A 143,231-nucleotide genomic window follows, 5' to 3' on the forward strand; every position below is an offset into this window, starting at 1 on the left:
CACACACGGTGTTGGAACTACGGTGAACAGTGAAACGCTAATCTGTGAGTCTGACCGCAACCCTGAGACGTGACGAAATACCGGACAGGAACGATGGACCAGGACTGAAGAACAAGAGGCAGGAACTGACGGGACGGGCACTCGGGACTGGAACATGCACACCTAGGAAACAAACTGAGGGAACAAGAGACTACCAATCGCCAACGAAGCACAAGAGAACTGCTGATTAAGAATCCGCGACTAGTTCTGCTCCGCTGGCTCCTTTTATACCTCCATGTCCTACGAGACTGTGAGGTGATAGGTAAGCGTTAGCTAGCGGCACTGAGTGGCGCCGCCTCTGACCAGGAGGGGCAGTGACCCCGTGGGATGTGACAGCCTGGCTGTCTTGGTGCTCAGTGCTCTGTTGCCCCGGCCAGATGGCAAGGGTTCGAAGAGGAAGTGGCCTGGATGTGAGGGGTCTAGAATGATTTTGCTAGCCCTTTTACTAACTCTGGACGAGTGCAGTTCTTGGAGAGCTGGGGGGGGGTGTGCCGATGATTCTTCCAGCAGTCCGAACTATCCGCTGCAGTCTTCTGATGTCTGACTTCGTAGCTGAGCCGAACCAGACAGTTATAGAGGTGCAGAGGACGGACTCAATGACTGCGGAGTAGAATTGCATCAGTAGCTCCTGTGGCAGGTTGAACTTCCTCAGCTGGCGAAGGAAGTACAACCTCTGCTGGGCCTTCTTCACAATGGAGTCTATGTGGGGCTCCCACTTCAGGTCCTGTGAGATGGTGGTGCCCAGGAACCTGAATGACTCCACTGTTGCCACAGTGCTGTTCATGATGGTGAGTGGGGATAATGCTGAGGTGTTTCTCCTGAAGTCTACGATCATCTCCACTGTTTTGAGCGTGTTCAGCTCCAGGTTGTTATGACTGCACCAGACAGCCAGCTCTTGGACCTCCTGTCTGTAAGCAGACTCGTCACCATCCCGGATGAGGCTGATGAGTGTGGTGTCGTCTGCAAACTTCAGGAGTTTGACAGGGGTGTCTTTTGTGGTGCAGTCGTTGGTGTACAGGGAGAAGAGCAGTGGGGAGAGCATACATCCCTGGGGGGCTCCAGTACTGATCGTGCGAGTACCGGATGAGAATTTTCCCAGCCTCACTAGCTGCTGCCTGTCTGTCAGAAAGTTGGTGATCCACTGACAGATGGAGGTGGGCACAGAGAGTTGGGTTAATTTGGACAGGAGGAGGTGTGGGATGATGGTGTTGAAGGCTGAGCTGAAGTCCACGAACAGGATTCTCGCATAAGTCCCTGGTTTGTCCAGATGTTGTAGAATGTAGTGCAGTCCCATGTTGACTGCATCATCCACAGACCTGTTTGCTCGATAAGCAAACTGCAGGGGGTCCAGCAAGGGTCCAGTGATGTCCTTCAGGTAGTCCAACACCAGTTTTTCAAGTGACTTCATGACCACAGACATTAGGGCGACAGGTCTGTAGTCATTAAGTCCTGTGATTTTGGGTTTCTTTGGGATGGGGATGATGGTGGAGCGTTTGAAGCAGGAAGGAACTTCGCACATCTCCAGTGATCTGTTGAAGATCTTTGTGAAGATAGGGGCCAGCTGGTCAGCACAGGTTTTTAGGCAGGCCGGTGAGACACCGTCTGGGCCTGGTGCTTTCCTTGTCTTCTGTTTGACGAAGACCCGACGCACCTCCTCTTCGCAGATCAAAGGTGCAGGAGGGGGGAAGGTGGGGGTTACTTGAGGTGTTAATTGATTCGTGGAGAGAGGGTCTGAATGGGTGTAGGGTGTGAGACAGGGTTTATCAAACCTGCAATAAAACTCATTCAAATCGTCGGCTAGTTGTTGAGTTGACACAGTGCCGGGGGGTGGTGTCTTGTAATTTGTGATGTCCTTCATGCCTTTCCACACCGACGCAGGATCGTTGGCTGAAAACTGTTTCTTCAGCTTTTCAGAGTAGTTTCTCTTAGCCACTCTGATCTCCTTTGCTAGTGTGTTTTTGGCCTGTTTATACAAGACTCCGTCCTCGTTCTTGTAGGCGTCTTCTTTGGCCTGACGAAGCTGTCTGAGTTTTGCAGTGAACCACGGTTTGTCATTGTTGTATGTTAAACGAGTCCTGGTAGGGATGCACATATCCTCGCAGAAACTGACATATGATGTTACAGAGTCTGTGAGCTCATCTAGATTGGTAGCAGCAGCCTCAAAAACACTCCAATCGGTGCACTCGAAGCAGGCTTGTAAGTCCTGCTCTGCTTCCCCAGTCCATCTTTTAACAGTCCTTATTACAGGTTTAGCTGATTTCAGTTTCTGCCTGTAGGTCGGTATAAGATGAACCAGACAGTGATCAGAGAGCCCCAAAGCTGCCCGTGGAACAGAGTGATATGCATCCTTTACTGTGGTGTAGCAGTGGTCCAGTATATTACTGTCTCTGGTGGGACATGTAATATGCTGTCTGTATTTTGGCAGTTCACGGGAGAGATTTGCTTTATTAAAGTCCCCGAGAATTATTACAACAGAGTCCGGGTGTTGTTGCTCTGTGTCAGTGATCTGGTCGCCCAGCTGTTGCAGCGCTGCGTTCACACACGCTGGTGGAATGTAAACACTTACGAGAATGAACAATGAAAACTCCCGCGGTGAGTAGAAAGGCTTGCAGTTGATGAGCGCTTCTAGGTCGGGACAGCACATCTTCTTCAACGCTGTCACATTTGAACACCACCTTTCGTTGATGTAGAAGCATGTCCCACCGCCACGTGATTTCCCCGCTGATTCCGCGTCGCGATCCGCTCTGAACAGCTGGAAGCCCGGCAGATGTAACGCGCTGTCCGGGATGGCTTCATTCAGCCAGGTTTCCATGAAGCACAGAGCAGCAGAGTTTAAAAAGTCCTTGTTTCTTTGGGACAGGAGGAAAAGTTCGTCCATTTTGTTGGGTAAGGAGCGGAGGTTCGCCAGATGGATACTAGGCAGCGCTGTTCTAAAGCCGCGCTTTCGGAGCTTGACAAGCGCGCCGGCTCGCTTTCCACGCTTGCGCGTCTTGGAGCGCTTGAGTAGCGCCGCTGCACCTCCGACTACAATGTCCAGCAAAACGTCAGAAAAGTCGAAAACCGGTAAAATGTCAGGTGGTGTGTACTGCCGAATGTTCAGCAGTTCTTCCCTGGTAAAACTGATTGTCGGAGTATAACTAAAGACAGGGCAAACTAACAAAAACAGTAGAACAACTGTGGAGCTCCACACCGAGGCAGCCGTTCGCGGCGCCATCATGTTTATTCCAATCAAATTACGTCAAAGCTAAACATAATGGACAACAAATATTATCATCGTCAGAAGCACTTACACTGGCTAAGACCAAACTAGGGTATTTGCGGATATTCTCTAACTTATTATTGAAAAATGACATAAATTCATCATTAGTAATGGAAGTAGAAATACTGTCATCCCTGGGAACAAGCCGAGTGACACGATTAGGTATAAAGGGAGCCCTGTAACTGTACAGGGGTGCGGACTCTTGCAAATGCCTCCCTTCATGGATTTACAGTTTCAGCGTTTACTCCTTGCTCTTAGTCCCTGCTTTGTTCTCTGACTCTCCTGGCTCCTGACCCTTGCGTGCCCTTCTGACTCCTGAGACTAGCTTCACCTTCGTATCGACATCTGTCCCTCGAAAGACCTTCGCCTGTCCCCGACCATTGTTTTCGTCTGACCCAGCGAACTCCAGCTGAAATAAAGCCAACCTGCACTTGGGTCCATTCCCTTACCTCCTGTCTCCAGTCTTCTTGCCTGAAAAATACATTGTTTGTCTTTGTGTTTACCAGTTAAGTAAGCAATGGTATTTAACAGGAATCGAGGGTTCTTCTGATTTTCATCAATTAACTTTGCGTGGTATTCGGATCTGGCATGGAAAAGTGCTTTTTTTTATATTTTATATATATATATATTTTTTTTTTAGATAATCGGACCAGGCTACATAATAAATGTTTAGCTGAACGCCATTTACGCTCTGATTTACGACATTCTAACTTTATTGCATGAGTTGATTTGTTGAACCACAGCGAGGTTCTTACAGTCTGAATAAGTTTATTTTTTGGTGGAGCTGCAGTGTCTATGGCAAGTTTTACCACTAAATTATACTCAAAAGCCATTTGATCAATATCTACGCCTGTTCCAAAATCAGAGCTTCTAATATAAACAATTTTAGCAGTAGTATTTTCATTAATGTGCTGCACAATTTTGATCTTACTGTGGTCAGATGGCACCGGCAGGTAAAGATGAAAGGTTAATAAGTAATGATCAGAAATAGTCTCGTTTAAAGGAATAATATTTACGTGATAAACACCTACACCGTAGGTTATGATGAGATTGAGCGCATGGTTGTGGGAATGATTAGGACCGTTAACAACTTGAGTAAAACTGATGGAGTTTAAGCGAGACAAAACTATTAGTGAGAGTATCCAACGACACATCTGTATGAATATTTAAATCACCCATCAAGATTATTTTGTCATGAGTAATGATTTAATCAGTTATGAAGTTACTAAACTTCTCGAGAAAAGAGGAATGCGGTCCAGATGGACGGTAGATAAGGAATATAATTATATTGGGTTTTGACTTGAAATCCAGCTCTGGAACTTCACACACACACACACACACACACACATTTTCAGAACCGCTTGTCCCTGACGGGGTCACAGGGAACCGGAGCCTACCCGGCAACACAGGGCATAAGGCCAGAGGGGACACACCCAGGACGGGACGCCAGTCCGCCGCAAGGCACCCCAAGCGAGACTCAAACCCCAGACCCACTGGACAGCAGGACTGCGGTCCAACCCACTGCGCCACTGCGCCACCGCGCCACCGCGCCCCCTTCTGGAACTTCAAATGAGGTAAAATTATTATGATTTCTCAGTGTTATTTGTAATCTATTATTGAAAAAAATGATGAATCCACCTCCATGATGTACAGAACGAGATTTATGGAAATAATTATATCCGTCCAGAGTGGCTTCTATTAGCAGAATTGTATCGGCCTCACCGAGCCAGGTTTCAGTAAGAAAGAATAGACGAGACTTCCAACTTAATATTAAGTCATTTACTAGAACAGCTTTACTTGTTAAATCCTGTGGAGAAAACTCATTTGAGCTGCTTGTATCTGTGATCTTTTTCTTTCGGTAATTACCCAGAGTTCATGACCATAGGTGAAGGTAGGGGTGTAGATCAACCGGTAAATAGAGAGCGTTGCCTAATGGCTCAGCTCCACCTTTACCAGTACAGTCTAATACAGCGACCGCATTACTGCTGCCACTGCTCCCAGTCTGCGGCCGATCTCACACTCCCTTCTGCCCTCACTCATGAACAAGACCCCAAGATACTTAAACTCCTCCACCCGGGGCAAATTCTCTCCCCTTGCCTGGAGGGGGCATGCCATCCTTTTCCGTGAGAGGACCATGGACTCAGCCTTGGAGGTACTGATCCTCATCCCAACCGCTTCACACTTGGCTGCAAATCAGTTCCAGTGCGTGTTGGAGGCAACGATGTGACGATGCCAAAAGGTCAACATCATCTGCAAAAAACATATCTACAGATGATGCCACTAACACTTTCCTCTCTGCCCTATCTTCCTCCCTTGACTCTCTGTCCTCTGTCTTCTAGACCAGAACGCCACATTGCTACCCCATGGCTGCCTGATACGTTACGTGCTAATAGGACCAACGTGCGGGCTGTAGAGCAAAGATGGAGTAAATCCAAAACTCCACTGGACCTGGATGCCTATAGTCATTCTTACCTGCTTTTCAATCTGCTGTCTCTTCAGCTAAAATCTCCTTCTTCCACAACAAAATACAGTCTGCATCTAAAAAAACCACACAGACTCTTTGCCACCTTCTCATCCCTTCTGTGTCCCCTGCCACCTCTTCCTCCCTATTCTCTCACTGCTGATGACTTTGCTTTGTTTTTCAGAGACTAAGTCAAAGCAATCACTGATAAGTTCTCAGCATCAACCTGCCCGGTTTGCACTGGATCTCCCTGCAAAGCTATCCTCTCTAAATTCAAGCCGTTCTCTGAATCTGAAATCTCTGACCTCCTGATATTGCGGAGAGCCACCACCTGCTCGCTTGATTCGATCCCATCGTCACTCCTACAGAACATTTCCCCGCAACTCTCCACCTTTATCTCTAAGACCATCAGTTCCTCGCTCTCTTCTGGCTGTTTCCCAGCTGCCTTCAAAACCGCTCTAATTTCACTTCTGTTAAAAAAAAACCCTCCCTGGATCCAAATTTGGTTGAAAATTACAGACCGGTCTCTCTCCTTCCTGCCTAAAACCCTAGAGCGAGCAGCCTGTGATCAACTGTCTGATTTCCTCACCCGGAACCATCTCCTCGATGGTTATGTCTGGTTTCAAAGTTGGTCACTCCACTGAGACAGCCCTTCTGGGAGTATCTGATGTTCTTCAAGCCACTAGAACTGCCTCCCTCTCCTTAGTCCTCGTCCTCCTCGATCTGTCTGCAACATTCGACACTGTCATTCATTGGATTCTACCCTCCTCTCTTAACCACCTTGGAATCAAATGTGCGGCACTAAGATGGTTTGAGTCCTACCTATCTTATAGATCCTATCAAGTGGTCTGGCGAAGCTCTCATTCTTCTCCTCTGCCTCTTTCAACCAGTGTTCCACAGGGCTCGGTATTGGGTTCTTTTCTTTTCTCAATCTACACCTCCCCCCTCGGTCCGGTCATAGCCTCCCATTGATTCAAATACCACTGTATGCTGATGATACCCAGCTCTTCCTTTCCTTTCCACCTGGTGTGTCAGACATCTCCGCATGCATTGCTGCCTGCCTGCCTTTATGGATGTCTGATCACCACCTCCAACTCAACCTCTCCAAAAGAGAAATTCTTCACCTCCCAGCTGGCCTGTCCTCCTGTCACGATCTGTCAATCAAACTGGACAACTCATTCATTTCGCCTACCTCCTTGGCTAAGAGTCTGGGAGAAATGATTGACGCAAGTCTGTCATTCTCTCAGAACATCGAAGCCACAACCCAGTCCTGCAGATACATCCTGCATAATATTCGTAGGATCCATCCCTACCTCACAGCTGACTCTGCCCAACTGTTTGTCCAGGCCACGGTGACTTCCTGTCTGGACTACTGCAACTCTCTCCTGTGTGGCCTTCCTGCTACTGCCGTCAAACCTCTGCAGCTTTTACAGAAAGCTGCTGCATGAGTTGTGTTTGATTTGCCAGAGCCTTCCCATGTATCTCCGCTACTCATTTCTTTGCACTGGCTTCCTATAGCTGCCCGAATAAAATTCAAGACCCTGGTTATTGTCTACAAATGCATCAATAGAACTGCTCCCAGCTATTGACAAGACTTTATCAACCCCAGCCTGACCCCTTTTGCTTGTCTGCTTCTGCTCGCTTGGTGGTTCCATGCACGAAAGGTAAAGCTCAGAGGTTCTCGGTTCTGGCGCCGTTGTGGTGGAATGACCTTCCCCTCTCACTCAGAACTGTGGAAACTGTCTACTTTCAAGAAGGGTCTGAAAACTCACCTTTTCCAGACCCACTTTGCCCAAGATCCCTCCAGCTCAGTGTAATTCTTCATGCACTGTAACTTCATGAGCATCCCTAGATACAGCCTTTATTCAGCCACTGCTCCAGCATTGTATTAACTTGTTTGTGTATCTCATAATATTAAAAAAAGAAAAGAAAAAAAATGGTGTGAGGTTATCAGGATTTGTCTATCTTGTGTATTATGCACCTACTTGAACAATGAACCTCAGTGCAGCAAATGGTAGGTAACAAACTAGGTTTACTTGAGACTTACATGTCTGCAGCTATGCCCCTTTCTTGTAATGTAATGCATAAATTGTACTTTTGCTGAGATGTACGTTGCTTTGGACAAAAGCGTCTGCTAAATGAATCAATGTACATGTAAATGCAAAAAGCAGAGACATCACCTTCCGACTTCCACATAGAATGCCCTCCTGACCTCGATTGCGCCTTAATATGTTTGTTGTCGGTGTGCTCCATGCACAATGGCCCACTGATGGAGTACCAGTAGCAGACAGCACAACTCATGTGACAGTCTTGACAAAATATCAGCATTTTCAATACAATGCATTGATGCTCATTTTACCTACTGCTGTAATAGCCTTGAGCAAAGTATTTACCCTAAATTGGTCCAGTAAGAATTACCCAGCTGTACAAATGAGTAAATAATTGTACTTCGCTTAACGTTGTAAATCACTTTGGAGAAAAGCATTCGCTAAATGAATGTAAAACACAGCTCAGATGGTCCCGGGAATGTTCTGTGAAGGCGCGCTGGAGTGACATATATTCTGTGAACGAATTTAAATTTGATTTAAGTTTAATTAAATTTAGTTTGTTCCTGGATGCATAGGGAGGTGCAGGGAGGGAAACCTAGCTCATTTAGATGATGTTATAGTTCTAAAATTTTCAATAGCATTGCAAAAAAAAGTCGGGTTCTTACTGTTCTCACCAGATGTTGTCCTTCACAGATGTGCACAAATTTGTAAAGGACAAATGGTCAGGCTGATGTTAATGCACCTATGTGCCCTTTACGTCCCTGGCGCACGCACTGGCTGAAGCCACTTGTCCCGAGCAGGGTTGCAGCGAGCTGGAGCCTAGCCCGGCAGCACAGGGTGTAGGGGACACATTCAGGGTGGGATGACAGTCCATCACAGGGCACCCCAAGCGGGACTCGAACGCCAGACCCACCAGTAAGCAAGACCCGGCCAAGCCTGCTACACCACCACACCCCCCACCTTTATGTCCCTACTTCTATGAAAATATAAAAATTTTGTAAAGATCTGTCAGCATATTAATTTTACAACTCCATTTTATATCAAAACAGCTGTTTTTTTAGGTTCAGATAGATTATGCTTTCCTGAGATTCCTTTTGAGCAGGCTGGTGCACACAAGACTTAAACAGGGTAAAATGCCCACCGTGGTCACCACTGCACTCCGAGGAAAGAGAGTGAGACATTCTGTATGAAATGTGCTGCTGCAGTGTGAACTTTAGACTGACTTTGTTCTTTTTTATATGACATGTCAGGTGCTTCCTTTACGAGAGGGGGGTAAGCTATTCTGTAAAATTTCTTTCTGTTCTTTGGGGTTTCACCATAGAGCAATGATTCATTATAAGGACTATATGGTCCATATCCCCTGACTTCTCAGAGATTTTAACTAAATGTAATACTTTAGTACAATATCTACTCTCATTTATAAATAAATTTGAGTTATGTTTCACCAACTGCAACTGTAATGATTTATATACCATATTTATAGTGTAAGTAACTCTGGGTGAAAATTTAATAAAAGTTGTTTTTGTAGAGTGCTCTTCTCACACGGTGACTGAACAAAGGAATCAGCAGACATAACAGATAAAAGGTCAGATCTTCATTAAATTTTACTGCAATAAATTAAAGGCATAAGTGAGCCAACTGGCCACAAATTAATAAAATATCAATCAATCCTAGGTTTAGTTTGTAAATGAAATTATACACTCACCGGCCACTTTATTAGGTACACTTTGCTAGTACCTGGTTGGACCCCCCTTCTGCCTTCAGAACTGCCTTAATTCTTCATGGCATAGATTCAACAAGGTGCTGGAAACATTCCTCAGAGATTTTGGTCCATACTGACATGACAGCATCACGCAGTTGCTGCAGATTTGTCAGCTGCACATCCATGATGAGAATCTCCCTTTGCACCACATCCAAAAGGTGCTCTGTTGGATTGAGATCTGGTGACTGTGGGAGGACATTTGAGTGTAGTGAACTCATTGTCATGTTCAAAAAACCAGTTTGAGATGATTTGAGCTTTGAGACATGGTGTGTTATCCTGCTGGAAGTAGCCATCAGAAGATGGGTACACTGTGGTCATAAAGGGATGAACATGGTCAGCAACAATACTCAGGCAGGCTGTGGCGTTTAAATGATGCTCAATTGGTACTAAGGGGCCCAGTGTGCCAAGAAAATATCTCCACACCATTACACCACCACCACCAGCCTGATCCGTTGATACAAGGTAGGATTGATCCATGCTTTCATGTTGTTTACGCCAAATTCTGACCGTACTATCTGAATTTTGCAGCAGAAATCAAGACTCATCAGGCCAGGCAATGTTTTTCCAGTCTTCTATTGTCCAATTTTGGGTTCGCCCGTGCGAATTGTAGCCTCAGTTTCTTGTTCTTAGCTGACAGGAGTGGCACCTGGTGTGGTCTTCTGCTGCTGTATCCCATCTGCTTCAAGGTTTGATGTGTTGTGCATTCAGAGATGCTCTTCTGCATACCTCGGTTGTAACGAGTGGTTATTTGAGTTACTGTTGCCTTTCTATCAGCTCGAACCAGTCTGGCCATTCTCCTCTGACCTCTGGCATCAATAAGGCATTTTCGCCCACAGAACTGCAGCTCACTGGATATTTTCTTTTATCTGAGCATTCTCTGTAAACCCTAGAGGTGGTTGTGCATGAAAATCCCAGTAGATCAGCAGTTTCTGAAATACTCAGACCAGCCTGTCTGGCACCAACAACCATGCCACGTTCAAAGTGACTTAAATCACCTTTCTTCCCCATTCTTATGCTCAATTTGAACTCAGCAGATCATCTTCACCATGTCTACATGCCTAAATGCATTGAGATGCTGCCATCTGATTGGTTGATTAGATATTTGCATTAATAAGCAGTTGAACAAGTGTACCTAATAAAGTAGCCAGTGATTGTATATCTATACATCTAGATGGATATTTGTAATGTGCCTCATTAGATGCATATGGGTGAAGTGCCCATGAGCTGTTCTATTCTAAAGAGAACAAAGGAGGACAATGGCCCAGGGGGTGAGATGAATGGCCTTCTCTCCCTTTTTGCTTCACTCCTATGAGCACTGGGTTCGAATACACACACACACTTTCTGAACCGCTTGTCCCATACGAGGTCGCGGGGAACCGGAGCCTACCCGGTAACACAGGGCGTAAGGCCGGAGGGGGAGGGGACACACCCAGGATGGGACGCCAGTTCGCTGCAAGGCACCCCAAGCGGGACTTGAACCCCAGACCCACCAGAGAAGAGGACCCAGTCCAACCCACTGCCCACTGCGCCACTGCACCCCCCCGGGGTCGAATAGATAAATGATATTAGCCTGTGCGTGGAATGGAGTTCACAGTGCTCTTCCGAGCTTCTTGGTCACTAGTACAGTATGCACATGAAATTAGATTTGTACCTGTGTTCATCCCACCCCATTTGGTGTGGGTGTCATGCTTTGAGGGTGAGATGTAAACATTTGGAAATTATTTCTAACTAAAATGTGTTACACTCATCTGCTGGTCCCTCAGTGACACCTGCTGCCAACTGAGGGAACCTGGCATTAAAGGGTACCCCAGAACCCATTCAGTGTGGAAGCTCCCAAAAGAGAAACTGCAGTGCTCCATTCGTGGTTTGCTTCTTTGTTCCCCGCATAATTACTTCCCGGGTTTTTGATCTTTTGCTCTGCCTTGCTGACAACAATTCTGATAACTCTCCTTTTGATGACATTTGCTCATCTCTCAACCCTTGCCTGTCCCCTGACTACTCTTTTGCCTGCTCCTTGCTGTTCATCAAAAGGAATTCCAAGCAATGCACTTGAGTCCGTCGCTCTATTCCCTCATTGAATCCTGCACTGAAACCCTCCACGTAACAGTTGGGGCATGCCATCGAGAGGACATGGTGTTCTTTCTTATTAGGGCCCCAGACACACCAATCATCATAGGAGTTACTTAGTCAGTTCGACATGACCCAGTATTCCGGTGGAGTAAAGGGGATTTGGTCTCATGGAGAGACCGGTGCGCACATCCCTGCTTACACCTTCTGTGCCAGGCCACCTCAGTAGAGGGGGTGGCAAAGGCTCCCCCATGGTGGACACTTGCCATGTAGTCCCAGGCAAGGACCCTGATGCTGAAATCAACAGGTCTGCTGGAGCTGCTGCCAATACCTTCTCGTCCCTGGTCCCACGTGGTGATCGACTTCCTAGTTAACCTCCCTGTGTCAGTTGGTAAGACCACGATACTCACCTTGGTTGACCGTTTTTTTGATAGCTTATAGCCTGATCCTGCTCCCTAAGTTACCAACCACCTTGGAGATGGCTGAGATCCTGTTCAATCTGGTGTCCCGGCTGTTTGGCCTGCTAGAGGACATCATCTGAGACTAGGGACCCCAGTTCACGTCTAGGCTATGGAGGGCTTTCTGGGACAGGCTGGGGGTCAAGGTAAGCCTTACATCAGGATGCCACCCTAAGGCCGAACTCCTGCAACAGGACATTTCCTGATACCTGCGTACCTGCATACCTGTGCCCAGAAGCAGCATCAGTGGGCTCGGTACCTCCCCTGGGCTGAATACACCCACAATGCACTGTCCCATACCGCCACAGGTTTGTCGCCCTTTCAATGTGTGTTGGGGTATCAACATTTGTTGTACCCTTGTTCCCTGGCAGTGGAAGACTGGCATTGGGAGAGTGGTGACACGTGGCGGTTGGTCCGGGAACACCTCAGGGCAAGCACAACACGGTACAAGCAACAGGTCGATCGACACCAGCAGACCCTGTCCTTTCTGACTGTGCAGCGCATCTATCTTTCCACTCCGGACTTCTGGTTACACCTGCCCTCCAAGAAGCTCAGCTCATGATACATTGGGCCCTACTAGGTGCTCCATTAGGTAACCCCTGTGTCATACAAGCTTCAATTTTCTCCAGGAATGTTGGTACACCCCACGTTCTACATGTCCCTGCTCATGCCACGTGGGACATCACTTCACCAACCTTCCACCACAAGTGCTCTTCCCTCTCCGTTGCAGGTAGATGGAGAACCGGCGTACATGGTGTGGGCGTTACTGGACTCCCAAAGACAGCAAGGGGGGCTACAGTCCCTGGTCAACTGGGAAGGCTATGGCCTGGAGGAGCAATCTTAGGTGAGTGCTTGTGACATTCTGGACTCTGATCTGATCACTGCCTTTCACAGGGACCGTCCAGACAGGCCAGAACCTCGATCCTCGGGATGCCCCCTTTCTCGGGATAGGGCGGCAAGAGCCGCCCCTGGGGTGGTTCTGTCACACCCTCATCTGCTGGTCCCTCAGCGACACCTGCTTCCAACTGAAGGAATCCGGCATAAAAGGGCACCCCAGAAGCCATTCAATGCAAAACCTCCCAAAATTGAAACCGCAATACCCCATTCCTGTTTTTCTTCCTTGTGTAATTGCTTCCCCGGATTTTGATCTTTTGCTTTACCTTCCTGACTACGATTCTTGTAACTCTCCTTTTGATGATGTTTGCTCGTCTATTGACCCTTGCCTGCTCACTCGCTGTTCATTAAAAGGAACTCAGAGTAATGCACTTGAATCTGTCACTCTATTCCCTCCACCACCATGACAAATAACAGAAAATGAGGTAAAATGGCAAAAAATTGCAATCATTTTTAAAAAAATGTGAACAGAACTATGTTTCTCAGAATGTGGTACAGATTGTGTTGCTTTATCATTTAACGCTTATAAAACATTCAAAGCAAGAACCATTCTTTTTCCTCCAATGAAACACACTAATTCTATTCATTTGCAGTAACACAGTGCATGCTTTTTATTTCACATTAGTAATAAACTTCACATATTTATCACTGCAAGTGGCCATAAATCCATTGGATATCTACAATGTCACCCCTTTAAAGGTGTGTGAAAGACTTTGTGGCGTCTATCTAAAATAAGTAATATCTCAAAAGATTTCAGTAAAGCATAGATATCAAAGTGAACAAGTGCAGGTGTGTCTCCATTAGACTTTATAACTGCAGATTAAAGGAGTGATAAATGCCTAAATTCTGATTTTCATTAAGGGTTATAGCGTACTTGAATAACCAACTGTGGAACTCATTTACCTGAGTCATTCAATTATTTATTTGGCTGGTTAACTGTCAGTATGCTCCAGTATGCTCAGATAAAACATTAACATTGCATAATGATGTAGTCATGGTGTAAGCACATGTGAACAGGAAAGAAAGCCATCAGCAAAATTATATCAGACCATTGATAAACAGGCCAAGGGTTTAAAAGAGGAAAAAAAGGATTTGAGGTGTGTCACACAGCCTTCATTCACTTTCCTTCCAGGATCACTACACGGCAAAGGTAAGGGATACGCAAATCATAAAATATGAAAATTCATATAAAATCCAAAAATGATGTATTTTGTCTGGGGTTGACTGGCATTGACATAGAGTTTTATTGCCCATTTTTGCTCGTACATTTAGTGTGGAATTCTTGAACAGCAGGGAAAATTTTTTAGTTCAGTTGCAAGATACTGCAGTTTTAAAGCTACTCTACCTATTTGTGTATAAATGCCTGAACATGTTAAAATAATAGTATTAAATGCATATTAAACATATATAGTATATATGTATTCTATATATTTGTATTATAATACATACTAAAATAACAATAACATTGTAGTGTTAACAACAAGTAGTGTATTTTCCCAATATGCTGATTGCTCATATTTATGTTACGACTTCTATGAAGATTTGTGCACAGTCTCTCAGAAGTAGAAGCAGATCTACTTTTGTTAGAAACAGAAGTTACTGTGTTTTAGCTCCTTCTTTCCTCTCCTAACTCCTTTTAGGATTCACTTTTAAGGAAACATATTTTGCTTGGCAATTTATAGAATCAACTTTAATTTTGCTGCGCTGTCTCACTTCTTTTAATGCTATTTTGTATCTGTCAGAAGTTCAAGATGGCCAGTTCCAAGGTGCTGTCTTTCTTCGGAGGTCTCACGCGTCGGAAGCCATTGGAGCCAGAGGGAGAGCAGTCCAGCTTCCTCCGCTGCCTCACAACACTGGACCTTGTGGCCCTGGGGGTGGGCAGCACGCTGGGCGCTGGGGTCTATGTGCTGTCTGGGGAAGTGGCCCGGGGTGTGGCAGGTCCCAGCATCATCATCTCCTTTTTCATTGCTGCACTTGCGTCCGTCTTTGCTGGATTGTGCTATGCCGAATTCGGCTCTCGTGTGCCCAAGACTGGTTCTGCCTACCTCTACAGTTATGTCACAGTGGGGGAGATTTGGGCTTTCATCACAGGATGGAATTTGCTTCTCTCCTACATAATAGGTATGCAGCATTTTCAGAAACTGGAGGAAAAATTACCTTTATTACATCTGTTTGTCAACTGAAGGGATTCAATTACAAATAGTTAGAATACTAAATAACTTTCTGATTTGAGAAGTAATTAAAAGCTGCAAAAAATAAAATTGTCATAAGTTAATAAATTGCTGTGTATTACAGGAAACAAATGAATAGTTACTATCAAAACCAGGCATGACTTCCCTATTTTTGGTTATCTAGGTACTTCCAGTGTTGCCAGAGCTTGGAGTGGAACCTTTGATGACCTTCTTGGAAATGTCATTGCCAATACTTTGAGAAATCATACAGCTATGGATTTGCCAGGGCTGGCACCCTATCCAGACTTCTTTGCAGCTGGTCTCATCGTATTACTTGCCGGTGAAGCAACTTCAGTAACCAGTCTTTTAGTATTGTATAAAATTATTAGAGGTAACATTTCCTCAGGATGCTGATATATTCTTTTCTGTATAGGTCTACTAGCTTTTGGCGTCAAGGAATCCACAACAGTTAACAAGATTTTCACAGCTGTTAACATAATAGTGCTGCTGTTTGTTATAATCTCTGGCTTTATCAAAGGCAACCTTGACAACTGGAGAATCAGCAAGGAAACTGTCCTGAATGCTACTGTAGAGGATAAGTATGTTATCTACTTAATTTTATGGAGTGAAAATACATTATTACTCTATGTTTAAACTATTTTACTTGGTGACATGTTACTTTTTGCTTTATTTAGAAATCTGGTTTCTGCAGAAAATGTGACAAGTAAATTTGGAGTTGGTGGATTCTTCCCTTATGGTTTTGAGGGAACACTGGCAGGTGCAGCCACATGTTTCTATGCTTTTGTTGGGTTTGACTGCATAGCTACCACAGGTAACAGCTCCTGAACCCCTCTTTTCCTGAAATCTGTTTCTTTTTTTTTTTTTTTTAAATTAAAATGTCAGCTAGCTGTCATGAATGACAGACGAGACAAAGCGCGGTTCAAAAACCCCTTATGAAGAAAAAAAAATCAAGGCTTTCGTTTACCCCGCCCGGTATGGGGTCACCGGGGCCCCACCCTGGAGCCAGGCCTGGGGAGGGGGGGGGGGGGGGCTCGCATGCGAGCGCCTGGTGGCCAGGTCTATGCCCACGGGGCCTGGCCGGGCTCAGCCCGAAGCCATGACATGGAGCCGCTCTTCAGTGGGCTCACCACTTTCCGGAGAGACCGTAAGGGGCCGGTGCATTGTGATTTGGGCGGTGGTCGGGGCCAAGTGCCCGGCCGACCCAAACCTCGGGCGCCAACTCTGGTTTTTGGGACTTGAAATGTCACCTCACTGGCGGGGAAGGAGCCTGAGCTGGTGCGGGAAGTTGAGAGATACCGTCTAGATATAGTCGGGCTCACTTCCACTTACAGCTTGGGTTCTGGAACCACTCTTCTCGACCAAGGGTGGACTCTCCACTATTCTGGCGTTGCCCAGGGTGAGAGGCGGCGGGCCGGTGTGGGCTTATTAATAGCCCCCCAGTTCAGCCACCATGTGTTGGAGTCTAACCCGGTGAATGAGAGGGTCATCTCCCTGCGCCTTCGGGTCAGGGAACGGTCTCTCACTGTCGTTTGTGCTTATGCGCCTAGCGGCAGTGTAGAGTACCCGGCCGTCTTGGAGTCCCTGGAGGGCATGTTGGGGAGCGCTCCCAGTGGGGACTCTGTCGTTCTACTGGGGGACTTTAAAGCTCACGTGGGCAGCGACAGTGACACCTGAGGGGCGTGACTGGGAGGAACGGCCTCCCTGATCTGAACCCAAGCGGTGAGTTGTTATTGGATTTCTGTGCTAGTCACAGTTTATCCATAACGAACACCATGTTCATGCATAAGGGTGTCCATCAGTGCACTTGGCACCAGGACACCATAGGTCGGAGGGCGATGATCGACTTTGTAGTCGTTTCTTCTGATCTTCGGCCATATGTCTTGGACACTCAGGTGAAGAGAGGGGCTGAGCTGTCAACTGATCACCACCTGGTGGTGAGTTGGATTCGATGGCGGGGGAAAAAGCTGGACAGACCTGGCAGGCCCAAACGCATAGTGAGGGTCTGTTGGGAATGTTTGGCGGAGGCCCCTGTCAGAGAGGTCTTCAACTCCCACCTCCGACAGAGCTTCAACCAGGTCCCGAGGGAGATGGGGGAAATTGAGTCTGAATGGACTATGTTCCACGCTTCCATTGTCGGGGCGGCGGTTCGGAGCTGCGGCCATAAGGTCTCCGGCGCCTGTCGCGGCGGCAATCCCCGAACACGGTGGTGGACACCGGAAGTAAGGGATGCCGTCAAGCTGAAGAAGGAGTTCTATCGGGCCTGGCTGGCTCATGGGACTCCTGAAGCAGCTGACAGGTACCGATGGGCCAAACGGAGCACGGCTCTGGCAGTCGCCGCAGCAAAAACTCGGGCTTGGGAGGAGTTCGGTGAGGCCATGGAGGAAGACTTTCGGTTGGCCTCAAAGAGATTCTGGCAAACTATCCGGCGACTCAGAGGGGGGAAGCGATGTTCCACAAACACTGTTTACAGTGGAAGTGGTGCGTTGCTGACCTCAGCTGAGGATGTCCTCGGGCGGTGGAAGGAGTACTTTGAGGATCTCCTCAATCCCTCCGACACGCCTTCCGTAGAGGAAGCTGAGGCTGGGGACTCAGAGGGGGACTCGTCCATTACCCTGGCTGAAGTTGCTGAGGTAGTCAAAAAACTCCTTGGTGGCAAGGCTCCGGGGGTGGATGAGATCCACCCCGAGTTTCTCAAGTCTCTGGATGTTGTGGGGGCTGTCTTGGCTGACACGCCTCTGCAGCATCGCGTGGAGTTCAGGAACGGTGCCTCTGGACTGGCAGACCGGGGTGGTGGTCCCTCTTTTTAAGAAGGGGGACCGGAGATTGTGTTCCAACTATAGGGGGATCACACTCCTTAGCCTCCCTGGGAAAGTCTATGCCAGGGTACTGGAAATGAGAATCTGACCGATAGTCGAACCTCGGATTCAAGAGGAACAATGCGGTTTCGCCCTGGCCGTGGAACACTGGACCAGCTCTATACCCTCACTAGGGTGCTGGAGGGTTCGTGGGAGTTTGCCCAACCAGTCCATATGTGTTTTGTGGACCTGGAGAAGGCATTCGACCGTGTCCTTCGTGGCATCCTGTGGGAGGTACTTCGGAATTATGGGGTTCGGGGCTCGCTGCTACGGGCTGTTCGTTCCCTGTATGACCGGAGCAGGAGCTTGGTTCGCATTGCCGGCAGTAAGTCAGACCTGTTCCCGGTGCATGTTGGACTCCACCAGGGCTGCCCTTTGTCACCGATTCTGTTCATTATCTTCATGGACAGAATTTCTAGGCGCAGCCAGGGAACGGAGGGTGTCTGTTTTGGTGGCCGCGAGATCTCGTCTCTGCTTTTTGCGGACGATGTGGTCCTGTTGGCTTCATCGAATCAAGACTTACAGCGTGCACTGGAGAGGTTTGCAGCCGAGTGCGAAGTGGTGGGGATGAGAATCGGCACCTCCAAATCCGAGGCCATGGTTCTCAGTCGGAAAAGGGTGGGATGCCCCCTCCGGGTTAGGGGGGAGCCGCTCTCTCAAGTGGAGGAGTTTAAGTATCTCGGGGTCTTGTTCACGAGTGAGGGAAAAATGGAGCGGCAGGTTGACAGACGGATCGGTGCGGCGTCCGCAGTAATGCGGTCATTGTACCGGTCTGTTGTGGTGAAGAGGGAGCTGAGTCGTAAGGCGAAGCTCTCAATTTACCGGTCGATCTACGTTCCTACCCTCACCTATGGTCATGAACTCTGGATCATGACCGAAAGAATGAGATCGCAGATACAAGCGGTAGAAATGAGTTTCCTCCGCAGAGTGGCTGGGCGCACCCTTAGGGACAGGGTGAGGAGCTCAGTCACCCGGGAGGAGCTCGGAGTAGAGCCGCTGCTCCTCCGCATCGAGAGGAGCCAGTTGAGGTGGCTCAGGCATCTGTTCCGGATGCCTCCTGGACGCCTCCCTGGCGAGGTGTTCCGGGCATGTCCCACTGGGAGGAGGCCTCGGGGTAGACCCAGGACACGTTGGAGAGACTATGTCTCCCGGCTGGCCTGGGAACGCCTTGGGTTTCCCCAGGGGAACTGGAGGAGGTGTGCGGGGAGAGGGAAGTCTGGAGGACTCTGCTCAGACTGCTGCCCCCACGACCCGGTCCCGGATAGTGGAGGAAGATGGATGGATGTCAACTAGCTCCTGCAGCAATAATTGCGGGATTGCCATATGGCTATACATGTAGTTCACATGTGGAGTAACATAAGTAATCGGTTCAGTTTATACAAAAACAAGGTGTTGCTAGCATTAACTCATTCTTATCGAGGAAAAGTTTTGCAAAAAATAAAACTGGAAACATCTCACATGGGACAGTTTATGGTGTAGTGATAACAGGTACCTTTGAACCTGTGCAGGTTCTAATTCCCTCTCCTACTGTAGTACCCTTGAGCAAGGTACAGTACTTACCCTAAATTGTTCCAGTAAAATTACCAAGGTATATAAATGGGTAAATAATTGTAAGTGGCTTCACATTATAATTTGCTTTGGAGGAAAGGGTCAGCTAAATGAATAAATAGAGATGATCTGTGACTGCAGCTCTGAGCATTGCGCAAAGTGAACCGAGTCACATGGAGCACCACATTTATAGCTGCAGATGTCTTTTTTCCTTTTCATTAAGTAAAGGTTAACTTGTTATAGCACTAAATTCAATCTTATAAACATATGCATAATGTGTGTAAAATAACATTCACAAATGTTATCAGCTGATTTGTCCTCAGCCTGATTGAACTTGCTTATGGTTTAAAGGCTGTGGATGTATTTGAGGTATTTTTTAATTTTACTTATCCACATGAGGAAATATGTGTTATGGTTTTGGGGTCCAGACTCCCTTGAGAACTATTATTTAAACTCATTCCTAGAAGGCTCGGGAGCATTACATGTTGTATTTACTCACTACGTTTTTAGGTGAGGAAGTGAAGAACCCACAGAAGTCCATTCCCGTGGGCATTGTCTCCTCTCTAGTCATTTGCTTTCTGGCTTACTTTGGAGTGTCAGCCTCACTGACTCTGATGATGCCTTACTACATGCTCAGCATCCACAGTCCTCTGCCTGTGGCCTTCTCCTATATTGGCTGGGAACCTGCCAAGTACGTGGTAGCTGTTGGATCACTCTGTGCACTGTCCACCAGGTAAATGATGATGGTTAATATCAAGGGACAAGCTGAGGGGCATGCAGTAGTGTTTTTGGTAAAGGGATAACATGGTCTTACTGGTAATGTGGCTAATTTTGGTCCTCAGCCTCCTGGGGTCAATGTTTCCAATGCCTCGGGTCCTGTTTGCCATGGCACGAGATGGGCTTCTCTTCAAATCACTCAGCAAAGTGAGCTCTCGCCAAAGTCCTGTCATGGCTACACTCTCATCAGGTTTTGTGGCAGGTAAGACAGCAGAAATTCATGGATATTATAGCAGGGGGTGGCGTTTTACATGGCTCCTTCAAGTGCAAATCAACAACTAGCAAGAACTGCACCACCTGCTGCTTCCATTCTTAACAAAGTGACACAGAGCTCTGAACGACTGACTACATACAATGACATACAGTATGTTGATGAAAGAAAGCAAAGAGAGAACAAACACAGCAGACACATGGCAAATGTACAGTTCACAAGTAAACCAACCCGAAGATTGATTAGAGGAAAACAAAAAGCTACCAGTCTAAAGAAACTGGAGGAAAACTATTCTCTGGACATGCAAAAACAAGAGGTTGCCACATCCTTCTGGGTATACTGATGTTTCACAATGCAACTATACTGCACAGGCAGCTTCTATGTATAAGTTAAATTGTTATGTACAGTTAGTCTCAAATAGCTACATATGGCCAGCTTTCTGGTTTAATTAAACACAAAAAAATTAGAAATTGTCAACACTTGTGAGCAGAAGTATTGAATGTAAAATATTATTTAAATGAAATGACAAAATGCACAAATATGAAGAGAATGAAGTATTTTCTGTTTTTTAGCAATCATGGCCTTATTGTTTGACTTGAAGGCTCTGGTTGACATGATGTCAATTGGAACTCTGTTTGCATACACACTTGTGGCAGTTTGTATTCTTATACTTAGGTAAGTATTTGGAATGAATAATGTCTTGTCATTTTATAAAGAAATTTCATGTTACTTTTTTGCTTTTATAGCTGCATGAATGTGCTATGCTCTTTTAGGTACCAACCTGATATTTCTGAGGACTCTAAAAGTGTTCAAAAAGCACAAGTGAGCTCCAGGTTAAAAGTTTTAAACCCTCCTCCATACCCAACATCACAAACCTCCATAACAGTATCCAGCTGTATGGTATTAATCAGTGAGTATCAAAATATTATACAGTACACAGAAGGCTAATGACAAAAACATTTTACTTAAATTGATTAATTATCATAGCAAACATGATTATTTTGTGTTGTGTGACCAGTTAATATTTGTATAGTCTTTATTATGACATGAAACAGTATCGATAATATGTTCACTGGGGGCGCGGTGGCGCAGTGGGTTGGACCGGGTCCTGCTCTCTGGTGGGTCTGCGGTTCGAGTCCTGCTTGGGGTGCCTTGCGATGGACTGGCGTCCCGTCCTGGGTGTGTCCCCTCCCCCTCCGGCCTTACGCCCTGTGTTACCGGGTAGGCTCCGGTTCCCCGCAACCCCGTATGGGACAAGCGGTTCTGAAATGTGTGTGTACTTAATTTTTCACTAATGCATTTTTTTTTGCATTCCAGTTGTTCTGGTCATCACTCTCAGCATTATTGTAACTAAAGCTATTAACTGCTTGTTAAACAAAGAGGTGTGGAGTTTAGTCGTTGTGTCCCTGACTGCGCTGATCCTTCTGCTTGCAATTGCTCTTATCTGGAGACAGCCTCAAAGTCCAACAAAGGCCACTTTCATGGTAAAGGGCAACCTGGACATTTTTCTGTATTTCCTCTTAGCTGTTTCAGGAAAGTGGATCAAGTTCATTATACTTTTCATAAGAAACTGACATTTTCTCTATAGGTCCCTTTTCTGCCAGTGCTTCCTGTGTTGAGCGTTGTTGTTAACATTTATCTGATGATCCAACTCGGTTCTGACACCTGGATCCGCTATGCAATCTGGATGGCAGTGGGTATGAAACAGGAAGTTAACATTCTATTTTCTTTCATAAATTCGTTTCATTGTTACAAAGGTGGACAGCATTTATTTTTTCATCTTCTGCAGGACTTCTCATCTACTTTAGTTATGGGGTGCGCCACAGTGTACAAAAACGACGGATGCAAAGTTCACAGAAAGAAATCAAGAGTCAAGTCAAAGCTCAGACTAAACTATAGTTGTGGATTGTGGATCCAAAGTTTAAAACGCATGAGTCAAAGTCAACTTTATAGTCCCTTCCACAGTATGTTTAGAATATACATTGGCGTGAAATGGCCTTTCTTCTGGACATAGAAGACAACATATAATATTGCAAATACAGCATAAACTATTACTACTACCACACTGACAGCAGTAGCATCTAGTAAAAGAACATGATAGATTTTTACAGTAATTTTCATATTTTTATTTATGTTGATATAGTATTCAACTGTAAAATATTTTTGAAAGATATGAATCCAGTTCAAATGTTGGATTTATTTATGGAACTTAATGCTATGTGCACATATGAAAATTACTTTCCTGAGATTTAAGTGACAAAGCAATTTTTGGAAAAACTGCATATAGTATTGTCATTTTTTGTGCAATAAGTTTTTCTTAGACATTTCTCTTGAAATGTAACCAATAAATTACAGTTTTCCTCAAACATTTTGACACATTTCTCCAAATCAGTGTAATTGCTCTCAAACACAGCCAACTAAACACACTCTTACCTTGACGAAACAGTAACAGTTCAATTCCAACGCATGATGAAGTGTGACTGACGATAAACACACCCAGCCGGTGGCGTAACATAACCATCTCATTCCCATGGACAAAACAAGTACAAAATTTCATTTTTTTTTTAAAACATTTACAACAATACACATGTACAAACCTTGTGCCTCTTCGGAGGGATGCGAATCCTTGTATTAAATAAATTCTTTAGTTCTTATAGCTAACCACAAGCTGGGCTAAGTTATATCTGCGCGCCAACCGCATTAAACTAATTGGTCAAATCTAAATGAGGGGTCTTGGGAATACAAGACCGTGTCAAAATAAAAGCCCCCTTATAATGACCGTATGCCATCCATCCATCCATCTTCCTCCGCTTTTATCCGGGGCCGGGTCGCGGGGGCAGCAGTCCGAGCAGAGTCCTCCAGACTTCCCTCTCCCCGCACACCTCCTCCAGTTCCTCTGGGGGAACCCCAAGGCGTTCCCAGGCCAGCCGGGAGACATAGTCTCTCCAACGTGTCCTGGGTCTGCCCCGAGGCCTCCTCCCAGTGGGACAAGCCCGGAACACCTCGCCAGGGAGGCGTCCAGGAGGCATCCGGAACAGATGCCCGAGCCACCTCAACTGACTCCTCTCGATGCGGAGGAGCAGCGGCTCTACTCCGAGCTCCTCCCGGGTGACTGAGCTCCTCACCCTAAGACCGTATGCCATTGCAGTTATATGGCAAAATAAAAGTACAAATACAAAAGGAAAAATTTAACAAAGGTATTCACAAAGGAAGACAAGTTTTAAACATCAACTGGGGTCCTTTACACTCCCTTTTCTTCTACTAATGCATTTACTAAAATTAAACATTAACATCAAAGTACAGTTCTGTGGTCTATTGATTGTATAACTGTAGCAAGGAAAGGGGGCCCACATGGTCTGGTGACTGGCAGGTGAGGGGGTTTATTTCTTTGTGTTTGTCACACAGGGACTAGTGAGGGGAGGGAACGGGGGTGCAGGGAACAGGTGTAGATCAGGAGTGGTAGGTGAGGGATGCGGAGAACGGGATCGCTGTCACTCTTGGCATCTGTCACTGCCCCAGGTCGTCACTCCCAGGAAGTCCTCAGATTCTCTCTCCTCACTGTTGGAGGCCGGGAAAGAAATAGAGGTGTCGATTATTTTAAGCTGTCCCGCCCCCCCCCTTCAGACTGCCCCGGTGTGCTACAATAACGTAATCTGATGTACACACACAAATACATGAATGCAAATACACATTTATTGTGAAGTTCTCTACTGAGGAGTTCTGTTGTATAACAGAAGCTAATGCCTCAACATCTCCACAGGCCTCTTCCATTGCTTGAAAAAGACTGTAAGGGTTGCGATCATACACTTTCCATCTCCAACAAGAGAAGAACTCCTCAACTGAATTCAGGAAAGGAGAATGTGGTGGAAGGAACACCATCCTGAAATGTGGATGATGCTCAAACCACTCCCGCACCAGCACCGAATAGTGGAATGGCACATTGTCTCAAACAACTACAAAATCTTGATCCATTTGCTTCTGGTCAACCTGTGGGAAGAGGATTTCATTGAGGGAGTTCAGAAAAATCTGTATCCTTTCGGTCTTGTATGACCCCAAGATAGCACTGTGTGCCACAACATCAGTAGTTGAAATTGCAGCAGACATGGTGATGTTGCCTCCCCGCTGTCCAAGGACATTGACTGTGCCACGATGGCCAATCACATTCCTCCCTTTTCTCCTTTATTTGTTAAGATTGAAGCCAGCTTCATCAATATACTGGTACTCAAAATGAGTTGCACTGCCATCCAACTCCAAAATCCTCTAGAGTAAGAACACAAGGTACAATAAGTTAGTGTTTTTTAAAGTAATGGTATTGATTGGAAAGTTTATACTGTAACTGTTGCAGAACAGTCTGGGTTCCCCCTTTGACACAGCACTATGACCAGAGACACCTGAATTTTTCCACTTACAGTGGAATAGTATATAGACAATATCTTTGTATTTACAGTAAAAGTGCAGTAATTGTGTGACTTACACGTACTTGAACAAACTGGAATTGCAACTCCTTCACTCAGAGTTTCTCTCAAAGGGCACTTTGTATACCTGCTTCATCCGGATGGCATTTCTCCTTACAACACGATCAATTGTGGGAAGACTGCATTGAATATTCTGGAATACTTGGTTGTCCTGTATTTTTCTTTGCTTTGAGGTGGATGGTGTTGTTCTGGACCACCATGTCAACAATGGCATGCTATTGTTCAATTGAAAAGAGTCTTGTTTGTGCACCCGAATGTTGTCGTACTTCCATTCTGACAAACGTTTGGATGAGTATAAACATTTATAGTAGAGAGCTAGAGTACTACAGTCTAACAATAGCAGTACAACGGTGTGGTTACTTACGAGTTTTCACTCTGAAATGTGAGGATAATTGAAGTCAGTGTGGATCTGTTTATGTTGGGCTGAACTCTCTGCCCAGCTTCTCTGAAGGAGAGACCATGATTTATGACATGGTCAATTAGGGTGGCCCTCATTTCATTTGAAACCCGTCTGTACCCAATCCTTCTGCCTCTCCTCCCTCCTCTTCCACCCTGCTGTCCCTTTCATCTTTGCTCATGTCTTGTTCCATTTTCTTCTCTTGCTCTTTCCACTACACCATTGCCCTCTACGCTACCCATCTCTCCTCCTTCTACTCCTCTCCATTCTTCTCTTCCTACATCCTCGCCTCCTCTCCCCTCATTTCCCTCTACCTCTTCCACTCTTCATCTTCCTCTACCCTCTCCACCACCTCTCACTCTTACAAGTCTTCCTTTTTCCCTTCTCATTCTTGTTCTTATTCTTTGTCTTTTTTCTTTTCCCCTTTTTTAGTTGTAGGAATTGTGATAACTGTGTAATCAATTAGGAAATTTGCATTTCCTGTGTTGTGTGTATTACTAAATCAGCAGATATCAATTTGGGGCTCATTGAGAACATACCATGTGTAACTGAGCATTGAACAAATGACAGAGTTTTGCTTGTTGTGGTTAGCAAAATGGTACATAAATGTTTGTAATTTGTGTTAAACCAATGAAAGACATGCAATTGCTTTTTCCCTGATATATTACAGTTCTGGTTGGCTGTATGAACTGTTGTGCAAACATTTCAGAATTTTGTGCACAGTGTTTTGGGAAAAGTACGCATGTCATTTGAAAGTAGTATGAGATAGACAAGAACTTATAATCTATGTAGGACAATGAATGAAGTATTCAGATGGCTGTGTTAATTGTTTTGAGAGCAGTGACTGGAGTTTGGAGTAATGTGTCAAATCGATCAAGTAAAACTGTAATAAGCATGAAACAGAAAAAAAGCATATGGACTCAAAAGTAAAATATGTGCACTTCAATGTAAAAAAAAAAAAAAAAAAACTGAAAAAAGTTTCTATATTCAAATCTTTACAAAATTTCCAGGTATAAAGACAGAAAAGTAATCCTTTTTGTGGCAGAAGAGATGTTTCCAACCCTGCATCTCAGTCAACATCAATCTTTCTCATGAAAGTTGTCTTTTGCTGTTACAACCCCAGGCATCTAGGGGCACCTTGGGTGTATTGAATGTTTACCAGAGGTAGGAAGTGGCCAACAGAAATCACACATACAAGAACCGAGTACAGTTTCTCTTTCCAAGTGCAGTTTCCCTTACTGTGCCAACTGGTGCAGATGTTCAGGTGACCATTTACAATATTTACATAAAAATGTGACAACATGAGAAAAAGGAACTGGGAGATGGTGTCATTGCAAAGAACTTTTTTTAAAAAAAATCTACTATTACTAAAGTAGAGGGGGTGCGGTGGCGCAGTGGTGCAGTGGGTTGGACTAGGGTCCTGCTCTCCGGTGGGTCTGGAGTTCGAGTCCCGCTTGGGGTGCCTTGCGACGGACTGGCGTCCCGTCCTGGGTGTATCCCCTCCCCCTCCGGCCTTACGCCCTGTGTTGCCGGGTGAGGCTCCGGCTCCCTGCAACCCCGTATAGGACAAGCGGTTCTGAAAGTGTGTATGTGTATATGTGTGTACTATTACTAAAGTACCCCAGATATAGAAAACAAAACAAAGGGATTTTCAATGTCTATGATTCCCTAACTAACCCAGTCTATCAATAACCAAAGGAACAGGTGGTGCAACCTGTCCTTTCCCTACTGTGTCTAGACAGGCTGGTAAAATCTAAATGCTGGACATGCTGGTCACTTGACATCCTTACTTGTCCTCTTTACCCCAAGACAACACCACAAAGACAATAAACAACTGAACAGTTAACCAAAGTAAAAACAAGACTTAACAAATGTCATGGGAACAAAACTTAAGCAACAGTCACTAATAAAACAAACCAAACACAAGCACTGTGAAACAAATGTCTGGGGTTCACAAATTGTTGGGCCTGGAAGTAATGCGCCCAGATGGAAGAAGTGACAGCAGCCCTTGATGAGGATGGACAGAGATGTGAACCACTGGTAGACGACAGAGCTGTTCAGGAAGAAAAAAACATCACTGAAAGTCTGTACAACGACATGCACAAAATTCCAACCAGTGAAATGCGCATTGTGTGATATCCTCACATCTGACAATAAAGTTCAGTCACATTGTATGCTATTTCATATCATTCAATATGTTAATGAACAACTTAAGTGCAAAAGTTGCCATTTTTGTTCTTATATTCATACAGAACACAGTCAATAGAGAACAAGACATCATTCTTTGCCTAGCTACTAGCTTGTATGAGACTGCACAACATTTACTTAAGTATGTTTTCTTGAAGGAAGTGAAATCCTGTGTTGGTTTGAGTGCACATTTTCTCCACTCTTGGTTACCATGCTTGCACAGTTTTGAGAAAAATCTACAAATATCATAAATGTACTAAGGGAAATATAAGTAATACTTCAATTTGCAGTGAAATTGAAAGGTTTTGTAGCACAGACATTGCATTCTGATTGTTGTGTTAAGTGTTTTGAGAACAGGTAACTTTGTTGTGGGAAATTTTTTAAATAAGTTGAGAAAAACTGTGTATTACTGGTAATTCACCAGTTGAAAATCCTCAGACTTGCCCTTTTTTCATTGTTTTTTGAGTATTATCTAGTCTTTTCAAAATAATGTTGCAATGCCTATTGTCAGTCAGTTCATCAAATATTCATCAACATCTGGCTACTCAGTCTGCTTTGTAATTTATAAATGCAATAATAGCATAAAAATAGAGATGTTCTACAATTTACTGTATTTGCTGCACAGGTTCTGTAAACATCTTGGATATAACAGAAAATAAACAAAGACTTCAAACATTTTTACATTTAAAGCTGCATTAAAATGAAAACAAATGAAATTACTGAAAATAAAAACACCATAAACTCATGTCCAATCCTGATATTCCATTAGCTTGCAGTACTGCTACGTCACCCTCCCAGTGTCACGTATATCCTGTGTCATCAACGGTGGTAACACAGCAGTGCAGACATTTAAGATAGCCTGTAGTGTTAGTGTTTTCACCAGCTTACTGTATACTGCAATGTCCCAGGTGGGACCAGGCTGTAATGAATTGTTACAACTGCTGTCTATCAGAGTCTGGTATTGACCCCCTTGGACTGTTACTGGAATGTGGTAGGTGGTTTCCTGCTCCTTATTCTGGAGGTTGGAAGATATAACAGCTGTGAAAGTCACTCCCACAATGATGGACAGTGATCGATAGACAAGAGACAGGTAGTAGTGTGCCATTGTAAGAAGAAGGCTGCTTGAGAGATGGTTCCCTCCAGTGGATCTGCCAAACACCTTCAGGTTCCCACTGTAGTACAGTGAAGTGTGGACTGAGTCTAAAACGCAAATTAAAAATGTTAAAATACAGGTACCTCTATGTGTCTAAGCAGTAATTAGGAATTACGGAGGAAAGATGTGTACTCACTTGCTGATAGGATACTTGGTAACTGGTAATTAGCTGATTGTGTCACTCTGGAACTGGTGTCCCTTCCAGGGTGTACTCAACGCTTCCAGGATGGGCTCTGGTTAACTGCCACCCTGATGAGGAGAACCTGTTATTTAAATTGCATGGATGGATGGATGGATGGATGTTACCATACAGAATTACCATAAGTACTTCATTTGCAGTTAGAATAGTCAGGAGCACCTCAGGTGAATTTGCTCTTTATATATTCACCGGGGGGGTGTGGTGGCGCAGTGGGTTGGACTAGGTCCTGCTCTCTAGTGGGCCTGGGGTTCAAGTCCCGCTTGGGGTGCCTTGCGACGACTGGCGTCCTGTCCTGGGTGTGTCCCCTCCCCCTCCAGCCTTACCCCCTGTGTTGCCAGGTTAGGCTCTGGCTCACCATGACCCCAACTGGGACAAGTGGTTCTGAAAATGTGTGTGTGTGTGTATATTCACTGGAAGTATTCGATGTACAAAGCAAGATTTAGAATTTCTGGGAGTAGCTATATTCAAACAGAGCCTTCTGTACAACATGGGATGTTACAGATTTCCATTTTTGGAAACAGTTCTCACTGACTGCTGACTGCCCTTGTCTTTGCACTCTTGGGTTACAGCAGCTGGTGTGTGAGTGTGTGTGTGTGGGTGCTCCCAGGCAAACATTCCTTGCCCTCTTACTGGAAGGACCAAGAGGACAGAAATAGACCTACACTGCCACTATGTATTTGCTCAGTCTCCCATGAATTCCAAACAACTTTCTGTAGGTGCAGCAATCCAGTAGACTGTTGATAAACATGCTTATTGGTATTGATGTGTCTTAAACATTTGGACAACTTATAAAATAGTAAGTAAAATGCTGACAAAGTACTGTTTACATTTATTTCTTTAAGTGGATGGTTCTCTCAAAGCAACTTACAATAATTTACCCATTTCATATACTGTAGCTGGGTAATGTTTTACTGAAGCAATTTATGGTAAATACCTTGCTTAAGGGTACTATAGCTGGAGTTGAAATTTGAACCTGCAGTCTTTGGGTGCAATGGCAGTAGCTCAACCCACTATACAACCAGCTGTTCCATGCATTGTTAAGGTATGTAGTATTATATAGGGTGTGGAAAAACTATACAGTACACAATGTACTAGAAATTCTCCTTACACAATTTGTTGGAAGTACTGTAGATATTTGGTGTATGTAGAAAGAGGATTTTGTCACAAAGACTGAATTAGGCCAAGTGTTCAAAATGTCATAATCAACATGGCACTTCCAAATCTGGAGGGAGAATGAGGGGCAGATGTGAATTTTGTTCATTTTTGGAGACATCCTGCATAATGATGAGCTGTGATTCAGAAATTGTGGACATATACACTATATATATATCAAATAAAAATATCAATTTATTGCGAGTTACTAAAAAATAATATAAAACTTGGCTTGTTTGAAATGAATACAAATTTTCCCGTAAATGTTTCACAGGAGGGGGTGTGGTGGTGCAGTGGGTTGGACCAGGTCCTGCTCTCCAGTGGGTCTGGGGTTCGAGTCCCGCTTGGGGTGCCTTGTGACGGACTGGCGTCCCCTCCTGGGTGTGTCCCCTCCCCTTCCGGCCTTATGCCCTGTGTTGCCAGGTAGGCTCCGGTTCCCTGTGACCCCAAATGGGACAAGTGGTTCAGAGAATGTGTGTTTCACAGGAAGGAGGGGGGCAGCAGGTTTGGCTGGGTCTGCTCTGTAGTGGGTCTGGGGTTTGAGTCCTGCTTGAAGTACCTTTTTGTGGACTGGTGTCCTGTCCTGGGTGTGTCTCTTGCACCCCATCTTGCCCAGTTTGATTCTGGTTTGCCGCGACCCTGCTCGGGACAGGCGGTTGTAGACATTGTCTCTCTGTGTGTGTTTTAAAAGGAAGAAAAATAGAAACAAGAAGGGAAAAGCTCCTACACACCGACTAGTATAGCGCTTGGTTACCGAGAGCCCCGTGTCCCATTAACACTCGTTTCCCTCATGAGTCGCTGTACAGTGTATTCATCATAATATCCCTCGAACGCGCTGTAGGTGGCGAAGATCCCGATCATGAGCCGTGGCCTCCAGCAGCGCCGATGACGTCACAGTGCTGGAGCGTGTGAGCGCTCCTCCTGGACGCGTAGCCGTGAGCCGGGAGCGTTGCGTTGCGGAGACGGGCAGTACCTTCTCGCTCTTTCTCTGACAGTCACCGCAACGCCGGCGGGTGAGTTCTGCACTTCTCTCGCCAGTTCAGCGCTGTTAAAAGGTGAATATTGCGCGACATGATGTGGAGTGCAATTCATACATAGAAGCGTCCGGTTCTCCGTGTTTATTCGAACGCGCGATGAGAGCTCAAGCCGGAGCAGACTGTGTGTACTGAGGGGTGTTTAAACAGTGGCTCAATAGAATACGTTATTTCGGCGGTGCGTGTGTGTGTGCGCGTGCGTGCGGACTTACTGCGACGTGCTTTACCGCAGTACGGACCCTGTCCTGTCCGGGGGCGCGGCTCTGTGTTTGAAAACACCTCGCTTTTGGTTACAAAATTATACGCACATATTTTAAACGTACATTTTTTTCCCCCCCAAATTATATTGTCATTTATTATACGCGGGGAGAAGAAAGATGTCCATTTATTGTGATTTAATGACACTTTTGATACGTCGAGGAACCTGCGTTCTTCATAAACTTCATCATGTACTAGTTCTTGTAACACTGAGTCTGAGTTAACAGAATTTACCTTAATAATGATAATAATACGTTTCCATGAACTTAAGCTTGAGACAGCTGTAGTGCAGGGCTCGGTGCCACTCCCTGTACTAACGGTTGGGTTTCAGTGCCAGCTTTAGACACACACACAAGCAATATTAATGGTTCATTTTGAGAAGAGTGTCAAATATTGGAACTACTGGACAGAATGAATAATGCAGCAGAGTTGCTAATTTTGCAAAAACAAGAGAAGCAAACCTTCACACTTCTGTCTGGTTCATTTAAAAGCCATATGTCTCCAAATCCACAAGTGCTTTACTCATGATGATGTACTGTGTTGTTATTGACATTCTGTAAAACTGCAGTGCTCTGCGGTGTTTGCAGAATAAGCAGCTCACTCACCAGCTGAGAAAACATGGGATTCACAAACCATGGGGGTGAGAAGCACACTTCCGCACTTGAAGGATGTGATGCCCCAGGTCGTGTCTCATTTGGACAGGCACACTTACAGGTTTTATTTAGACTCTCGTCAACGAAATGAATGCAGGAGAAGTTCGACAGTCCATTAACTGCAAGAGCTAAAGCCTATAAAAGCAAAGGAAAACATGAATACCATATAAAATACTCTTTTTCTCTCTCTAGCTCTTTCTCTCACACACTCATAGTCACACTCACACACACAAACACACCCTCACGCACACCTCCTCCAAGTGTGGTCATCAGTCAAGGAGAGGCATGGCTTGGGCGGCAAGGGACTACTAGTTACATTTCTAAGACGGTTCCAATCACTTACTTTACATACTTTATGCAAAAAAAAATGAAATGCAAAATTAAACTGTGTCTATTATATCATTTATTTTTTATTTATTTTTTATTTTATTTATTATTACATAATAACCCTAACCCAAATTCTGAGTTTCAGTGACAACTGCTGCACTCAAACCATCTGTATCCTAGAGAAGAATCTTTCCTATTGATAAGCAGTACTTATTAATGTACATCGTATTTATCTTATTAATACTTATTAATGTACATCTTATTCCCTGTACTGTTTCAGCTGTGTTAATCTCCTGTGCTTTGTAATTTTGCTGATTTGTCATATTACCCTTTCCCATCCCGGCGAGGCCCTGCAGACCTTGACCACAAGGCTTCAGTCCACACTACTGACTTTTCACAACATCAGAGAGCAACAATGGTAAAGGTAAGTGAATTAAACTTTGTCTAGGTTGTATTTTAACAGTAAAAATAGCTTGCTGTGTGAAGGTGCGTGGAGGTTTTGCTGTTGTACAAACTAAGTTGCATTAGACAAAAGCATTAGCTAAATCAAGCATCACAGTAATAATATTGATACTACAATATGCTTTTTATCTATAGTTTTTTACTTGCTGTTGAAATGTATATGTTAGTGATAGGTGACAAGTTTCTGTCTAGTGTGTGCAAAAATACAAAGCACACAGACATGTCATTATGGTTTTTATTTCAATGTGCCGAGTGAAACAATGTCGTGCACACAGCACAGAACCTGTTTACATGGCCGTTAAAAAAGGACAGCTGTCTGTCCTATTGACTGATGGTCGCTACTAGTGTGCTCATGGGGCTCTCGGAGTGTGTGTCGGGCTTGCTGCAGGAGCAGTATGGCCTCTTGGCGTGATGCCGGTGCTCAGTTGCTGTCCTGCAGTTGCCTGCAGTGTTGAAGTCGGAAATGATATAAGGACAAAGAGATGGCAGTGGTGGCTGAAGGCATCCAGCGTCCAAGCAGATCTAGAGTCCACATCAAGCAGAAGTGTATGTTTGTAACTTGTAAATGGAAGTGAACTCTGCAGGCCACAGAACACTGTGTGGCGGTGTGCGTTTTCCTTCCACGCACACTCATCTCTAGCCAGTTGTGAAAGGGAGCACAGAGAACTGCTGTTAAACTGTGAGTGACCAAAAGTTATCACAGTCCCACAGACTGAATGCAAGGGCCTTCCAAGGGTAAAACTACCTTGTTCTCTCACTCACTTCTTTAGACTATTCCAGAAAATGTAGTAACGTTGCCCTTGAATAACTTCGCGTAATATTTGTTCAGCTACTTAGATAATTATTGTCATTGTGCACTTTTGCTACACTAGTCATATACCTTCCGATAAAAGGGTCACTGAATAAAATGCAAATGTAAACGAGGGATATACTAGTTATGTAACAGAAAGTTCCATTTTGAATCTTAAAGTCATTTAAGCTTTTTAAGCATTTAATGTCCAAGCTTCATGTTGAATATATTAAATGCCATTATTTATTTAGGTTTAACTTGAACAGATAGTTGAGATGGTTTGGCAAATCGATGGACAGATAAATATTTTATTAACAGAGGTCACACAAAGGACTATTTCAGCTTTTACTCATCCATTCTAAAAGCCTAGTCTCAGGTGTTCTAGTAATGGGGTCGTGTGGTGCTCCAGGCAAGGTTCCTCTTTATAGGTCATAAATTAAGCTGTGTTGCTTTTCTGATCACCACCTGCAACTGAAATCTTCCACCTCCCTGCTGGCCCTTCCTCCTTTCAAAAGCTCTCTATCTCACTGGACGACTAATTCATCTCATGCTGATCAGTAACCAAAAGCCTGGCAGTAGCAATTGACTAGTCGTTGTTTCTACCAGCTCTTTTCAGCTGTTGTCTTCTCTTACAGACATATCCTCTTCGATACCTGCCAAATGCACCAGTATTTCACACCATACTCTACACAGCTCCTGTTCCATTCTATGACAGTATCCCACCTAGAGTATTGTCTAGCCGTCTGACTTCTACTATCAAGCTCCTACAACTTGTCCAGAATGTTGCAGTTAGTTGTGTTTGACCTGCTAAAGCCTTCCCATGATTCTCCCCTCCTTCCCTCTCTCCACTGCCTTCCTGTAGCTGTAGGCATATCATGTTCAACATAGGTTATGGTCTACAAGACAATCTGTATAGACTATAAGATGTACAGGACATGATCAGGCCATTTACCCCAGTATACAGTGTTGCACTCCTCTGTCTCTGACTGTGTGTTGGTCCTCTCATAAGGGGTTAAAAATGAAGAGTCCTTCACTCTGTTTTGCCCTTGACATGGTGGAATGAACTGTTTTTTTTTTTTCTTTTCAAAACTGAATAGCACCCAGAATTGAAAAAGAGTTTCAACATTCATCTGTAATGTCCATCCTGAGCTTGTGAAACTGTCATTAGTTAGACCCCACTCAAGTTCTTTGAATTTGAGTGTTGTAAAAATGGCATATCAGACAAGAAGCTGAGCTTCAATAATTGTGTGTAACAAAGAACTCTTGTCTCTTGTGAATTGCACATTTGTTTATTCTGAGCTGCACGACACATTGGAGAAAAGCTTTTGCTAAATGCATGTGTCAAGTGTCACCTGTGGGTTTTTCCTCTAGCAGTTCCGAGGCACCGTGAAAGACTTTGAAGGCTTTGATGCCAGCAGTGATGCTCAAACGTTGTACAATGCTATGAAAGGCATCGGTAAGTGTGTACTTCCATGATCAAATGCACAGCATGCACAGCAGTTACTGGACGTAATAAATTGTAACTGATTGAGATGTCTCACATGTGACATAACTTATCACTCGTCCTCATTTACTCCATCTGAAACTCTGCAGGCAGTGACAAAGAAACCATTTTGGATTTAATTACATCCCGGAGTAATGCACAGAGACAGGAGATTGTTGCAGCTTACAAATCTCTCTTTGGCAAGGTACACACTGCCCTTTCATCATATCTCATTGTCCTGCCTTAAGGAAGCATTTCAATTAATATGGCCTTACGCCCTGTGTTACCGGGTAGGCTCCGGTTCCCCGCGACCCCGTATGGGACAAGCGGTTCTGAAAATGACTGACTGACTGATTATTATGTTATGCGGGGGCGCAGTGGGTTGGACCGGGTCCTGCTCTCTGGTGGGTCTGGGGTTCGAGTCCCACTTGGGGTGCCTTGCGATGGACTGGCGTCCCGTCCTGGGTGTGTCCCCTCCCCCTCTGGCCTTACGCCCTGTGTTGCCGGGTAGGCTCCGGTTCCCCACGACCCCGTATGGGACAGGCGGTTCAGAAAATGTGTGTGTGTATTATGTTATGATTATGATTAATATGTTATTAAAATTCGCAGCCATTTAGTCCCATTGCTAAGTCAAAACAGAAAATGACATACATGGCATCTACATTTTTTTCCTGAATAAATAAAAATAGAATTTCTAGATATGAAAATGGTATTTTAATAATAGACCAGAAATGTGCATAGTACATAAAGATGCAGACATATTCGCTTGAGGTTTTCTGTTGAAAGTCTTTGAAGAACACCTGCTACCTTCCTGTAATAATGTAAAATATCCAGAGGTTAAAAAAGAAAATTCAGTCTTTTGAATGAAAGCGGCAGCTTTGACATTCAATCTGTATATTACCTACAGCTGGTCTTTCCAGTTATGTGTTACTCTTACCTTTTAGGATCTGATTGGGGATCTGAAATATGAACTCACAGGCAAATTTGAGCGCCTCATAGTGTGTTTGATGAGACCTCCAGCTTATCATGATGCCAAAGAAATCAAGGATGCAATCAAGGTGAAATACATAGGAATGTGGAATATGATGCACTTATTCTTTTTTTTTAAGTTGTGTTTACTGCATTTTATTAGAGTCTTGTATGAGAAGGATTTTAGCCCAGTGTGTAAATGAATAACATTGTTCTGTTTTAAGGGTCTTGGAACCAATGAAAAGTGCTTGATTGAAATTCTGGTTTCTAGAAACAACCAACAGATCCATGCCCTGAGGGACGCATATAAAGATGGTAATAAACTCATTAATGTTGGATGAGGAATTTGATGTTTTAACATGTGAATTTAAAATGAACAAAATATAGTTGTACCTACTGTCAATTAAATCGGAAGTAAATTTGAAGTAATATATGTACTTGGTTTTGTTTAGATGTCTTGTTTATTTTTATAGCTTATGGGAGAGACATTGAGGCTGACATAGTAAGTGACACTTCAGGGCATTTCAAGAAGATGCTGGTGGTTCTTCTGCAGGTTAGTACATATAAATATGTTGCATTCAAGGTGACAACTGTAATTACAAAACATTCATTCAGTCATTTCATCTTCCAGCCCTCTCTGTCTGTCTGTTCATCCATCCATTAATTAATCCATTCTCTGAATGTGGCAATAGTTAAACAGGGTAGAACAAACTTCCCTTTCTGCTACACTGGCATCCACATTTTTTTTATGTGCAGTAGTAGCAGCGCTACATCACACAAATGTAACCATACTAAAAATATATTCTACATACATTCTTTACTGTATTGACCCCTTTCCAGCAGTAGGAGGCTACAGTACTTGTCACTGACAACACGAGAGAGCATATCAGTGCCAGAGAGAAATCGCTTTGCACACTTTCCCTAACAGTGTTTATTCCATGTTCACTTTGTCAGTGTTTTGAATGACTGCTCTGAACCCATAACGGTGATGGGAAGTGTGTGCTCTGGATGGAGTCACCTATGTTGGGCTGCGTGCGTGCGTGCGTGCGTGGTGCGTTTAATGGTAAAAATGCCTTTTTTCAGTCATTCCTTTGTATGAGAAAAGGTATGAATTCTCAGAAGTCTTTATGAACAGTGAATATTTTTTTATCCCTTTACATGAGGGATTGTTGTATTACTGTTTTTCCAGAACAGGAAATCACAAATTTCAGCTATTCCAGCTGTGTCCTACCCACAGCAAGGTTCTAATTCAAGGAGTCTTTCAGCCAAGAAATTCAACATTTTATTTTTCATTTCATTTTATTTCATTTCAACATATGAGTCAGATTTTTTGTGGAACTGGCCTTAAATATCACAATGTGTGTTTTATTAATTTATTGTCTGATTATTGTGTTCTGCACAGATCTTGTCTGATCAAGTTTCTGTTGCTAGGGAACCAGAGACGAAAGCGGAGTGGTGCATGCAGACCTTGTTGAGGAAGATGCGAAGGCGAGTTCTGCGCTGACATGTCTTCAGACATTCTCTCAGTTCACTGCACATTGTGCTTGTGGTTGGTGTGAAAATCAGAAAGAATTGTCCGAATGTCCAACCACAGAAAAGTAGCGCACATTACTGTATGTTTTCGAAGGACAGGTTTGCGCCATAGTAGGAACTGGAAGCAGTCTGTACAGTGGTGGATATATGGTGGTGTGAACCCCTGTCCCACTGTCTCGAACCGTGCAGGAGCTGTATGCTGCTGGGGAGGAGCAGTGGGGCACAGATGAAGCCACATTCATTATGATACTGGGCAATCGCAGCGTGACCCACCTCCAGATGGGTACGTCAGTTATAGCTGAGAGTCTGTGACCAGCATTGTCAAGCGAGTTTACACTGATTTCACTAGTACGTTTTTGCAGTGAAATTCTTTCGCTTCGCTTTTTAAATTGTGTTCTTCTGCACAGTGTTTGACGAATATGAGAAGATAGCAGAGAAATCCTTAGAAGACAGCATCAAGAGTGAGCTCTCTGGAGACTTTGAACGACTGATGCTCGCTGTAGGTAAGAGTTACACGCACAATGACACTTTACATTCATTCATTTAGCTTATACTTTTCTTCAAATCGACTTACAATGTTAAGGTTAAAATTATTTTCCCATTTATACAGCTGGGTAATTTTTTTTACTGGAGCAATTTAGGGTAAGTACTGTGCTCGAGGGTACTGTAGCTGGCGGTGGAGATCAAACCTGTGACCTGTGGGTCCAAAGGCAGCAGGGCTAACCACTATGCTACCAGCTGTCCCCATGATACATGTAGAAGTGACATGAAAGAAATCGTGATTGCTGTTATGCATAGCACTAAAATGCCAACCAGCAGTCAATGAAGTGGTGCTTCTGTGCTATCTGCCTTTCTTAGTGCAGTGCATCAGGAGCGTGCCCATGTTTTTTGCAAAGCGTCTCTACAAAGCCATGAAGGTAAGTCTGGTTGGTCTTCAATCACACACACACACACACATTTTCAGAACCGCTTGTCCCTTACGGGGTCACGGGGAACCGGAGCCTACCCGGCAACACAGGGCGTAAGGCCAGAGGGGGAAGGGGACACACCCAGGACGGGACGCCAGTCTGCCGCAAGGCACCCCAAGCGGGACTTGAACCCCAGACCCACCGAAGAGCAGGACTGCGGTCCAACCCACTGCGCCACCGCACCCCCCTGGTCTTCAATCATTTTAATGAAATTATTGTCTAAATGAAATCTGTTTTAAAATTCTGTTTCTTGTGCCCTGTCTCTACAGGGTCTGGGAACTGCTGATAACACTTTAATAAGAATCATGATTTCCCGCTCTGAGATTGACATGCTGGACATCCGCGAATGCTTCTGTCTCCTGTACGAGAAGTCACTGTACAACATGATTAAGGTGTGGAAGTAGCTCCTCAACCTGTACCATGCAGGGCTACCCAGGAACTTCCTACCGTGGTCTTGATCAAACAAAACGCAGGCTTGGCCTCCGAGATGAACTTAATCACATATTTTCTTCCACATGTGCTGCTGTGTGTTATTTTTCCAACAGGATGACACATCAGGAGAGTACAAGAGGACTTTGCTCAGGCTTTGTGGGGGAGATGATGAGTAAGTGAGCAGATTAACAGTTCAGTCGACTCGCATTTCATGATGTCTGCATGGTTAGTTCATTTTTAAAATCGTCAAATCATTCTTGAATTTTCTACGTCTGTAAGATATTCAGACAGTAGGAAGTTCAGTCAGATCTGCTACTGGTTTCAGTTGGTGTCAGTAATGACAAGTGCAGACATTGTAAAAACATACGTGAGGAAACGGTGCAGAAGAATACAGTGTGTGTTTAGGAGTGACTAAGGTGGGCAATGGCATGCTTATCTTCTTCATGACCCCCTGTTGACCCCTGGATGTTGTTGGTTGGTGTTCCAGTCTAGCAGGCGAGTTCTTCCCCGAAGCAGCACAGATAGCCTACAAGATGTGGGAAATTAGTGCCATGTCCAAAGTTCAGGTTTGACTCTCTGTTTCTGCGGTAGAGACAGAAAGAGTGCTTGGCTGCGTATTTTTCTTTTGATGCACCTTTAGGTTCTCCATGCAGCGCTCAAAGTCTTACACCCATTAGTCAGCTGTTGTATGTGCATTTTGCTCTTTATATCCCTTTGCTTGCAATGCCCTTTGCAATGTTAATAGCCAGAAATAGAAAGCGACGGTTCAAGTACACTTGCTCCTTGGGTTGTGAACAGTCAAGAAATGAATTTTCAAAAAAAAAGCTCCATATATTGCTTTTTCTTCAGTTTCCTATTCTGTCAAGTTTCTTCCTGTAGCAGAGTAGACACATCCTGAACAATGGTGATGAAACTCACTGAAACAGAATAGGAGTATGTCACTGTCTTATCCAGCTCACTTGTACAGTGTTTGTTGTTAGTCAGCTAATATTTTTTTTCATCTAGCTGATGTTTTTCTCCAAAGCAACTTAGTGTTGAGATGACAGTTATTTACCCATTTATACAGCTGGGTAATTTTACTGGAGCAGTTTAGGGGAAGTACTTTGCTCAAGGGTACTACAGCTAGAGGTGAGGCTTGAACCTACAAACCTTTGGGTCCAAAGGCAGTCGCTCTAACCACTACACTACAAGCTGCCCCACAGACCTATTTTGGCAGAACATTCTACACATTGTCAGCTTACATTTATTCATTTAGCTGACGCTTTTCTCCAAAATGACTCACAGTGTTGAGGTTACAGTTAGTGACCGTTACTCATTCTAACAGCACCAATCACAAGAGCTGTGTGTTACCCTGGAAGCTAAAGTAGAAAGAATGAAGAATATCAAAAGTGGTGAGAGCATGACAACACATTGCACGTACTCATGGGATGAGTCTGTCACCAGTCTCATATAAACAAGTTTGTTGACATTATGAATTCCTAAAAAAAAATTCATAAATCTGAATTTTGGCGCTGGGCACTACATTTCGACGTTGGTACGAATCCAGGTCTGTCTGTACAATGTTTGCATGTTTTCCCATGTTTGTTTGGGTTTCCTCCAGATGCTCTGGTTTCCTTCCATGTGTTTCAGATGAATTTATGACTCTAAATTGCCCTTAGTGTGACTCGGTGAGTCTATACATGATTGCCCCTCCGATGGACTGGCATCTGCTGTCTCGCTGGAATTTGGCTTTTGCTGATGTTAAGGCTGAAATCAGGAAAAAATAATGTCACTTTCACACTTCACCTTGAACAAGATTTCAGCATCTGTTAGATATGTCAATGTATGTCATTATTATTATTATTATTATTATTATTATTATTATTATTAATAATACATGTATTTATTGTATTAATAAAATAATAATAATAGCTAAGTAGAATAATGAGAGATAGGCTTTTAGAATTGAAAATTTTGATAAATTTTAGATTAAACTCAGGGATGCCTGAACAGTACATGATTTGGATACAGTAACTGCTTAAATCTGAACGCAGTGACAAACGTATTATAAAGGGTCTGTACATTTATGCAACCAAGCCCATGAAAGATTAATTTTGTTTTTAGTTTGTTTTCCTCAAAATTAATTTTGCTTTGTCTTACATATTGCTAGTTACGAGACTGTTAAAGCAGAAGAAAGGTCTACATTGCAGCCTTTTCGTGAACAAAAGCTAAAATACCAATAAGGGTGCGTACACTTATAATATGTACAATGTATTCAAGGGATTTTACCAGACATAATCAGTGAACAGAGGAAGGAAAGTTAGTATAAAGTTGTCAGTGATCGTGCCTTAAGGCTAAAATTGTATTTGAAGACACGACTAAAGGTAGTTACGCAAATCTTCCCTATCATGTTACAAATTGCAAGCTGAGGAGCCAGTGTACTTTACAGTAAGCTTTCCTTTTCATTGCTTCTAACTTTGCTGTGAACTTCTTGAGGCCTTACTAAGATTTAACATCCATGCAGAATTGACCTTGTAAGGGCAGTAAAGCATCTGTGTAACTTGTCTGATTTTACTGTGTTTCTTCACTGCAGCTCAAAGGAACTGTCCGTCCTTTTGTCGGGTTTGATGCCAGCAGTGATGCTAAAGCTTTAAGAAAAGCCATGAAAGGCTTTGGTGAGCCATGGTTGGCTTTTATTTTTTGCTTTTTTTCTAGAAACATTTTATTTTCCTTCTGTTAAATGCTGGAAATAAATTCCATTAATTTTCTTAATTCTTTCAGGTACTGATGAAGATACCATCATCAGTATTATAACACAGAGGAGCAATGAACAAAGGCAAGAAGTGAAGCAGGTCTTCAAATCCCTCATGGGGAGGGTAAGGAACTCAACAGTGACCAACAATGAGAGACAGATGGTGTGTGCTTTGCTGGAGATAGCAGAAAGAACTGTTTATGCACTTCCCCAGGATCTCATGGTAGATCTCAAGTCAGAACTGTCCAACAATTTGCGCCGGCTGGTCCTTGGACTCATGATGACCCCAGCAGAATTTGATGCCAAGATGATGAGGAAAGCAATGGAGGTATAACTTCTCATGTGATGAAACAAAAAAAAAAAAAAAAAAAGGTTGCTATGGAAGTTTAAACAGGGAATCTGCTCCTACTCCACTGTTTGACATGAAAGAAAATAAACCGATTATCACTTCATCTGTAGGGTTCATGAAATCTTTTCAAATTTTTTAATTATTAGGCACTGAGGACTCAAACAATAGCTGATTCTGATCTGTACAGATCTACCATGATGTAGATGCACGATCAATGTTTTTTTATCTAATCTGAATAGTCAAATTAAGCTATGGTTATTTTTGACGGTATTTACATTTATTCTTTTAACAGACACTTCCCTCCAAAGTGAAGTGCAGTGACTATTTTGTAATATTTTTTGACCCCTTTATCTAACTTAGAATATTATACACTATAGTGAACTTTCTACAGTAATTTAAGGCACCGTGCTACTAACTGAGCCGGATGGCCTCCTGCTGTATCCAAGTAGTATATTACATTTTATTAAAAATTAAAGTGCATTTGTGCTATCACAACTGGGATTTTAGCCCCCAAGGTTGAGGCTGTTTAATGTACATATGGAGTTGTGTGCCTTTTAATATTCCTTACTAGGCGTATCTTGAGACATCTTCGTCAAAGTATCAGCTTTCCATGAAGAGGTGCAACTGTGCACGATGAACACGAAAGCAAGATAGCTAGTTACAAAACTAGTGAAATGTCCATCCATCCATCCATCCATCTTCCTCCGCTATCCGAGGCTGGGTCGTGGGGGCAGCAGTCTGAGCAGAGTCCTCCAGACTTCCCTCTCCCCGCACACCTCCTCCAGTTCCTCTGGGGGAACCCCAAGGCGTTCCCAGGCCAGCCGGGAGACATAGTCTCTCCAACGTGTCCTGGGTCTGCCCCGAGGCCTCCTCCCAGTGGGACATGCCCGGAACACCTCGCCAGGGAGGCGTCCAGGAGGCATCCGGAACAGATGCCTGAGCCACCTCAACTGGCTCCTCTCGATGCGGAGGAGCAGCGGCTCTACTCCGAGCTCCTCCCGGGTGACTGAGCTCCTCACCCTGTCCCTAAGGGTGCGCCCAGCCACTCTGCGGAGGAAACTCATTTCTGCCGCTTGTATCCGCGATCTCATTCTTTCGGTCATGATCCAGAGCTCATGACCATAGGTGAGGGTAGGAACGTAGATTGATTGGTAAATTGAGAGCTTCGCCTTACGACTCAGCTCCCTCTTCACCACAACAGACCGGTACAATGACCGCATCACTGCGGACGCCGCACCAATCCGTCTGTCAACCTGCCGCTCCATTTTTCCCTCACTCGTGAACAAGACCCCGCGAGATACTTAAACTCCTCCACTTGAGGGAGCGGCTCCCCCCTAACCCGGAGGGGGCATCCCACCCTTTTCCGACTGAGAACCATGGCCTCGGATTTGGAGGTGCCGATTCTCATCCCCGCCGCTTCGCACTCGGCTGCAAACCTCCCCAGTGCACGCTGCAAGTCTTGATTCGATGAAGCCAACAGGGCCACATCGTCCGCAAAGAGCAGAGAGGAGATCCTGCTGCCACCAAAACAGACACTCTCCATTCCCTGGCTGCGCCTAGAAATTCTGTCCATGAAGATAATGAACAGAATCGGTGACAAAGGGCAGCCCTGGCGGAGTTTTTTTGCCGGCAATGCGAACCAAGCTCCTGCTCCGGTCATACAGGGAACGAACAGCTCGTAGCAGCGAGCCCTGAACCCCATAATCCCGAAGTACCTCCCACAGGATGCCACGAGGGACACAGTCAAATGCCTTCTCCAGGTCCACAAAACACATATGGACTGGTTGGGCAAACTCCCACGAACCCTCCAGCACCCTAGTGAGGGTATAGAGCTGGTCCAGTGTTCCACGGCCAGGGCAAAAACCGCATTGCTCCTCCTGAATCCGAGGTTCGACTATCGGTCAGATTCTCATTTCCAGTACCCTGGCATAGACTTTCCCAGGGAGGCTAAGGAGTGTGATCCCCCTGTAGTTGGAACACAATCTCTGGTCCCCCTTCTTAAAAAGAGGGACCACCACCCCGGTCTGCCAGTCCAGAGGCACCGTTCCCGAGCTCCACGCGATGCTGCAGAGGCGTGTCAGCCAAGACAGCCCCCACAACATCCAGAGACTTGAGAAACTCGGGGTGGATCTTATCCACCCCCGGAGCCTTGCCACCAAGGAGTTTTTTGACTACTTCAGCAACTTCAGCCAGGGTAATGGACGAGTCCCCCTCCAAGTCCCCAGCCTCATCTTCCTCTATGGAAGGCGTGTCGGAGGGATTGAGGAGATCCTCAAAGTACTCTTTCCACCGCCCGAGGACATCCTCAGCTGAGGTCAGCAATGCACCACTTCCACTGTAAACAGTGTTTGTGGAGCATCGCTTCCCCCCTCTGAGTCGCCGGACGGTTTGCCAGAATCTCTTTGAGGCCAACCGAAAGTCTTCCTCCATGGCCTCACTGAACTCCTCCCAAGCCTGAGTTTTTGCCGCGGCGACTGCCAGAGCCGCGTTCCGTTTGGCCCGTTGGTACCTGTCAGCTGCTTCAGGGGTCCCATGAGCCAGCCAGGCTCGATAGAACTCCTTCTTCAGCTTGACGGCATCCCTTACCTCCGGTGTCCACCACCGTGTTCGGGGATTGCCGCCGTGACAGGCGCCGGAGACCTTATGGCCGCAGCTCCGAACCGCCGCCCCGACAATGGAGGCGTGGAACATAGTCCATTCAGACTCAATGTCCCCCACCTCCCTCGGGACCTGGTTGAAGCTCTGTCGGAGGTGGGAGTTGAAGACCCTTCTGACAGGGGCCTCCGCCAAACGTTCCCAACAGACCCTCACTATGCGTTTGGGCTTGCCAGGTCTGTCCAGCTTTTTCCCCCGCCATCGAATCCAACTCACCACCAGGTGGTGATCAGTTGACAGCTCAGCCCCTCTCTTCACCCGAGTGTCCAAGACATATGGCCGAAGGTCAGAAGAAATGACTACAAAGTTGATCATCGACCTCCGACCTAGGGTGTCCTGGTGCCAAGTGCACTGATGGACACCCTTATGCATGAACATGGTGTTCGTTATGGATAAACCGTGACTAGCACAGAACTCCAATAACTCACCGCTCGGGTTCAGATCAGGGAGGCCGTTCCTCCCAATCACGCCCCTCCAGGTGTCACTGTCGCTGTCCACGTGGGCGTTAAAGTCCCCCAGTAGAACGACAGAGTCCCCAGTGGGAGCGCTTTCCAGCACGCCCTCCAGGGACTCCAAAAAGGCCAGGTACTCTGCACTGCTGCTAGGCGCATAAGCACAAACGACAGTGAGAGACCGTTCCCTGACCCAAAGGCGCAGGGAGATGACCCTCTCGTTCACCGGGGTAGACTCCAACACATGGTGGCTGAACTGGGGGGCTATTAATAAGCCCACACCAGCCCGCCGCCTCTCACCCTGGGCAACGCCAGAATAGTGGAGAGTCCACCCTTGGTCGAGAAGAGTGGTTCCAGAACCCAAGCTGTGAGTGGAAGTGAGCCCGACTATATCTAGACGGTATCTCTCAACCTCCCGCACCAGCTCAGGCTCCTTCCCCCCCAGTGAGGTGACATTGCAAGTCCCAAAAACCAGAGTTGGCGCCCGAGGTTTGGGTCGGCCGGGCACTCGGCCCCGACCACCGCCCAAATCACAATGCACTGGCCCCTTACGGTCTCTCCGGCAAGTGGTGAGCCCACCAGGCCCCGTGGGCATAGACCTAGCCACCAGGCACTCGCATGCGAGCCCCCCCCCAGGCCTGGCTCCAGGGTGGGGCCCCGGTGACTCCATACCGGGCGGGGTAAACAAAAACCTTGGTTTTAGTTTCTTCATAAGGGGCTTTTGAACTGCACTTTGTCTTGTCTGTCATCCAAGACCTGTTTGCCATGGGAGACCCTACCAGGGGCATATAGCCCCAGGCAACATAGCTCCTGGAGTCATTCAGGCACTCAAACCCCTCCACCACGGTCAGGTGGCGGTTCACGGAGGGGCTAGTGAAATGTTTTATATTTAATTCAGTCTAACATGCACCAGTATGGTTTTTTTAAATCTTTACCAGTATTTTAAGGTTGTGTGCAACAACAGGACATGCTTTCTGTCTCAGGGCGCAGGTACAGATGAACATTCTTTGATTGAGGTTCTTGTGACCAGAAGCAACCAGGAGATCCAGGCGATGTGTGCAGCCTATCAAGAAGGTAAGAGAGAGACAGACAGTTCTACCTCCAGTCCACCAGTCCTTCAAAGTGTTCAGTGTAGCTATTTTTTTCTTTCTTTTAGTGTTTGTAACATACTGTAGTTGTTAATAAAGCTATACATTAATGTCTTCTCTAAAGATCTAAAGAAAATGTTTTGCTATCAGAAGTTAATAGATTGTAGTACAGTACAGCATATATTTAATATAATGCAATGAATTTATGGACAACTTAAGGCTTCACTTCCGATACCCAGTGGGGTGGGAGCGTTTCTCATTTCCACAAATGTACCAGACTCTGTCAGGATCTCAGAGCAGCGTGACAACACGCCTTGTTTTCTCCTGTTTTCCTGCTGACTCCCAGCCTATAAGAGCAATTTGGAAGACGCAATCTCTTCGGACACCTCAGGACACTTTTGTCGCATTCTGGTCTCCCTGGTGCAGGTACGCTCGTGGCAAGCGCAGTGCAGGCAGCCGTATGTCCAGTACATTCACTGTAAGTTAAGAGCACAGCTCCAGAACTGGCACATGCACAGAATGTGTTCATCTGAGGCGCACAGCTGAAGGACAGGTAGCATAATGGTTAAAATGTGCTGATTCAGATCTCGGGAGGCGGTGCTGTGGTACTATGTTACTGCATCATAGTGTCACATTGTAGGTCACTTTAGAGAAGTATGAGAAATAAAATAATGGCAGGAGTAGTAATAATGATAATAATAATTATGACAGTAATGATGATGGTGACGTGCTGTTGCTGTGGAGCAGGGAGCGCGTGAGGAAGGCCCTGTGGACTTGGAGAGAGCTCTGGTGGATGCTCAGGTGAGTAACTCCATCCCACCATCACATATCAGCCAACATTCCTTTATACCTTTCAGTCTTTGTTCGAAGATTTGATAAAGTTTACTTTATTTTGTGTCCAGCATTTTCTTTGAGCAAACTGAAGTCAGTTTAGCCTGAGATCTTCTTTGTAGACATTCTTCCCAGGAGGGCAGAACTCTCAACGGCACTCAGAAAAAAAGTTTTGTACAGTTTGTGATGGCAGAGCCACACACTGGAGCCCCGTAACTCTTCCTTTTTCCATTCCCTCTGTCACTGAACCACCAGCAGAGCAGAGCACGGGTGCTTCGAGTCCCCTGATGCTCGCTACATTCATTCTGTTTCTCAGGATCCAAGGAATAAAAGCTGATCACAAAATGTTCATCATCAGGCCAGCAGTTTCGCACCGAAGCTGTTTTTTTTTAACCCTGCATGTGTTTGTCACATATGCACTGTGGGAAGTTTGAAAGTTTAGGGTGAGAAAACTCAGTGAAAATCAATGCAAGGTCTTGCTGTTGTTGTATGTACTTCTTTATGTGTTTTTTGGTAATTAAATTCACTCTGTATTGTGATACACGCTGGTGAACATCATTTGAAACTTTTCAGGGCTAGTGATAATAAATCACGTACGGTATTAACATGGGGTGACTTTCACCCTACACAGTTGTAGAGCACAACATTCAAGTTACATTGCTCATAACATTAAACATTTGAAATGTCACTATCATAATTTTCTATCTATCAGAAATACTTTTAATTTGTCCATCCATTCTGTCCATTTCTATCTAACTACTGTAACACAAAACATTCAGAACTATCTTGTCATCTTATCTTACAGAGAACAACACAGAATGACCAATTGAAAGTGTGTCATTAGATCAGTCACAATATATCAAAAAATAGTGACATTAATAAATACAAAAAATGAGGGACAGGTACTCAAAAGTTCATGGCTCATTTGTGAAGCTTTCAAAAACTGTTGCAAAAACTGGCAGTAAAATATGAAATGCCCCCTCATGTTATTCTCATAGCTTTAAAAAAGAGCCAAAGAAGAAATGAAAATGTAAGAGCAACAAAATCATCAGTGTGTTTGATGACACAGTCATACTGAAACATTGAAGTGTATGAAAATAAAAGTAAATGAAAATCTGTGGATTCTAACAAGACCAAGTCAGTCGAGTGTTACTCTGCAAGCCCTTTAGGGTTGAGGTTACAGGTTAAGGCTGGGGGTTAGGGGTGAGGGTTAGAGGTTAGCGTTAGGGTTAGAACCCTGCTGCCTCTGTGCTTCTGCTCCACGTTTATGGTCACAGTGGATATTGAGGGTGGAGAACAGTGTGACTCTGTGAAAACATGCTGTTTAGGAACTTGCAGATGCGTGCAATGATGACTCCAACGCTATGGAGACCAGGTTCATGAGCATCCTGTGTACCAGGAGTTTCACTCACCTGCGCAGAGGTACAGACCACCTGCATGTCCTGGACAATCTGAGGCTCTAGAGAAGATGATAATGTGCAGCACAGGCAAACACAGCAGTTCATGTTGTATGTGTCTGTTGGGTGTGTTGTCAGTCTTCCAGGAGTTTGTGAAATGCACCAACAAGGACATTGAGCAGATCATCAAGAAAGAGTTCTCAGCAGATGTGAAAAATGCCATGTTCGCTATTGGTAAGGCAGTGAAAAATAGTTTTTAATCAGAATTACTGAAGAGGACAAACTGCATTGTTGTTGTTTTATCTGCCTTCAGACATGCTGTGGTGAGCTCAGCTGTGTTCTCCTTTGCAGTACGAAGTGTGAAGAACCAACCATCCTACTTGGCCGATCGCCTCTACAAAGCAATGAAGGTATAGCGTTTGCGGCAGCACAGTTATTAGTCACTGTGTATGTCTAAAAGCCATCACTGGTCGGCAAAGTGGCTACATTTGTTCCTTGTCCTGATGGCCTTCTCATTGAGATTCCCAAACTGTACAGTATGTCTAATAGATTTAGTCCAAATGCAGAAAAACAGCCCCCGGCTATATGAACCAAAGAAGATTTTCACAATATTTCCCAAGGGAAAAATTTTGATTAATTCAGACATGCTGAAAAATTAGCTAAAACATCCGGACAATAATAAGACATTCCTAATCTTAATGAAGAATGTTCTATTTATCAAGCATTGTCTTTATTTTCCATTTTTATAAGATATGTTACTGATATTTGCACACAACTCTTAATAACATCTCACAAATCAAACCAGCTGTCCCTGTTATCTGGTTCCATAAGGTGTTATTTTTGCTGGATTCTGATGTGACTGAAGTGGTGTGTAATAGACAGTATACAAGCAGAGGAAAGGTTTTTATGTGTATTTTCAGCATTACATGGAAACAAAGCACAAGAACAATATTTATTATATCATATTAATGTCTCATTAACCAAGTATGTAAAAGTGGATGTATCAGAATTAGAATGAGTTTTATTGGCTACTGTGCTGATGCACACAAGGAATTTGCTGTGGTTCTAGGTGCCACCAGTATTTACAGAGAACAAACAGCTGCCACAGAATTATATAATAAATAAATAACATATTTGCCGAGTATACAAACATGAGAGTATAAATAGTAGTATAGATATAGAAACAACAAAAGTACTGGAGAGTACCACACTGAGACAGCCATTTGTAGCGCCATCTTGATCAGGGGATAATGTAGAGAGTCTATGTACCATAGCATCATCAAACAAGGAGTTTGGGTTGCTATTCAACAAGAGAATAGTTGGGGAGAAATCCCAGAAATATTTTCCCAGAATTTTTTTGTTAAAGGTTTCTTGGATTGTTGCATGTACCCTAGTCCAGAAAGCTTGTGTCATATTGCATTCTGAAAAAATGAATGTATCAAAGGCTGAGGTTTTGCATTTAAAACACAGCTGAGAAATCCCCAGAAACATCCTGTGAAGGTGCACTGGAGTGAAATAGGTTCTGTGGAGGAACTTTGTTTTGTTCCTAGATGCTGAGGGAGGAGAAGGTAGGGATCTGGTACTTTAGCACATGTAGATACCCATTCATGGTTGCAAAAATACACGTCAAGATTCTGTTCCCAAGCCTCCCGCAGTGTGTGAAAAGAGCCAGTGCCAGTGCTTGATAAATGATGTATAATGCAGAAATCATGCCCGTAGAGCTGTTTGGTCTAATGAGCTGTTTATGAACTTGTGTTCATTCTGTCTGTAATCTGTTCTCATTTTATAGGGCATCAATAAAGTGATGGAGCTGTAGATATTTATAGAAGTCTATAAATATCTACAACTCTGTCACTCCGCATGGGAGTAAAGGGGCCTGTACTGAATAGATGAGCTTGAATCACCAGTGCTTCATATGTAGCTCGACTTGTCAGTGTACATACGCTTCTAATTGACCTCTTGTTCTTTTGTGATTTTAGTTGATAGGTCAGAAGACAGTTAGGCTTATTCCCAAGTTCAAAGTAACAATCTTTCGTAAAGAGTAAAAGTTTTTTAATACGATTCTCGTAAAACGGCTGGTATTTGGCCTTTGCCGTAGTTAGTCAGTTTCAGTTCTCCTGGGCAGGACAATCTGTGTGTTGTTGCTGTAGGTATTTCACTTGCAATTCAAATTTTTTATATTCCTTCTCTCATAGATTTTTCTGATCAGAAAGTTTGGAAACGATTAGTCCCCACAGTGTGGCTTTAACTGCGTCCCATACAGTAGCACCTTAGATTGTAGGCTGCTGGTTGTCTTGACAGTATAGGTCTACATACTGCCTTCATGAATGTCCCTACCGAAAGCTTCACTGTCTAAAAGAGTGTAGTTCAGTCTCCATTGTTTGGTTTTTGGAGATGTCTATTGAATATCAGCTTCTAAAAATACTGGTCCATGGCCTGAGAGCACGGTGGGCCAGTCTGGCAGGGTCTGACCGCATGAATAAAGCTGTTTGGGATGGAAATATAATCTCCTCAAGAGTAAGAATTATGCAGATTGGAATCACACACACTGGCTGAAGATGCTTGTCCCGAGCGGGGTCGCGGCAAACCAGAGCCTAACCAGGCAACACAGGGCATGAGGCAAGAGGTGACACACCCAATATGAGACACCAGTTCATCAAAAGGCACTCTAAGCAGGACTCGAACCCCAGACTCAATAGAGAATAGGGCCCGGCCAAACCCACTGCACCACCATGCCCCCTGCTGATTGGAATAAAATGTGTAATCCTGAATCTCAGGGTGCAATTCTCTCCAGATATCAACGAAACCCAGACTGCACCTTAAAAGTAGCAGAGGACTTTAAATTTGACACAGAAGACTTGGATGATAATGTGTACAGTTGTCAGTCTGCTAATGCTCCTTTACTCAGACTAGTTTACTGTCCTCAGAGGAACTGACCTACCCATATACTCCAGATAACCAGGAACACAGCCGTCATAACAGCGTGAGAGGTATATGTCCCTGAAGTTCAAAGAAGAGATATTCTCCTTAAAGGGGTTGGGTTTGTAAGTATGGCCAAAGGAGGACTGACAAGGCTTATATTGGAAAGGAGAAATAATTAATTTTTTATTCCAGTTTATTTTTTTGTATCTCCTTTCCCAACGCCTCCTGTAAGAGCACCGCAGTAGCATTACTGACTATACACTACCGGACAAAACGTTTGTATTTTGACAACAGATTCTGCAGTGGGAAAATGCTCATGGAGACACCCCAGTCGCAAACAGTGATGCCTAAGTGTCAGTAAACAGTTTGGCTCAGAGTGAGAGAGAGAACAAGATGAAGTCACTGCACCAAGATGACTTTTGGTATAGCTTTATCTACAATGTGTAAAATAGCAGCAATGGGTCTTAAATTTGCATTAGAATTCACTGGAAGTAAAGTCTTTGGCTGCTCTGATTCAACACTACTCCTATTCAGAGGATTATAGATTTTCAGAAACAATTTATATGTCCTATTTTTTGAACATCAAGAAAAGCCTGTGCTAAATTAGCTGCCCATCAGTGTCACAGGGTCACATTCAGTCACACATGGATTTATCTGCTACCTGAACAGGGTTAAGGTGAACCTGTAGCACCTCCTCAGAGCTCATGCTGTATTTAGAGAGAAGAGCACAGGTCTCAACAGAAACTCCTGTGAAGGGCACTCAGTGAAGGGGCTGTCATCTCTGGCTCCTCAGTTTTGTCAAGACCTGTCCTGAGTAAACACAAACATTACAGAAGGCCTGGGATTTTTGGGTGCACAGTAGTCCAGCTGTCATACAGTGTTTCTATTTTAAATTAATGGCACGTTACAAGTTAAGGGGGTACACAGCTATAAGGCACTGTTTATACATCCAAGGAGCTTCCTGCAGATTATGTTGTTTATGGATTGCGTCTAATAGTCTTTGACTTCTGATCGGCCTTCCTGTTCCCTGTGTAGGGTCTGGGCACAGATGACCGCGCCCTCATCAGAATCATGGTGTCCCGTAGCGAGGTTGACCTCTTCAACATCCGGAAGGAGTTCAAGGACACGCATGATGTCTCTGTCCATGACTTCATCCAGGTTCTGTCTTGATTATGCTCTTATATCATGGTTCCTCTGGTGTACACATAGCAGCATCCCCCATGGAACTATAGGCTAAAGGTTCAGGAGACAAATTTCTAGAAAAGTGCTCTTAAATGCATGCATGCATGCATGCATGTCTTTCAATGGCAGTTTTGACACAGGCGCAACAGAGAGTACAAGACAGCCTGCTTAGCAATTGAGAGTGCCCGCAAGTCACTTTGAGCCTCCCCACTCACCACGATGGTTAGGAGGGTCACGCGTTGAACCCTCCAGAATTCCCCAGTGACAAACAGAGCATCAGTAATGTGACAGCCAATCAGAACAGGACTATTTACATTAGTTTATATTACCCCCCCCCCCCCCCCCCCCCCCCCCCAGTGCAGTTACAATATAAACTCCAGAATTTGTGCAAAGTAATGATAGGTTTCTTCTGTTGGGATCCTTTAACTTTACTGTAATTAGCTGATTATAATTAATAGCCAGATTTAAGCACAATATCCCAATTTCTCACCTAACAGAAAATTTTGTTTCATGTTTCATTTGTTAAATGACCGTATTTTACAAATGTTCTTAGCAACGGAGGTGGATTATTTCCTTTGGGGAAAAAGGAGTAAGTTCCTGGACATGTCTGTGTAAACATGAATTAAAATACCAAAAGAAAAGGCATTTCAAAGCACATTCATGATCATTTCAACATATTGTACAATACACACACATTTTCGGAACCGCTTGTCCCATACGGGGTCGCGGGGAACCGGAGCCTACCCGGTAACGCAGGGCGTAACAATAATTGTAGCAAAATTATTTTTTAAAGCTTTTAATGTTATATTTTCATCCAGTCATTCATTATCAATAACAGCTTGTCCAGTGCAGGGTCATGGAGTCCAGAGACCATCCAGGAACGGGTGAGGTTTGAGTCAGCTACACCCAGATGTTTTGATAATTTCTCTCATGCATATGTATGATATAAAGAAATGGTGTTCACAGGATCACTGTCTGTCAACTGCTTTTCACTGTGCAAAGCACATAGTTTTAGATGTTCTGTGTAGTGTTATTGAATTATATTCGGGCCTTTTTTTTTTACCTATCCACGGTGTCCCCCTCCTTGGCTTGTGCACAGTGTTTCTAGGATAGGTTCTGGCCTGCAGCGATCCTGACCAGCACAAGCAGTTAATGAAATTCTGTGAGTGAGTGAGTGAGTGAATGAGTGAGAGTATTACTAACAGTGAGTTAACAGTTGAACATTAATAGATTATATTTATAAGAACTTTAAGGACCAAGATTTGAATCCCATCCATGCTCTGGTACGCTTGGTCAAAGTAATTACCCTGAATTAGAACAGAAAAAATTACACTTCTGTAAAGGTATAGGTAAATCGATGAAGTAACTCAGAGTATGCATCCCATTTGAGAAAAGTGTCAGGTAAGTGAATTAATGATAATGAAGCGGGATTTCTGAGAACATCTGGCAGACTAATGAATCTGGTTTTTCAGTTGTTATTTGGATCTATTTTACATTTGCACATTCCACAAATGGTGTTTCACAAAGTGACATACAACTCAGAGTAAACAAAGTGTATTTCACAGCAAGACAAAAGCTTCCAACACAGACACATCTTTGTTGAAGTTTAGTATGTTCAGCAGCACCATGTCTGCCTGTGCATATGAACTGATGTTTATTTTTATACAGTGCTTTTCTCACACACTAACAAAAAGCACTATGAACTAAGTTTCAGGAGACATAACAAATAAAAGGTCACCTACACATTAAATTACTTAAAGAACTTTTTTAGATGTTAAAGCTATAAAGTAAGCCAACTGGCCACAAAGGAAAGGAAAACAAAAAAACTCATAACCTAAAGGCAGGGAAGAAAAGCATCTGGGAGTCCAAAGACAAGTGGCTGCCAGCCCCTCCTGACCATTTTACATGTACATTTATTCATTTAGCAGATGCGTTTTTCCAAAGCAACGTACATATCAGCAAAAGTACAATTTGTGCATTACATTAAGAGAAAGAGGTGTAGCTGCAGACATGTGATTAAGTAAAGCTAGTTTTACAATCCACTTGATGCACCGCTTGAGTAGGTGCATAAAACGCAGGGTAGATTAATCCTGATAACCTTCCTACAAAATTTAATTTTTTTTTTTTGTTATAAGGTACACAAACATTCACATACAGTGCCGAGTAGCAACTGAGTAAAGGCTTATCTGGGGATGATCGTAAAGTTACAGTGCATGAACATTTACTCCATGCATGAGTTAGAGAGATCTTGGGCAAAGTGAGTCCGGAAAAGATGAGTTTTCAAACCCTTCTTGAATGTAGACAAAGTTGCTGCAGTTCTGAGTGAGAGGGGAAGTTCATTCCACCACAACGGACCCAGAACCAAGAACCTCCGTGCTTTACTTTTCGTGCGCAGGACAACCAAGTGAGCAGAAATAGATGAGCAAAGCGGTCTGGCTGGGGTGTAGCGGTTGATCAGGTCTTGTAAACAGCTGGGAGCAGTTGTATTGATGCATTTTGCTGAGATGTACGTCGCTTTGGACAAAAGCCTCTGCTAAATGAATAAATGTAAACGTAAATGCATTTGTAGACAATAACCAGGGTCTTGAATTTGATCCTATTTTAGGTAGAAAAAGAGTGCCAGTAGTCACAGCTAACAGAAGCAAAGTGAAACAGCTATTTATGACATTACTACAGTCACTAGAAGATAATAAATTTATCCAGGTGCAGGTATGTTCATCTCATCCACCATGGCATGCAGTTATCAGCTCCTTTCAAGATGGAGAGCTGGCATCACAGCTGGTCTCATCAAATCTTGTCAGAGGGGGTAAGAATGCTCAACAAAAGAGGGTTAGCAACTGAAAATGTAAAAAGACTAGAGAGTTTAACACTAAAGAGAAGACATGGAGATGCAGTAAACAGGAATCAACCTCAGTTATGTTGAATATGGCAAGGCAAACAGATGAGTCTTTGGTCTGGAGTTAAAGGCTGAGAGAGGCGGCATTTCTGAGAACATCTGGCAGACTATTCCAAAGTTTTGGAGCTGTATAGCATGCCCTCCTACTTAAATTTTATTAATCTGTGGAACTTTAAGGTAATCTGCATCCAGTGAATGAAGACAGCATTCTGGAACATAATCAGTGATCTTAAGCCAGAACAATGTCATTTACTGTCTTATACGTTAAGAGTAAGATTTTACCATCTGCTCTAAACCGGAAGCAAACTCAGCGATTTATGAACCAGTGTTATATGGTCGTACTTCCTACCTCTTGTAGCAATTCTGGCAGCAACATTTTGTATTAATTTTAACCTGCATACACTCCGGTATGGACAGCGCAATAACAGAGTACTACAGCCGTCAATCCTATGGGGAACCAAGGCATTAACCAGTTTCTTAATATCCTGCTTACTCAAGAATTCCCTTCGTTTAGCTATATTTCTCAACTGAAGGAAGCACAACCTAGTCAATGTAGCAACGAAACACAAATGACAAGTTTATGTCCAATAAAACATCTAAATCTTTCACACGTACTATGGCATGACCACCCACAACCTGTTTTATTAACATTATAGTAAATAAATTAACATAAAATGAATTATAGACTTAAATTATTACTCATCCACAGTTTTATATTTGTGAAAGTATTTGCTAAAGACACTCTGTAATGGTTCATCAGACTAAAATGAAACGTGTACAGTAACAGTGTCATCTGCATATGAGTGAAAACTAATATTATGCTTACCAATAATACCATCCAATGGTAGTGTCTAAAGTGACAACAGACCCAGCACGGAACCTTGAGGCACCCAATACTCAACCATAGATGAGAATCTAACGATTGCATCCGTTTGTATTAGCACAAACTGTTGGCAATTAGACAAGTAGGAACAGAACTACTTAAGAACAGTGCTCTTCAGTCCAACCAGGGACTCTGAGTAAGATACTATGGTCAATAGTATCAAACGCAACACTCCAGTCCAGCAACGTAATAACTGAGGTACGACTAGCATCAAGACAGAAACCAGACTGACATTTTTCAAATGTAATGTTATAATTAAAGTAGTTTACAATTTCAGACCCTGAAATATTTAATAAACCTTGGTTATCAAATAATGGTCAGGAATAGTCTCATTTAAAGAAATAATTGTGACATTATGAACATCTACATCATACGTTATGTCGAAATCGAGCATGTGGCTACGGGAGAGTGTAGGACCATTAACAACTTAACTTAAACCAATGGAATTTAAAGAATTTAAAAACAGTGAGAGCATCAAATGACACATCTGTATAAATATTAAAATTACCCATCATGATTATTTTGTCATGGGTGATGGCTAAATCAACTGTAAAGTTACTAGATTTATCAAGGAAAGAAGAGTACAGCCCCAGGCAGAATACAGAAAAACAATATAATTGTTAAGTTTTGGCTTAGGATCTAGTGTCAAGACTTCAAATGATGCAAAGTTATCAAGACTTCTGAGGGTTAGCTGTAGTTCAATATTTAAAAGAACACTGGCTCCATCTCCACAAAACAGAACGAGATTTACGTAAATAATTATATCTGTCTGGAGCAGCTTCAATAAACGGCATTATATCAGACTCTTTGAACCCAGTTTCAGTGACAAATAATAGGTCAGACTTCATTTAGGTCAGAAATCATTTACCAATGTGACTTTATTAGTTAATGGAGCAAATGTCTAATGAACAATATTTAAGTCCAGGGGGAAGCAGTGGCACAGCAGGTTTGGCTGGGGTGTGCTCTCTGTTGGGTCTGGGGTTCGAGTCCTGCTTGGGGTACTCTGTGGTGGACTGGTGTCCCGGTGTCCTGCCCTGGGTGTGTCCCCTCCCCCTCCAGCCCTGTGCCGTCTTGCCAGATTAGGCACCACCTTGCTGCAACCCTGCTTGAGACAAGCAGTTTTAGTCAGTGTGTATATATGAGTCTACTAAAGGCAGTAATGCATTCAGTTCAGTTGTTTAGAAAGAATTTGGATTTCCAGCACAAATGCTATTGTCGCTAAGCCTAGCTAAATGCTGTGGTCTTATAATACCAAAGTCTCTCTTTTTTGGCTCCAGTTACAGTTTTTACTTATAGTACTAAGGTCCACAGTGAACAAGCCACAAGAAACACCATCACACAGGAACTGGCTTCTTATTCCAGGAACAGACCCATGAATACATCATGCTAAAGGAGATGACCCAAGTCAGTCCTGCAACTTACAGGTCCAGTTCTGAGACAGTACAAAAGAACCCCTCCAGTTAGGCTGTACGCCATCATGCATGAAAAACCCTGCCTTTCCCAGAAATCATCCCAATTGTTAGCAAAAGATAAATGATTAGAGCAGCAGCATGTCTCTAACCAACTGTTGAAAGACACCAGTGTGCTGTAGACTGCTCTGTGTCCTCCATAAACTGACACTATTAGATTTCAGAACTTACTTCTAGCTGTATTACACAGAAAGCTCTTTAACACCTACAACTGCTGATAGCGAATTTCATCATGACCAACGTGCAGCATTAGAGTGGGTGCCTTAGGATTAGGGTTAGAGACACACGGGCGTGTGGGAAACACTTCACCTTAACATTTTGATTTACCTGCTTCTAGAATGGGACATTCAAAATTGGTAAACCTCTAATAATAATAATAATAATAATAATAATAATAATAATAATGACAACAGAATAACATTATTATTTCCAAGCTCAGCAGGCAAAGGAAAATAATGGGAAATATGAGGGTGATCATGATGGATGGTCTGATGTACAATTGTGCAAAGTTTGTAAGAAGTGCACAAAAACCAGTGACCTAGTTCTACACGCAGTTTAGATGGAAGTAACACACTCTGGATTATAACAGTAGTAAAAACACAGTAAACCTTAAACAAGGTTTAAGCAAGGTTACTTGCTGCGACTGTCAGTTTGATAGAAAGGAAGTATATGGTTCGTTCTGTTTTGGAAAAGTGTGACCATATAAATAAACTGCTGGACTATGAAGCTCCTTTAATTTAAAAGAGAGGATTCTGAGTAGCACAATGTAAACCCTACTTGTACACTACTGGTCAGTGTTTCTAGGGTAATATACAGGTTGTGGAAGAAATTCCTCTCTCCCCCTGGAACCGATCAGCCTTAGGAGCCCTCTTCACCTTAACATAAAACACTCGGACACACAAAGATTTTTCACGACAACATAGAACCCAGACCTTGACAAGCAAAATCACATTCCTGCCTTTAACAGGTTACCTTGGCATTGTGTTTGTCACAGCCTGTTTCACAGTGACCCTACATCTCATAGCGCAGGGCACAGGCCCAAAACACATCACAAGGAAATATCACCAGTCACTGTGCTCAACAATTTCCATGACTGCAACAGTCCCCATGACCAATAAAGCTGAACATCACAAGGTTAATATACTACATTGAGAAAACAGACAGATGGACACCGGACAGAAAAACCTTTTAAGTTTGAGATACCATCTCTGTCCCAAAACATCTGATACAAGTGTCTGCTCAAAGCCCCAGGACAGAATAAAGTACTTACTGTGGAAGTAAAACGACCACATAATGACCACTGGAGAAAATTGTGAGGAAAAAAAAACTGTATTTACGCTCATGTGACACTTCTATCCAAAGTGACTTGCAATGAATAACCCATTGATACCAGTAAGTAATTTTTACTGTACCAATACCTAAGTATCTTGATTAAGGGCACTGCAGAAGGAGGTGGGATTCAAATCTGGTCCTTCAACATGAAGGCACCATCACAAACCACTGCACTACTTGCTGCTCATTTATTTTCTTAAAAGACATTATAGCAATTTCTTACTGTACGGGATTTTGATCCGTGTATTTTGGAGCAGAGATGTATTAAGTGATTATTTTGTTAGTTACTGAGACCTGACATGTTGCACGTTCCCAGAAGGTGCCAGTGAAAAGCACTGGGGCGGGCGGGCGGCCTCTGTATGACAGGACACTCATTTGCACTTCTACAAACACTGGGTGCTATTTATGGGGGAGGAGACAACCAAGAGGCCCCGTGGGGAGGCTGTAGCACAGCTATTCAGGATTTTCCCCAGCATGCTTTGCTTGCTTTGTGAAGACAGCGTGAAGACCTCCTTCACAGTAGAGCAAGAGACTCTTGCATTGCTCCTTGCACTGTGGAACTATGAGCTGGTGCATACTGCTCCATAACACCCCAGTTCATTGCCGTCACACATCTTTTACACACTCTTGGGCTGAGTTACACTCACATTCTATGTCTGAGATTAAATCGCTTGAAGCAGACCTCATCCTGCTCAGCAGAATGACGTATGTGGAGTGTTGCTTGGGTTCGGGGGGTGGAAAGTGTTGACCTCCGTGCTGCTCAACTCAGCTGTGTGTAAAGAGATGGGCCTGCTGTCTCCCACAGAGTGACACCTCTGGGGACTACTGTAAAGCTCTGCTGCTGCTCTGTGGAGGGCAGGACTAAGACCACCCGTGTGCCACGCCAAAACGCCAAGACACTGTGTTTTCCACACCACGAGGCAGAAGCAACAAGACCCCTGGACTGCCTTCTCATTGTCCATCTTCACTGTTCACATCACCATAAATCTTCACTGTATTTCTTCACTGTTCATTTTCACTGTATATCCTGTGTACTTTGATTCTCTGCCAAGGTGCCCAACAGGCTTCGTACGAAAACAACTCAGATTTGTGTGTTTTGGAGTGTGAGTATTTGTGTGTTTGTTTCTATGTATGTATGTATAAGTATGCATATGGCATGGCATTAATGGAGAAGCATTAACGGGCTTGTACTGATAGAAGTGACACATATATATGTAAAACACACGAAAAGCCATAATTGCAAATAAGCGTCTTAATAAAGGCAATTCAAGACTGGGCCGTTTAGTGCAGTCTGTACCATGTGTCCAGTCTGTCAGTTAATTTCTGTTCATTTTCACACGCAATGCTTGCCAATATTTACTGACATCATTGTACTCTCTAAAATACCATGTTTAAAACACAGTCACAAGGTGTCACGCACCAGGCAGCACGCCTCTCCCCTGCACCTGCGGCAATCATCAGCAGGCAATAAGAGGAGCAGCTTGCTAGAGGACAAACCGTGGAACCTACTTCGGACACCACTGCCCTGTCTGTACCTTGACCATTCTTCTGTCTTGCCCCTTAATAAACACAGCACCTGCACTTGAGTCTGGTCTCCTGTACCATCCTACACAAAGATGACAGTTGGTACCTTTTTCTGTGTTCTGTTTACTCCAGGTAATGATGACAAAAAATAAATGGTCAATGCAAAAACAATTCAGTAACTGAATTTGAACATTGTTCCAAGCATATTATATTCCAATATTGCACTTTGGATGTACAAAAAATGTTTAATTCTGGCTGCCAAAATACTTTTTGGCATACCATAGCAGAGCACATCTGTCAGTTCTATTTTGATAAATGTGTGTATAAATACCAGAGCAGAAAGGTAAAAAAAAAAAAAAGTTATTTTGAAATAGATTGGTGCCAATTTCTTTTTAGTATATACAACAAATGCTGGGGAAGCCCTGTGATACAGTGCAGTCAAGACTCACACTACCATAAACAATTGTGCACAACACAACACTTGCTTCGTGCTGGGAGAGCCAACGAACCACCAGCAGCATATATTGTGTTCTTCACAATGCATCTTTGCCTTCTGTGACAATAAATAACAGTGAGGTTCACTTAACTCTAACTTTCCTATTGTGTTTTACTTATTTTCTCCTGTTTACTGCTATCACACTGGATTATGCACCATTGTTCAGTTCTAAAGTAGAGTGATGAAAATTTTTCAGGGTACAGGCTCTTCAGCATAGAAACGCCAGTGAGAGCTCTGTCCATAACTCAGTTTATTTGTAACTCAAAATTCACTTTGACCATTAAATCAGAATCACTAAAGTCTGCACAGTACAGATGTCCCTCCAGTTATTCATTGGCTGTGTTGTGTGAAAATCTCAGGCATTGCGGTGATAAATTTGGAAGACATACAGGGCTGCTTGAAAGTATGTGGGCCGCTTGTGTCCCTTGTATTCCACAAAATGGGTATTTGGTCATAATGATTATTATCAAAACCAGTCTTCTTCATCTGACATAATACCTGTGTTGTTAATTCCACATTTTGGCTTAGAGGAAATCATGCGCGTAGTAGAAAAATGGAAGTAGTTCAGGTGCAAAAATACTTGCATTGGTTCTCCAAGTTGCATTGCATAAAACAAGTAGGTAAGTCTAATATCACAACTGAAAGAGAAGATTCAATATTGTTGTTGTGATAATAATGATAATAATGCTAATAATAATAACAATAATAATAATAATATTATTATTATTCTTTTATCTGAGAGGTACTACAGGGTAGGATACTACAGCAGGAATGAGATGTGACCATGAGTCCTTCAGATAAATAATAACTATAAACATGTAACTATTAACTTTTATTGAAATCATGCAGTGTTTACAACACAAATACCCTTACACTAGAGTAAATAATTCCTGAACCTCGCAATCAAATGGAGATCATTTAATTTTGGATATTTTTCAGTAACTCTACAAGGATCATCTAAATGTAGCTTATGTGTGCGCAGTGAAAGACACAGGCAGTGATCCTCTGAACTTGATCTTTTCATACCATAAACATACCTTGTTTTACATCCCCACTCTTATTGGATAGGCTCTTGACCTCCCTGAGCCTGTGAATGGACCAGCAGTTCAATTTATGAAAATGTAACTTTGATAACCCCCTTATAATGACCATCAAATCTAGGTTCTCATTTACCCCGCCCGGTATGGGGTCACCGGGGCCCCACCCTGGAGCCAGACCTGGCGGGGGGCTCGCATGCAAGCGCCTGGTGGCCAGGCCTATGCCCACGGGCATATGCCCGAAGCCAAGACATGGAACCGCTCTTCGGTGGGCTCACCACCTCGCGGAGAGACCGTAAGGGGCCGGTGCGTTGTGATTTGGGCGGTGGTTGGGGCCGAGTGCCCAGCCGACCCAAACCTTGGGTGCCAACTCTGGCCTTTGGGACTTGGAATGTCACCTCACTGGTGAGGAAGGAGCCTGAGCTAGTGCAGGAGGTTGAGAGATACCGTCTAGATATAGTCGGGCTCACTTCCACTCACAGCTTGGGTTCTGGAACCGCTCTTCTCGACCAAGGGTGGACTCTCCACTATTCTGGCGTTGCCCAGGGAGAGAGGCAGCGGGCGGGTGTGGGCTTATTAATAGCCTCCCAGTTCAGCCGCCATGTGTTGGAGTCTACCCCGGTGAATTAGAGGGTCGTCTCCCTGCGCCTTTGGGTCAGGGAACGGTCTCTCACTGTCGTTTGTGCTTATGCGCCTAGCGGCAGTGCAGAGTACCTGGCCTTTTTAGAGTCCCTGGGGGGCATGTTGGAAAGCGCTCCCACTGGGGACTCTGTCGTTCTACTGGGGGACTTTAACGCCCACGTGGGCAGTGACAGTGAGACCTGGAGGGGCGTGATTGGGAGGAATGGCCTCCCTGATCTGAACCCAAGTGGTGAGTTGTTATTGGATTTCTGTGCTAGTCACGGTTTATCCATAACGAACACCATGTTCATGCATAAGGGTGTCCATCAGTGCACTTGGCACCAGGACATCCTAGGTCGGAGGTCGATGATCAACTTTGTAGTCATTTCTTCTGACCTTCGGCCATATGTCTTGGACACTCGGGTGAAGAGAGGGGCTGAGCTGTCAACTGATCACCACCTGGTGGTGAGTTGGATTCGATGGCGGGGGAAAAAGCTAGACAGACCTGGCAGGCCCAAATGCATAGTGAGGGTCTGTTGGGAACATTTGGCGGAGGCCCCTGTCAGAGAGGTCTTCAACTCCCACCTCCGACAGAGCTTCAACCAGGTCCCGAGGGAGACTGCGGACATTGAGTCCGAATGGACTATGTTCCACGCTTCCATTTTCGGGGTGGCGGTTCGGAGCTGAGGCCGTAAAGCCTCCGGCACCTGTCGCGGCAGCAATCCCTGAACACGGTGGTGGACACTGGAGGTAAGGGATGCCGTCAAGCTGAAGAAGGAGTTCTATCGGGCCTGGCTGGCTCATGGGACTCCTGAAGCAGCTGACTGGTACCAGCGGGCCAGATGGAACGTGGCTCTGGCAGTCACCGCGGCAAAACTCGGGCTTAGGAGGAGTTCAGTGAGGCCATGGAAGAAGACTTTTGGTCGGCCTCAAAGAGATTCTGGCAAACCGTCCGGCAACTCGGAAGGGGGAAGCAGTGTTCTTCCAACACTGTTTACAGTGGAAGTGGTGCGCTGCTGACCTCAACTGAGGATGTCCTTGGGCGGTGGAAGGAGTACTTTGAGGAACTCCTCAATCCCTCCGACATGCCTTCTGCATGGCTGGGGACTCGGAGGGGGGCGCGTCCATTACCTTGGCTGAAGTTGCTGAGGTAGTTAAAAAACTCCTCGGTGGCAAGGCTCCGGGGGTGGATAAGATCCACCCCGAGTTTCTCAAGTCTCTGGATGTTGTGGGGGCTGTCTTGGCTGACACACCTCTGCAGCATTGCATGGAGCTCGGGAACGGTGCCTCTGGACTGGCAGACCGGGGTGGTGGTCCCTCTTTTTAAGAAGGGGGACCGGAGATTGTGTTCCAACTATAGGGGCTCACACTCCTTAGCCTCCCTGAGAAAGTCTATGCCGGGGTACTGGAGAGGAAAATCCGACTGATAGTCGAACCTCGGATTCAAGAGGAGCAATGCGGTTTTGCCCTGGCCGTGGAACACTGGACCAGCTCTATACCCTCACTAGGGTGTTGGAGGGTTCATGGGAGTTTGCCCAACCAGTCCACATGTGTTTTGTGGACCTGGAGAAGGCATTCGACCGTGTCCCTCGTGGGATCCTGTGGGGGGTGCTTCGGGATAATGGGGTCCAGGGCTCGCTGTTATGGGCTTTTCATTCCCTGTATGACCGGAGCAGGAGCTTGGTTCGCATTGCTGGCAGCAAGTCAGACCTGTTCCCGGTGCATGTTGGACTCCGCCAGGGCTGCCCTTTGTCACCGATTCTGTTCATTATCTTCATGGACAGAATTTCTAGGCGCAGCCACGCAACGGAGGGTGTCTGTTTTGGTGGCAGCAGGATCTCGTCTCTGCTCTTTGCGGACGATGTGGTCCTGTTGGCTTCATCGAATCAAGACTTGCAGCGTGCACTGGAAAGCTTTGCAGCCGAGTACGAAGCGGCGGGGATGAGAATCGGCACCTCCAAATCCGAGGCCATGGTTCTCGGTCGGAAAAAGGTGGATTGCCCCCTCTGGGTTAGGGAGGAGTTGCTCCCTCAAGTGGAGGAGTTTAAGTATCTCGAGGTCTTGTTCACGAGTGAGGGAAAAACGGAGCAGCAGGTTGACAGACGGATCGGTGTGGCGTCCGCAGTAATGTGGTCATTGTACCGGTCTGTTGTGGTGAAGAAGGAGCTGAGTTGTAAGACGAAGCTCTCAATTTACTGGTCGATCTACATTCCTACCCTCACCTATGGTCATGAACTTTGGATCATGACCGAAAGAATGAGATCGCGGATACAAGCGGCAGAAATGAGTTTCCTCCGCGGAGTGGCTGGGCGCACCCTTAGAGATAGGAGTAGCTCCTCACCCGGGAGGAGCTCGGAGTAGAGCCGCTGCTCCTCTGCATCGAGAGGAGCCAGTTGAGGTGGCTCGGGCACCTGTTTTGGATGCCTCCTGGACGCCTCCCTGGTGAGGTGTTCCGGGCATGTCCCACTGGGAGGAGGCCTCGGGGCAGACCCAGGACACGTTGGAGAGACTACGTCTCCCAGCTGGCCTGGGAACGCCTTGGGGTTCCCCCAGAGGAGCTGGAGGAGGTGTGTGGGGAGAGGGAAGTCTGGGGGGCTCTGCTCGGACTACTGCCCCTGCGACCCGGTCCTGGATAAGCGGAGGAAGATGGATGGATGGATGGATGGTAACTTTGATAGACAAGCTAGTAATAATGATTTCATTAAAATGGTCATGAATTGTGTTGCTATTATTACTGTCGTGCATACAAGTAAATTTGGATATTTTCATTTAGTCAACATATTTTTTGTCAGGGAACCTATGAAATAGTGGTACTTTGACCCCCTTTACAAGGGGAATTTGTATGATTTCACAGAACAAATGAACCCGGAGGAACGGCCGTGCATAAGGAGCATGGAAACCGTCCCTCTGTGATGGTATGCTGTGGAAGCACAACAGCCTTAACAAGACCTGGCATTATTGGCTTTATCCGCATATTTGTTTCTTTGCCCTTCACTGAGGTCACTGGAAATGTTTGCACCAGGTGGCCTGGAGTCCAGCTTTCACATCAGTGTGTGCATGCATCACACTTGTCCGTTTCCTATTTTCTGCGTTAAATAGTGAATATTAGCATGATTAGTCATTTCTATGTACCGTGCAACAAAGTTAATGAACTGAATGACTAAAAATGAGTGGAATGGTGTATATTTATTCTCTGCGGGGGCTTCTTGTTATGCAGTGTATAAAGGTGAAGGCTGGACCATTTACTGCAGCCTTGCAGTTTAGTCGCTGGTGCACAAGGAGCCATGCCATGTGTGACTGCATGTTTGGTTTTTTTTTTATTATTATTATTTTTATGTGTTTTGGAGCTGCCATTTCTGTTTTCAGGCCTCCTTTGAAGCCTAAAGAGCAGAAGAAATAAAAGTATGAGGTTAGGAAATCCCCTGCAGTAGACTTGAATCCCAGAGACTGTCTTAACCATCCCCATCAGCTGTGTCTTCCTTCCTGAACATGAATATGAAGAGAGAAAAGTTGAATAATTTGACTTGTAAGTTGAAAAGCCATATATACATATATTTAGCAATTCATTTCTCATCTCATAAGACATTTGTTATAATAAAAATATCTCCTTTTTCAATGCTGAAGCTGATTGAGTACACTATACACAGTAAGACAAAAAAAACCTCCCATCCTTAGATGTTTTAAAATGTGGGCTGTTTTTTTTTGTGCGATTTGAACAATTTGTTGCTTCATGTTTCATGCTTCAGCTATGGCAGAGAGCTGTTTCTCGTGGCTCACACTTGTGTATGGGAACACTCTCCACTGATATGACTTCTAAAAGCTCCATCTCAAAACTGTGTGGGCCACATGTTGCTTCTTTGGCATGTCCCACATTGCACCAACTGAGAAGGTCAACAAAAACACAAGCCACATATGAATACCAGTAAAATGCAGTGTTTGCAAGATGTGATTCATCCATGTTAAATTGCTTAATGATGCAATGGCTGTATCGGTTTCCCACATTGTGCAACATTGAGTTTCCAACATGCTATGAAGCAACATGTGAGCAGACAGAGAAAGCTGCTGGACCGGGCCAGGATCAGAACCAGGAGCAGGACCAGGAGCAGCAGTAGTACCAGGAGCAGAAGCAGGACCAGGAGCAGGACCACAACCAGGACTGGGAACAGAAGCTGCTCTTTCACAGTGAGACACAAGCCCTTCCCTTCAGTGGGAATCCCCAGCCTGCATGAAGAGGCAGCTCAAGAGCTTCCCCACACACTCTTTACTCGGAGAGTGCTGAGTGGGCTTCACATTTATGTGAGTTACATCTGTGTCTACATTTCATGCCTTTTGTCTACTTTTGCTCTCTTCTCATTGTGTGCTTCTTGTCATCAGAAAGTCTTGGGTTTACTTTGAGGCCAGTCTTACTGCAGGCCTCATCCTGAGCTTTGCATCACTTGCTCAACATTGCTGCCCTTGTCCTTGAACTTCCTCCTGGCAGCTTCCTCTTCTTCTGTCCGTGACACATCATAAGTGGACCTCACATGCATGCTGACCCACATGGCAGCAAACCAACCCCTTTGGCAAACATAAACCATTATACCGGAATATATTGTAACGACCTGCGTTACTGTGTGTTTGGACGAGAAGAATTGTTTAATGTGAATAGTTGAATGGTGGGTAAACTGTAAACAGAGGGTTCAACCACTAGTGCGATTTATGGGGAAACTAATGGGGTTGACTGTGTTTGGCAGCGTCAAAGAAAGAGCCTGGAGGCACTAAGCAGGCTGGGAAGGCTGGTTTGGAGCACAGGTCCTTGCGGAAATGGGGTTCTTGGCCCGAGAACATTATTTTATTGACAGCGGGTGTTCTAATAAAACATTCGTGATGAATGCAATAGCTTGTGTGTCCTTCTTTGCCCCATCCAACCCCAGCACGCCATATGCCACAATATTACCATTTTGTCCAACTATGTCATCAGCAAATGCTGCATATATTTTTTGGTCAGCTGGATATGTTTTGTTTAACAGAATAAAAAGGTGGCGGTGCAGGCCTATAACTGAAACTACCTGTCATGGTTGCGCGTAGCGAGGACGGACTCAAGCGCAGAGTGCTCATACCGATGTTCAATGAAGCCGAATCAGAATCCAAAAAGCAAAGTCAAGGGGCAGGCGATCAGCAAACGTAGTACAAAGGGCTAGGCAAAGAACGTGGTCGGGAATAAACAGGCAAAGGGTCGATGTCGGAATAGGTTCACTGAAACCCGGCTCACAGGGAAACAGGGAAGCAAAATAAGGTTCCATGGCTGGGCTTCCTCGGCTTCCCTCTTTGTTGCCGCTCCTATCAGGAAGCGGAAGGTGTCGCCGATGTGCCAGCTGCGCGGGACGTGACACTACGTTAAAGAAATATTTACCTTACATACATACATTTTCAGAACCGCTTGTCCCATACAGGGTCACGGGGAACCGGAGCCTACCCGGTAACACAGGGCGTAAGGCCGTATTACTTTATATTATTTTTCAGTTAAAAAAGTAGAAAATTATTTATATTAGTGAAGCATATGTAATTTACAAATCAATTAGTAAAAGTTGTAATATTCTATTGTGCTTCTCATTTAAATACATTTATTCACTTAGCAGACGCTTTTCTCCAATATAAATAAAACTGAATTTAATGAAAATAGAATAAAAGTTTCTGAGTACAACAAGCCTTTAGATCATTTTAGCTTCTGATAAGTTTGAAGTGCTAGTGTCTTCTTAATGATAAACATTGGTAAGACTGTAGAGATTTTTATGAGACTATGTCATTTTTCTAAATTACACAGTATTCATATTAAAAGCGTTGTGAACCTTTTTTGGAAATAACAGATTTTCCATCTGCAAGATCTCATTGACATTTTGGTCTGAAATAGTAGTTTTTTTTAATTTTCATGTTTTAGTTCATAAAGGTATGAAGTGCCCAGGTGACAGCGGTTTTCTGTGTTGTTCTTGGCACCACGTCTACAGTACACACCTTGTGATCAACCATGGTTGTTGATCAATCACTATTATTTACTTTTTATTTTGATTTACAGTGAATTACACTAAAACTGCCATAAGGTCATTTTACTGATTGTCAATATGATGGAATTGTAAGCTTTTACTACTAAAGAGGTGTTTGTATGGAATCTAGAAAACGTGGTTTGAAGCAGAGCAGATGCTGACAATAAGACAGAAATGTTCTTTTCATGTTGGACTCATGTCACAGAATAAATAGTCTTAAACTGTCATCAGTTCAGATTCATTTGCTTGCACTGGTCCTGGAGAAGGCCGTGGCACTCTTCCTCTTCCCTAAAAAAATCCTTTCAATAACCGCAAAAGCCAGTAATTACTCCAGCGTATCAGTACAAAACTCAGCTTTCAAGAGAAGCAAGGGGTCACAGCAGTAAACATAAAAAAGTGTGTTCAGCCTCTCACTTTCAATAATTGATCAGTGCTGCTCTCCGATCTTTTTCAAATTCATTTCTGCTCTAATCGTGGCTTTGAAACACTTTTATTGAAATGCTGACCGGCTGTTATACTGCTATATACTGTATATATATATTGGTGCTAAAGAAACCCAGTTGATTTAGCGTGTTTATTGCAGTCTTTCACTGTAGCGCTGTATGTTATCGTACATTTTTGTTCCCTTGCGATAACTCTGTGATCAGATAGGTGCTCAATATAAATACTCACAGAGGAAGTGTGACAGTTTCTATGTGTCAACAGGAAATAGAAAAAAGAAGCAGGGGATCCCCAGGCTTTTTTTGTCGAGTTTTAACAATTACCTTTATTATTCTGTACTTCCATTCTTGCACCGTTGTATACTTTACACTTGCAAAAGACATGAACTGTCTGCTGTGCACAGGTATTACTTTAGTACGTGGCACTTTGAAATGATCCTTGGTTGTGGCGATCCAGAACAGGCAGCAGCTCCTTGACGCTCATGCTTTTAGTCCTTTCTTCACATTGTCATGGTACATTTTTATATCCCCGTGTCACTGTTGTTTGTAATTAGAGCACGTACCATGTTTTCTGAGTGCTGCACAGAGGTGAGCAAAGTGTGTGAAGGACAACATGTGCTTCTCACATTGTATTGTTAAACATTGTTTTGAGGAAGGTCTGACTTTGAGATATGATATCAGTGACAGTGAAGAGAGGTTAATGTTGTTCAGTGGGCTGTGGATCACTGATACCTACAGCACCATAGAGAATTTCATTATGTACTCACAACTGGATTTTTTGTGACATTTTACTTTCAGTCAAGTTGCTTTGATTGAAATGAAGCTTATTACTAGCAATATTAACATTTACAATGTGTAGTTTTAACTCATCTTTTCAATACTTTAAATCTGCTGTATAAATAAAATTCGATATTCAAACTGATCGCATAAATGCAAAGTCCACAGTCAAAAAAATACTGGTGAACTGCCTGCACTGACACCTCATGCTCTACTTTATGACGCACATTAAAGTATAAATAAGCAAAGCAAAACATTAATTGATAAATATTTCTTTATTTGGTGAAATTTAGTCCTGCAATTAGATGTTCACTCCCATTAGCAAATTACAATTTCACTTGTTATAAGTGAACTAAAATACTTCAGATCAATTACACCAATTAGATTAATTTACATTTTTTATTGTTGAAAAATATCTTTAAATAACTTTTTTTAACTTGCATAATTTTTATAGTTATTTTCAAGCATTTATCCAAAGATGTTATCCATTCACTTAAGGTAATAAAATATGAGGGACATGCCAATATTTAAAAAAAAAATATGTATTTAAAAAATGAAGACCTGTTCATCTGTTATACGAGTCAATTCTCACAATACAAAAAAATAAATTTCAAATGTTAAACATATTTAAGCTCACAGTTTTTTCCTAGTTGACCCCCTTTGAGGATTTCACAAGCTGTCCAATCATGGCAGGACTCAACTCAGTTTCAGCTCTGATTGGTCAATGTTAAACTCTGATTGGTCTCTCTCCTAGCACACTTAGCCAGTGAAATCACAACAGAAGTCAAAAGGCAGTGGAGACACATTTTGATTGGTTCATTATAAAATTGACTCTTGACAGAGACACAAGTACCTGGTGAAATCCACAGGTAATGTCAGAGCTTGCAATACTACTGTGTTGATGAGTTTTAGACAAGAAAGTTAAAGCATTAAATTTGAAAAATTCAAAAATAATGAAAATGGGGTGACAGAAATGTAACAGAGTAAAATAATGTTTTTTTTTTTTTCTTTACAAATGCTAAGTAAATAGATGTAAATGTGCTCTGCTGAGTGGGGTGCGGTGGCGCAGTGGGTTGGACCGCAGTCCTGCTCTCCGGTGGGTCTGGGGTTCAAGTCCCACTTGGGGTGCCTTGTGGCGGACTGGCGTCCCGTCCTGGGTGTGTCCCCTCCCCCTCCGGCCTTACGCCCTGTGTTGCCGGGTAGGCTCCGGTTCCCCGTGACCCCGTAAGGGACAAGCGGTTCTGAAAATGTGTGTGTGTGTGTGTGTGTGTGTGTGTGTGTGTGCTCTGCTGAAAGTGTCAGTGTGAAAAATTATTTGAAATGTACAATCTCTCCCAACATTTACTTGAGTACAGTTAGCAGTGTAAATGTACACCATTTCTAGCCACCTCTGCTTATCAATACTGCCCAAAAAAGATGTCTTTTCTAGCAGTTTTAAATCTAATTTCACTTTTAAGCCAGTTCCACACAGCTGCTGCACCCTCAAGGCCTTTCTTAATGTTTTGACTTTTATAATTTTGTGTTATACAAAATGCTGTTAAACATTTAATATGCCATTATTTTAAGTTAATATCAGAATTTTGCCTATGTTGTTGTATCAACTGTTGCAATTACATATATGCTGGCTTCTTGTATAGGAATGCATATGTGCATTTCTCAATAGAGGTGAAAAATGGACAATATTAATCACACAGTAAAATTGATTGACATTTACACACACACACACATTTTCTGAACCGCTTGTTCCATTCAGGGTTGCGGGGAGCCAGAGCCTAACCTGGCAACACAGGGCATAAGGCTGGAGGGGGAGGGGACACACCCAGGACGGGACGCCAGGCTGTCGCAAGGCACCCCAAGCGGGACTCGAACCCCAGACCCTCCAGAAGGTAGGACCTGGTCCAACCCACTGCGCCACCGCGCCCCCCGCCCCCCTGATTGACATTTAAATAAATAAATTGTTTTAGGATATAAAAAGTGACACTGCTGGAGGTAAAATCTGTATTTTAGCCTTGTTGTGTGGGTTCTTATTCTCAAGTATCACTTGGAAAATGTGAAGGCCTGAGTGGAAAGGGTCTACAATGATCTTACCTGCACACTTTCTGATCCTGGACCTGTAGATTTTTGGCAGCTCATAAATGATGATCTTCTGTGCTGAGTGGGTGATGGTGCACTATGGCCTGGCCTTGCCTTGGGTGGTGACCTCCCCAAACCAGATGGTCATGGTGCAGGCAAAGGTGAGCTCAATAATGGCATTGATCTTCTCTTAGACCTTCTTCATGGACATTCTTATCTGATCTCCTGGGATATTATAATCCTCCAGAACATGAAGGACTCCAAGTCAAAGTGAACTTAGACCATGAACACTACTGGTGTGAGTGGGAATTGGGCTTCTCCTTAAGTCCACAATTTCAATCAGACCATAAAGTTCCAGGTTGTTATGGCTGCACCTGGAATTCATCTGTTGAACTGCAGTCTGTAAGAGAAATCATCACCTTAGACAGATTTTAAACTGCAGGCTATTGGATGTTTATGATGCAGTACACACACACATTTCCAGAACCACTTGTCCCATACAGGGTTGCAGGGAACCAGAGCCTAACCCAGCAACTCAGGGCATAAGGCTGGAGGGGGAGGGGACACACCCAGGACAGGACACCAGTCCGTCACAAGGCACCCCAAGCAGGACTTGAACCCCAGACCCACTGGAGAGCAGGACCCAGTCCAACCCACTGCACCACTGCGCCACAGCATGCCCCTCTGATACACTATATGTTCATTATCAGTTCAATGTGTTTTGGTACTGTACTTTTACATTCTGTTACAGGAAAGTCAGATTTGGTTTTTTACACTTCAGTGACTGTCATTTTTTAATGCAAGCATGGATTTTATATTTGTTTGAATATGGTTCTCAGTATTTCATCTTTTAATGATGATATGTAGAAGGTCTTTCGTTTTGGTAGTCATTTGTTGTTTTTAAAATACGTTATTGTTTAAGAAAATTTCTGCCAGTTTGGTACAATCAGTTTCCAGGAGCTGCAGAGTCTTATGTCATTATAATAATGTGTAACTGGGACAGAGCTTTTCCTCTTTCACACACTATTCAACTCTTTAACTGGCAAATCTGACGTCGCTCAAGCTCTCGGACCGCAAAATTTCCAAATGTATTAAGCACCACGGCAAAATAATTTCACACATGCATGCAGCACATGCGCAGGCAAAATAAGCACGAGCTAAAAAGCGGAAACCCACAGCAGTAATAACTCGTCTTTCAGCTCCTCCAGCAACGGTCCCTTTAAAAGACCGTGCGTATGGCACGGCACCTCTCATTGGTTGCTTTAGCTGTCAATCACAGCTGTTTACGTCTCGTTGGAATTTCCCATGTTACAACACGGTTCGCGACTTCCGCAAAGTACAGGGCAAACGGTACGCGTCCAACGTATAGGTAAGACACTTTCCCCCCCACCCCCTCTCTCCTTCTCGTTTCTGATGTGGGTTTGTGAAGTTTAATTGAAGAAATGACCCTGTAACGTTTACTGTTATCAAAACCACTTGGTGGAGGCACTCGGTGCTGTACGGCAGTTGAGCGCAGTGCCTCAGGCTTAGCCTGGATCTCGGTTCGGTAGCTAATCAGTCCATCGGCGACGCGGTGTGTGTTCGCTCCTTTCAATCCTTGGAAGCTGGGTGTTTGCTTCTCCTCCTCGTTGTTTCTCCACAGCTGTCTGTGACTTCGTCTAGCCTAGGCTAGGAGGCTCGAAATGTACTGAATACTGTACAGCGAGCGAGGCCGGGAAGCACTGTGTGTCACTGTGCCTCCTCAGCCAGTCGGTCACTCTGACTAGTGACTAGTGACTTCCAGCTTCCTTCCGCTTCGTCCGTGTTTGTAATTAACTAGTGTTGGGGGCACTTGCTGGTCGGCCCCCGTTTTCTCAGCCTCCCGAAAGCTGTGCTGTCTGTCCCTCCAGCATCTTTCCCTCACGAGAGCAGCGATCGAAACGAAAGCAGCAGCAAGGCAGGCTGAGGCTGCTGAAAAAGCAAAGGCAGGACAGGACAAACGAGTGGAAAATCATGTCCTGTCGCAGTGGGAAGCAGTACAAGTTGCTGTGTGGCTCGACAAAGCGCAGCACTCGCTGCCGTTCCCCCGGTTTCTCCTCAGTCTGGTCGATGTGCTTAGCTAGTAACGAAGCTCGCCTCCTCAGGACAATTATACGCCTTGGCGAGATGTTGTTTCCCCAAGCACGACAGAGATGATCAGCTGGTGAGCAGCACCTTTGGGACCGGAAGTCCGTCAAAACCTCCTTTTTGAAGCTCGTTTTTGCTCGTAACTCTCAACTTGTTTTCACACTCAAGTGAGACTGAGAAAGATCTCAGCGGCGCGGCTGTTTCCCGTTTACTTTTTATTTTTACAAAAAGTGCGTTTGAAAACGACACGCACAGCTTCCTTTCCCTCTGCAGACATTTTAATCTTTAAAGAAAATGAACATGAAAAGTGCAATTGAGCAGCTGCCAGGCTTTTTAGGTCCGAAGGTTGTAGGGTCAAATCCCATATCTAGCTGTTGTCTCCTACTTACCCTGAATTGCTCCAGTAAAATTTCCCAGCTCTGTCAATGGGTACAGAAATGTAAGTAAAATTTAAAGTTGATTGTAGCAAAGCGTCAACTAAAAAGAGTAAATGTAAACGATAACAGTCCACAGGACAGTGATGTCAGGCTGGAGAGCCTTTGTTGGCAGCCTATGTCCCAGGAGGGGTGGAAGGTGTTGATGATGATTTAAAAACAGTCCCAGCTTTGAACAATCATAACTCATTTGTAACTTGATTTTATCTCAATATATTTTTTCTAGAAGTAGTTTTGTTTGCTTTGGCTTATAAAAGTTGTGTTGCTACATTTGTATATTTAAGCAAGTGTTGATTTCAAGGTCTCTGCTGAAAGGTAGTCGGTTCACAGCCAAGGCAAGCATCTCTGCAACATCAGTGTGTAGAGCACAGACGTGCGCAGCCAAAAATAAATGTGCTGAATCCCCCGTAAAGACGTTCATTCAAATGGAGCTGTTTGAATTGTAAATGAGTGTCAGTGGGAATTGGGACAAAGGCAATGTGTTGCCATCAATAGCAGTGACAGGAAGCAGCCAAGTCTCAACTTCATACTAATGCGTTCCAGGACCCCACGGTGCGCTCCATACTTGCTCTGAACTCCGTCTCTTTCATACTTTTCCTTTCAAATGCCACGTACATAGCAACTGACTGTTGTTTTCAAAATGTCAACAATGTTAGCCAGTTACCACTGTTCTCTCAGAGATGCTCCTTATTAGTATATATGTTTCACCTCTGATGTATTTTTGTTCCTGTGTGTAGCATGTGATCTTATTCTGATTTGTATTCTCTTGTGTCATCACCATTGCCTTCATCCTCCATGTAGGGCGATTCCAGTAAATGTCTTGTAATAAAATACCTATCTTAATTTTATTTGTACATGTGCAAATTAGTTTCAGTTGTTGTAATTTTACAAGTTTGGTTTTCAGTAACTGGATGACTTCTGTTTTGTGAGGTGGTCCTGCGGTCCTTTTCTTAAGATACAGTTTAACGTGATGTTCACCAAATGCAGCCAATGTTAAGGGCTTTTTGTAGGTTTGAGTCGCCAGGATCCAGAACTTGCACAGGCTGAATGGTACACATTGATGGAGGATTTTCACTGGCAAAATGTTTCCCAGTTTGCTGTGACTCCATATCCAGCTCGACTTAAGAGTTGTTGGAACTTATTGTAATTTTTCCTCACGTTAGTTGGGGCCAGTTGTTCAACTGTCAGATCTGTCCAGAAAACCCCACCTCAGCTCTGGATAGGTACAAAACGCCAGTGATACGCGTTCCCTGAGGCGCCTCCTTTGTCTCACCATGTGTAACATTCTTAGCCCGCTGTACCTGCACGTGTGCAGTGAGCTCCAGGTGCCTCTGCCACTCACAGGGTACTGCACGGTTCCTGGGCATGGCAGCTCCTTGCTGTTGCGGTTCAAAGGCCATTTGAACTGGCATCCTGGTCATGGGAGGCATGGCAGATTTTATTGAATTAAATCATGGTACAGTCCTGCTCATTTTGACAGCCTGTCTTACACTTTTTGCTTTTTATTCTCAGCCATGCACTTTGCTTCTGCCTCTCTTCATGTACACCAATCTTCTAGAGTGTAGAACATACATTTTAGGTTTGGAATTCCTTCCACAACCAGGTGTTTTAAGTGTTTCCTGTGAAAACGTCCCATTTTGTCGCATTAAATGAGGGGAATAAAAACGTGCGTGATACTGAATGGTGATCTGATTGAAATAGAAACTTGGAGTGATTTGTCAACAGAACTACATGTATGTCTCTTCCACTTTAATTTGGTCCCCTGTGGTGTTAAAGGTCATTGTGTCATCAGGTCACGGTAAACAATGTCTTTTTTCATAAATATATATATATTTTTTTAATGCTGTCGATGTTAGCTCTTCAGGTTTTATTGCTGTTCAGGGAAAGTACATTGGTATTTGTACACGTTGGTATATTTGCTCTCTCAGTTCAGGGAAAGTATTTTGCTCATTGGTAGTGGCGCAGTCGAAAGAGGGGTGGGGGCTCGAACCAGCAACCACCATGTGGTTAAAAATTCATATCCATAACCAATATCCTTCCTGCTTGTTTATTTTGACTTCTTTGGTGGAACATCTAAGTCTAGATGGCTGATGAAGGTTGACCGGTAATTTTGTTTAATCCAGTTTGTATATGAAAGGCTTCTCTTTACTGCGCGGATGTAGCTGTGTGCAGTTTCTAGTGCTCAGTGTGGGGGCGTGATGCAGAGAGCTTCATTGCTGAGGATTAGTGTTAGCATTCCTGCCCTGCTGAGGGCCGTGGCACTTACCGATTGAGTCCTGCTGTTTGGTTGTAATTCACTTTTCTGGAGTATGAACAACTATCCAGTAAAAACAGAGCTCCTGTTCTGGGTATGCCTCTGTTTCGAATTGCGTTGTTCTGTGTGAGTATCCATTGAAGTCTTCGCGTAGCAGTTGGGTAGTGCTTATGCTCTCACTTGTATCACAGACGAAGGGTAAAAACTTAAGGCCGGTATTTATTTGTAGAGTTTTTGCATGGTTAATTTTTTTCCCTCCCTCCCTCCTCGATTATGAATATTGTCACAAGTTCTTTCATTGACCAATTATACCCGTACACCAGTTAGTAAACATGTAGATGGAGCAAACGTATACATGTTTCATTCTTTAGCAGTATTCCCTGCCACAGCAGTGAAAACGAATTACACAGTGTCTTTTTTTTGCCACTAAGCAGTCCTCTGTGTGTGTGTGTGTGTGTGTGTGTGTGTGTGTGTGTGTGTGTGTGTGTGTGTGGAAACAGAAAGTGAGTCTTGATGTCCAACAGTGCTGCCTGAGAAATGACTTTACTGTCCATCTATTCTCTTACCACAGCAGCATTTGCTATCTTCTTCTAAAGTGGCTTATTCTATTTCATATTTCATAAGTGGTTATCAGTGACAGTATTGATAACTAGGGTCCCAGGCCTGTGATACCTTCAGTTTGTAAGCAGTGATATCGGTGACATTAGCGTATTGCTGTTTATTAAGTGTTGTACACCAATTAATCTTCTTGTAATTGTTTTTTTTAAACATGCATTTTCTGAAATTTACTCTGAGGAATCCAGTGTTCAGAAATGTTGTTTCTTCTTGCCACAGCACACACAAATTCTTCAGTGAAAATTACAGAAGATGTGATTTTGTTTTAATAAAGTGAACATGTGTAATTGGCTAAATACATCTGTAATCGTTCTCTGAAGTATGCAGCTAACACATTAACGCTATTTGAATTGTACAGCGTGTTCAAAGTGCTCAAAAAGGAGCGAAAAAAACTTTGCTGTATTCTGAGCCGCACTTACCAAGATTCCTGTGGAAACTCATTTGCTGGGCCCATGGGGAACTGCTCAGTACCAGAATAATGCAGACCTTTCTGTTATGAATTCACATGTTCACACTGCAATATTGTCACATTTCTAGTTAAGCATTAGTATACACATGTGGTACCAGGACTGAATACCACTGTCTAACTATATAAACCATTTTTTTTTCCCCAACTCATAAGCTATTTTTGCTATGATTCTGGTGCTTAAATTCCAGTAGCCACATCTTGAATTTTTCTTTGAATTCCATGATTCACCTGATGCTTTCTAAATCAACTGTTTGATCAGCAGCCATTGCATATGTTGGAGAGTTCTTATTTGCACAATCTGTGGAAAGTACAGAATTATGTGATGGCCCTTACTGTAACTGTCAAGGTATACTTTCCCTTTTTTCTCTCTTAAGGAAATTTTTAATAAGTAGGACAGTTTTGCATGAACGTCTTAAAGAGCCACTTTTTCATAGCATATATCAAAAGATAAAGCTTGACTAACATTTTATCCACATACTAGAAGCAATTGATGATTGATTGATTGATTGATTTCTGTTAGTGTGCTAATCATAAACCAAAACATTAAAATCACCTGCCTAATACTGTGTAGACCCCTCCTTAAAAAAGCTCTGACCTGTTGAGGCATGGACTCCACAAGACCTCTGAACATGTCCTGTGGTGTCTGGCACCAGGATGTTAGCATCAGATCTTTTGAGTTGTGAGGTGCAGCCTCCATGGATCAGACTTGTTTTTCCAGCACATCCCACAGATACTCGATGGGATTGAGGTCTGGGGAATTTGGAGGCCAAGTCAACTCCTTGAACTCTTTGTCATATTCCTCAAACTATTCCTGAACAATTTTTTGCAGTGTGGCAAGGCCACTGCTATCACGGAATACCATCGCCATGAAGGGGTGTACGTGGTCTGCAACAATCTTTAGGTAGGTGGTATGTGTCAAAGTAACATCCACATGAACGACAGGACCCAAGGTTTCCCAGCAGAATATTGACCAGAGCATCACACTGCCTCCACCTGCTTGCCTTCTTCCCATAGTGCATCCTACTGCCATCTCTTCCCCAAGTAAACAACGCACCTGGCCGTCCACATGATCTAAAAGAAAACATGATTCACTAGACCAGGCGACCTTCTTCTGTTGCTCCATGGTCCAGTTCTGACGCTCACGTACCCATTGTAGGCACTTTAAGTGGTGGACAGGGGTCAGCATGGGCACTCTAACCGGTCTGTGGCTGCACAGCCCCATATGCTGCGATGCACTGTGTTCTGACACCTTTATATCATGGCCAGCATTAAGGTTTTTAGCAATTTGTGCTACAGAAGCTCTTCTGTGGGATCGGACCAGAGGGTCAAGCCTTTGCTCCCCATGCGCATCAATGAGTGTTGGGCACCCACGACCCTGTCGCTGGTTCACTGGTTGTCCTTCCTTGGACCACTTTTGGTAGGTAGTAACTACTGGATACCGAGAACACCCCGCAAGACCTTCCATTTTGGAGATGCTCTGACCCAGTCGTCTAGCCATCACAATTTGGCCCTTGTCAGACTAGCTCAGATCCTTACTCTTGCCGATTTTTCCTGCTTCCAACACATCAAATTCAAGAACTGACTGTTCACTTGTTACCTAATATATCCCACCCTTTAACAGGTGCCATTGTAATGAGATACTCAATGTTGTTCACTTAACCTGTCAGTGGTTTTAATGTCTTGGTTGATAGGTGTTTATAGGCATTCAGAGTTGTAACTAACATTTTCACTGCAGTTATTGGAACAGTTCAGTTGACTTGATTAATCTGTCTCTCCACAGTGAAGACCAGGGTTGGATCTCAACTTTTTATCAAAACTTTTACTTTGAGATTGAAATGAATCTTATCATTAAGTTCTGTAACCAAAAGTTTACAACCTAATGTATCTAAGTTTTGTAGATTCAAGCCCGTCTGTATTTTGTAAAACTGAGAGATGATATTTGGAGCCATGTTGCAAAGGCTTATGAAGAAGTGGTGAAGGAGAACCCGGCTTTTCTTGTTCTGCATGTTTGTATTACAATACAGCAGTCGCATACTGAGTGGTGTTTCACTTTCCATTTGATGGTATGTTACTGTTGAGGAGGGCACTTGGCACAGGTCTCCTTTCTCCTTCTGTTCCTAGCATTAGGTGCAATGCTTGGTGAGTGAGGTCCTGTGGATGGAGGGAAAAGGCCCATATCGGATCTACGACCCAGGTGGAAATGAGGCCCAGGCCAAGGAGGAAGTGAGCAGCTCCAGCTACCAGCAACTGCTGGAAGAGAACAGTGTGCTGAGGGAGAGGATGAAGGGACTGAAGAGCCTTGGTAATGTCGAACTGATTTAAAAAAAATAAATAAATAAAGAAAAAATATATAGCCCCAACAGTTTTCACGCTGTAGATCTTGGGCAGCTTCCTGCAATGAGTAGCTGGTAACATTCTTGCATTCCTACTGTAAATGGCATTGCATGGCACAAGGTGAAATGTTTTGCAAAGAAATGTTTTTCAGAGCAGGCTTGGGACACACACACAACGTTGCTAAATATAGGTATGAGGTAGTATCGTACCTTCTTTTTTGTATTGTTCATATTCAAGCTATTCGGCATGTTTTGCCAATGTCTTTGAAAAGCTTTGTCTTGTCCGATGGAGCTGCAAGCAGACGTTTAACTGACTATCATGTTCTCTTGCCTAGAAGCAAAGATAGTAATTACTGTAAAGTTCCCAGTGCTATGTCAAATATAAAGAGCGATTTTATATAGATGGGGGAAAAAACAGGTGGTGTTGTGATGTTGCCATGTAGGAACATGTCATGTCCTGAGCACAAAGTTACTGTGTATACCTAGTTAGCATGAATAATCATATCGATTCAATGTGCAAATAAGATGTGTGTTACTGTTCAGTTTAGTTACACTGAAAATGTGCCCCATACAAAGTTCCTTAAGGCTGCACATGCCTTCTGTATCACAATGTTAGGCTGGAGATGGATGTTACATTTTCACTTTCTAACTTCTAATAGACATTTTCTGAGGCTGTCTTGTACATTTCTGCAAGCAAAGTACTTTAAACTTTTTTTTTAGGGGACTTGTTGGAAGAATCTCAGACAGAGGCCTCCAGATTGCGTCAAAGAGTGGAGGAATTGGTGAGGGACAATGAAGCCCTGAGGTCTTCATCCAGCTTCTCCTCTGGTATTTGCTTGGGCCTCCCGGTACAGGCAGAAGCTCCGGGTGAGTCATCAAGAGCACTGTGTCCCATGGCTAAGTGCTATATCCTACCGGTTTTACATACTGTTGTAGGGAACATTAATGTTTCACACTGAAGTGGTGTGCAGTTTTTGCATTTCACCTAAAATGAGAGCTCTGTCCATAGCACTCTGTCGGTAAATAGATTAGCGCCACACTGAATAAATGAATCAGTCTTTTTTCTTTTTCCTGCAGGCCCCCATGCCAGTGTGTTTTGACTAGTTAAGATTTACTTTGGTTCTTTTGTTTTATCTGTGCAGGGGTTGCCACTCATGGGTCCTCCAAAGCTGAAGTGATGGACAGTCCAAAGTCCCCATCAGAGAGGCCCATGCAGCCCAACTCCGCTGTATGCCTCTCACCTTTTGGCTTGAAATGAGATCTGCTCTTGATTTCAAAAAATGCAGACTAGGCCTAAAATCATGTGTTTACAGGAAGCCTCATCTGAATTTGAAGTTGTGAATTTGGAAGAAAAGGGGGCTACTATTGAGGACAAATTGGTGAGTGGAATAGAGAATGAACTGCTCAGGTTTGAAGGATACAGTTCTCACATGGCATTCTGTTACAGTATGTGATGTTAGGATGTTTTCAAGTTAAAGCTTTACTATAAAGTCCCGTAATTGTTAAATATTAATGAACATCCAAAATATGTACTTTCACATCGTTTTAAGTTTTTAATCTATATTATATAAACATAGATTATTTTGACTGTTTTACAATGTGCAGTGTGGATAGTATTTGTGTAGCACGGTATACAACTATAAACTAAAATGTAGGAGGAGAATGTCTGAGCTCAATGAAGTGAAATAATGGTGTCCCCTTGTGTACTTCAGGTAATCCTCATTGATGCTCTACACACAAATGTTCATGATCTGCACATTCCCTCAAATCGTGTAGAGAAGTTATATATTTGAAGTCAGAATTGGTTACAGATGAGACTTTCACATCAGTCATATATGCCAGGAGTGCCAAACGTACAATTTTCTGATGTTACCTCAGGGTTTGTTTGACATTTTAACTTGCTGCCATTCCGCCCATTGACCTCTGTAGTGTGTTTTTTTTTTTTTTTTTTTCCCCCCTCTCCCCCCCCCCCCCCCTTTTCTTTACTTTAAACATTGACTTGTTACAGGCACTGAGAGGATCATGAGAACTTGATGAGTGAGGAGTTTCATTTTCTGTCACTGTAGTTCTTGTCAGCTGTTTCTCAGATTAGAAACCTTTTCCCTCTATTTCATCAGACTTGATAGTGGTGGCAAATTTCAGGGGGGTGGATTTTATCCTTGCTGTGTAGGTTTAAAACATGCTATCCATGACCTAATTTGTTATGAATAAGCAGTGGAAAAATCAGTGGAATTTGGTGGGCTACAATGAAAAAGTGTTAATTTGCTCAAAGTGGTTTCACTCTCTTGCAGGTAAAAATGTAAGGTGCTGAATACTTTATTAAACGTCTACTTTGTGTTCTATGTGGAATGCATCAATGCTGATTAAAAATTTTGAACGATGTGTTTCTTGTAAAACAGTATGCCACTGAACATGTGGTTGCCATTCTGACTGTGCTTCTGGTCTCTGCAGGGCAAGGGATTGCAGCTGCCACAGGACAATCTGGAGTTAGCCAGCCAGCTGCAGAAGCTGGAGAGCTCTTTCAGTCTGTTTGCTGAGGAATCAAACCCAAACCAATTGCTGGCTCACCTGGGCCGCATGGCACTGGAATTTAATCGTCTGTCATCCAAGGTGCAGAAGAATGAACAGAGGACGTCCCTTCTACAGGTGAGATAGTTCACTGCCAATCCTGCCTGCCTCCAGCTGCTAGTCAAGTTCCTTGGTCTGAATTAGTGTTTCAAACATATCTTTGTTCATTTGGAGTGCTGTGACACCCACATACAGCTTATGCCTTATTAAATTTTCAGGTCCTCCCCGCTCTGACTCTATAGTGGACCAAGAAATGCTGCTTATGGCAACACTATATATGGCAGGGGTATATTTCCCTTTAAAAATTATGAAAACTCTGAATGTGGATCATAGGGGGTGCGGTGGCACAGCGGGCTTGGTCAGGTCCTCCTCTCTGGGATTCAAGTCCCGCTTGGGATGCCTTGTGACCGACTGGCGTCCCATCCTGGGTGTGTCCCCCTCCAGCCTTATGCCCTGTGTTGCCGGGTTAGGCTCCGGCTCACTGTGACCCTGCTGAGGACAAGCGGCTTCAGCCTGTGCGTGTGTGTGTTAATGTAGATCATGTGACCTATTCATCTTTTTGCAGGGGATACCATAAATATGGCTGGGTAGACTTTCAAATACATTTCATATTTATCTTGCATTGCATGCTTTTTCTTAGTTCATCACATTTCATTGTAAACTGTGCAGTCGCACTGGGTGTGTGGGGTGGCAGGGGGGCAGTACACCATAGACATCTGAGGATTAAAGAGTCTAATAGTGATTGAAACAAAGTCAGAAATAACAAATGACAGCTCTGCAAAACAGTGTGTAACCAGATTCCAGATAATGAGGACCACTTGATTTTTTTTCCACGGAATTCTCAGTTAATTTCTCATGAGAATGTATCTGTATATATGTTCTGTAAAGCATCTTTGTGTGTGGTACCTGTCAAAATAAATACGCTTCCTTGAAACAAAGCTTGCCTTGACGGAATAAACTTAGAAACTGGACTTTGAAGAGTGGAAGTCAGTCATACTGACTAATTAGTGAAAATGTGAAGTACTGAGCACTTCTAAGACAGAGGGTGAGGGTATGAGTTGTACCTGTATGTTTCTCAGTCTCCAGAATGTACGTGTCAGTGTAATGTTGTGGGGCTGCTGTGCTGCTTACAGAGTTTGTGATCTTTACCATGTCTTTGACCATCTCAACCAGTGTGGCTGTCATAGTATACTTCAGAGGCATGCCATTCCATGAGGGTCACAGCTAATTGGGCAGTCGTCATTCTTTAGCAAGATACTGGCCAAAAACACATGTGAAAGTTATTCGGGATTGTCTGGTAGAGAAGGGTGTTGGACAAATCAACTTAACGACTGGATGAAACACTTCTCACAGAGGAAAAAGGTGTCCGGCAGTGCTCTTACACTTTTAGCTTAAACAGCATATGTTTTGCTTGTTGTAATTTGAAACAGTTGGAGCTAATGCAATACATTGATACTTTGAAATCCTGGGAATGTACATTTCCTTATTTCCCAGAGAGGGTTTCTGGTTTCATTGAAAATGATACAGTGAATTATTTTTCAGACACTCTGTGAACAGCTGAGACAAGAAAACAATGAACTACGGAAGAAAATGGAGGAGGACCTTCAGTACAGGAACCAGGACTTGGAGCAGCTCAGGTAGACAGACAGTTGCCCCAATAATTTCGGGTGTCAAGTTTTTGTATTGGATGATAATGCTCATACTTTCTAATTGTGAAATCACTACTCAAGTACTGAATCATTTAATTTTGCTTTTCTATGACATTTAATAGTCTATATATCTTAATAGTGTGGGGCAGGGGGCGGGGTGTAAATGGAACTGAGAGTAACTCCCATGGGAAATTGTGTTCCTGATACATAATGGCAAGATGGTTCTGTTCCCCAACTTAAATGGTTCGACTTACAATTTTTTTTTTATTTTTTTTGATGGTGAGTTGGCGATAGACATTCAGTAGAAACCATACTTTGAATTTAGACCTCCCCCCCCACAGGCCAGCAATATGCGGTGCGATGCTAGGCAGCAGCAGCAACTTCGTGGAAATGAATTGTTTAAAACAAGATTGGAGGGAGAGCTTTTGCTGTTGTGACACTGAACTTATGAGTTGTTTAAGCATCTCCCTTTTTGCTGTCCTTCCTGATTCTTACTTGTACAGTTAGAACAGAACAGTGTCCTTTTCCTTGCGTTCAGTGCAGGAAGTATGCAGCGAGACGACAGACGTACAGTGCCCTCCATTAATATTGGCACCCTTGGTAAATATGAGCAAAGAAGGCTGTGAAAAATTGTCTTTATTGTTTAATGTTTTGATCTTTTGTTCCAAAATTCACAAAAATACTGTACTCTCATGTATATCAAACAATTGCAAACGCAACACAGGTTTATCCAACAAAAAAAATCTGTGTGCTACAATTATTGGCACCCATATAGCCAACAAAAAAAATCTTTGTTAAATATGTGTGCCACAATTATTGGCACCCTTTTAGTCAATATTTTGTGCTACCTCCCTTTGCCAAGATAACAGCTCTGAGTCTTCTCCTATAATGCCTGATGAGGTTGGAGAATACATGGCAAGGGATCTGAGACCATTCCTCCATATAGAATCTCTCCAGATATCTCAAATTTTGAGGTCAACGCTGGTGGACTCTCCTCTTCAGTTCACCCCGCAGGTTTTCTATGGGGTTCAGGTCAGGGGACTGGGATGGCAATGGCAGGACCTTGATTTTGTGGTCAGTAAGCCATTTTTGTGTTGCTTTTGATGTATGTTTTGGATCATTTTCCTGCTGGAAGATTCAACCACGGCCCATTTTAAGCTTTCTGGCAGAGGCAGTCAGGTTTTCATTTAATATCTGTTGATCTTTGATAGGGTCCATGATGCCATGTATCCTAACAAAATGTCCAGGTCCTTTGGCAGAAAAACGGCCCCAAAACATTAAAGAGCCACCACCATATTTAGCCATGGACATGGGGTACTTCTCCATATGGCTACCTCTCTGTGTGTGCCAAACCCACCTCTGGTGTTTATTGCCAAAAAGCTCTGTTTTGGTTTCATCTGACCATAGAACCTGATCACATTTGAAGTTCCAGTAGTGTCTGGCAAACTGAAGATGCTTGAGTTTGTTTTTGGATGAGAGTAGAGGCTTTTTTCCTTAAACAACTTCTGGTGATGTAGGTGACGTCAGATTGTACTTTTGGAGACTTTCTGACCCCAAGACACAACTATTTTCTGCAATTCTCCACCTGTGATCCTTGGAGATTTTTTGGCTACTTGAACCATCCTCTTCACAGTGCGTTGAGACAATGTAGACACACGTCCTTTTCCAGGTTGCTTCATAACATTTCCAGTTGACTGGAACTTCTTAATTATTGCCCTTATGGTGGAAATTGGCATTTTCAATGCTTTTACTATTTTCTTATAGCCACTTCCCATTTTCTGAAGCTCAACAACCTTTTGCCGCACATCACAGCTGTTTTCTTTGGTCTTACACATTGTGATGAATTTGGCCTATATGTTACCTCATATTTATACCCCTGAAGTCACGGTTCAACAGTTTCCTGTTCCTAGTCACCCAGGTGTACTAAAAAATGTAAAATATCTATGGGAATATACTTCAAATATGTTTTTCTTATATGAATTCATAGGGGTGCCAATAATGGTGGCACACATTTAACAAATTTTTTTTTTTTTTTGATTATCCTCTGTGTTTGCAATTGTGTGATATCCATAAGAGCAGAGTATTTTTCTAAATTTTTTTTTTTTTAACAAAAGATCAAAACATTAAACAATAAAGACAATTTTTCACAGCCTTCCATCCATCCATCCATCTTCCTCCGCTTTTATCCGGGGCCGGGTCGCGGGGGCAGCAGTCCGAGCAGAGTACTCCAGACCTCCCTCTCCCCGCACACCTCCTCCAGTTCCTCTGGGGGAACCCCAAGGCGTTCCCAGGCCAGCCGGGAGACATAGTCTCTCCAACGTGTCCTGGGTCTGCCCCGAGGCCTCCTCCCAGTGGGACAAGCCCGGAGCACCTCCCCAGGGAGGCGTCCAGGAGGCATCCGGAACAGATGCCCGAGCCACCTCAACTGGCTCCTCTCGATGCGGAGGAGCAGCGGCTCTACTCCGAGCTCCTCCCGGGTGACTGAGCTCCTCACCCTATCCCTAAGGGTGCGCCCAGCCACTCTGCGGAGGAAACTCATTTCTGCCGCTTGTATCCGCGATCTCATTCTTTCGGTCACGATCCAGAGTTCATGACCATAGGTGAGGGTAGGAACGTAGATCGACCGGTAAATTGAGAGCTTCGCCTTACGACTCAGCTCCCTCTTCACCACAACAGACCGGTACAATGACCGCATTACTGCAGACGCCGCACCGATCCGTCTGTCGACCTGCCGCTCCATTTTTCCCTCACTCGTGAACAAGACCCCAAGATACTTAAACTCCTCCACTTGAGGGAGCAACTCCCCCCTAACCCGGAGGGAGCAATCCACCTTTTTCCGACTGAGAACCATGGCCTCGGATTTGGAGGTGCTGATTCTCATCCCCGCCGCTTCGCACTCGGCTGCAAACCTCCCCAGTGCACGCTGCAAGTCTTGACTTGATGAAGCCAACAGGACCACATCGTCCGCAAAAAGCAGAGACGAGATCTCGCGGCCACCAAAACAGACACCCTCCGTTCCCTGACTGCGCCTAGAAATTCTGTCCATAAAAATAATGAACAGAATCGGTGACAAAGGGCAGCCCTGGCGGAGTCCAACATGCACCGGGAACAGGTCTGACTTACTGCCGGCAATGCGAACCAAGCTCCTGCTCTGTTCATACAGGGAACGAACAGCCCGTAGCAACGAGCCCCGAACCCCATAATCCCGAAGCACCCCCCACAGGATGCCACGAGGGACACGGTCGAATGCCTTCTCCAGATCCACAAAACACATATGGACTGGTTGGGCAAACTCCCACGAACCCTCCAACACCCTAGTGAGGGTATAGAGCTGGTCCAGTGTTCCACGGCCAGGGCGAAAACCGCATTGCTCCTCCTGAATCCGAGGTTCGACTATCGGTCGGATTCTCCTTTCCAGTACCCTGGCATAGACTTTCCCAGGGAGGCTAAGGAGTGTGATCCCCCTGTAGTTGGAACACAATCTCCGGTCCCCCTTCTTAAAAAGAGGGACCACCACCCCGGTCTGCCAGTCCAGAGGCACCGTTCCCGAACTCCACGCGATGCTGCAGAGGCGTGTCAGCCAAGACAGCCCCACAACATCCAGAGACTTGAGAAACTCGGGGCGGATCTCATCCACCCCCGGAGCCTTGCCACCGAGGAGTTTTTTGACTACCTCAGCAACTTCAGCCAGGGTAATGGACGAGTCCCCCTCCGAGTCCCCAGCCTCAGCTTCCTCTACGGAAGGCGTGTCGGAGGGATTGAGGAGATCCTCAAAGTACTCCTTCCACCGCCCGAGAACATCCTCAGCTGAGGTCAGCAGCGCACCACTTCCACTGTAAACAGTGTTCGTGGAACACCGCTTCCCCCCTCTGAGTCGCCGGACGGTTTGCCAGAATCTCTTTGAGGCCGACCGAAAGTCTTCCTCCATGGCCTCACCGAACTCCTCCCAAGCCCGAGTTTTTGCCGCAGCGACTGCCAGAGCCGCGCTCCGTTTGGCCCGTCGGTACCTGTCAGCTGCTTCCGGAGTCCCATGAGCCAGCCAGGCCCGATAGAACTCCTTCTTCAGCTTGACGGCATCCCTTATTTCCGGTGTCCACCACCGTGTTCGGGGATTGCCGCCGCGACAGGCACCGGAGACCTTATGGCCGCAGCTCCGAACAGCCGCACCGACAATGGAGGAGCGGAACATAGTCCATTCAGACTCAATTTCCCCCACCTCCCTCGGGACCTGGTTGAAGCTCTGTCGGAGGTGGGAGTTGAAGACCTCTCTGACAGGGGCCTCCGCCAAATGTTCCCAACAGACCCTCACTATGCGTTTGGGCCTGCCAGGTCTGTCCAGCTTTTTCCCCCGCCATCGAATCCAACTCACCACCAGGTGGTGATCAGTTGACAGCTCAGCCCCTCTCTTCACCCGAGTGTCCAAGACATATGGCCGAAGGTCAGAAGAAACGACTACAAAGTCGATCATCGACCTCCGACCTAGGGTGTCCTGGTGCCAAGTGCACTGGTGGACACCCTTATGCATGAACATGGTGTTCGTTATGGATAAACCGCGACTAGCACAGAAATCCAATAACAACTCACCGCTCGGGTTCAGATCAGGGAGGCCGTTCCTCCCAATCACGCCCCTCCAGGTATCACTGTTGCTGCCCACGTGGGCGTTAAAGTCCCCCAGTAGAACGACAGAGTCCCCAGTGGGAGCGCTTTCCAGCACGCCCTCCAGGGACTCTAAAAAGGCCGGGTACTCTACACTGCCGCTAGGCGCATAAGCACAAACGACAGTGAGAGACCGTTCCCTGACCCGAAGGCGTAGGGAGATGACCCTCTCATTCACCGGGGTAGACTCCAACACATGGCGGCTGAACTGGGGGGCTATTAATAAGCCCACACCAGCCCGCCGCCTCTCACCTTGGGCAACGCCAGAATAGTGGAGAGTGCTCATTCTTTGCTCATATTTACTAAGGGTGCCAATATTAGTGGAGAGCACTGTACGTCCACTGGTAATACTAATGTGTTAACTGGTCCTCCAGTGTTCTGGAAGCCAAATTCACTGATAGATTTTGTTGAAAACACACACACACACACACACACACACACATTTTCAGAACCGCTCGTCCCATACGGGGTCACGGGGAACCGGAGCCTACCCGGCAACACAGGGCGTAAGGCCGGAGGGGGAGGGGACACACCCAGGACGGGACGCCAGTCCGTCGCAAGGCACCCCAAGCGAGACTCGAACCCCAGACCCACCAGACAGCAGGACCGTGGTCCAACCCACTGCGCCACCGCACCCCCTACTTGTTGAAAACAAAAAGCAAGAAATGTCCTACTTAGGCTGAAAGTTTATGTGCATTTCAGTCTCTTCCCGTTTCTGATTTACACCCCCCCCCCCCCCCCCCCCCCCCCCACACACACACACACACACACACACACACACACACACACACTTAGGTAGCATATAATATGAAAATGAAGAATAAAAAAAAAATGCACCACTAAAGTAATTGATGAAAATGTGACATTTCATGACAAGCTCTATTGGAATCAGGGGAACCAGCACAATGTGGTTTAGGTGTTCATATCCTTCCAGTAAGTAGTCATTCTGTATGGTGCAGGCATTTAAGCTTCTTAGGCAACTGAAGGTCTTTGTGAAATATCTTAAACATTGTAAGGTTTCCAGCTTTCAATATGTTTATTGAGTTCTTGGTGTGGTTTCTCTTTTCTTGACTTGCTGCATCCTCACTGTTTGTTTTTGCCCTCATCGTAGGCAGGAGAATCTGAAGCTGAGGAAGCTGGTCACTGGCGCAGTCGCCCAGGAGGTAGTGACCAGTCCGCAGCACACGGCCAAGCAGGAACAGCTACTCGTACAAGAAGCTGCAGGATCCAAAGTGGATGTGACCGCGACTCAACAGGTGAGTCAAACTGCTCTGCACTCACACTGTCGTGAAGGAGGAAGTGCCGCTCACCTTTACGCATACACCAATTGCTCTTACTCCTATTTCTGAGTGTGAAGATGTGTGTGAAAGAATAACATAAGTGTACTACTTTGAATATTCAGTATATAAATTGTGGTCATTGCTTTGTAATTGTTCTGAATACTGTGAGAAATATCGTAATGGAAAACGTGTGGCCATTTCTCGGTTCAGTGTGTGTTTGTCAGAGTAATGTAGTAACTGTTTCCATTTCGCGGTGCTTTACTCTCTTATGAAGCATGTATTTTGTGGAAATGCAAAGCTAAGCATTGACCTAATTTCTTCATGGGCTCCTTCGAGGGTTTTCATTTGTGTTTCCTCTTTTTATGCTTATTCTAAAGCTTACTCTTGGATACTTGATAGTTGTTCTGCACATGGTGACCTTGTCACAGATGAGTGCGATGAAAGTTGCATGCAGAGCTGTGTCACTCACATGTACATATGTGTGTGCTGTGTTTTAGCTGTACTGTGCTGAAACCCTTTGAGTCACACAGTGACTGCTCAGTGCTGTTTTCCTTTCCTGCAGGGTGCTAAAGCTGTAGAAAAAGGCCCAGCAAAGACGTGCGACCCAGAGGTGTACGAGAAGAAAATCAAGTTGCTGGAGAAGCAGAGGAAAGATGTAAGGCCCTTCGGCACCCCTCTGTGAGCAAATATGGGGGATCCGTGTTGCTGCTCCACTGAGCTCCCCACTGTCCCTCTGTACTTCAGGTGCTTGAGGTGAACAAGCAGTGGGACATACAGTGGAACTCCATGAAAGTGCAGTATGAGCAGAAGGTGAACACACCCCTCATTTCTCTTTATTTCTCTACACACACTGTAGTAGGTCAAGTAAGAAGGTTTGTGTAAAGCGCATTTAATTTCCCTGGCATGGGGGGAGAGACTCGAGCATGCCACTTTGCCGATGTGCATACACGCCACAGTGACCTTTTCAGCGACTGCATAGCTTAGTTGGCTTATGACAAGAGTTGGTTAGTTGGCAGCTCCATGGACTGTGGAGGACTCCTTCCGTATGGTTTGGGCAGCAGTGGAGAAGTGGCAGCGCGCCAGATGGAGGAGCATGCAAACGACACGGCGGAGCGCTCTGCCACAGGCTCCTGTCACACCTTGTGCAGAATTTCCCCCATGTCTGCAGTACCCTCTCGCCTTCCTGTTGCGGTTCAGAGTGGGGACGGCCAGGGCTCTACAGTGCCGTCATCGCTGCACCGCTCATCTAAAATTAACTCTCTGTAAGAACGCGGTGCTCAGCACATCCGTTTGTGTCATGGCTGGGTGTGCACCTACAGGCCCAGCGCCACAGCAGTAGTGCGACCCCCCCCCCCCCCCCCCCCCCCCCCCTTCCTGGCACTGAAATGGCTTGGCAGTACAGATGCTTGCATCACAGATAAGTGCAGTGGTACTTGGTGCTTATCGATTAATTTATTTAGTCAGTCACTCCATCACCAGGGCGTGACTCCTTTCCAGTAGAGGAACCATTCTCTGCCCTCCTCCTGCCGTGGTTGCCATGGTTTGTAAAGCCATATCAATCACTGCATAGATGAAAATGCAAAACGGCATCGGTGCACATCTCTCCTGCAGATCACAGAGCTGCGCCAGAGACTCTCCGACTCCCAGAAGGCTGTGGCGGAGCTGGAAGCTGAGCGTGAGCAGAGGCAGCGTGACTACGACAAGAAGCTCCTCCTGGCGAAGTCTAAGATCGAGAACGTGCAGGTCAGAGAAATGTCTACACTCATCCTTCTCTCTAACTCCTGCTTTTCTGGTTGGCTGTTCTGAGCCATGTCAAGACTCAGCGATGCCCCCTGCTGCACAGTCACTGAATGTCGATTCTTTCTCAGGGGGAGAAGGACTGCCTGACCTCAGAGACCTGTGAGCTGAAGCACAAGCTGCGTTACCTGCAGGACCAGCTCGTGCCCCTCAGCAAGCAGAGGGAGTACCAGGACAAAGAGATCCAGCGCCTTAACCGCGTACGTCCCCCTTCCTTGTTGCCCCAGTGAGTCTGTCCTGGACTAGTAAAACAGAGGTCCTCATAAGAAGTGTGCTGGCACTGCCCAGGTCTCCTGCCAGCAGTGTGTGAGTTCCCAAGTGTGTGTGTTTTCTTGCTATGCGTTACAGGCATGATGGACCGACCGTGTGCAAAGCTGCAGACACCAGTGCACGGACTATGTATCTTGTTTTGTGTTTGTGTTCCCGCTCTGTGGATGATAGACCGGTGTCCCGCTTTGACCCCAGCATGCTTTACCTGTGGAAACTGTGCTGCTGACTCTGTACTATCCCTGCATGTGACAGGCCCTCGAGGAGGCTTTGAATCTGCATTCGCCCTCCACTGGGCAGCAGGCCCTGTTTGGGAACCATGCTGAGGGTGCGTCTAACCTGCAGCGCCAGGACCTACTCACTCAGATCACAGTGCTTAAGGAACAGGTGATGTATGGGGCGCTTGCCAGTGAGAGACAGCGGGATCTTCAATAGATGTCCCAGAGCTTATCATGTCCTGCAGCAAGATGGCTGACAGCTCCTCCTCCCTTTGCATGAGACTTACCCTGTGAACTCTTTGCCTGTGACCTGCAGGTGAAGATCTTTGAAGAGGACTTCCAGAAGGAGCGCAGCGACAGGGAAAGAATGAACGAGGAGAAGGAGGACCTCAGACGCCAGGTGGAAAGACTTCAAGGGCAGATCACCAACTTGACCAATCAGGTGTGGGCACATTAGTGTATTAACGTCTGTGTCCCCCTACAGAAAATGTGTATGAAGGCAGTCTGTACTCAGTGTTTCTCATAATCACTGTCCATCAGTCATCGGGCATCATCTGTACATATGAATCTTTTTGAGTATTCTGAATGCAGAAAATGAGTAAAGTAAAAGGGACAGCAATACTGATCGTTTTATTGAAGTGCTCCTCAGTGTTTTGTTTTGGACACTGCCTGTGTGTTTCAGAATCAGAATCAGAATCAGAACGAGCTTTATTGCCAAGTATGTTCGCACATACAAGGAATTTGTCCTGGTGACAGGAACCACCACAGCACAGACAGATTCTTCAGAGTCAGATTCACAGTTTCTTCACAGTAACCATATTCTACATGTTTGTTTGTACCTCAGCATGTCCCCAAGCTCTGAGCGATTGTGTAGGTCTGTCACCCTTCGTTGACTTGTGTGCATGTGTGTGTCTTCAGCTGCACCAGGCCCAGAGTGAGTGTCAGAAGGAACGAGCTGAGAGGTGTAGACTGGAGAGGCTGAACATGAACCTCAAACAGGTATGTACCCCACACAGGTTGGCTACTGCTCCGCTGTTGGTGACACCGCACGTCACATGCGTGCATTTGACACGTTACGGTGGACAGGTTGAATGCCCAACCTCGTGTGTGTGTGTGAACATGCAGGCATGCACTGCTGTTCATGGCAACGCAACAGATCTACTGTGGCACCTGAGGCTGCCTGTGGAGCTGCTTACAAGTGGTCATGCATGTCGACTTTCCATACTGTCTCCTTCCATTTTTTGCACAGGGTCAGCACGAGAGGCGTACATCTGACCCAACATCGGGCGCAGCGAATGCCCCCATGAGCCCCCCTTACTGCGGTCACTTTGTGCCAGCCAACCACCAGGGCTTTGAGGGTTGGCCGCTGCACTTCCCAACTCGTGTGCCGAACCTGGGTCCACAGCCAGGCCGTGACTTCCCACCCTTCCAGCCGGTACGAGCAGCTCATCGCCAAGTGCACTGCAGGGCTACTGTGGCATGGCGATGACCACTGAGTGACTGTTTCCCTCTGGCGTTCTGACTCTTAGGGTTTCCCGTGGCAACCGCCCTGTCCACAGCAGCGCAGTGCGAGAGGCCCCGTTGACACGGCACGCCCCCCTCCGGAGAATACAGGTGAGAGGTGCACACATGCAACTGTTGGTGTCGCCACAGAGCTGTGGTCGTTGTCCCACGCTGAAAGTGTGGACCGTGATGTGACACACTTGTCTTTTTGCAGCTGACCCGACAGCAGCAGGATGCGGAAAGAGGGATCGACCAAACATCGATCCCGGAAAGCACTAGAAACATTGTCACTGGCTGCTGCCTATCAGCTAAGGGTAGCTTATGTTCTAGTAGGCAAGGTGTGATCGATTGTGCCATCTCCCTACTGTACAAATATTGTATCGTAATGTTTGTCTACATTTTTTTTCTAAGCCCCTTTGTGGAAATGTTAACCTGTTGGGAATATGTTATTGTACAATATGGATTTCTCATTTCTTTATAATTGTTGTGTGGTACTTACTCTCTGCTATATAGAATAATTTGTGCGATAAAATAATCATTTAAAAACATCATTTTATAATTTAAAAATTACACAATATTAATTATACAGTATCTTTGTATTTAAACAGTACTGCAAATACTAATGTGGCAGTATTTAATGCTGTAACTTGCATTGAGATGCTCAGATTGCAATCAAAAGTGCTGGTAAATCTGTGGAACGACATTCACAGTAATTACATCTGTATTTACATTGCTAACAGCTACAACCATTTGTTTAATTTTTAAACGTTATCCATTTTAATTAATGCTTGTTTTTTCCCCATTCTGTTACTTTAAACCAAAGTATCTTTTTTTTAATAGCTGCAGATGTTTTCAGAATATAAAATTTTACCTTTTTCCTCCTCCCCCCCCCCCAGTGCATATTGTGGTTGCACACACCACAATAGTACATGATTTATATTAATTATCCTGTTTTATAGAGTTGCATTATTATCTGAGCATCTTAGCGGTTGTTTCCTTTGTATTTTCCGTGTTTCTGTGCAGCCATGGAATTACACTGATGTGTTGTACGGGTTACTCCATCTGGCTCCTGAATAAACTCTGTCCTTGGGAATCCTGCTCTCTGGCCTGGTGATGCTCTCTTCCCTGGATGGCCAGCATGTACAGACTGTGACATGCAAACCACTGACAGCAGGACATCCCACAAGAGCATTTTTGTATTTAACTTAATATAATAAATATATTCTGACCGTACATTTTAGACCTTTTGTCTGTCTCTCTGCCGTGGTTTGAACAAGAAATATGAACTGGATTGTTTGGGATGAATGAATGCAGAGCACTGTATCTGGAAGATAGAGTAGTACAAATGAGGTGGTAACTTGGCCCAAATGCTAGCCTGAAAGAGCGCTGCAAGAAAAGCAGCTGCTGTGAAAGCCACATCTGCAGAGCCGGGGCCGAACGTGAAGGGGTCCCGTGAACAGCACGTGGACACCAAACTGACTTTGTGATACATTTCGGACACAAGGTTAGCATGCCTCAGCATGGGGGGAGTGTCGTACCAGCCTGCTGCACCGTTTGGCCATAGAAGCAACGGTCACTCCCCAAGATACACACATTGGGGTTACAAGAGCTTTCATTCAATATCTTTACTTGAGCTTAGTATCCATTTCTTCACATTTACAAGCACTACATTTTGATTTTTCACTTTCCTACAGCTGAGTAGTGTGAGAGCAGTCACCATGGTTGTCCTCTTCTCAGTTTGGACAGTCCAAACCATGTCAGCTTGTTCACCGAGTCTCACGTTCATTTTGTCTTTTTGCACTAAAGGTCTGATAAATACATACTCATTGAGTATAATGAGTGCATGTCATGTTTGTGGCACTTAAGCATAAATGCTGAGGGAATGCAGGTGGACATACAGTACAGCACAATTCAGTAATTATTGAAGAGAAAGTGCTCTGTTTACTGCTACATCTTCATGTTACTATGTCAATTTTAATATGATTTGGACATGTTCTAGAATAAACTGGTCTTGGTTTTGGCCTAAGGAACACAAGTGTTACCACTGAAACCAATGGTAATTATGCCCTCCACTTATGGGGGTTGATCTTATGACCATCCTTTCCCAGGAACACGTTACCTGTTCAAGGTGGGGAAGGAGATTGGACAGGACGTGAGGACACAAAGTGCCACAGAGCCCAGGACTGTTGTATTGTGTGTTTTATTGAAGAGCGATAGGGCAGCGGCTCACAGTGACGGGCCACGTGCTTGCAAAGTCGGTGTTGCTCTGCGGGAGCTCCCAGCCAGCTTGAATGCACCAAAGAGCTGTTGGGGAGCCGCACTTTCAGGTCAGGCTCAGCAGGATTGCTGCTTTCGAGCCTCCCCGTCATAAACGACACCAGCTTTGCGCACAGGTGTGCATCTGTCAGAGAGAGAGAGAGAGGAGGAAAGACAATACAGTGGCGGCGGCAGCACACGAGAGCACGTAGCAGAGTCGAGAACGAGTAAAGCTGAAGCTTCCAGCCTAAGGCCGGAAGGGGATGTAGTATGGCTGCTGCTGCTGCTGGTGGACAAGGCTGAAGTAGCGCAGGATGTCGGCTCTGACGTCGGAGACGCTGACCCTTGGGAACCAGCGCATGACGGGCTTTCCATCGGGCCCCACGAGGAACTTCTCAAAGTTCCACTTGATGTCGTTGACCTTGAGGGGCTCCCAGAAGAGCCGGCCGGTGGGGTTACCAAAGCTCTCTCCAACAGGAGGGCACGAATTCTGCAAAACAATTGGAGTAGCAACTGCACATGCAGAATCCAGACGTCCTCATTGGTCCAGCTCTAACTGCACACACCAATGATGCGGACAAGGTGAAAGGTAAAAATGCCTACGAGAGACCACGTTCTAACAAAATACGAAGACACAAGATGTAGCTTCTACTCATGATACTGTCAGTATGGTAAAAAGTACAAGGAAGTGATACAAGTCATTTTATTTTCATAGCGCACTCCTCCCACATAGTGAGAGAGCGTGCCAAACAGAGGATCATGGGAAATAAGAGGTTCGCTATACAAGATGATATTAGCACAAGAAATGTAGTAGGTGTGATAGGGAAAGGAGAAACGCCCATGTGAAGGGTGAGGGAGAAAAAAAAAAACCTCTGGAGATCCGAGTGCCAGTGCCAGTGCTCCATCCCCTGGGTGAGAGACTGAGAATGTCGACGAGCGAATGCGTTCCAAGCACTGTTTACAGTTGCCCGCCACTTCGTGCCCTATGGGTCAACGCCCGGCACACACACGTACACACGCACACACAGAGTGTGTATTCGCACTGAAATGTGTTCCAGGGGAGCCTGCTGCTCGGCATAATGTTCATTTCTGAATCAAACATGTTTAGCGAGGGAGGGCAAGGATTTTCACTCCCCTTCGGTCCACAAGTACAGGCGTTGGCAACTGAGCAAACAGAACAGCTCCCAGCGAAAGAGGCACAATGAGAGGCACCTCTGCAAAAGTGCTAATTAATTTATGGAATATGAACACCAACAAATCTTTTTCGAAGTCTCAGAGAGCTCTGAAGAAGCACCTGAAACAACACATCAGCGCACAGCTGAGGAAGCGTTTCGTACCACAGTACAAAAATTGAGAAACACTCCTCATTCCACACATTTTTCTTCTGCGCTTTCAGGACCAGTCATTTTACTTGTGATGTCAGTGTAAGTTCTACGCTGCACCAGGGGGGTGGGCAGGGGCACTGCACTGCTCTGCGGGGTCTCAGTACACCCACACGCTGTGTCACTGCACTCTGCCCACTCTTGTGCAATAAATGTATTTACCCAACTTATTCACTTACCTATGTGTGTGTGTGTGTGTTACACACTGTATGTTACTGCAACCCAAGTGCATTGCCCTCTGGGATTAATAAAGTTCCGTTCACTTCATTCTGTCTGTCTGTCTGTGTTTGTGTGTGACTCACTGGGTTGTTCCTGTCGAGCCTGGAGCCTCAGGGTGTGTAGTGACCCAAACTCAACAACACCAATGACAGCGGGGAAACGTGGCAATGCCACTCCCATTGGCTGTAGCTAAACACTGAAAGCACTTTGAATGCTGCCCCATGTTCATGTGATATTTTGTTTCTTACAAATAATGTTAAACACGTACATAAAAAAAAAAAAAATACAACCAGAAGACATGTTCACGTTACCTTCAGGAAAGTGTAGACCTTTTGTTCATTAAGTCCGTTCACATCTCCCTTCTGGAACAACACGAAGTTAGGAAGAAACCCATTTCCCGGGCGGACGTGCCTGAAACAGAGTTTTGTAGTGTGTGTGTGTGTGTGTGTGTGTGTGTGTGTGTGTGTGTGTGTGTGTGTGTGTGTGTGTGTGTGTGTCTCTTCCTGCAGGAAACAGCACACATACACATCTCTCCAAATGTATTTGCAAAGAGAAGAAAGAAATAAGCTCATTTACAGGAGAGCACAACTGTCCAAACCAGACATTAGTTCACACACACACACACACACACACAGTACTGCACATGTACACACAATAAAGCACAAGTTCATACACCATCACTCTGTAGCTATCCAGCACTTTGTTGGACACTATCGCCCATGTCCTACTGGACATCTTTCTGAACCTCTGTGCTTGAGTGTGTCCAGCAGCTCAGCTGAGTCCAGTTTCACACACACACACCTCAGTCTATGAGCAAACTGTCAAGTGCCGTCAACTCCAGCTGAAGGAAGAGAAGCTACGGTACTCTTCTGAAAGTGGATAAAGGAAACTCCTCCATGTTGGTGCTCAGAATCTACGGAGCTATTTGAAGCGGAGGAGGAGATCCAGCGCACCACAGTAAACACCAGGACGTGTTCGCAGACCACCAGCAATCACAGAGACACCGGCTGCAGACTCACATGAGGCCCGACAAGATCTCCTGGTCACTCCCAGGTTCCTGTTTTCCAAATTGGTTGCATGGAAAGCCGAGGATGGTGAACCCATTGTCCTTGAGCTCCTCGTGTAGTGCATTCAGCTCTGCAGGGGGCCCGGAGTAACAGTGAGGACACCTCTTCTTCACACTGAAGGCTCTGTCTATGTGTGTGTGCGAGTGTGCGTGTCACTTGGGCTTTTGAGCATGACGATAGGGGTGTTACCGAGGTACTGGAGGGTCAGTCCTCAGTAGGTGGCCACGTTGACGAAGAGCACCGTCTTGCCCCTGTATTCGTTGAAGGGCATGTAACGGCTGCCGTTCAGGGTCACCGCACCGTAGTCGTAGATGGTGCCCGTCACTTTGGGGTCGCACACCTACACCATACACAGACACACACACAGACACACACACACACGCGCACACACACACGCACACACACACACGCACACAGCAGTTATTGGCTTGTGCACACACTTCAGTGCTTTTCCTGGTTATGAAACACATGTACATTTCGCTGGAGCTGTACAGCTGCACTGTTGCTAAGTAACCAGATGAGCCCATTTTAACACAGTCCAGGGTACGACACTCAGCATCACAGTAGAGTAAACTTGCCTTTGTTTTCTGTAAACTTTGTCCAGAAAAAAATTATAGAAATATATACAAATGTATGTATATAGACAGACACGGATACTGCCTGGTGGACAGACGTCTTCCACCCCAAAACAGTCTGTGTGCCACCTGTGTGTAAACACTGCTGGAGTAGGTGTGTACAGCAAATATTTATCTTCTTTTTTTTAAAAAAATTAGCAGAACATTAAATTGGCAGAAAAACTGACCTGCTGCTCTTTTCATTCCAAAAACCTTCTTGAGGTGGGATAATATGCTTTCAGATTATTCACATGAATTATGAATGATTTGTACTATATATCAAATCATACCATCACTGCTGCAATTCATTATTTTTAGTATCCATTAACCCGTATTATTACCCATTAAGTAAACTGAGTTTCACAATAATTAGGCATTTTATACAGCGGGTGATTACAGCTCAAGGGAACTGGAACCTGGGACCCAAGCAGTACACCACCTAGTACCAGTCTTACAGTACTGTACCACCTTTTACTATTTTCACCGGCTGCACCACTATTGTTGTGACTGCTGCATTATTGTTATTTAAATTTTATTTTGAAATGCTTATCTATTAAATCATTTATTCTATTGCTCTTTTATGGCCATTTTTTTAGACGTTGGTATATATAATACAGTATATACATACTGTAAATTGCTTTATTGCTCTAAACCCGATATCTATCTATATGTAATGCATAAATAGTACTTTTGCTGAGATGTACGTCGCTTTGGACAAAACAAAAGCGTCTGCTAAATGAATAAATGTAAATGTAAATCTATTTCATTAATCTAAAGAACTCTGCGTAGCTGCATTTAATTAAACGCAAATAACAGCAACAATAACAACAACACTGATGATGATGATGATGATGATGATGATGATGATGATGATACACCAAGGCTTCTGTCAACAGGTGGGGCTGCAGAGCTCTCTCCGCACGAGCGCACTCATCGATCGATCGATCGATCGATTCATCACCTATCAGGAGTCCCGTAATGCTGCATTTTAACTCGCACTGGTGGCGATGGCATCTGGTACTGGAGCTGCTGCCTTCAAAGCCGGGCGCGCTCACGAGAACATGGTCGAGGTTACAGCAGCAGGCACGCGCTCAGCAGTACTGTACGTACTGTAGTTATGTGCGCAACAGAAGAAGCACCCCCAGCAGAGCCCGATCCGATCGAGAAAAGCGCGCTTTCACACACATGATGAGCTCAAAAGGATAACACAGTGTGTGTGTGTGTGTGTGTGTGTCTGTGATCAATAAGCCGGAGTCCTTCTGCGCAACGTTTATTAACTGTAATATTTCTATAATTTTTTAAATATATTTATTTATTAACTGTACAGTGGCCAGGGTGCAAATAATGACGTCACGTCGCCATCGAAAAGGTGCGCTTATTACCTGGCTGTTCTGCGACCCAAGACACAGCTGGAACAGTCCGAGTGCGAGCACCGGCGCTGCCCACCTGCTCCGCCGCGTGGCCATAGCGTCGGGTCGGGTCGGGTCGGGTCGGGGGTGTACGTGTACGTGTACACGTTGCCTCGGGCGACCTGCTCCGCCACCTGCGATCAGCCCGTGAGCCCCGTCCCAGAGGTTTATAACGGATGCTGCGCTGGAACCGCCTACTTGCTTGAGTGACCGAGGGCGCGACCAATGAGAGTGCAGAACGTTCCCCTATTTGTGTGCGTAACGAACTGTTGCGTAACGGGTGACGCACAAAAGTGCCTTCTTATGGTTGTCGCTGTCGCAGGTGGGTGGTACCCGTTTGTCAAACTTTGTGGGCGATGCGCGTTCAAGTTGCTGTGGTGGCTCATTGCCACATGTGGACACACGTGGAGTCGCTGGTGTTGACACATTTCTCACCACGTGTTTCATAGGCATCGCGCGCTGGCCTTGTTGTCCGCACATGACAGCTCTTATTAAAAGTTTTAATAGTGCAGCTCCTGGCCTGTGTTCACTGTAACATAACTTAATGTGTTCTTTCAAAACAGCGCCTTGGGCAGCGTCCCTTCAGTGTCTCTCTGTGTTACCGTGGTACGGTACAGTGTGCTTCGCATACAGTATTGCACACTGCTGTCTGAGTGACACTGACGCACACTGTTTCCACAACAGCACCTCTCTTTACTAGAGTAAAACATCCAAGTTCGCCTCACTGCCAGTCCATTTTTAAGCCTAAATTCTTGGACAAATCATTTGCTTTGCAGTATAAAATATAGCACAAATATTTCAAAGTTGAGGGGGGGCGCGGTGGCGTAGTGGGTTGGACCAGGTCCTGCTCTCCAGTGGGTCTGGGGTTCGAGTCCCACTTGGGGTGCCTTGTGATGGACTGGCGTCCCGTCCTGGGTGTGTCCCCTCCCCCTCCAGCCTTACGCCCTGTGTTGCCGGGTAGGCTCCGGTTCCCCGTGACCCCGTATGGGACAGGCGGTTCTGGAAGTGTGTGTGTGTGTGTGTGTGTGTTTCAAAGTTGAGTGTAGAAGTGTGGACACTGAGGCTCGAGTGTTTCATCTGACGTTTTACTCAACATTTGGACGCTCAATTAGTAGCTACATACACAATAAAAGAACTACTGTTTAAAAAAACATAATGATAATAGTTCAATGCAAAGCAAGAAAATAAAAGGTGTGCATGTAAAGCATGTAAACATTGTGTTACGATTACACTGACGTGGTACCAGCGCAGTATTTGTGTCCGACTGTGCTCATTACTACTGCTCTTTTGTCCCCGCTTGCTGTACTGCGCCATTACACCCCTGATTAATGCCCAGAGCTTCTACTGACAACTGTTTACAAGGAGATGGCCTTGGAATATGTCCCCCAGTGGCTCCACATCCATGCCAAACAACAGTTTCCCTATTAACTCTGCTGAATTTTTAGCAGGCTGCAATATCTTCAAAATGTTGCTGACCGGATGACTTCAAAGAGTGCTGGCGGTCAGGAGACAGAACGTTCAAAGCACAGCACAGTAAGGACGATAAGGGCACAACAACACAGCATAGACAACAGACGTACAGTGTTATCTTGGCAGAAGGACGTACTGTACAGTGCTCCGCACCTTGTCTTAGCTTGCATTTTGGGATGGAAGCACATGGAAGTGGTCACAGCTGAAGAGCGCTGTGTCCCTTTCCTTTCCTTGTTGTTCACAGCACTGGAACTTACACACACCATACAGTACTTTGTGTCATTGTTGTGTGGAAGGAAAGGCAGAATGCCTTCGCTCTTCCTTCACTTTTCACTGGATGTGTCAGTGCAGAACCCAGCAGGCACAGCATGTGCCCTTCGTCGTTCTACGGCTCTCAGGTCTCGGGTTTGGGATTACTGCCTTACATAACATCTTTCTGTGGGCCCTCTCTTGCTTCGGTGCAACTCTATAGCTGTGAAGCCACAGAGGAATTATTCTTTCGGTGCCTGTTGGATACGAGTGAAGGACGCTGGGTGATAACTTGTGTGTCTGGTTGTAGGGGGGAGCAGTGGGACGCACAGTCGGGACACACTCGGAGCAGAAGGGATTCCAGAGGGATTTTACTGAAGGGGCAAAAGCAAGAAAACAGCCTTTTAAAGCAGAAAAACAAACAAAATTAAGAAAAGAGCTGCAAAGCTCCATGATCTGATAGCTCCTTACTCCCCAGACTATCGTGTGTATCTTTACACTACATTTACACTTATTCAGTTAGCAGACACTTTTTTTCCAAAACGACTCAGAAAGAATATTACAAACAATATTTTTCTGACGCCTTTTCACTGAAGGTGCGTTAAGTGTTTCATATACTACACTACAGTATTTGCTGTCAGTAATCGACAGACAAGAGTAGCACACACACACAGACACACACACACACAAACACACACACACCAGTTCACCTGAATCACACGTAGCCCACACAGCTCTGAAGAAAACTACAATAAGGTACCTTACTAGGGTAAAACACAAACATGTTACGTAATGAAGCACCCCTACTCCATGGAACCATTGTGGATGAATGACCGGAGGATCGTGAAGGTCCGCGTCTTTGACCCCGCTGTGTTAGGAGCAGCTGTGGAAACTTTCCTGAAGGAGTTTGTCGATGTCATCGGAGGACACAAGGACATGCAGGATGAATTGGGCTTTTGGAATGGGTGAAGACAATTTCAGGTATGTCTTCACCCTGATCCTGCGGGGATGGAGGGTTTTGTCCACCCTCCTGCGTATTTTAACATTTTGTGGTAGCATGGGCTATCTGTTTTATCAAGAGCCGCCTCCCTCCTGTCGTTTTTGTTGGGGCCGGGGGCACACAAAGAAGAACTGCAAAGGCATGAAGTGCTGGTGGTATTTGGAGACAGACCACCTGGCCAGGGCTGCGTAGGTCCCTGTTGCACTTCCCAATGTGGAGGAGAGGGACATCTCTTCCACAGTTGCCCCCAGCGTAGGCCGCTCTGTGGTGGTGAGGTGCTGGACAGTGCTCATTGGTGCAGGATGGCCCGAAGGCAGTACCATTGTCAACAGGCGCTGGGGGTCAGATGGAAGCAGTGGCAGAGATCGAGGTAAGGGATGGTCTTGCAGCTGCCAGTGTTAGACGGTCCCAATCGGCCGGCGCTACTGTAGTGCCTCTAGCCGAAGAGGATTTTTGCTGTCCTGGTCAGGAGGACACAATCTTCAATTTTTCACAGGTGACCAGGAGGAAGAAGAGACGCAGGAGGGAGGCTAGGCATGTCATCGGTACTACACCGGGGGTACCTGTTTTGATGGGCACCCCACAAAAAGGCCGAGAAGATTACCCCCCTCCTCTTTGGGAACAGATCATTCAGGAATTCTGGTTATTGATTTGTCCTGGGTTGGGTCCCCTTCTCGGTTCAGTTTTTCAAGCACCAGTGAAAGGTTCTACCTGGGAGTTGGGGAGGAGGGGGATTATTGTTTGGAACGATTATTCAATATGTGAGTTTAGTTGGATTTTATTGAATTTTAGTATTTGTTAATGTTTAGTACCTTTTTAGAGTGTTGTTGTTTATTGATAATGTTTTATTGTTGGTATTTAATTTTTTGGGGGGGCTATAGTGGGTTTGGCCTGGTCCTGCTTTCTGGCAGGTCTGGGGTTTGAGTCCCGCTTGAGATACCTTGCAACAGAGTGGCATCCCGTCCTGGGCATGGCTCCTCCCTCTCCAGTCCTGCACCCTGTGTTGCCGGGTAAGGCTCTGGTTTAGCGCGACCCTACTTGGGGCAAGCGGCTTCAGCCAATGTGTGTGTGTGTGTGTATTTAATTTTATTTTTCTTTATTTATAGTGTGATTTTAACGTGTGATATTTATGGCAGATACTGAAAGTCATGAGTACTTTGTTGGAGTCTGATGACTGGAGTACTGATACTGTGCAATTGCGTTTCTGAAAATATCAGTTGTGGAATTTTTAGTAGTTGAAGGATGATTGTGATGAATTAAAGCAAAGTTGTCATGATTGGTATCTGATGTTCTAACTGGTGTTTAATGCTTGTTTTGTATTGAATTTTGTATGATCTTGTTTTTTTGAGTATTTTGAGTTGTGTTGGTGTTGTGGTTGTTTCATTTGCAAATGTTAAATGGTGTATTTGTATAGTCTTTCTGTTTTTATTTGCAGTTAATAAAGGAAAATGTACAAAAAAAAACCTGTGAAAGAAATCTTTCCCTTTCCCATTTCAGCCGTAGGGGACACTGAAAGAGATACACTCTTGAACTTGAAGTTTAATTGCACATAAACAGTTTAACAAACAAGCAATCAGGGCTACACATATCAATATTTTAATGCAAACTACCTAGGTTTCCACTCAGTTTGAAAGATCTTCTCAGCCTGACAGAAAATAAACTGAAAGAAATACATTCAGAGACACAAAGACTTTTCACGACGACGACGACGACGACGACGACGACGACGACGACGACGACGACCAATGGAAAAGCCCTGGAAACTGGGTGTTTCCCCAATCAGTCTTTATTGCTGGCTTTTATTTGCCAAGCTCATACATAATTCATTACAGGGAGTTACAACAGGTGTGTTCAATGTTTTCCCGTCTTTTGCCAAATAACTTTCCATTTCCTTTGTTCTTAAAACTTCTCACCCTAAAGCTGAACTATCCAACCTCCATTATCCAACTTACCTTAAATTGACCTCGCTCCAGGCAAGGCAGGACCACTGACCTTTTATGACATGTTCTTGGTGTCTACATCCTGCCTTTATCGGATAACCTCTGACCTGGTGCCTGGTATAACCTGCTTCTCACGCAATGGTCTTACATTCCACATCACAGTCTTAAACCCATTACAAAAATATTACCAGTTACCACACTTAACAATTTCTATGACTATTGAATTTTAACACCACACTCCCTAACCCTAATGATGAAGACTACAGTAAGGTACCTTCCTAGAGTAAAACCCTAACCGCTTCTCAGCCTTTTGGTTAAGATTGAAGTTCAGTACTGGAGATTTTAGCGGGGACAGAGTGGAGCCTAATACAAGACTGTGTGTGGCATAACCGCAGCTTTCCTGGAGCGAAGCTCTGCTCCCTCGTAGGAGTTTGTTTTATTTTTTGGGTAGCCTGCCAAGCCTAAGGTGCAGGGTTTCGGGTGGCTTGTCCGCCATCCCTGCAGGGTGACACAAAGATTTTGTTTGAAGTATTTTACACCAGATAGTCCAGAATAGGGTTTTCCTTGAAGATGTCGGCAGCCCCTGGGGAGGACAACAGAACATCTTTGGCAGTGAGGACAGCGGCTGGAAGGATGCAGGCTTTGAAGAATACTATCCGCTTCTTCTGGAGGAACTGGGATGACGTCATTGGATTTCACGAGCGGGTTTCTTTCATTCCTGAGATCGTCTTCGGACTCCTGGGACATCCGGCGGAGGACATTGTCTGCGTCCAGAGAAACGGGCCGTTGTCCTTCTTCGATGTTACACTGGCGACCGATGAACGTCATGGAGGGTGTTGGAGGATGTGTAGGGTGAGCGCAATGCATTCCAAGCTGCTCCCCGGCTCTATCGAGCCACTCTGAAGGAGTGACTGTCCACATCTTCGACCCCTTAGTGTCAGCGGACGTCGTGACAGCTTTGCTGTGTGTTTTGCAGATGTCTTCTCTGGACATGAGGAAGACCAGGACCTTCTAGGCATCTGGACTGAACGGAGACTCTTTTTAGTTCGTCTGCATCCCAACCCTGTGGGGATGGACGGTTATAGGCAACTGCTAGCATATTTTACCTTGGGCAAGGCAAGAGGCTACCAATTTTATCATGGTCAATTTCCCTCCTGCCATTTGTGTCTTAGCCAGGGATATACTGAAAGAACTGGTAAGGCTATGGAGTGCCAGCAATGTTTGGAGATCGGCCACCTGGCCAAGGACTGCATAGGCCCCTGCTGCTGTACCCAGTGCAGGGGAGAAGATCATCTCTCCCGCAGCTGCCCGCAGTGCAAGCCGACCTATGCGGGGCTGGTGTGGGCAGAGGCGGTGCCGACAAGGGACGGTGTGGAAGCCTAGCCTTCGTCTGGTAACGCTGTGGAGCAGCTGGGCATAGCGGCGGCTGCTGAGGTAGGAGAGCACTTGTCTGAGGCCAGTGTGGCACGATCTTCTTCTTTGCTGGGTACTTCTGAGGGGTCCCGGGCCGAAAAGGAGAGAGACACGCTTGGTCACATGGACATTTTACAGGATTTTAGATTTAATAATGTTTTAAGTTTTAGATGTGTGTTTTATGAATGTTTGTGGTTTTTAATGACAGAGCAAAACCAGAGTGTAAAAGTTTGACATGGGTGCTTGGGTACTTTTTGTCATGTTTTTGTTCCACAAGATAATGGACTCAAGTGCAGATTTCTTCAGATCGTTGTTTATTATAGCAGACAGACGTAATCCAAAAGAGAAGTCGTGGGACAGGCGATGGTCGGGTGATCAGCAAACGGAGTACAAGGGATGAGGCAAGAAGCGTGGTCGGAGAATACACAAGCAAAGGTCGAGATTGGAATGAGTAACAGGTAGCATAGTCAGGAAGGAAGCAGCAGTTGCCAAACAAGGTTCCACATCCACGTCTGTTCAGCATCCCATTTTATCCCTGTTTCCATCAAGGAACAGCAGGTGTTGCTGGTGTGCTGGCTGCCGGGGACATGACACTTTTCTTGTGGGTGTAACACACGTCTTTTTTCTTTTTTCTTGTTTTTTTTTTTTTTTTGAGAAAAACACTTTTAATGGTTAAGGGTTTTAAAATCCCAGGTTTTTTGTCATAATGGATATTTATATTTGTTTTTAAACTCTGATGTTTATAACTCTTTGTATTAATAAAATGAGATGTTTGGATGAATGAATAAGCTCTGTCATGTTTATGTTGAGAAATGTCTTTATGATGAAATATTTGGATGTTGTTTTGTGTTTGTGATTTGTGATGTAAAATGTTGGAGGGTTTTGACTTCTGTTCTTGTGGTATCAAATAAAGTAGGAAAAAACACCCTAATGATAAGCACTACAGTAAGGTACCTTTGTAACCAAAGTGCTTTAAGAAAGGGGTAAAGAACAAGGGATAAACAAGGTGTGCATGTGCAATAAACAAGGCAATGTTACAACCCACACACAGAGGAACTTCCCAGTACAAGACCCTGAGAATGTATGTACACACACACACACACACACACACACACATACATTGTCTGAACCACTGGTCCCATACGGGGTCGGAGGGAGCTGGAGCCTAACCTGGCAATACAGGGCATAAAGCTGGAGGGGGAGGGAACACACCCAGGACAGGACGCCAGTCTGTCGCAAGGCACCCCAAGCGGGACTTGAACCCCAGACCCACCGCGCCACCCCTCTTGAGAATGTAAATGTACATTTTAAAGATTACATGATTAATTTCAGAGCAGGAATATTACTGCGGCAACACATCATCAGTAGGGTAAGACTAACCTGTCTCATGACGATCTAATCCCAGCTCACGTTCCCTATTAGCAGGTGAACAATCCAACGCTTGGTGAATTCTGCTTCATAATGATAGAAAGAGCTGACATCGAAGGATCAAAAAGCGACGTCACTGAATGCTTGGCTGACGCAAGCTAGTAATCCCTGTGGTAACTTTGACACCTCCTGCTTGAAACCCAAATTTAAACATTGAAAAGATACAGAAACCAAAGGATTAATTTGGGGGCAGGCATCAGTGTCATGGTTCAAGCTGTTAGCTACAGACCCAAAAGTCAAACGTTTGAATTTCACCTCCAGCTGTAGTAACCTTGAGCAAGGTACTTTGTTAGAAATTGCTCCAGTGAAATTGCCCAGCTGTATAAATGGCCAAAGAGTAATAGCAGGTTACGTAATACTATAAGTTGCTTTGGAGAAAATCATGAGGTAAATAAGAAAACATAGTGTACATTTACTCTAGACAGAAACTTCACCACAGAGGAGTTTTCCACACTGGCAGGCCATACACATGTCTTTGTTCACAGCATTCAGTCCCTTCAGAGGATTCATTTCTCTGGCACTGAAGGTACAATTTCACAGTGTAACAACAGGTACTTTAAATGTAGTAACGGAAAAATTACCTAAAGTTTTGGTACATGTGATGCAGATGTTATCGTAAATACTTCTTCATTGCGGTGCCACATTCAAATTGGAGCCAACACAGTAAAATTACCTAGAACTGCTGCAGTTTACTTTTCACTACAATTGAAACACTTTTCATTTAGTCTATTTTACCACAGGAGGAGTGTAGTGGCGCAGTGGGTTGGATCACAGTCCTGCTCTCCGGTGGGTCTGGAGTTCAAGTCCTGCTTGGGGTGCCTTGTGACGGACTGGTGTCCTGTCCTGGGTGTGTCCTCTCCCCCTTTGACCTTATGCCCTGTGTTACCGGGTAGGCTCTGGTTCCCCCCGACCCCGTATGGGACAAGCGGTTCTGAAAGTGTGTGTGTGTATTTTACCATATTTCACCTGGAAAATCAGTTCTGTAAGCAAACCAAATTGTGGCTCAAGGAGATAGAAGAACAGTGGAGACACTGAAGCTCTCCTTAACACAAGCTGTAGCAAATGAGAAAATGGACATATGTATGAAAAGAAATGGACTGCAGAGCAGTTAGTGACCCCATGAGCCACAGTGTGTGTGTGAGACAGACATAGTTGTGTACTACAGACTCAGTGAGATGGGCGCCAGTTTCCTGTTGACAGAATTTCACAGTGATGTTTTTGCAACTTGTGCAGCAGCATTCTGTATCAGCTGTAGAGGTTTGATGGCAGTAGAGGAAGGCCACACAGGAGAGAGCTGCAGTATCCAGACAGGATGTCACCACGGCCTGGACAAGTAGTTGCACAGAGTCTGTTGTGAGGTAAGAACGGATCCTGTGGATGTTATGAAGGATTTATCTGCAGGTCCAGCTCGTGGCTTCAATGTGCTGAGAGAAAGTCAGACTTCAGTCGATCATCACTCCCAGACTCTTAGCTGAGGAGGTAGGCAAAATGAGTGAGTTGTCCAGTTTGATCAAGAGATCATGGCAGGAAGACAGGCCAGCTGAGAGGTGTAGGATCTCTGTTTTGGAGAGGTTGAGTTGTAGGTGGTGATCAAACATCCATGTAGAGATGGCCAACAGGTAGGCAGTGATACGTGCCGAAATGTAGGATCCTGCAGGTGGAAAGGAGAGGAAAAGCTGAGTATCATCAGTGAAGAGGTATTTACATTAATTCAAGGGAATCCATGTTATAAATGCTATTGAGATTGAAATAAAAAATTAAGACTGACATGTTTATGTAGTTTGTAATATTTAGTACTTGTGAAATGTTTTCCGTAACTGATGTTGTGATTGGTTGAGACTTAACATGACAGGAAGAAGGAAATAGGAAGAGTATTCACTAGTTGGGTTTTTTAACTTTATTGGGAAAAAAATCCATCCATCCATCTTCCTCCGCTTTTATCCGGGGCCGGGTCGCGGGGGCAGCAGTCCGAGCAGAGTCCTCCAGACTTCCCTCTCCCCGCACACCTCCTCCAGTTCCTCTGGGGGAACCCCAAGGCGTTCCCAGGCCAGCCGGGAGACATAGTCTCTCCAACGTGTCCTGGGTCTGCCCCGAGGCCTCCTCCCAGTGGGACAAGCCCGGAACACCTCCCCAGGGAGGCGTCCAGGAGGCATCCGGAACAGATGCCCGAGCCACCTCAACTGGCTCCTCTCGATGCGGAGGAGCAGCGGCTCTACTCCGAGCTCCTCCCGGGTGACTGAGCTCCTCACCATGTCCCTAAGGGTGCGCCCAGCCACTCTGCGGAGGAAACTCATTTCTGCCGCTTGTATCCGCGATCTCATTCTTTTGGTCATGATCCAGAGTTCATGACCATAGGTGAGGGTAGGAACGTAGATCGACCGGTAAATTGAGAGCTTCGCCTTACAACTCAGCTCCCTCTTCACCACAACAGACCGGTACAATGACCGCATTACTGCGGACGCCGCACCGATCCGTCCGTCATCCTGCCGCTCCATTTTTCCCTCACTCGTGAACAAGACCCCGAGATACTTAAACTCCTCCACTTGAGGGAGCGGCTCCCCCCTAACCTGGAGGGGGCAATCCACCTTTTTCCGACCGAGAACCATGGCCTCGGATTTGGAGGTGCTGATTCTCATCCCCGCCGCTTCGCACTCGGCTGCAAACCTCCCCAGTGCACGCTGCAAGTCTTGACTTGATGAAGCCAACAGGACCACATCGTCCGCAAAGAGCAGAGACGAGATCTCACGGACACCAAAACAGACACCCTCCGTTCCCTGGCTGCGCCTAGAAATTCTGTCCATGAAAATAATGAACAGAATCGGTGACAAAGGGCAGCCCTGGCGGAGTCCAACATGCACCGGGAACAGGTTTGACTTACTGCCGGCAATGCGAACCAAGCTACTGCTCCGGTCATACAGGGAACGAACAGCCTGTAGCAACAAGCCCCGAACCCCATAATCCCGAAGTACCCCCCACAGGATGCCACGAGGGACACGATCGAATGCCTTCTCCAGGTCCACAAAACACATATGGACTGGTTGGGCAAACTCCCACGAACCCTCCAGCACCCTAGTGAGGGTATAGAGCTGGTCCAGTGTTCCACGGCCAGGGCGAAAACCGCATTGCTCCTCCTGAATCCGAGGTTCGACTATCGGTCGGATTCTCCTTTCCAGTACCCTGGCATAGACTTTCCCAGGGAGGCTAAGGAGTGTGATCCCCCTGTAGTTGGAACACAATCTCCGGTCCCCCTTCTTAAAAGAGGGACCACCACCCCGGTCTGCCAGTCCAGAGGCACCGTTCCCGAACTCCACGCGATGCTGCAGAGGCGTGTCAGCCAAGACAGCCCCACAACATCCAGAGACTTGAGAAACTCGGGGCGGATCTCATCCACCCCCGGAGCCTTGCCACCGAGGAGTTTTTTGACTACCTCAGCAACTTCAGCCAGGGTAATGGACGAGTCCCCCTCCAAGTCCCCGGCCTCAGCTTCCTCTACGGAAGGCGTGTCGGAGGGATTGAGGAGATCCTCAAAGTACTCCTTCCACCGCCCAAGGACATCCTCAGCTGAGGTCAGCAACGCACCACTTCCACTGTAAACAGTGTTCGTGGAACACCGCTTCCCCCCTCTGAGTCGCCGGACGGTTTGCCAGAATCTCTTTGAGGCTGACCGAAAGTCTTCCTCCATGGCCTCACCGAACTCCTCCCAAGCCCGAGTTTTTGCCGCGGTGACTGCCAGAGCCGCGCTCCATTTGGCCCGTCAGTACCCGTCAGCTGCTTCAGGAGTCCCATGAGCCAGCCAGGCCCGATAGAACTCCTTCTTCAGCTTGACGGCATCCCTTACCTCCGGTGTCCACCACCGTGTTCGGGGATTGCCGCCGCGACAGGCGCCGGAGACCTTATGGCCGCAGCTCCGAACCGCCGCCCCGACAAAGGAGGTGCAGAACATAGTCCATTCAGACTCGATGTCCCCCACCTCCCTCGGGACCTGGTTGAAGCTCTGTCGGAGGTGGGAGTTGAAGACCTCTCTGACAGGGGCCTCCGCCAAACGTTCCCAACAGACCCTCACTATGCGTTTGGGCCTGCCAGGTCTGTCCAGCTTTTTCCCCCGCCATCGAATCCAACTCACCACCAGGTGGTGATCAGTTGACAGCTCAGCCCCTCTCTTCACCCGAGTGTCCAAGACATATGGCCGAAGGTCAGAAAAAACGACTACAAAGTCGATCATCGACCTCCGATCTAGGGTGTCCTGGTGCCAAGTGCACTGATGGACACCCTTATGCATGAACATGGTGTTCGTTATGGAGAAACCGCGACTAGCACAGAAATCCAATAACAACTCACCGCTCGGGTTCAGATCAGGGAGGCCGTTCCTCCCAATCACGCCCCTCCAGGTATCACTGTCGCTGTCCACGTGGGCATTAAAGTCCCCCAGTAGAACGACAGAGTCCCCACTGGGAGCGCTTTCCAGCACGCCCCCCAGGGACTCTAAAAAGGCCGGGTACTCTACACTGCCGCTAGGCGCATAAGCACAAACGACAGTGAGAGACCGTTCCCTGACCCGAAGGCGTAGGGAGACGACCCTCTCATTCACCGAGGTAGACTCCAACACATGGCGGCTGAACTGGGGGGCTATTAATAAGCCCACACCCGCCCACCGCCTCTCACCTTGGGCAACGCCAGAATAGTGGAGAGTCCACCCTTGAACAAGAAGAGTGGTTCCAGAACCCAAGCTGTGAGTGGAAGTGAGCCCGACTATATCTAGACGGTATCTCTCAACTTCCCGCACCAGCTCAGGCTCCTTCCCCGCCAGTGAGGTGACATTCCAAGTCCCAAAAACCAGAGTTGGCGCCCGAGGTTTGGGTCGGCCGGGCACTCGGCCCCGACCACCGCCCAAATCACAATGCACCGGCCCCTTACGGTTTCTCCGGCAGGTGGTGAGCCCACCGAAGAGCGGCTCCACGTCATGACTTCGGGCTGAGCCCAGCCAGGCCCCGTGGGCATAGACCTGGCCACCAGGCGCTCGCATGCGAGCCCCCCCCCCAGGCCTGGCTCCAGGGTGGGGCCCCGGTGACCCCATACCGGGCGGGGTAAACGAAAGCCTTGATTTTTTCTTCGGAAGGGGTTTTTGAACCACGCTTTGTCTCGTCTGTCATCCAGGACCTGTCTGCCATGGGAGACCCTACCAGGGGCATATAGCCCCAGACAACATAGCTCCTGGACTCATTCAGGCACTCAAACCCCTCCACCATGGTAAGGTGGCGGTTCACGGAGGGGGAAAAAAATCAACAATTAAAAGTTTCATGGGTACAGTCTGTATATTAGTTCAAGGGATACTGTCAACAAATGCATTACAGTATGACAGCACATATGGGACTGTAACAATATCCCTCTGTGGGGCACAGTGGCACAGACAGTAGCGTTGTTGTCTCACAGCGCCTGACTGGTGCAAGGGAATGTGAGTTCAGTGCCTGCTCAGTTTCTGTGGAGTTTGTATGTTCTCCCCGTGTTTGCATGGGTTTCCTCCCACTGCCTAAAGACATGCTGTTCAGGTTCACCCATAGAGTGTTAGTGACACAGAGAGTGTGTTCCACTGATCTATGGATGAGTGACCCATTGTAAGTAGTATATCTAGCAGTGTAAGTCACCTTAGTGAATAAGGTGTGTGGGCTGGTAACACTACATAGAGTTCATTGGAAGTTACTTTGGAGAAAAGCGTCTGTGAAATGGATAAATGCAATGAGGCCTTCACTGCTTTGTTGTTTCTGTGAAAAATGGGAGAGAAGCAGAACTGCCTCACAGCAGAGGAGCAGGTATCCATATGCAGCGCCACTCTCTGTTTACCTGACTATGGAGTGCCCTGGGTTCTATTCTAAGAACTAAAATGTTATAACCCAACTCAAATAGCTCAGTAACAGAACAAACAAATACATTACATTCTCCCAAATACACACTCAGGACAGGATGCCAGTCCATCTCAAGGCACCCAAAACCAGACTCAAACCCCAGACCTGCTAGAGAACAGGATCCGGCCAAACCAGCTGCGCTATCGCACCGCCCACATTGTTCAACCAGTTTTCAAAAAATTTTTAGTTATGTAAAATATTGCTATTATTTTGGATTATATATGGAAATGGAGAGAAGTTATGTTTGTATCCTGGTTTGACTAGACTAACAGGGTTTTGAGATATTGCTTAAGCCAGTTTTTTTTTCTAAGTTTCTATTCAACATTGGAAAGTAATGGAAATTCAAACCCCCATCCGCATTCCTACTGTTCAATATATTTTTTTAACATGTTCTGTTCATGTCCTGTTCTTCCATATGAAACTGAAAAGCACCTTATCAATTGTTTTGGTAGTACAGGAAGTCCTCGGATTACGAACGAGTTCTGTCTTTAAGTTGGATTTGTACGTAAGTCGGAACAGTTAGGTATGGTGGGTATCTAATGTCAGTTTGTCTTAGTATATTGTATATCATGTACCTTTCTATGCATGAAAAACATTAAAGAAACACTTCCAGATACACTAAAACATCTTTAATGTAACAATACAGTAATAAAGTTAAGTACATTTTTTTTTCTTTCAGAACCGCTTGTCCCATACAGGGTCACGGGGAACCGGAGCCTACCCGGTAACACAGGGCGTAAGGCCAGAGGGGGAGGGGACACACCCAGGACGGGACGGGACGGGACGCCAGTCCATCGCAAAGCACCCCAAGCGGGACTCGAACCCCAGACCCACCGGAGAGCAGGACTGCGGTCCAACCCACTGCACCACCGCACCCCTTACGGCAAATACAGAGGCAAGTATTTTGTAATCATTGTCGAAGTAACTCATAGGACACAAATTCTCTAAATAAGATAAATGTTTCTTCAGTTCGGGAATTATGGTAATAGTACCCTGCGTCATAATTGGTTTAAGTAGTTGATTTTCTTATGGAAAAAGCACAGTCTCCGTGTGCATCGGAGAGTGAAAGGCAAAGTAGACAGGAAATAAAATACCTGTGTGGGTGTAAAATTACCATATTATCAGGGAGGGGAGGGGGGGGGGGGGGGGGGAAAGGGCAGTTATCCTCAAAAAGTGCATTATGGAAGGAAAAAAAAAAGAGGATATTTCATTAAGCTACTCTGATGCTTTTTTGTAGTAGGGAACCGTGCCCTACAAGCAGCGTTTTCTCTCTCCAAGTCAAATGCTCATTGACGCTTTAGCAATAACACACTTGTTCATACCCACAACATATTTCTGCATACTCTTTAGTGATTTGGCGGTAGATTAGCATATACGCATTTCATGCTAATCCATCAGTGGAATGAGGCTGCATTTGAGATCAACAGCAGCAGCATCAATATCAATGAAGACATGCTCCAAAAGGTAGGAGAGAAGTGTGCTTATTCCACAGGCCCTTTTACCCTTTATATTTCATGTCACATTTCCCGGCTTCTTTCACTCCACAGAGAACCTCCAGTTGGAGGGTGTGGCTCACGACATCGGGAACCCACACGTGGTGCCTCGGCTGTTGTGCCAGAGCCTGTCTGGATCCTGTAGAGGATGAGAGAGAGTGCCGGGCAGGCCAGCAGGAAGCCCATCACAGCTGCTGTGCTCAGGACAAGCAGCACAATGAGCCACACCGGAAGGACGTGTGCCAGGAACGAGGTGCCGTCGCCCTCGGAGGGGGGGTCTGCCATCTAGAAGAGAGCAAATATGCCCCAGAAGTTGTGAACGTGCGTGGTCTGCAGCTGTCCTGCATTCCTTTTGGCTTGATCTGTATGGATTTTGTAATACAGAGACTTCATTTCCTGAGATCACACTGTGGTTAATTGTATTTTTTCTACACTGTGTTGTCCTCAGAAAGCAAATAAACATAAATGTAAAGACTATCAGTGCCCTTTTCCTTGCACAGATGGGAGAAGCACTTTTAAAACATGTTTCAGAATGCTCACAGAGGAAACAAAGAAAATTACAAAAAAGCACAAGTACTCAATTACTGATGTTGTACCCCAGCAGTAAACATTCACAGTGTGTAAAGACATGGCACAAGTCCTTGTTATATTTCAGGTACCAGCAAAGTGTGTCCAGCTGTAGTTTTCCCAAAGTTTACACAGACGCTTTTGTCGACATATCTCAGCAAAACGTACAATTTCTGCACTACATGATGAGAGAAGGAGACATAACTGCAGACATCAAAGTCTCAAGCAAACCTAGTTAGTTTGTTCCCCGCACCACTTGCTACACCGAGGTTCATCGTTCACAGTACTAGCTAGGTGCATAATAAGACACAGAGAAATCCCGATACCCACACAATTTTTTTTAATTAAACATTGTAAGACACACAAATGAGCAGTACAATACCAGAGTAATGGCTGAATAAAGGTTGTATCTGGGGATGCTGGAGTTACGATGCGTGAACGGTTACGCCGCATAGGTCTGAAGAGATCATCTCTTGAGAAAGTGGATCTGGAAAGGTACCCTCAGTTATTAGTAATAATATACATCCAGATAAGGCATAATAAAAATGTTTTGCGACTGATCTCGGCAACTTAACTTAAGGAAAAAGAAAAACTTACCGTGAAACGATGTGAGCGAAACTTTCCCGTTACAAACCAAACCAAACCACCGCCACCGAGCCTAGGCGTGAAGACTAGCACAGAGGGCCGCGTACGGCTCCGTCCAGAAATTACGGAAGGAGCAAAATGATTGGCCGACGGGCCCCACTGGGCGTGGTCTATCAGCGCCCCTCCCTGCGGCCTCGAGCCGGTGCAGCACGACTCATCACATTGAGTCAAAGCCCATTCATCGCTGTTACGGGAAACTGTTTTGTTCATCCCAGTTTATCTTTTTTCCTCTCATTTATCAATAGACTGTAGTTCATAATTATATATGGACTCGATGTTATTACTGATATGATCCCTGTTTGTCATTGTATATTGTACAGACACACACAGTCTGAAACCACTTGAACCAAGCAGGTCGTGGCAAACCGGAGCCTAACCCCAGCAACACCGGCCACAAGGCTGCAGGGTGAGGGGACACACCCAGAACGAGGCACCAGTCCATCACAAGGCACCCCAAGCAGGACTCGAACCCCAGACCCCCAGAGAGCAGCATCTGATCAAACCCGCTACATCACCATGCCCCCCTATTATACACATGCACGCGTGAACGGACGCATGCACACAGTATATGTAATGACACCAAACAGCACAGAGCCACTCTAGAGATGAATCCTGAAGGATTGGGGTTTATTAAAGTCCTGGACAAGAACACACACTGCTGTCTCATCCGCAACTATAGAACAAGTTACGCAGACCACAGGCACCCATACAGCTCACTCGGCCCCCTCCTCAAGTCTCACACGTCACCGACATGCACACTCCCACACCTCTCATGTCACACCATTCTCTCAACGTGCCCTCGATAAAGAACACAATAAAATACAAGTATAACACACAACTATTTACAATTAAATAAATAATACCTCGATATTACACTATATACATTGCAATACACTGCCTACAGCTCACAGCCATACCTGTGTCCACGTCCTGTCCTGTGTATTCATTTATTGTCTTGTGCTATGTTCTGTATTGCATCATGGTCTCCAAAGAAATGACATTTCGTTCCGCTGTACACAAGCTGTATAGAGGAATGACAATAAAAACAGCTTGAATAGCATACAGGAACATCTGTGGAGAATATAGGCTGGAAGTCACTCACTCACTCACTCACTCACACTCACACTCACACACACACACACACACACACACACACACACACAGAGCTTGAGATCGCGTGTCCTGAGCAGGGTTGCAGCGAGCTGGAGCCTAACCCAGCAATACAGGGCACAAGACTAGAGGGGGAAGGGACACACCCAGGATGGGACACCACTCCATCACAAGGCACCCCAAGCAGGATTCAAACTCCCAATCCACCAGAGAGTGAAACCCGGCCAAACCCGCTGCACCTCTGGACTGGAAGTCCCCAGGTCCAAATGGGAGACACCACTAAAGGTGGTTGAAAACAGCAGAGCTAAGGTCCTGTGGGACTTCAAATTCCCCTATAAATGACTACGCGTGTGGTGTGTTTGTATTAATCATCTATTTTTTTGTTGTTATTTGTTTATTCATTACGTTTAGTTTAGTGTAGTGTAAATTAGTTTGTTGTGTGGGTGCATGTCTTGTTCTAATTCTGTATATGTATTTTATCATTCACCTATCCGATTAAAACAACAATAGGGGAGACCTGTTGCGAAAATGGAATCACCCACAACGGTAGGTAAGGTGTATGGTAACACCCTGGGAACAGGCCAGGGTACAGCTCCTCTTGAGTGGTTAATGTTACCGGGTAAGTTTCCTTTTAAATCAATTATGAGCCTTGGGGTATGTTTTTAGTGTTTTAAAGGTTCTGCCATGCAGTCTTTATATTAGCTGGTTTTACTGATTTTTATAGTTTTATTCTAAATTTTATTATTTGCAGGGCAGTTTTTTAGGATTAATTTATTTATTGAATAAAGATTTTAATTACTGGAAATGATGAACAGAGCTACTTATTCCTGTCAAGTTAGACAGTGTGTTGAACCAGACACCCTTGGTGGTGTCATATTCAAGAAGACTTGGCGCTGCGGGCATTCCTCCGAGCGCTCGCCCCAGAAAGCCTGCAGCAGCACGTTAGGCTTGCTGCCCCGGCTAACCTGGAGGCGGCGCAGCGAGAGGCGGAACGCGCGGAAGCCGTCCTACGGGAGGCGAAGAAGCCCGCGCATTCTTGCCGCTCCCTGGAAGACGTCACTGATGACGAGGTGGAGGGAGAAGCTGCGCGCCAAGTCGAGGCACCGCCTGCGCGCCAACGGCCGCCTATTATCTGCTGGCGTTGTCGGAAGCGAGGTCACCAGGAGCGCCACTGCAGAGAGCCCGCCCCCGCGTCACCTCAGGGAAACGGCAGAGGGGCGACGCCGTGAGGGGGGTTTCGCCCTGTGAGTCCGCCCCTTCTTGGGGCGTACCCTCGTTCCCGGTGGGAAGCCTGCGGAAACTCCGCTGCCTCCGGCTGCCCTGCCTAATAGAGGGCGTGCCCTGCGAAGCCCTCGTGGACACGGAGTCTACAATCTCGATTGTCCGATGTCTCGATGGTGCTGCCCGGAACGGCGCGCCATCCCCCCAAGGGATGGACCGAGGTGTCAGCGAGCCTGCGCACGGTTACAGGAGAGACCGTGGCGATGTGGGGGAAAAGACGTTTGCGCGTGGCTGTGGGCAACCAGCTGCTGGAGCACGAGTTCTGGCTCGCGGAGATCCAGGATCTGTGCATTGTAGGAATGGATCTCCTGGCCGAGGCGGGGGTGGTGCTGGACCTGGGCAGACGGTCGCTACAGCTGGCAGGTGAGAACATTGCCCTCACTCACATGCGGCGGCGGCGGAAGAACCTCAAAACACATGCCCTCTCCGCCAGTTCACGAGTGGAGGGGACCGGGGCTGCGCACCAAATGGCAGTTGAGGGAGAGCCCGAGGCACACAGCGGGGGCTCCTCTGGTGCAGGGTGCGTCACGCAGCCCTCGGCGACGACTCGTGAAGCGGTGCAGATGCTGTGGCAGCACAGCGGGGCGGAGTTAGAAGAGGGTCAGCGAGAGCAGTTGAGGGAGCTCCTGAATGCCTTCATGGACATCTTCGCAGCCCGGGATGAAGACTGCACCAAAACGGACCTGGTGCAGCACCACATTGAGACAGGTGGCGCGGCCCCCATCCGCCTGCGGCCGCATCGCCTAGAAAAAGGTGAGAGAGATGGCGGCAGCGGGCATCATCAAGCCCTCCAGCAGCCCCTGGTCAGCGCCGGCGGTCCTGGTGCAAAAGAAGGATGGCAGCTGGCGGTTCTGCGTGGATTATCGTCGCCTGAATGCGGTAACCAAACAGGACTCCTATCCCCTGCCACGCATTGACGATGCGTTGGACTGCATCGCAGGGTCACAGTGGTTCAGCTCTCTGGATCTGAGGAGTGTCTACTGGCAAGTCACTTTGGCGCCAGAGGCCGGAGAGAAGACAGCATTCACCCTGGGGCGGGGCCTCTGGCACTTCACGGTCATGCCTTTTGGCCTGTGTAACGCGGCCGCCACCTTTGAACGGCTGATGGAGTGGGTCCTGTCAGATGTGTCCAGGAGCCGGTGCATCGTCTACCTGGACGACCTGCTGGTACACGCCTCCTCCTTTGAGTCTGCGCTGGCAAATCTGAAGGAGGTGTTTGCTGCCATCCGTGCGGCCGGGCTGAAACTGCACCCCGCGAAGTGCAACCTCCTCCAGCGGCAGGTGAAATTCCTGGGCCACGTCGTGGACGCGAATGGAGTGTCCACGGACCCCGACAAAGTGCAGCAGGTGTGAGACTGGCCAGCCCCAGAGAACGTGTTGGAGTTGCAGAGTTTCCTGGGGCTGGCGTCGTATTATCGCCGCTTTGTGCGTGGTTTTGCCGCCTCACTGCTAAGGGCACCCCGTTCGAGTGGACCCCTGAGTGCGCAGCCGCCTTTCACCGCCTGAGGGAGGCTCTGACGTCTGCCCCCGTCCTGGCTCTCCCGATCCCTGGGAGAACTTTCATCGTGGACACGGACGCCAGCGATCAAGGCATCGGAGCTGTGTTGTCGCAGGCGGGAGATGGAGGTGAGAGGGTGGTCGCATTCTACAGCCGCCGGCTGAGTCGCCCAGAGAAGAACTACTGTGTCACGCGGCGAGAGCTCCTGGCCGTGGTGGCAGGGATTAAACATTTTTGTCCCTACCTCTACGGGACCAGGTTCCTGTTGCGGACCGACCACGCCTCGCTCACATGGCTCCTAAATTTCAAGGAGCCAGAGGGGCAGATAGCACGGTGGCTGGAGCTGCTGCAGGGGTATGACTTTGAGGTCCAACACCGGCCAGGACGCCTGCACGCCGACGCACTTTCTCGGCGCCCTTGCAGCGCAGGCTCGTGCAGGCACTGCGTTCGGCTGGAGGAGCGGCGAGCGACTGCGGAAGAGACCTGCGCTGTGCTGGCGGCAGATGTGGCGAGCGATGGGGGATCCGCTGACGACACAGAGCTGTTCCGCCGGGCCCAGGAAGCCGATCCAGAGCTGGCGGTGGTGCGGGGCTTCCTGCAGTCGGGGTAGCGCCCACCCTGGACTGCTGTGGCCCCACACGGACCCACCATCAAGTCGTACTGCTCACAGTGGGACAGCCTTGAGGTGAGGGGGGGCTGCTGTATCGGCGTTGGGAGGGGCCAGTGCCCGGCCAAGTCCTGTGGCAGCTCCTCGTCCCCCGTAGCCTCAAGGAAGACATGTTGCAGCGAGTGCATGGTCCCGCTGGCACTGGGCACTTCGGCGTAGCGAAGACGCTGCACCGGCTGTGCCAGCGGTTTCACTGGGCGGGGTGTCGCCAAGACGTGGAGCTGTTCGTGCACTGCTGCGATGCCTGCACGGCGCGTAAGGGCCCCAGTGACCGGTCGCATGCCCCCCTGCAACGACTTCAGTCGGGCCCCCCAATGGAGCGCGTGGGCGTGGATGTGCTGGGACCCTTTCCCCACACTGATTGGGGAAACCGCTATGTGCTCGTGGCCATGGACTACTTCACCAAGTGGCCCAAGGCGTACGCGGTACCGGACCAGAGTGCCGCGACCACAGCGGAGCGGTTGGTGGAGGAGATGTTCTGCTGTTTTGGGGCGCCAGAGAACCTGCACAGTGACCAGGGCAGGAACTTTGAGTCACAAGTCATGAAAGAGGTGTGCGACTGGCTGGGGGTGCGGAAGACGCGCACCACGCCCCTTCATCCACAGAGCGACGGGCTGGTGGAGCGTTTCAACCGGACACTCACCACGCAGCTCTCTGTGCTTACCTCCCGACATCAGCGCGACTGGGACAGACACCTGCCCCTGGTCCTGTGGGCGTGCCGCTCTGCTGTCCAGGAGTCCACCGGCTGCACCCCTGCCCTGCTCATGTTCGGACGCAAGCTGAGGACTCCGGTGGACTTGGCTTTCGGCAGCCCGCCGGAGCCCGAGGTGGGGGGTGAAGCGGGTCCCAATTACCTTCGGCAACTGCGGCAGCGTTTGGAGTCAGCGCACGCTTTTGCCAGGCGCCATCTGACGGAGGCCGGGGGGCGGCAGAAGCGCGCATACGACACGCAGTGTCGCGGGTGCCCACTGGCCCCAGGAGACAGGGTGTGGGTATACAATCCCCGGAGGAAACGCGGGCTCTGCCCTAAGCTCACAGACAGCGGGGTGGGTCCCTGCGTGATTTTGGGTCGGCTGTCGGATGTCGTCTACAGGGTGCGGATGGGGCCAGGGCGTCGGCCGGTGGCTCTACACCGTGACAGACTTGCCCCCTACCATCCCAAGGAACCTGCACCGGGGCCTCCTGGAGAGAGTCCACCAGGTCCAGCGGGCTCACTGTCCCCGCACAGACCCAGGAGGGTGCGCCAGTTGCCTCTGCACCTCAGGGACTTCGTGCTTTCGGAGTCGACAGTCGCCGGGACGGCCGACTGCTAAAGGGGGGGCAATGTAACAGCGCTGAGGGGAGTAAATGTGTAAATAGTTGGCATTAGTGTTTATGTGTGTGTACATAGTTGTGTGTGGTTTCTGATTGGTTGTCGTCCTATTTATGTTCAGTGTTTGAGAGTGGGATTCTGGGGAGTCCCGGGGGGAACCCCTTAACCATAGGGTGCAGCAGGGGGGCTGGGAGTGACCCAGGGGGATTCTGAGGTGTTCTGTGTCTTGTACTATCTGAAGTGTCTTTAAGACTGCTGTGGGAGACATGTATGCTTTTAATAAAGGGCACGTTTCCAGTAGTTCCATGGGGGGGACGTTACAATATATATATATAAAAAGAGAGGTCCGTCCCTGTGCAGCACCACGGGGTGACGTCCCAGTCCACTCTGCACCCGATAGGCAATGTCCAACTGCCGGTCCAGGATGACACAGAAGCCCACCCAGCTGTCAGCAAGATTGGATAAAAGGGAAGCAGTGAAGCATGATAGAGTGCAGGTGTTCCGGTTGGGGGAAGTCCCCCTACAGCCACGGAAGATAGTGCCTTCCCAAAGAGCCTGCACAATATGCTGGACAGCATGGCACAGCTTACCCTGTCTATGCATAGGCAGGGCTTCCCAGCCAAATTGAGCAGACTCTCAAACACGAGGTTGCCCTCGTTTAAAGATTTCATCACTAAAGTGAAGAAAGCCCCCAGCTTGCCTGAAGCCACTTTGAGTTGCCAATAAAAAGGGGTGATGTGCCAGAGCAAGCGACAATAGCATTGTGAAACCAAGAGTGCTGTGCAACCAGATGGATCCAGTCCCACGGGCAACACAGTGAGTCCGGTGTGTGGCAAGGCAGCAGGGATGGGAGAGGCAACTGCCCAGCCAGGTCCTCCGTCGAAATGTGAACGAGCGACAGGAGGTGAGGTGGGATGCCCGGCTGCAGACGAGGGGACTGTATCACCATAGACGAAGCAGGAGTGGCAGGGAGCATCTTCAGAGAACGATTCCTGCATTTCTACGAGAGCTATTCAGCTGCGGGGAGTGGGCGACGGTCAGTGAGAACTACATCAGCACCACCAGGACTTGAGTTGAGTATGCATCAAAGAACTGTGCTGGCACTGAGGCTGGGCACAGAAAAGGTGAGGATGGACCCCTCGGCCCCTGGGTGCACCACCATGGCGGGCTACCTCAGCTTCCCCTGCCCCAGCCTCTAGCGCTGGGCATCCAGGACGGGGCAGGTAGGTGCCAAGGATGCTGCTGTTTGATGGGAGGGCAATGTAACAACCCGTGCTACCGAAGGGCATCCCCATTGACCAGAAGCAGACACACACACATTTTCTGAACCGCTTGTCCCATACGGGGTCGCGGGGAGCTGGAGCCTACCCGGCAACACAGGGCGTAAGGCCAGAGGGGGAGGGGACACACCCAGGACGGGACGCCAGTCCGCTGCAAGGCACTCAAGCGGGACTCGAACCCCAGACCCACTGGAGAGCAGGACCCGGTCCAACCCACTGCGCCCCCCCCAGAAGCAGACATTTATTGTAAATAGCTGTGAATAACAGGAATTGTGGGAAATGTGAAATAGTTGTGCAACCACAGCGGGGGCTATGAAAGACTATATGAGAACGAGTGCCTATTGGGGAGGGTTGTAAGGCTGGCTTGAGGTGCAGGACATTGTAAAAGAAAAACAAAAAAGTGTCTTTGCACCTTCTCGGCCTTTTTGCGAAGATGAAAGTGTGGTACCTGGGTTTGTCCCCTCCCCCTCTGGCCTTACGCCCTGTGTTACCGGGTAGGCTCCGGTTCCCCGCGACCCCGTATGGGACAAGCGGTTCTGAAAATGTGTGTGTGTGGGTGTGGGTGTGGGTGTGAAAGTGTGGTATCTGTCTTTTGACCAAGAGCATTATTTGGTTGTGCAGTCCCTTATACCTCTTGCTATGTGCCCGTGTTCTAATAAATGTTCTATCATGATCAGCTTTCACATCATTCTTTGCCTCACTGGAGCCCAAAGCCACGCTTGTTACAATATGTACACATGTAAATGCATGGGTCGGACAGGATGAAAGAAAATCAGTTCTGCCACAAACTTTAGGGCGCTGCCACCTGAGTTCCATGATTACTATCAGGTATTTTTTACAGGGCAGTAGGTATGATAATAAAGACACTGAAGATTATAAGAGCAATACGCATCAATTAAACTAAAGCAGCTGGAAACAAGGCAACAGTCTGGCCTTTTCACGAACAATACGTTGCTCATACGTAATTCTATCCGCGAACACTCTTCCGGAAATGGAGCGCAAGGCCTACTTTTCAGTGCCACCATTGGCTGAGTTCAGGCACGTGACCAAGTGTGTCACGTGACGGGAAGAGTCCTAGTCGACAAAGTAAGGGTTCGGTAGCTCGCGAGATGGCGTCTCTGCTGCAGCCGGAGCGGGTGCTCTATCTTGTCTCGGGAGAAAAAAAGATTCGCTCCCCCCTCTCAAATCTTTACTTTTGCCGGTATTGCCTTGAATTGCGGTCTCTGGAATGTGTGTCACACGAGGTATGTAAATCTGAAGCGTGAGCGTCGAGAATTTCAGTGTTCGCTTATGCGCTAGCGGTTAGGGCGAGGTCCAGTCAATCTACAAGTATAATTCCGCCGCTCATTGGCCAGTCAGTGTAGCTGTCAATTCGTCTCCCAATCCTATGGTCAGACTGAGGCCACTTACCGCCCCATGCGCGAGCAGCAGCCGCACCACAGTTAAGCAGCCTGGCATTTCGGCATCGTTGATGGGAAAATTTGAGCAGCATAATGGATCATAGTGATGATAGTGAAGAGCAGAATTGGAAGGCTTCGGGTTTAGTGCTGGTAAAATTGGCGCCGCGGCTGTGCTCTCGTCAGTCACCTTTGCGGAGCGATCATTATTGGTTTGGGGCACTGTGTCAGTGTGTGTCTGTGTGCGTCTCACTATCTGTGTGCGTGCGTGTGTGTGTGCGCGCGCGCGCCGGCGTTTGTGAGACGCATGTCATCATTGCACGCAGTGTGCCTTGCGCTCGCCTACTGCGCTCAGTCAGTGTCCTTTGCTCTGCCCCCCCCCCCCAGGTGGACTCGCACTACTGCCCCAGCTGCCTGGAGAATATGCCGTCAGCGGAGGCCAAGCTCAAGAAGAACAGGTGAGATGCAGACAAGTGGCCTGCAGGGGGTGCAGTGCTCATTCTGTGTCTCCTATGCCTGTACCTGACCTCTCTTTGTATATGCAGCTAGGCCTGCATGTGTCTACCTAACCCCATGGTAGCATGTGCACGATGGAGGTCCTTGCTCACCTGTCATGTCCTGTCCGCACTTCCCCCCTCATTCTCTTCGCTGTCTCCACGGTCCCTCAACGCTTCATACTAGTGCCACTCACTCTATTTGCATGTTTGGTCCGGTGGAAATACCCCAGAAATAATTTGCTGGCCGTTTCCCTGTAACGCGGTTGAGCTTTGAGCCAAACTCCTCCTGTCTGCAAACCTGTGCTGAACGCAAGTGTTCGCGTTCGGTTCACGTGTGTCTGTCCATGTGTGTGTGTACTAGTGGCTGACTGCCATAGAAGCGGCACAGTGGCAATGAGTAAGTGTACACGTGTGGCGGTGATGGTGTGTTGCTTTGCGTAGGTGTGCCAACTGCTTTGACTGCCCGTGCTGCATGCACACGCTGTCGACGCGTGCCACCAACATTCCTGCGCCACTGCCTGATGACCCGGCCAAGACCACCATGAAGAAGGCGTACTACCTGGCGTGCGGCTTCTGTCGGTGGACGTCCCGCGACGTTGGCATGGCCGACAAGTCAGTGGGTGAGCAGGCCATGCGCGTGTTGCTGTATGCATGTCTTTGTGTTGCTGCTCCTTCTGCTGCCTCTCTCACTATGTGTGTCACTCTGCAGCCAGTGGCGGGTGGCAGGAGCCTGAGAACCCCCATGCGCAGCGGGTAGGTGTACGCCGTTCTGTTCTGCTGTGCTCTGCTCTGTTGTACAGCTTGGTGGCACTGCAAGGGTTGCTTTGTCTCAGTGCCTGTTTCCTGCTTGTCCCCCCAGATCGCAAAGCTGATCGAGTTCTACCAGCAGCTGGCGCAACGTGAGAAGCTGGAGCGTGACAGGAAGAAGCTGGCGAGGCGACGGCCCTATATGCCTCTGGCCTTCTCGGTATGCTCCCCGGTTCTCCCGGCGGTGTCCTGCTCTTGGCTGAGCCCATGCTGGGCATTAATCTAATGTGGGTCTGCAGCCCTGTCCTGCATCTGTCCTATCTGGTTCAGCACTGTGTTGGTGGGCTCTAGTCTGCTGCATGTCAGCTGCACTCACATGCCAGTGGTGTGGTGTGTTGCAGCCCATGCATTTTGCTGTGCACTTAATCACTGCTATTCCCTTTGTTTTCTCTTCCTGCGCTGGTGCACCGCCCTGCTGCCACTTTGCTCTTTCCTCCCAGCAACACACTATTCACGTGGTGGTGAGTTCACTTTTCACAGCCTTGACTAACACTGGGCTCATGTTCTCTGCTGCTGCTTTTGGCATCCAGCTCTCTCTCTCTCACAGCACCAGTCTTGAACCTGTGCTCACAGGTGTATTGAATATGTGCGTGTAGTAATTGTGTACATTTTGACTCCTGATAACTTAGCCAGCAGCTAGTGTTCCTTCTTAGGTTCCCCATCTGCTGGTGTCTTTCTCCCTGTTAGTCCAGGGCAACTTGCTTTCCTTCACCATGACCCCTTTTTTTTTTTTTTGGGAACAATTTCCATAGACCACTAGCGTGTCCAGCTGGGGTTTAACTGCACTTTAAACCACATCACCATGATCTTATAACTGCTCTACAATGTACTTTTATAACAGAGTCAAAGGTTGGATGCTAGTTCTGCCTACATGTTTTCCATGGGCTTCAAATTAAATCGATTTGTGATTAGTTCCATTGTGTTTACTGATTTGATGAACATGTGAAATTGTTGATTTGGTTTGTCACACCTTCTGGGGCAGTTAGCATAGTTTATATGCGTAACATGATGTCCTGTGAAACTTTTACGAGTCACATTTCTGTTGGGCAAGTACATCAACTGTGACTCTTGAAAAATTGTAAAAGAATGGTTCTCTAAAAGTTCCCTTTATTCTTAAAGACCACCTTGAGTGTTTCAGAAGTTCCTTTTAAATTAGCTAATAGTGAGGTGTGCTGTTATGAGCTGTGACTTCTTGCTCACTGTATCCTTCTCTCCTGCTCTTCCTCGCTGCGTTTCTCTGCCTTTTCGCTCAGCTGCTCTTAGTGGCACAGGCCTCTCTTCCATTGCACAGAAAATCTGCTTGTGCACACACACATGCTGCCTGCAGCTAGAAGCAGCTTCCCTGACTGAGTGTTGAAATGAGGTTTGTCTGCCAATAAACAAAAGAGCTCAGCACCAGGCTTCACATTTCAGAAAAATTTCATAAATAAAGGTGGCTCATATTTGAGCTCCAGCAGAAGGGTGTGCTCCATGTTGTGCTGCTCTCATTATGCCGTTCAGCTGTTTCATGTTGAAGTGCTCTGTGGTCCTGCAGGAGAAGTATGGCTTGGGCACACGGCTGCAGCGCCAGAGGTCCGGAGTGCCACTCAGCAGCCTGTCGGGCCTCTCGTGAGTATGGCTTTTAGTGCCATGGTGTGTTCTTCGTGCCTCTTGAGGTTCGGTTTCCTTTATGCTATAGCCTGTGGTCCTTTTGTCTCATCTCCCAGGCTGAAGGAAGGTGAGGACCAGAAGGAGATAAAGATCGAACCTGCTCAAGCGCTGGATGAGGTCGAGCCTTTGCCAGAGGACTATTACACGAGGCCTGTGAACCTTCCGGAAGGTACGCATCTACGCGATAACATGAGCATATTCACAGTCAGCCTTCTCTGAAGCTGGTGGGAGGGTGATTTTGCTGAGACTGGACTGCTCACTGGTCCCCTGTTGTGCCATGCAGTGACCACCCTGCGTCAGCGCCTGCTGCAGCCCGACTTCCAGCCTGCAGGAGCCCCGCAGATGCTGCCCAAACACAAGCACCTTCTGATCAAGCGCTCGTTACGCTGCAGGGTCTGTATTGGCACACAAATCAGCTGCCTTGCTATTTCTCACCTGTTTCTCTGACAATTTTAAAGATTAAACGTTGCCTTTTTAAAGTACACTTGTACTTCCTGTTACAGACATCAAGATACAGATATTTTAAGGTTTATTTAATTTCATTTGCTTCTCCATTGGGATTTTCTACAATTTCTGTTGCAGAGCAAATTTGTCTTATAGTTCCGCTGGCAGAAACAGGAGCAGCAAACCATGCTCAGGCAGTATAAAGTCTTGTACTGTTGAGGGAGGAGGAGCTGGTAGTTTCACCAGCCAGTTGGCATGTTTTTAATTTCATTATTGTTGCGTCCTGAAACAAACACAGTTATGCATTTGTAAGCAAAGGTAAGGAAGTAAACACAGGTATGTTTGTTTGACTGCAAACCTGAATAAATCAGATGCTCAGAGTGTGCACTGAAGTTCCGTTATCTTCATTTCATTCCCTTGAGTGGCTTCATCTGCCAAAACAATGCCACTCTGTGTCAAGTCTATAAGGAGGATACAACCTGATAGCAGGTTCTAGAGATGATGCATGTTTAATTTGCAGTAATTTTAAAACTCGGCTTTAATGTTGATCCATAGTCGTAAGAGATAAGCTGCCATCCATGTTGCATCCTGTTTCATGTCCAGCGTTTCCAGTATACAGAGACACAGAGCCAGTGTGGTATGAGCTATTGATGAAAATGTCTTAAAACTAAAATTAACAGATAATTTGTTATCTGGTGCTCTTAAAGGTATCTAACCCATGAATGAGTCTAAGGTTTAAGGATTGTGGTATAGCAGGTGAACTTAAACAGTCCTAAATTACAACCTGACTGTAGTCATTCTGTTTGTAAGTTGAGGTACAGGTGTAGTATGTACTGCTTTGTGTTGGGGAAAACCTCCAGTTTACTTGTAACTGCTGTTATCATTAAGGACAAGATGAAATATGAGATGCTCATAGCTGTGCATGTAGGAGACATGCATATCATGGTGTGGTATAAAGTTTGTGTTGAGCTGTTGTCTCCCCCCCCCCCCCTTACAGAAATGTGAGCACAATTTGAGTAAGCCAGAGTTCAACCCAACTTCAATCAAGTTTAAAATTCAACTCGTGGCGCTGTAAGTGTCCGTATGTAACGGCCTGTCTGGCTGTTCACACAGGGCATAATGTGTGAAGGAGCTGCCACTGAAAACATCTCTCGCCCCGCAGGAACTACGTCCCTGAAGTGAGAATCATGTCAATTCCCAACCTTCGGTATATGAAGGCAAGTGAGACTCGGTCATTGTGCATGTTGGAGGTATGTGGTGGATATGTGGTTCTCACTGAGGGTGGAACCCTTGTGCCGACAGGAGAGCCAGGTGCTGTTGACGCTGACCAACCCGGTGGAGAACGTCACGTGTGTCACTCTGGTGCCGTGTGAGGAGGGCGACCTGGACAACATCAACAGCACTGCCAAGGTACTGTGACTGTGGTATTCTGGTTCGCTGAGTGAAGCTGTACATCTGCAGAATGACTGGGTCGGTGGGGGTGGGGGTGGGGGGGGGGGGGGGGTTGGTTTGCTATGGAGAAGCCTGTACTAGCTGCCTGCCTGTCATTTTCATCCTGCTGTCATGTGACACGTGTACATGTAGTTGTCTGCTCTTGTTTGGCACAGTGAGCTGTCAGCTATGGTACCCTGCAGGGCTCCATGGTTCGTGTGATGTGTTACAGCTCAGTAAGTCTCTGCTGTCCAGGTGTGAAATGTCCTGCATGTGGACTGTAGTTGCAGCAAGGCTATAAGAGAAAACATGTGAAAGGAAGTGCACTTACAGGAAGCTCACAGAGTACAGAGCTGCCCCAAAGCGCAGGATACTGCAGCCAGTTAGCTTTATATCTGACACATCTGGGCACTTCCTAGTGAGGAAACGATTCCGACATTTCGTTATTGTAGTAATCATTTTGCATCCATTTCCTTGGTACTTTATCTCGATTCCTGACTGTCAGAGTGACTAAACCTGTGTGGAAATATGAACAGGCAGCGGTACAGCCAGTGGCGTGGAGCCCTGCTCTGGGAGAAATGTGTTGGATTAGTGGTGCTGATAGGACGCACAGCAGTGTGCAGGTGCTCATATGGCTAGTGTGTGGTATGTGTCCTGCGCAGGTGCTTGTCCCATCCAAGGAGCTACTACTGGCTGGGAAGGATGCAGCAGCAGAGTATGATGAACTGGCAGAGCCACAGGACTTCCAGGACGACCCTGAGTGAGCATTTCTATAGTACACACTTTCCTCTGAACTAGAGGCATCATACTGTAAAAACACTGCTTTTGACAAGTGAGTGCTCAGCTCTTACGTAGACACAAAATGTCATTAGTTAAGCATGTTGCTGTGCACAGCAAAGCACATGGAGAGTTAAGTCCTGGTGGGTCAAGAGGTGATGCTGTCAACGCATCATATGACCACACAGGTTGAGAGATGGATGGTTTGTTTTAATTTTTTTTAAATGATATTTTTTTGTTGTTTAGATGCCTACTGCTTGTAGCTGTCCTCCATACTCCAGTCTAGTTAGTAGTGCTGATATGTTTAGTTGGTATGTGATCCTTTAGAATCCCTTGGCATTGGTTTTTGCCTTTTGAAGAAAACTCGCGTAATTGTTCATTGCGATCACGTGTTCCTGTAAGTTTTCAATTGTTCCTAAGAGATACTTGGAGAACTACAAATTCTAACTGAAGTAGTTACTTTGTACTCTACATAAAACTTGGAATCATAAAATACACAAAGCAATATTGATTTTCTTTTTTTTTTTTTTTTTTTTTTTTTTAAGTTTTCATATGCCCTGGGTTTTGGTTGTACCTTGGAAAGGAATTTGAAATTTTTCATTTTTATTGGATTTCAGTAAATGTTTTTAACTGTAAATAGATTCTTAATAGCTAAACAGGTTGTTTGCACAATATTTCATTTTGATATGCCACACAAAGAGCAAAAATTTTTTTTTAATAACAAAATGAAACAAAGGAAAGTAATGGTTTGTTTTAAGACTTGTCATTTATTTTACTCTATTAATCAGGGTAGTGACTAGCATACTTGATTATTAAATGTCTAGTTAGAGCCTTATATTTTACATATTTTATTCATTTAGCTGATGCTTTTCTCCAAAGCCACTTAGTGTTAACCAACTGTCCCATAGGATACAGTTTAGTCTAGGACTTACCAGAAGCACATGTAAATGGCACAGTGAGATCCATATTCCAGTGGATCCATGTGCTGGGCTTTTCTGCTGATGATTACCTTCTCCCTCCTACAGTGTGGTGGCTTTCCGCAAGTCCAACAAGATTGGATTCTTCATCAAGGTGACACCCCAGTGCGAGAACCGAGATGTTACAGTTTCGTTCAAGATGCGCCATGACTTCCGCAACCTGTCAGCTCCCGTACGCCCCAGTGATGAGGGCGAAGCCCCCAGTGAGGCAGTGTGGCTGAGCCACCATGTGGAGCTGAGCCTTGGGTCCCTGGCTCCCTGAGTGCACCCCACTCACACAGTACACCCTACATCAGAGGTTACTGTATGGACAGAGGCCCTCAGTAATCCACTTCACAGACAAAAGGTCCTGCTAAAACACAACTGCTTCTCCCATGGGTCGTGTGTGTGCATGTGCTCATTTACATTAATTTCATTGAACTTTACTCTCAGTTCGGAAGTAGTGTTCTAACATCAATGGCAAAACAGCATTCTGGGAACTCTTAAAGTTCTCAGTAGGACTCTGTGACGGTATGTATGCAAGCTGCTTTGAGTTGGATTGTCCCAGTGGCCTGGTACAGCCCACACCTCCTCAGCCTCCTTTGGCTCTCTGCCAGAAATGGCAGAGTTGCACTGGAGGCATAAAGGTCTGTGGCTTCATCGTGACTCTTTGTTTTGATTTAGCATTTTTAGCTCCCTTGTTTTAGCAATGACATTTTGTCCTTCAAGCTGCAAGTATTTGAGAGAGGCTTAAATGAAGATCCAGCAGAGCAACCAGTTCAAAGCCCCGGTGCAGCTGTGTGCAGACTGTCGCAGCCTGTGGGATTTCAGTTTCATGTCAGACTGTATGAAGGCCCTGTTCACTTGAGCGTGTTCAGTTAGGACACATTCATTTCACAGGAATCTCTGTGTGTGTGTGTGTGTGTGTGTGTGTGTGTGTGTGTGTGTGTGTGTGTGTGTGTGTGTGTGCGCGCGCGCGCGCCTGCGTGCATGCGTGCCGGTGCTGTGCCTGCTCCATGTTGGTAACTTCTGTTTCCACTCACATCTGACCAGTACGCTGCGCTTGACATGTCATCTGTGACCACAGGGGAGCAGCCTTGCGATCACAATGTGTGATTGAGGCCTCACTTACATTCACCTTTCCTTGAGTACTGCTTTTGTCACTTAAGCAAAGGAGTCATTTTAAAGCAAGATCTATTAACCACACTACTTATAAAATATTACTCTGGGTTTGTAATGTGCTCTATGTTTAACCTGCATTTGCCAAGTGCTTGCTTGGTGTTCTGGTAACGTCTACAGCTGTTGGGTCATTCTGGGGAGACTGTCCTCAGCACGAACCACGAGGAGTGTAACTCTGCATGTTGCCACGTGTCTCCTCACCGCCTCTGCTCTCCCTGCCATGTGCACAGCCATACCCTGCTTCTGTTTTTCTCACTGTAAACCTAACTCTCCCCACAGTCACCTGCTTGGTTAGAGGCTCTCTGCACTCGATAGTCTGAGGAATTAGACCTCCTTTCTGTTTCTGTAGATAGTGTGGCAAGTGTGAATGTACTGTGTTCTCACAGTGTCTGACTTCTGGGATCTCTCTCCCGAGTCATCGAACACCGATTCGTGGTTATGGTGTTATTTTTGCAGTTTGATAATCATCGGTTTTATGGTAACGTGATGGTCCTGCTCTGTTTTAGATACTGTGCTTTCCTCCAATAGCTTTCTTTTTCTGTACTTGTAGCTTCTGAACATGCCAATAAAAGAAGTGGTTGCATGTTTCTGTCTCTGCTTTAAGTGAAATGTTTGGCAGGGCTCTCCATCCCTCTAGCCAACACATGATGGTCCTCACCTATTGTGTTATTGGAAGGTGTGGGAGGGAGTCTGTAACTGTTTAAAACAGGATAACAGAGCAATGTTTATTTTCACAAAGGCACTGATAACAGTAAATATTTCAGTGGAAATTTGTTTTATATTTATAACTGATAACATAATGTAATAACATGTTATAATAATCACATGGTTTTGCTACCACATTTAATTCCAACCCCTTAATTTTCCAAGACCTACATGACCTCAGTCCTCCTGATCCCAGGCTATAGGGGAACTGGTGACACATGTGCTTTTTAGAGCAGGGTCATTAAGCTGACATATTCACTAAATTCATGTTAAATGTTCCAAGTAAAATTCTAGTAGAGGTCAAGATGAATGTTGAATACTCATTTTGTGGAAGATACTGTATTTAGATGTCTTTGAACATCTGCTCTAAGTTGGCTATAATAGGAGATTAACTTTAAAAATTGTAGTTAAAGCCTCCTGAATGTACAATTAAGGCATGACTACTTGCTTGTTACATTTTATGCACTCTCCATCACTGCAGAAGTATATTTTTGCAGTTTTCTTCTGTAACACTAGGGGGTGGTACAACATTGTGAAAAGTACAGTACAGGTAAATAAGCTTTCACATTTATTCATTCATTTAGCAGACTCTCCAGAGCAAGGCACAGTGATTAACTGGAACTTATCGGACACATTTATCCCAGGTGCCTTGTAGTTTACTGTAGTATGTCTAACACTCCATTTACTAATTTTGCAGACGCTTTTCTCCAAAGCGATGTACATCTCAGCAGAAGTACAATTTGTGCATTACATTATGAGAAAGAGACAGCTGCAGATGTGATTCTTAAGTAACCCTAGTTTACTTTCCATTTCATGCACTGATGTTCATTGCTCGAGTAGGTGCATGAAGCGCAGGATAAGTGAATCCTGATAACCACCTACATTTTTTTTTTTTTTTTGTAATAAGATACACAAACAAATGTTCACATACAATGCCGGAGTAGCAGCTGTATAAGGGCTTGTCTGGGAGTGATCATGAAGTTACGGTGCATGAACGTTTACACCATACATGAGCTGGAGAGATCTTGGGCGAAGTGGGTCTGGAAAAAGATGAGTTTTCAGACCCTTTTTGAATGAAGACAGTTTCCGCAGTTCTGAGTGAGAGGGAAAGGTCATTCCACCAAAACAGAGCCAGAACTGAGAACCTCCGTGCTTTACCTTTCGTGTGCAGGACCACCAGGCGACCAGAAGTAGAAGAACGAAGGGGTCTGGCTGGGGTGTAGCGGTTGATCAATTCTTGTAAATAGCTGGGAGCAGTTCTACTGATGCATTTGTAGACAATTACCAGGGTCTTGAATCTGATCCGGGCAGCTATAGAAAACCAGTGCAGAGAAATGAGTAGAAGAGATACATGGGAACAAAACTACAAGGAAATTAAACTACAGTCATTCACATATCTCTACAGCAGAGCAATGTAACACACACCCCAATTTAAAGTCACAAGTTCAGCTGAAGACCATGTCTTTGTGGGAGGAAACCAGAGCATCTGTAGGAGAGCCCTGAAAACTCCACTCAGACTGAGTGGGAATTGAACCTGCAGCCAATGGGGCAGCCCAGGTGCTGTGACACACCTATTCCCCCAACTGTTATATTGCTTCTGTCAAGATGTAGTTATAAGATATATATGCCTTATATCTGAAGCCCATCAATATCTATTTGTTGTGAAATGGTTTGTGAAGTTAAATGTCTTTTTAGAGACCAGCCGGGTCATGTGCAGTACGGCGCGTTTGCTAAGTAATCAGGCTTACACAAATTACGTGTGAGTTGCTTTTAAAAGTACTCCTCATGTAAAGTTTTCCAATAAAACATGCTCCTAGTATCTAGTGTATGGCTTTGTGCAGGCAGTCAGAACCAGTGAATCTTTTACGAAGAGACACAGTGTCTGTGGTACGAGCTTTCAAAATGATGCTGAGTGTCAGTATGATGCTGCCATGGCTCAGTGGAAACAGTGACACTGAATGGGGCTCCAATGCACCTATATGTGACATTTTTCATGAGTGGAGTGAAAGGAAGGATCATCTCTTCTGGAGCTGTGATCTGATCCTCGGCTCACTTTAAATGTCGCTTTTTCTCTCATTTCATAGAGATGAGTCAATGTAAAATCCAAAAGCAGAACTACCTGCCTCCCTCAGATATTGAGTGTAATTTGTTCCTGAAGATCTGCTCGTGAAGGGAATTCTCATTAAAAGAACTCCTTATCACCATTCATTTCAATAGGTAAAGACTCTATACTGTATATAATGCATGACTGATTACTCGTTTTTTTTCACCAAACATACAAAATCTCTGCCTTATCTTTGGAACACAAAGAAAATGTGGTTAAAACCAAGTCCAAAATGTGACAACTGCTCCAGACACCAGAGTACTCTTAAGACCTGCATGTTGCCTAATTTTCACTTGTGACAAGAGACTGGGCTGGAGACCTCCACAACATCCATGCTCTGAAATCCCCCATAAAATTGTTAAAAACGAGTGACTTACACTCTGTTTGGCCGTGTCCTATGGATTTGCCCTTTGCCAGTATTGCAAAGACCACAGGAGTTCAGTTTGATAAAATGGGATAAACTTATAAATCTCAGATGTAAACCTATTACAATCCTGAAACCCTCATCCTTATAACTGAAACTCCTATAATTATTTAAAATAGATGTCATTCATCAGTAAGGCATTCATCAACTTTGCTCCCATCAGGAGACCTTCTGAGAAAGTGGAGAGGTGCTCCATACACCCAGATCTCTCTGAGCAGCACTGGAGACTCCACCAGGTTATGAACTTTTCCATGCACTGTACAAGAATCAGTCAAGTTGCACAGAACTTATTTTTTCTCAAACTAATTTTAGAGATAAGTAGCAAAATCTTATATTTACTGAATGTGTGCAGACTCTAACATTGTGTCATTCAGTATAGCTGAGGAAACACACACACACACACACACACACACACACACATTGTCTGAAACCGCTTGTCCCGAGAGGGATGCGGCGAGCCGGGATGGGACACCCATCCGTCTCAAGGCACCCCAAGCAGGACTCGAACACCACACCCACCAGACCCACCAAACCTGCTGACCCCCCTCACCTACCACCACTGAGGAAACAGCTATTGAAAATAGTAGAAAAAAACAGTGCGTACTTTTAAAAAAAAACAAAACATATTTGTACAATTTCACCACTGAAATAATTGTTCTATCTCAACGTGTTGCTTTTTCTTGGATCTTTACCACTATCTTCCTTTCCCCCTCTTTTTCATTGCTCATTATCACTTTCTTGCTTCACCTTTATTCTTCTTTATTCTCCCTTCTTCATTTTGCCAATTAAAAGAAATAAACATGAGTGGAAATTTCCAAAGTTCGCAAGTGGTGGAGACAGGATCATGGCATGGGGGATTTGAAGAGTGTCTGTTAGCATGCTGAGGATAAGTATGTCAAAAAAACCTGGAGCCCCGTGTGCCCCGGTGCACACGTTCGGGAAGTGGCCTCAGCCAAGGAGCCCCCTCCGGCACACAGAGGACCTGCCAAGCACTCTGCTTCGCCCATCATCTCCAGTAAACTGACACTTGACAGGCTGCTTTGGTGTCCACCGTATTGAATGTATTAAGCCGAGGGAACGCGGTCACTGAACTCCCCGGAGTGGGTATATTCTGACCTACAGCTACTTGGTCTCTCGTTCAGTGCTTTGGCAATTTAATACAGCCAGATGACATTTCCATTTATTATTTATTTGCAGGTTTGCCTCTGCTACTGCAGCACAAGGGGAATCAGTTTCAATTAGCTTATATTTGCCATCTGGGTGCCTATCATGGGTCTAAGGTGTATTTTTAATGTTGTCATTTGGTTTTATTTATACCAAACAGGTTTCCAGTTATTATAATATCATTAAAGAGCTCAATACAGCAATTTCACTGTTAGCTTACAGGATTATGTTTCATTTTATATGTTTGACATATAAAACCTCAGAGAAAAGCTGATCTGGCTGTCAAAGTTTAATTAGTTTGGTTAACTGGTGAAGGTCTGACTTCAGTGAGTGAGTGAGTGTTTTATCAACAACACATATGGAGTGAAACAGCTACTTTCTCCATGTTTCATCTGCTTGAACTCCACTCTAGACCTCACTTTTTTGTTGGCGTGATATTTGTGTGTCTCTTGGTTGCAAAGCTGATATGGGTGTTTTCCGTCAGAATCCAAGAATAACACTCTTCCAAGAGTTCATCATGCTGTTGTCCTGTTAACAATTGATGATACCTAGATTATACTACAGTATTAAACCTGTACATCTTAAATTTACACCTTGTGAAGAATGTCAAAATACTGACGGCAACGTTTAAGGTTTAAAATGTTTAATATAGCATAAAAAATCATTAAGTCTGACGATTAAAAAAGGCAGAGTCTGAGGGGGGGTGAAGTGGCACAGCAGGCTTGGCTAGGTCCTGCTCTCTGGTGGGTCTGGGTCCCACTTAGGGTGCCTTGCAATGGACTGGTGTCCCACCCAGGGTGTGTCCCCTCCTCCTCCAGCCCCATGCCCTGCGTTGCCAGGTTAGGCTCTGGCTCGCCGCAACCCCACTTGGGACAAGCAGCTTCAGACTGTGTGTGTGAGTCTGAGCCTTGTTAAAAACATTAATCTGACTGGAAGTTTCCAAGGTGTTGTCCAATACTTTTTCTGTAGATATTAAAGTACTTGCTCTGTGCAGTGGAATATTAGAAACTAGTTTAATCTTCTTAAGAATGAATGAATAAAAGATGAAATTATTAAAAATTTTTAAAATGAAAAGAAAAAAACAGTGGAAAAATTGTTACACATAGTACTGATGAATATTTGTTGATTTGGCAGTACAGTATATGTGATCTACATTGTATGCATATGTTCTGCATACATGGTAGATGGATGTTCTGTATCTCCCAGAAGAACCGAAGCATCAAAACAGCTTTAAAATGAAAAGTCTTTGCTGCCCGTGTTATAGCTGAGCTACAGTTAACTTCTCCTCAGCAGGGCTCCAATCTTGTGACCCAGTTCCTCGAAGAGTGTGTGTTCATGAACACAGTGTGTGTCTGCACTTCTTGGTCACTCAAGGAGTTTGGCTCTAGCTTGGGGAGGGGGCGGTTGTCTCACCCTGTAGTAAGGCTTGTGGGAAGATGCTGCAGCACAATAGCTTATATTACAAATGCTGTAGTCGTTACACTGGGACGCAGTGAAATCGAAGACATAGTGTCACCCTATACACAACTGAATTTGGAACAAGTTGCCCTCGTCACATTGCTCCACTGGCACACTTATGCACAGCCCATTCAGCCTTTTACATAATAGGAATTCATCTTCACAGGAGCTGTTAAGATGGTACAGCAGGGCCCCTCCTGGGACCTGAACTGGCAACCTTCTGAAGCAGCTCATAACGCTCATCACTAGAGACACAGGGAAGCTGACGTGTTTTCACAGGCGTCCAAGTGTCCAGGGGCATGAGATGCCCATCAAGGCCTTGAGCACAGTAGCTGCTGGGGACTGTGCTGCTCCATGATGCATGTGTGTAACTGCAGAGCAGCTGGAGTTTGCAACCCTGGGCAGGAGGGTGGTCTTTGGACACCACCCGGCTGAGCCTGACCACTACATAAAGATCAGCAAAGCTGGCTCGGGGGTGTGCAGAACATTCAGGAACATCCATAGGAATCTAGTGAACCTGTTCTGGTTTTAGGAAAACATGCAGTTTTCAATGCTTGGGGGAAAAAGCTGTTGCACAGCTTGGTGGAGCCAGCTTTTATGCTCCTGTATCTATTCCCAGACAGCAGGAGGCTGAAGAGGCTTGTGGGAGGGGTGTGTGGGGTCATCCACAATTTTTTGAGGCTTTGCCACTGGGATACCAATGATCTTCCTGGCTGTAGTAGCTATGTGTTGGATGTATGGTTCTGCAGTGGAAGACATTTCATTATTTATTTTTAGAAACATTTTTTTCACACATCCTTTTTCAAAAGGTTTCATTGTGCTGCAGCACAAAGGTGACCTGCACTGACATGTCCAACCAAGAGATGCGAGTGAAATGCACCCAGCCAGAACAGGAATGTGGAAGAGCCTTTGTTCAGCTCCCTTCCACAGTACTTATTTTGCCATTCTGGTGTTCCTGTGTGTCAGTGATCAATAATAAGATGACAAATGCTGTACATGTCTATGGGATGAGTCAGACAACAACTGGGATTGGATACAAATTTAGAAAAAACAACACACTGAGAGGTTACTTTTGTATTGGTTGAATTTTATCTTAGTTTAAAGGTAATAAATATGCTATTAGTGCTAAATCATGGCATCCTGTCTGAAATGTACCCTGACAAGTTAAGCACTGTCTGCTTTAGGGATAGGTTGATGGTACAGGGTGAGATAAAATCTTGTAATAAATCATTGAGAAAATCATTTAAAATGAAATAATTTTCAGTACTTTGGTTACATATGTTTTTATATTGTTTTTTATGGGGATCACAACTGTGTTCTGATTTAATAAGGTGCATCCCAGAGGTGCTTTGACAGTAAACAGTCAAATGGATCTGGGTTGCTCCCTGATATCCACAAGACCTGATAATTTGCTACACCCTAACCAGACTGCTTCTGTCAGGGACATGAGTGTAGGAGACTGGAGGAAGGACCCAAGCGTGGGATTGTTTCATTACTTTTCTGAAGGGTGAGGCAATATCTGTGGTCGAGAACGGGCGCGTGTCATTGAATGGATGTGCGAACGTCATATGAAGGGTGATCCGAGGTCATAGTCAAAGGACGGAGTCGTAGTCGAGGTCGGGATGTCAGGACTTGGAGTGAGGAGATGACACTGGGGTAACAAGGCAGGAACACAAGGTGAAGGACAAAAGATGCTGGTTGCGAATGCAGAGGGGGCGGTTATCTTAGGGAGATTCCGCAACCTGGGAGTGGTGGTGTGGCTTTTTAAATTCAATCCTGCTGCTTCCTGACAGGTGCGGTAGACTGCAGTGAGGTCTGGGGCATGACAATAACCCCCCATGGGCGGCTCTCACGAGGAGGCCACTCACCCTTTCCTTGGAAGAGTGTAGGAGTGGGTTATGGGCATATTTAGCCCATGGAAGGTACCGAAACCAACCCTGGAAGGGGGGTGGCCTCTGAAATGAGGTACCGGCTTGTCCAGATGGTCCCTGTGAAAGTCTGGAGAACCATCCACCTCCAACGGGAGGAGGTGCACCCTTGTGGGAGCATGAAGGAGTGAAGTGCAATAGGGTTGAGCAATGACACATGGAAGTGGGGCTGATAGGGAAATGCGAAGACAGTTGCAGTTGTTAGGACACGGGTGATTTGCCTGATTATTTTCAAGGGCTGGGAAAACCTGAGACCGAGTTTCCAGGACGGCAAATTCAATGTATTTTTCCTGGTGCATAACAAAACTTTCTGTCCTGGCTGGAACAGCAGGGTATGGTGCCGCTTGTAGAGGACAAGCGGAAGAGCCGTACTCTTGACTCTTTTGCTGGAGCTGTTCTTGTACTGCACACCAGATCTCCCTGCTCTTTTGATACCAGTTGTCCACTGTGAGGGCCTCAGTGAGGCTTGGGTGCCAGGGGAACAGAGGTGGCTTGTAACCTAAAAGACACTGAAATGGCTACAGTCCTGTGGAAGAGTGTAGGAGTGAGTTATGGGCATATTTAGCCCATGGAAGGTACCTAAACCACGTGTTCTGCTCTTGCCGACAATAGCTGCACAAGAAGTATTCCAGGTCCTGATTCAGACACTCCACCTGCGTGTTTGCCAGTGGGTGATACCCTGAGGTCAGGCTGACTGTGACTCCTAGCCTTTGGAAAAATGTATGCTGCACTCGAGAAGTGAACTGGGGCTCTCAGTCGGATGCAATGTCCTATGGCAGACTGTACAGTCAAAATCCCAGTTGAAATTGCAGTTCAGTGGTGTCCAAGGTCAAGGGAAGTTGGACGATTGGAATGAGCCCATGCTTTCATGAACCGATTGTTGACAACAAGGATAGTGGTATTACCTTTAGATGGGGGAAGGTCTCTAATAAAGTCAATAGCCACGTCAGACCATGGCTGGGAGGGTATTGGCAGCGATTCCAGCAGTCCTGCAGGTCTCTGGCAGAGGGTCTTGGACTGGGTACATACCTTGCATGCCTCCACAAATTCTTGGACATCTTCCCGGAGAGAGGGCCACCAGAATTTCATCATTGTTGTGTTCTTGGACCTGGGCCAATAGGAGATGATGAATCGGAAGTGGGGAAAAAACAAGTGTGCTTATCGGAGATTCAGGCGACGAGCCTTTCTGAGATACTCTATGTTGCGGTGGTCAGTGAGGACAAGGAAAGGATGAGTGGCCTCCCCGAGCTAATGCCTCCATTCCTCTAAGGCTAACTTCACGGCGAGCAACTCTCAGTTCCCAGTGTCATAATTATGTATGGTTAGGGACAATTTACACAAGAAATAGGCACACGGGTGGAGTTTTGATGGTGTTCCCTGTCGCTGGAATAGTAAGGCCCCAACCCTGACAATGGAGGGCATCGACCTCTACTATGTAAGGGAGTTTTCGGTTTGGATACCATAGTACTAGGGCGGTAATGAACATTTTCTTTAACTCTCTGAAGGCCTCTACGGCCTCTGGCGACCAGGTGAGTTGGGTTCCTTTCTCTTGCAACAATGAGGTAAGGGGAGTTAAATATCACTGAACCCCTGGATGAAGTGACGATAAAAATGAACAAACCCTAGGAACCGTTGTAAGGCTTTAACTGTAAGATGTGGCCAGTCAAGTACCGCACTGCCCTTTTTTAGAGTCCATTTCTATCCTGCCTGAGCTCTGGGTGAAGCCCAAGAATGAAACACACT

The 143,231-nt window shown here is 45.8% G+C and overlaps 5 protein-coding genes across 14 annotated transcripts; 4 read left to right on the forward strand and 1 right to left on the reverse strand.

Annotated features, from left to right (window-relative positions):
* Positions 1-14,739: 14,739 nt before the first annotated feature.
* On the forward strand, positions 14,740-22,470 carry LOC108930119 (cationic amino acid transporter 2). The gene is made up of 11 exons (XM_029257517.1): positions 14,740-15,109; positions 15,344-15,499; positions 15,593-15,758; positions 15,855-15,991; positions 20,094-20,316; positions 20,426-20,562; positions 21,144-21,246; positions 21,345-21,481; positions 21,889-22,055; positions 22,160-22,268; positions 22,361-22,470. Exons 1-11 carry the CDS (start codon positions 14,740-14,742, stop codon positions 22,468-22,470), a joined length of 1,815 nt encoding a protein of 604 aa, XP_029113350.1.
* An 8,573-nt stretch (positions 22,471-31,043) lies between these two features.
* Positions 31,044-61,264, forward strand: anxa6 (annexin A6). Of its 7 annotated transcripts, none has more exons than XM_018745203.1 (25): positions 31,044-31,189; positions 32,754-32,830; positions 35,030-35,114; positions 35,252-35,346; positions 36,086-36,199; positions 36,335-36,425; positions 36,584-36,663; positions 37,542-37,598; positions 37,833-37,926; positions 38,051-38,146; positions 38,502-38,560; positions 38,881-39,003; positions 39,157-39,215; positions 39,531-39,609; positions 41,616-41,697; positions 41,804-41,898; positions 41,989-42,102; positions 46,214-46,304; positions 46,665-46,744; positions 47,066-47,119; positions 48,478-48,571; positions 48,685-48,780; positions 48,898-48,956; positions 52,504-52,626; positions 60,036-61,264. In XM_018745203.1, exons 2-25 carry the CDS (start codon positions 32,822-32,824, stop codon positions 60,093-60,095), a joined length of 1,989 nt encoding a protein of 662 aa, XP_018600719.1. In that variant the 5' UTR covers positions 31,044-31,189; positions 32,754-32,821; the 3' UTR covers positions 60,096-61,264. The 7 variants fall into 7 exon arrangements, 6 of the variants coding, with proteins under 6 accessions (XP_018600719.1, XP_018600717.1, XP_018600720.1 ...); XM_018745201.1 differs by having other exon boundaries at positions 32,763-32,830; XM_018745204.1 differs by having other exon boundaries at positions 32,763-32,830; positions 35,033-35,114.
* Positions 61,265-73,510: 12,246 nt separating this feature from the next.
* On the forward strand, positions 73,511-95,173 carry tnip1 (TNFAIP3 interacting protein 1). Of its 2 annotated transcripts, none has more exons than XM_018745206.2 (18): positions 73,511-73,587; positions 80,218-80,398; positions 81,150-81,296; positions 81,572-81,657; positions 81,743-81,808; positions 82,881-83,075; positions 84,540-84,634; positions 90,414-90,558; positions 91,145-91,237; positions 91,327-91,392; positions 92,194-92,325; positions 92,451-92,579; positions 92,902-93,033; positions 93,181-93,306; positions 93,783-93,863; positions 94,114-94,299; positions 94,394-94,478; positions 94,582-95,173. In XM_018745206.2, the coding sequence occupies exons 2-18, from the start codon at positions 80,254-80,256 to the stop codon at positions 94,644-94,646; spliced, it is 1,974 nt and encodes a 657-aa protein (XP_018600722.1). In that variant the 5' UTR covers positions 73,511-73,587; positions 80,218-80,253; the 3' UTR covers positions 94,647-95,173. The 2 variants fall into 2 exon arrangements, with proteins under 2 accessions (XP_018600722.1, XP_018600723.1); XM_018745207.2 differs by lacking the exon at positions 73,511-73,587 and adding an exon at positions 78,949-78,997.
* A 1,154-nt stretch (positions 95,174-96,327) lies between these two features.
* Positions 96,328-101,492, reverse strand: gpx3 (glutathione peroxidase 3). Of its 2 annotated transcripts, XM_029257275.1 has the most exons (5): positions 101,288-101,488; positions 99,481-99,631; positions 99,244-99,361; positions 98,536-98,635; positions 96,328-97,113 (listed from the first exon to the last, which is right to left on the reverse strand). In XM_029257275.1, the coding sequence occupies exons 1-5, from the start codon at positions 101,369-101,371 to the stop codon at positions 96,871-96,873; spliced, it is 696 nt and encodes a 231-aa protein (XP_029113108.1). In that variant the 5' UTR covers positions 101,372-101,488; the 3' UTR covers positions 96,328-96,870. The 2 variants fall into 2 exon arrangements, with proteins under 2 accessions (XP_029113108.1, XP_029113107.1); XM_029257274.1 differs by lacking the exon at positions 98,536-98,635 and having other exon boundaries at positions 101,288-101,492.
* Positions 101,493-125,644: 24,152 nt separating this feature from the next.
* dctn4 (dynactin 4) lies at positions 125,645-134,288 on the forward strand. Of its 2 annotated transcripts, XM_018745182.2 has the most exons (14): positions 125,645-125,811; positions 126,352-126,422; positions 126,903-127,081; positions 127,171-127,214; positions 127,321-127,428; positions 127,709-127,729; positions 128,803-128,876; positions 128,975-129,087; positions 129,202-129,311; positions 130,360-130,433; positions 130,525-130,579; positions 130,665-130,772; positions 131,456-131,553; positions 132,596-134,288. In XM_018745182.2, the coding sequence occupies exons 1-14, from the start codon at positions 125,677-125,679 to the stop codon at positions 132,807-132,809; spliced, it is 1,404 nt and encodes a 467-aa protein (XP_018600698.1). In that variant the 5' UTR covers positions 125,645-125,676; the 3' UTR covers positions 132,810-134,288. The 2 variants fall into 2 exon arrangements, with proteins under 2 accessions (XP_018600698.1, XP_018600699.1); XM_018745183.2 differs by lacking the exon at positions 127,709-127,729.
* Positions 134,289-143,231: the final 8,943 nt, after the last annotated feature.

Source organism: Scleropages formosus, chromosome 13 (assembly GCF_900964775.1).
Source record: "Scleropages formosus chromosome 13, fSclFor1.1, whole genome shotgun sequence".
In the NCBI taxonomy this organism is placed as follows: Eukaryota; Metazoa; Chordata; class Actinopteri; order Osteoglossiformes; family Osteoglossidae; genus Scleropages; species Scleropages formosus.

Excerpts from the sequence above, each read along its gene's own strand:
- LOC108930119 (XM_029257517.1), top strand. The coding sequence starts at position 14,740 with ATGGCCAGTTCCAAGGTGCTGTCTTTCTTCGGAGGTCTCACGCGTCGG. Across the intron at positions 20,317-20,425 it reads CTCTGTGCACTGTCCACCAG|CCTCCTGGGGTCAATGTTTC; the intron begins GTAAATGATGAT and ends TTTGGTCCTCAG. Across the intron at positions 21,482-21,888 it reads CAGCTGTATGGTATTAATCA|TTGTTCTGGTCATCACTCTC; the intron begins GTGAGTATCAAA and ends TTTGCATTCCAG.
- anxa6 (XM_018745203.1), top strand. Across the intron at positions 36,426-36,583 it reads GAGGGACGCATATAAAGATG|CTTATGGGAGAGACATTGAG; the intron begins GTAATAAACTCA and ends TTATTTTTATAG. Across the intron at positions 39,610-41,615 it reads GTGCCATGTCCAAAGTTCAG|CTCAAAGGAACTGTCCGTCC; the intron begins GTTTGACTCTCT and ends TCTTCACTGCAG.
- tnip1 (XM_018745206.2), top strand. The coding sequence starts at position 80,254 with ATGGAGGGAAAAGGCCCATATCGGATCTACGACCCAGGTGGAAATGAG. Across the intron at positions 91,393-92,193 it reads AAGTGCAGTATGAGCAGAAG|ATCACAGAGCTGCGCCAGAG; the intron begins GTGAACACACCC and ends TCTCTCCTGCAG. Across the intron at positions 93,864-94,113 it reads TGAACATGAACCTCAAACAG|GGTCAGCACGAGAGGCGTAC; the intron begins GTATGTACCCCA and ends TTTTTTGCACAG.
- dctn4 (XM_018745182.2), top strand. The coding sequence starts at position 125,677 with ATGGCGTCTCTGCTGCAGCCGGAGCGGGTGCTCTATCTTGTCTCGGGA. Across the intron at positions 125,812-126,351 it reads TGGAATGTGTGTCACACGAG|GTGGACTCGCACTACTGCCC; the intron begins GTATGTAAATCT and ends CCCCCCCCCCAG. Across the intron at positions 128,877-128,974 it reads AGCAGCCTGTCGGGCCTCTC|GCTGAAGGAAGGTGAGGACC; the intron begins GTGAGTATGGCT and ends CTCATCTCCCAG.